General features: G+C 41.7%; 2 protein-coding genes across 2 annotated transcripts; both read left to right on the plus strand.

Moving 5' to 3' along the window:
• Positions 1-3,281: 3,281 nt before the first annotated feature.
• On the plus strand, positions 3,282-91,960 carry HSPA12A (heat shock protein family A (Hsp70) member 12A). The gene is made up of 12 exons (XM_048857986.2): positions 3,282-3,709; positions 31,959-32,044; positions 37,090-37,217; positions 45,873-46,059; positions 47,007-47,111; positions 50,409-50,525; positions 79,809-79,980; positions 83,595-83,681; positions 84,293-84,397; positions 85,339-85,597; positions 86,266-86,369; positions 87,568-91,960. Exons 1-12 carry the CDS (start codon positions 3,682-3,684, stop codon positions 88,200-88,202), a joined length of 2,013 nt encoding a protein of 670 aa, XP_048713943.2. The 5' UTR covers positions 3,282-3,681; the 3' UTR covers positions 88,203-91,960.
• A 7,848-nt stretch (positions 91,961-99,808) lies between these two features.
• On the plus strand, positions 99,809-105,870 carry SPMIP5 (sperm microtubule inner protein 5). Its single transcript, XM_048857989.1, has 5 exons — positions 99,809-99,866; positions 100,971-101,192; positions 102,892-103,078; positions 105,072-105,172; positions 105,716-105,870. The coding sequence occupies exons 1-5, from the start codon at positions 99,809-99,811 to the stop codon at positions 105,868-105,870; spliced, it is 723 nt and encodes a 240-aa protein (XP_048713946.1).
• Positions 105,871-110,010: the final 4,140 nt, after the last annotated feature.

Raw genomic sequence — 110,010 nt, forward strand, 5'->3', positions numbered from 1 at the left:
TATGCTGATGGATGCCCTGGAAATACCAATGGTCCATCAAGTCAGAATCAAGCCTCTGAGAATGGTCAATACCTGATGCTTCAAGGGCAAACAAACCTCTTCTCTCCTGCCCTCCCCATCCCTGCTCCCCCATAAAGCACACAATTATTGTTACAATACTGTACTGGAAAGGGTAAGAATTTCTTCCTAACCCATGCAGTGATTAAATCCCATCAGGACATAAAGTGATTATCTTATTTGACCAGTTTCAGAGTAGCAGCCATGTTAGTCTGTATCCGCAAAAAGAAAAGGAGGACTTGTGTCACCTTAGACACTAACAAATTTATCTGAGCATAAGCTTTACGCTCACGAAAGCTTATGCTCAAATAAATTTGTTAGTCTCGAAGGTGCCACAAGTCCTCCTTTTCTTTTTATCTTATTTGAGTCTTCATAACTACAGAGGATATTGCTGATCATATAGTTATCCAGTCTTTTTAGAAATCAGTTCACAATATTTAGCTTTCTGTTTGTATTTATTTAGACTAATTTCCAGTTGTGCTTATCAGAATCTTAGCCATTAAAACCACAAATTCCAAACAGCATGTCAAAATGACCATAAAAATGACAGACCTCCTAAAGGAAAGGAAAGGAAAAAAGAAAGAAACCTTCCCAGCCCCAGATGAGCTCAATGACCTTCTGTGGAAGTCAGTTCCACCATGAGAAATGTTTGTTTTTATTTGTCCACGAGGGAGAGAGATGGCAAAGGGAAAAGACCCTTCCTTCACCCCTTTATTTTCCTATAACCTAGTTTTCTCTATAAAGCCTCAAGAAAAAACTAAGGTGCCACAGTCTTGTGTACGCTTTTTGCTCTGGACTGGGGACATATATTTGAGCTGAAGTAGATTTCTAACGTGGTCCAACTCATTAGATTTTTAACAGTGATGCTAAGTGTACAAGAAAAAGATTTGATTTTTGTAACCAATTGCTACACACATTTGGGTATGCTCTTTCTGCATTATTCACAACACCTACAACTGAGTCTGTAACTTAGGCAACCTGGTGGGATATTCAGTAATGTAGTCACTGCCTTGACATTCAAAAAGATGTTTGTATCTAGCAATTGCTATTTTTATGTGGGCATTTTGGTTGCTTCAAAGATAAAGAGGAAAACTTGCTTGTAAGTCATATTTTCCCTGCAGTGCTAGATTTTTATTTATTTAAATACATGATTGTAAAGCCACAGATCAGTTGCAGTTAAAGTGTATTTAATTGTATGTGAAATTTTTAGCTTGTCAGGAAACCATGACATTAAATGAAAGTTGTTTTGTTTCCTATTTCCTATGCTGATTAATAACAGTTCAAATTTTGAGCCAGACTCTAAATATATAATTAAATCAGACTAAAGGCCAGATGTTCTCCTCTGCTGCATGAGTGGAGCAGAGGAAAGCGGGAGGGAAGCAGCAGCAGCTCTATGGCATAGTGTCCTCACCTCCCTGGGAGATCCCTATGTGAACCTTGGAGCAGTTGGGGCTTCTGCAAGAGTAGGGGCAGCTCTACCAATTTTGCCGCCCCAAGCAGGGACTGCCGCCCCATTCTAAATGCCGTCCCAAACACCTGCTTGGAAAGCTGGTGCCTGGAACCGGCCCTGTCCAAGAGTGTCAGCTAATGCTTATTATAAATGTTGGGGTGAGTGAGACACCCTTTAGCTCCAATTCTTTGCTCAGGAGAGAATACTGCATGCTTCCTTCCCTCTCTGCTTTCTGCCAGTGCAGGAAGTCCCTTCTTATGGTTGACTCACAGAGGAGGAGGCAGGGTCAGGAGCAGTAACTGCACTGCATTCTTCCCTAGCTATACAGTGGATTTTTGGCTGAAGTCTGTCTTTCTAGCTGCTTATAAAGGGCTCATCACTATATCTGTCAGAAGCACGTTTATTGTAAATCTGTTTATCATAAATCTGTAAATCTTCTGCCACAGCTCCTCCTCCACAGAGGGGACAGTGCATAGCCACAGGGCTCAGAGCTAATGGCATCAAGGCTTCTGTGACAATCTTGCTACAGGGGAGATATGGAAGACCTGGCAGGAGGAGAAGGCATGCTGCATAGATGACCTGCCATATGTGCGGTTTGCCTAAGGATGCTCTGTCTTCTGGGGTTTCACAAGGACCCTGCCTTCTCTAAGGGGCAGCTTTAATGGGAGGATTCAGCAGAAACTCTGGGGTGGAATTTTTGAAAGCACTCAGTCACTGACCTAAAGGTAATGGCCAATGATTAAGTGTTTCTTCAAATCTCACTCTCTAAACCCAAGGTTCTAGGGCCTGTTTCTGCGTTGCCTTGCATCTTGTGTGGTCATTTACACTGGTACCAAGTGGATGTAATTGCTGCACAATCAAATTGGTAACATTAAAACCCACTTTGGATTTACTTACTATGGGTGTGAATAACCACACAGGACACAAGGTACTGGAGGGTTAGGCCAATGGAGTTTCAGGAGAACTTTTTCTTCTACTAAAATGTTTTTTTCCCCTAGGGTAGGAAATTAGCCCTAATTTTATTTTCTTGCTTCTAAGGGGTTTTTATCTAATATTGCAAAAAGAAAAGGAGTACTTGTGGCACCTTAGAGACTAACCAATTTATTTGAGCATGAGCTTTCGTGAGCTACAGCTCACTTCATCGGTAGCTCACGAAAGCTCATGCTCAAATAAATTGGTTAGTCTCTAAGGTGCCACAAGTACTCCTTTTCTTTTTGCGCATACAGACTAACACGGCTGTTACTCTGAAACTTATCTAATGTTGGCAACTCATGATTTTAGCATGAGGTATGAAATATTTGATTTTCTTGAATGCCCAGCTCATGGAGTCAAGTGACTATTTGAATTTCTTGGCTTTCATTAGGAAAAAATGAAAGTAACTTTCTAGCCCTTAGGGCTGTGAAGAAGAGTTTGAAGATGTCTCAAGTGCTCCCTCAAGGCCTGAAAGCAAATATATATATATATATATATTTTAAATCTCATGATTTTTGAAGGTGCAGGGCTGGTAATGCAGTTAGTCACAGAAAATACAAAGCTACTCAGTGCATCTTTTGCAAATGATATTTGCCCTAACTCCAACTCCCTATTGCAGTGGTGGTGGTTTTTCTGTGCACAAAGGTTAGTCCGTGATATAAGCAGCGTGCTCCAGTTTCCAACCACTCAGCCATGGGCAGGGTGCTTAGTCTGGAACTAGCCTCATGACGCTGTCAGCTTCATTTGCGCACCGAAAGCGATAGCAATGACAACGAAATACACATTCAAAAGCTAGGCTGGAGCCGTCCCTTCCCTGAGCGTCTCCATCATTTAGCAGCTCCACAAGCGATTCTGTCAGTTGCAGCCTGGGGTGCCCTGGTTGAGGGGGGAAGCGGAGAGCGAGCGCACGCTTACAGGGGAGGGGCTCTGCAGCAATCGGAGCAGTCACAGCCCTGCAGCCCGCAGGAAAGGCTTCTGAGCACTGGGGGTCAAACGCTGAGCCGTCCCTCTGGCTCCCTGCACCGTCTGTGGGAAGGCGCTAGGAGAGTGGGGGAGGGAAGAAGGAGCGAAGCCTCGCCCGGGCTCAGGAGGAAGCAGCAGCAGCAGCCGGCGATGGCTCAGGCTGCGGAGTGAGCAGCGCCCCGCGTGCGGCTGCTGGGCTCTGGCTGCAGGGCGGAGAGGGGCGAGAGGCGGCTCCAGCCATGGCCGAGACGGAGGGCGGCCCCGCAGGTAAGAGGAACCGCGTTCCCTTGTGCCTGCCGCGGGGGAGCCCCTGCCGGCCGGGCACGCACCAGCCCCTCCGCAATGCAGGAAACCTCCCCGTGAATGCGCATGGGGCTGTGGCTCACCTCAGCCTCTGCAGCAAGGGGCCGGGCACGGGTGCGGCTCCGCGGTGCAGCCGCGTCCCGTCAGTGAGTGCGCCGGCGGAGAGCGGCTGCGGGAGGCGTCACGCGCGCTAGGCGGCGCAGAAATGGCTCTGCGGGAGCTGGCGATAGCCCCGACCGACTCTGTGTCATGTCCCGCCCCGCCCCGCCGCCGCTCGGGCTCCGGCGGGGTGCGGCTGGCTGGAGCCCTCCGCGTGGCTTCGCGCGGCGGCCGCGGGACGGTGCGGGGCAGGGCTGGGCGGGGGCTCAAGCCGGGGCCGCGCTGCTGAGCCTGGGGAGCGCTCCGCTCCCGGCGCGGGGAGGGGATACTGGCCTGGGGCGGGATTGATGCTCAGAGGCTCCGATGCAGGCGCGTAGGGCAGCCGAGCGGTTTCCCCAGGGCGACCGCCGGGCTCTCCCGGGCGGGGTGGCCACGCATCTCCCGAGCCAGCCGCAGTCCGGGACCGAAGAGCTTTAGCCGGACAGGACGCCTGGCGGGGGCCGAGGGGCAGCCGCTGCTGCTCATCCCGCGCTGTCTCCAGGAGCGAGTCCGTGCCGCAGGCCGGGAGGGGGCTGACGGGGGGAGCCGAGCGGCAACACAATGCGGAGGAACGTGATGCCCCCGCTTGCCCGTCTCCTGCCTGTCTCCGGGCTGCCCCCCTGCAAGTACGGCTGGGCCCGCGGCGATCGGGCCCGGACAAAGCTGCCAATGCAGCAGCTGTTCCCCAAAGGCATGTACACCACCCAGCTAGCCCAGGCCTCTCTCCCCGTGTCTCCCACTGGCCAGTCTCCTCTCTTAGGATGTGGGGTCAGACTCTGGGCAAGGGCACGCTTTGTAGTTCCACTCGGGTGCTTCTCCCATTGAAATAAAGGGAAGGGGCATCTTAGGCTAATAGAGAGGCAGGCCTGTCAGTGCATCAATCTGACCTGGGGTTTGTGATACAGAATCATCTCTCTTCCCCTCCTCCCCCCGCCCCCATTTAGATCACATCATATCTTCAGCATCCTGGAACAGCCAGAGAGCTCCAAATCTAAGGAGTCTCAGAGGCGGGATAAAACCGGAGGCAGTTTTGCAAAACCTTGTATATGGGGGTTTGACTTTGTAAAATCAAAAACAGGAGCTGTTCTGGGTCTCCTTTTATCCAGATCAGGAGGATTCTAATAATTAAAAAAAAAATTGGTCCATTTGAAAATACAGTGCATAGGAGTAAAACAATTATGTTTTGGGGGGCAAGGAACTACACTCTGTATGCATCTGTCTGTAAAGGGTGCCAGCACAGTATGGGTATTACCAGACTTCAAAAATAATTATAGGGGAATAAAATATAGCCAGCGTGATGTACTTGATTCCTCTCCATGTGGGTGCTGCAGAGGTTTGAAAACATTGTAACTTTGAATCCCAGTCTCTGCACAAATAGAATTCTAGATGATGGTGTAGAGAGAAATAAAGGGCTGGGTTTATATGGTATTAGCATGTGGCTTAGAGGAGAATATTCCCGAATGAAATAGTTCCACTGCAATGCATCGTAAACGGGAATGTCCGAGAACATCCATTTTGAAAACTCTAGAACAGAACATTGTTTGAAAAACTAGTTGAATCTTAAAGTTATCTGCTTTGCTCTTTTGTTGCTTTGCTTGCCAAAGGTTGCTGGGAACTCCAATACTCTCCTTCCCCTCATGTAAATTAATTTTTTTTAAAATAAAGGCTCTAATGATTTGTGTCCTCTGGCTTGATGAAGTTAACTATAATCTTGTTATAGCAGACAGCTGACAAAGGGAAGAGTGGAAAGCAGATTCACCCATCTGTTAGATGACAGTATATTACATATTTTTACACAGAGTTAATTGCAAATCTGGTGTATTGCAATGTTGAAATTAAATGGTTCGAGGAAGAACCTAAGCAGGAAGGATTCCACTATAAGAAGGAGTACGATATAGCAAAGTAACGATTTGTCATACTAGAAATGCTTACATCTTTTGTAGTCGATAGAACACTGAAACAGTTGGAGAAAAAGGAATCTGAAAAAAAAATACTGCTAAATGAGAGTACGTATATTGGTAGTGTTAGGGCTGCAAAAATTTACAGCAGTGTAGTGTGCTGCAAAAATGACACACGCCTATGTAAAATAGCAAAATGCTGTATGCGCCAGCTGTTCATCATTTTTATGGCTACAAGTAGCACAGCATTGCAGTATTTGCAGTTTGGCTAGCATGAGCATGACTAATTTTATTCACAGAAACTGTTGTGTTAAAGCTTTAATAATGCTATCTTAAAGAAATATAAACCATTGGCTCATATTCAAATTACATCAATTTAGTAGATTAAAAAAAATTACAAAAAACCAACTTAACAGTACACAGTGTGATAAGCTTTTAACCTGAATGTATAGCACATTTTAGCCCATGAACCAGACCCTGCCCTGTGCTAGGATGACATTTTGCTTCTCCACTGATGCAAAGTTTCCCTAAAACCTATCAGGCCCCAGAGGATGTGTCCTACACTGGGTTTATGGAAAATAGGTCCTGTCAAACTAACTTAATTTTTTTTGATGGGATTACAAGTTTGATTGATAAAGGTAATAGTGTTGATGGTATATATTTAGACTTCTTAAAGTATTTGACTTAGTACAACATTTTGATTAAAAAATTAGAACGATACAAAATTAACAGGCACTCATTAAATGGATTAAAAACTGGCTAGTTGATAGGTCTCAATATGGAATTGTAAATGTGGAATAGTCATCAAGCAAGTATGTTTCTAATGGGGTCCCTCAGAGATCGGTTCTTGGCCCTACGCTTTTAAACATTTTTTATCAATGACCTGAGAATATAAAATCACCACTAATAAAGTTTGCAGATGGCACAAAGATTAGAGATTGGTGAGTAATGAAGAGGACAGGTCACTGTTACAGAGCAATCAGAATTGCTTGGTAAGTCGGGCACGAGCAAACTACATGCATTTGGATATACTAAATATAAATGTATACATCTAGGAACGAAGAAAGTAAGTCATACTTACAGGATGGGGGACTTCTGGGAATCAATGACTCTGAAAATCATTTGGGGGTTGTGGCACATAGTCAGCTGAACATGAGCTCCCAGTGTGACACTGGCCAGAAGGGCTAATGCTATCCTTGGATGCATAAACAGGGGAATCCTAAATAGGAGTAGAGGTTATTTTACCTAAATATTTGGCACTGGTGTGACCGCTGCTGGAATACTGTGTCCAGTTTTGGTGTCCACAGTTCAGGAAGAAAGTTGATAAATTGGAGAAAAGCAACAAGAATGATGAAAGGATTTGAAAACATGCCAAGACTCAAGGAGCTCAACCTATTTATCTTAAAGAGAAGGTTGAGGAGTCACTTGATCACAGCCTATAAGTACCTTCATGGGGAACAAATATTTGATAATAGGCTTTTCACAGGCAACTTTAAAATCAAGGTTGGATTTTTTTCCCCCAGATATGCTGTAGTTCAAAAGAATTTTGGTGGGGAAGTTCTATGGCCTGTTATGCGGGAAGTCAGACTAGACGATCACAATGGTCCCTTCTGGCTTTGGAATCTATGAACATAGGGGCATACTCGGGTGGTATAGATCTGATGTAACAGACCCTATTCCCTCACACTCTGAGCCAATGTAGCGACAGTGACTAAGGTATCCCTACACCACAGCTATCCCCAGGAGCTGGCGTGACCTCTTTGGGACATGGACTGTCACTGCAAGTTACAGCAGCCTTTATGCAGGAGGACAGGACTGTTGCCTCAGGTGCATCAAATCTGGCCCCATAACTGTAAAAGGTGGAATTTGAATCCATTCAGTTCTCTCACAATGTCATTTTTATTCAAATTAGGATAAAACATTTTAAAAGATTTTAATGACATTCATCACCCCCATCATTTTTTGTTGAGTGATTTTTTTGCGTGATCACAGATTTCCTCAGTTGAGGTTCTCATATGACTTGCCAACGGCAGCTTCTCCTCATTGTTTTGGGCATGTTGCTGTCAACTTTGATTCCCATTATGGGCTTCACCTCTCCTGCTGCATTAGGTTCAGGCTTCTGGGCCTTTCCTTCAAGGCTGTGCACAACTCCTCTCCTGGCCATATGCCTGATTTTGGTTTCCCCAGTTCACTATGCCAGGGGTTCGCAACCTTTTTCTTTCTCAAACCGCCCTCCCCCTCCCCCCTCACGCTATAAAAACTCCACAGCCCACCTGTGTCACAACAACTCTTTTTCTGCATATCCAGTAGATTCAAAGCCAGGGCTGGTATTTGGAGGCAGCAAGCAGGGCAATTGCCGCAAAGCGACGTTCCTTGGGCTTCAGTTTTAGTCCAGGGTGATGGGGCTTTGGCTTCAGCCCCGGGCCCCAGTGAGTCTAATGCTGGCCCTGCTGTCTGGCTTATTTTGGCAGACCCCCTGAAACCTGCTCTCAGACCCCCACTGGAACCCGGACTCCTGGTGGAGAACCACTTCCCTGTGCCATACCAAGCCTCTCTCACAACCACTCCCCTTTGTATCCTCCCCACTCTTTTTCTCATCTTGCATGGTGTTCCCTACTCTCTTCCTGTGCACCAAACAACCACCCCCTCCTCCCCCCCCGCTCATTCAAATCCACTCTTAAAACACAGTTTTTCTGCAAAGGCGTGCAGCGTGACTGGTGAACGGTTCCAGCACTTCCTTACTATCCCATTGGTATCCCATCCACCTTCAGTACATGTGTCTGGACTCTTCTCATGCAGTTTGAGCTAAACTCATCACTGATGTTACTCTGACTTCAGTGGAGGAACTCCAGGCAGGAAATCAGCCCTGTAGGTGGGATTTCCAAAAATGGTGTTAGCCTAACTCTTACAGTGAGAGTTTTACTCTTGACTTCAGTGAGAGGTAGAGTTAGTCTTCTATTAAGTGTTTTTGAAAATCCCTCTCTGTCTATACTAGATTGTATGCTCTGTAGAACAGGAGCCATGAATATTTGTATGTTTACGCTGTGCTAAGGTCACTCTTGGTCTCAATAAATAATTATGGAAAGCACGAATAGAAGAAAGCAGTTTCATGTAAGTGCACAGTTTTGAGATTAGGAGAGGAAAGATCTTAATCCATTGACATGCTGTTCTGTAAACTGTTAGCAAATTTTGTGAGGAAACTGTTGGGCTGTATTTCCTTTTTTTTTTTTTTAATGTAAATTTAATTTGACAATTGTGACAAGTTTGCAGGTAAGTACCTTACACCTCTTTGTTAAATGCTTCGTTTTGACCTATTTGTCTCTTCATAATTATTTCCTTATTTATTAGGCTTTGTATAGCATTCATCAGCTTTCCATCTAACAACCTCATTAGATTAAAGAAGTTAAATCGAGGTTGCTGACGGACACTCAGGTCTGTTCAGCTTGAATTCACCAACGGGAAAGATGGTAGAGTGTCAGGCAGAACTAATATGAGAGAATTCCAAAGCTCTTAAATATACGGGCCCCGATCCTGGAGTGCACGATGCAGCCACTTTGCACGAGCACTCTGGTGCACCCTAAATAATGGGGATATGGCCCTTGGGGGAGAGGTGTCACCATCACATAGGGAAAATCTAAGTACAGTAACCCCTCACTTAACGTTGTAGTTTGGTTCCTGAAAAATGTTACTTTAAGCGAAACGATGTTAAGCGAATCCAATTTCCAATTTCAGCATAAGAATTAATGTAAATCGGATGGGGGCTAGGTTCCATGGAAATTTTTTTTGCCAGACAAAAGACATTATATACATATAGAGTATAAGTTTTAAATAATTTTAAACAATTTAATGTTGGACTTCCTAGTCATGATTGTGAAGCTTGGTTGAGGCAGGGGTGTAGTGGGGTTGGGGTGTAGGGCCTTGCCCCACTCCGCCTGCCTGGAGCTCCTGCTAGGGAGTGGGGTCAGGACGTGGGGGGGCTTGCCCTGCTCCGCCCGCCCGGCGTTCCAGCTGGGAAGGGGGTCGGGGCGTGGGAGGTCCCCCTGTTCCACCCACCCAGCCCTCCTGCTAGGGAGCGGGGTTGGGGGTTGCCCGCTCCCTGGCTGGAATGCCGGGCGGGGGAAGTGGGGTAAGCCCCCGCACCCCGACCCCGTTCCTTGGCAGGAGCGCCAGGCAGGCAGAATGAGGCAAGCCAAACAACCTTATAACAGAACATTGCACGACTTTAAATGAGTATATTCTCTAATAGATCAGCAACCTAATAACGAAACAATGTTAACTGGGATGACTTTAAGTGAGGAGTTACTGTATTAGGCTTCTGTAACATTCCTGTGGCTGGTGTTTCTGTGTCCTGGTGACTGTCAGCTGCCATAAGTGCTCCTGGGAGCCTTCATTCTGCTCTACACTGTGTCAAGGCAGCCTCAGGATGGGGGGAGGGGGATACAATGGGTACCCTTTGAGTCTGTCCCTCAGATGTGCCGAGCACTCCTCTGCCGTAGCTTAGGATCAGACCAACAGAGTCTGTTCCGACCAGCTGTGCCCATAGGAATACATTTTACTCAGTTCCACTGAAAAGTGAGCTGGACTATTCACTTGATTAAGATTTACCCTCAAGAGCAAAATCAATGAGTAGATCAGACTCATACTTTGGTTAAAAAAGAATGATTTTATGATATGACTGCTGATAAATATTCACATTTGCTGTGGTGATGAGTGGCATAGTAATGCATATATGTAAGACAGATATAATGAAAAGCTTCCATTTATTTTACCACAAGGTATTTTTAAAACAGATAATGCAGGGTTTTAAAAGTAGGATTGCCACAGTGAAGTGGTAATGGTTGACAAATAGATATTGTAACAAGAAATTCATCCCAAGTTAGGTTCAGAGCGTTTTTAAAAAATGTTATCACATAACAGAAAAGTAAAATGCAGTCAGTCTAAAAACAGAATGCACTGAAATACTCTTTACAGATGAATCTAAAGGACAGGAGAGAGAGCTCTCAGCACAGAGGGCCTTTGTTCTTGTCTCCCGAGTAGCACTATTTAGGACTGCATAAGGGTGGGTCAAGGACATATGAGAATTGCTTTTGGAAGTTGCTGGGTCCGATTCTCCACTGCCTTGCGTCCTGTGTACCATTTGGGTCAGGCAGTGTGTTACAGTAGCCACTTCCCACTCACTGGCTCAGATCCTTGGCTTCGTTATGGCTGATTTGCACTGCAGTGGTGTCACAGCAGCTTTAAAGCCAGTTAACTGAGATTATAACTTTGAGCAACCTTGAGGCCGTGATAAATTACATCAGGGTCTAGATTGACTCTCTGCAGCTCCAGAATCCCGCAGCCACAAAAGTGGCTTAGAACGATCTGTCCCTCCCCTAGCTCTCACCCCTACGCCTTCAGCATTGAGCACAACCTGGTCACTGCAGAGGACCTGACACTTTGCACAGGTGAAAATGACTATAGCATGCAAGACAGTGAAGAATTAGGACCAAGGCCAGGAAGACAGCTTTATTGGCCCTTTAGAGCCACTGTGACAGCTCAAAGGCTCTGGATTTGGGGCCAGAATCTGATTTCAAGACTATACAAAGCAGAGCTTACCCAACGCCACTGGAAATTCCCTACTCTCAGCTATATTTAAGAGAGAATCCTTAACAGTAACACTCCACATGTTAAGAGTCAACTCTGTACCTTTTCTCTCTTCCATTGTTGGCCACACACACTATTTTTTCCAGCAGCAATTCTCCAAAGACCAAGGAGCTAAGGCCTACAGACTCTAAAGCAGTGGTGGGTAACCTGTGGCCTGCAGGCTGCATACAGCCCATCAGGGTAATCTGATTGCGGGCCGCGAGACAGCTTGCTGACGTTGACCATCTGCAGGCACGGCCCCCACAGCTCTCAGTGATCACGGTTTGCCGTTTCCAGCCAATAGGAGCTGCGGCGGGCTGCAGGTTGCCCACCACTGCTCTAAAGCATTGTTCTGTATATCTTTGTTGAACTTCTAAGTTATTTTAAAATTGCTAGAAGGACCTTTAAAAGGTTTGGGGTTCAGATAATCATCCAGAACTGTACATGCTTATCTGACTGTGGGGGTACCATCATCCCATCCATGAAGACTCATATTCCTCCACCCCCAAAACTCCCTCAATGAACTGTCCTACCTGCAGTTGCCTTTTTGGAAGAGAAGACCTAGAGACCCACTATATATTACCTTTCAGTGGAGGAACAATGTGGGGAAATCTGTACCATGCCCCATGCCCCACAGCATCTTCTGGCAGCATCACCTGCATTCTCTCACCTTCTCGGGGTTTAGATCATCTATCCCACAATCTTACTCTCTCTGCTGGGGTTTGGATACTACTCACCCACACCATGTCTCCACTGGAAGATGGGGATGTGTAGTGCATGTCATTCACCCACTCTCTCTCCATTGGGAGGATCTCCAGTTTCTTGTACCATCCAGTGTTCCCCATGCTGCCCTCTCTTTCATGGCCTGATGTCACGCGACACCAGATATTGGCATCCTTTATCTTGGGAGTGGGTAGAGAAATGGGCCTATGCCTGTTCACTGTAGAGACTGGGCTGGTTGTCTGTAACACCAAGTATGAGAGCTTAAATATCACAATTTCTTTAAAATGTTCTTGATGTCCTATACTACTGAGTTGGGTTGGAAATGCATTCCTGGTCTGTCTGCTAACAGTTTGATCTGTTGGATTTCATCTTAGCTGTCTCCACTCTTAAAGATTTAAATAGCTGTGGTTGTACCAGACTGGCAAATAGATCTAACAAATCTAACTCCTCTTTCTTAAGTTTCCATGGATACCTTGAAGAGTGCACACACTGTAATCAAAACAGTAGGGAGTACAGTTTACAAAAGCTTCCAGTATTGTCCTCATGGAATTGTTACATTCAAGAAAAAAGAAAAGGAGTACTTGTGGCACCTTAGAGACTAACCAATTTATTTGAGCATGAGCTTTCGTGAGCTACAGCTCACTTCATCAGATGCATACCGTGGAAACTGCAGCAGACTTTATATATACACAGAGAATATGAAACAATACCTCCTCCCACCCCACTGTCCTGCTGGTAATAGCTTATCTAAAGTGATCATCAGGTGGGCCATTTCCAGCACAAATCCAGGTTTTCTCACCCTCCACCCCCCCACACAAATTCACTCTCCTGCTGGTGCTAGTCCATCCAAAGTGACAACTCTTTACATAATCAAGTCGGGCTATTTCCTGCACAAATCCAGGTTTTCTCACACCCCCCCCCACCCCCATACACACACAAACTCACTCTCCTGCTGGTAATAGCTCATCTAAACTATTACCAGCAGGAGAGTGAGTTTGTGTGTGTATGGGGGTGGGGGGGGGGGGGTGTGAGAAAACCTGGATTTGTGCAGGAAATAGCCAGACTTGATTATGTAAAGAGTTGTCACTTTGGATGGGCTAGCACCAGCAGGAGAGTGAATTTGTGTGGGGGGGTGGAGGGTGAGAAAACCTGGATTTGTGCTGGAAATGGCCCACCTGTTGATCACTTTAGATAAGCTATTACCAGCAGGGCAGTGGGGTGGGAGGAGGTATTGTTTCATATTCTCTGTGTATATAGAAAGTCTGCTGCAGTTTCCACGGTATGCATCTGATGAAGTGAGCTGTAGCTCACGAAAGCTCATGCTCAAATAAATTGGTTAGTCTCTAAGGTGCCACAAGTACTCCTTTTCTTTTTGCAAATACAGACTAACACGGCTGTTACTCTGAAACCTTACATTCAAGAAATAGCTCTTTGTAATAGCTCTCCCACTTAGTCAGCTCTGTTCCTCTTATGTTTTTAGTCTTATCAAGTCCTTTGCATCTCCCACCTGTAGAGATGTAACTTTCATCTGAGTACTCAATGTTTAGTCGGTAACTTTTGCCTGATTCAAAACTTGATGCCTAATATAGCTAAGGCACTTGGATACTACAGTAAGGGGGCAATACAAGAACCTACTTAGGCATGTCTTGGGCCTTGTCTACACTACTACTTAAGTTGATTGTAAGTTATGTTGCTCAGGAGTATGAAAAAGCCACCCCTCTGAGCGACATAACTTACATCGACTTAATGAGATGTCTTCGCTGCGCTGTGTTAGCAGGAGATGCTCTCCCACTGACATAGTTTCTGCCTCTCGTTGAGGTGGATTAATTATGTCAACTGGAGAATGTGCTCCCGTCAACATAGTGCATCTTCATCCAACATGCTAAATTGACGCCTCTGCATCGATTGCAGCAGCGCCAATTTAGCGTGATAGTGAAGACAAGTCCTTGGTTTGTAGAATGTCAAGGGCTTTACTGATAACACTCAGTACCATGTGACCATCTGTTGTTGTTTTATTTATTGCTTTTCACAGTCGGACTTTTCCATATTACCCTGTTCTCCCTTTCTCCTATAATCTTTTTGATTTTGTCTGGATTCAAGAGCATCTTTGGTATTCCTAAAAATTGTGAAAGGGAAAATGTTTCTCAATGTAATGCACATTTAAAGAAACAAAAGTCATTGGAGTCTTCCTGTTTAGTGAATGACAAGAGTTTTTGTGTGAATCTAACAATCATGGTGAAAGCTGAGTAAGTGACTATTCAACCAAAGATAGTAAACAATACACCCAGAGTAGTTTCCTGTTTGTTCACATTAGATGTATTTTCTATATCTAATCTCTTGCTTAATATGTAATGCCTCAGGTCAGGAAGAGCTCTGTGTAGCTCAAAAGCTTGTATCTTTCATCGACAGAAGAAGTTGGTCCAATAAAATATATTACCTCACTCACCTTGTGTCTTTAATATCTTTGGACCAACATGGCTACAATAACACTGCATATATTTATCTAGCAACTGTGACAAAGTTCCTCCTCTACTTTGGTGGGTCTTGCCCTTATTGACGGATTTGCTCACCTTGGAGCTTCACGGCAGCCCTCAGTTTGGCCGTTTTCGTGAACCCACAGTCCAGGTCAGCTCCTCCTGTGTCTGACCAGGAGTTGGGAGGTTTGGGGGAAACCCAGGCCTGCCCTCTACTCCGCGTTCCAGCCCAGGGTCCTATGGAATGCAACTGTCTAGAGTGCCTCATGGAACAGCTGTGTGACAGCTACAACTCCCTGGGCTACTTCCCCATGGCCTCCTCCCAACACCTTCTTTATCCTTACCATAGGACCTTCCTCCTGGTGTCTGATAATGCTTGTACACCTCAGTCCTCCAACAGTATGCGTTCTCACTCTCAGCTCCTAGCGCCTCTTGCTCCCAGCTCCTTACACGCGCACCACAAACTAAAGTGAGCTCCTTTTTAAACCCAGGTGCCCTGATTAGCCTGTCTTAATTGATTCTAGCAGCTTCTTGATTGGCTGCAGGTGTTCTAATCAGCCAGTCTGTCTTAGAATCATAGAATCATAGCGTATCAGGGTTGGAAGGGACCTCAGGAGGTCATCTAGTCCAACCCCCTGCTCAAAGCAGGACCAATCTCCAATTTTTGCCTCAGATCTCTAAGTGGCCCCCTCAAGGATTGAACTCACAACCCTGGGTTTAGCAGGCCAATGCTCAAACCACTGAGTAATTGTCTCCAGAAAGTTCCTGATTGTTCTGGAACCTTCCCTGTTACCTTACCCAGGGAAAAGGGACCTACTTAACCTGGGGCTAATATATCTGCCTTCTATTACTCTCCTGTAGCCATCCGGCCCGACCCTGTCACACAACCCAGGTTTGCATGGCACTTTATAGACATGGAAAAAAACAAGGTCTTTGTCCTGAAAAGCTTGCAATTTAAGCCATTTGGATGATACGATGGGAGATGGAATGAGGAGAATGAACATCAGGAAACTGCACTTAGGAGAGGATAGTTTTACACAGAATCTGGATTCTGTTTCTTTGTGTTTTCTATTTTTTGGGGGGAAAGAGGACGTTTTTTTATGAAGATATGGGCAAAGGTTTGTTTGCGGGCAAAGGTAGGTTTGTTTTTTATGAAGATGCGGGCAAAGGTAATGCCTGATTGGAGATTATTAGTGCAGGGACGCCAGAAGGAAGTGAGTTTGAGGAAGGAGTTTTCAGGAGGAAAAGGAGGTTGCTTGGTGTGCAGAAAAGGTGCCAGGCATAGGGTACTGTATGACAACAGGTGTGAGTGGGAGATGGCAAAGGAGGAGCGTGATTGTTCTTTTTCATCCAGCCTCCAAGGTGTCACTGGGCTGAATTCTGTGTTCCTTCAAGAAGACAAGATCTCAGAGGGGGTGAAATTCACCTCTGAGCAGCATGCCAATGCAAACCCAGTGGCCCGCTTAAACTCTGATTAAGTTAGCTAGCTACACAAGGTTATCACCCAAAGCAAATAATTAAGGTTGCACAAATCCAGAGTTCTTTCTGGTAATGACAATGTAAAACTGAAAAGATCTTGAGAATACTAGATGAAAAAGCACAGATGTGGCTCCCTGGTTGAGTCATAAAAATGATCCGAAGCAGAGTAGTTATAATAAACCGGAAAAGGCATTGGTTCTAGTGAGACAAATTTTATTTGTAGACATTTACTTCAACTGTGCAGATATCTTTGCCTTTAACAAACTATTACTGTACTCTAAATGCTATCAGTGAGATTGCATAGCAGCATTCTGGCTGATTGATTATTATGAAAAGTTAACAGAAAACCTCGATTTGGAATGGTCATTAGCTGGGGCAGTCTCCATGGAAGTGAAAGGTATTGCACTCTTCAAGACACAAGGTGGGAAACCTGTTGATGTTTAAAATAAAGTACCTTATCCTGTTTTCACTGAAGTTAATAGCAACACGCTCATTGACTGCACTGAGAGCAGAAAGTATTTATTTTTTATGCTGAATATGGGGTTCATTTCATTTATATATTGAAATGTTTTTAAATGTGTTTTTAATTTTTGTATTTCTGTTTCTTTTTGATTTTCCTTTTTTCCTTTCAAAGCCTTTTTGTATCTGCACTAAAATCCTCCAGGCTGTAGATTGTGCCAGGTTGTTGTGACACTTTTTTGTAAGCTTTGACATTTTGTTTTCAGTCTTGTATTTAAGGTGAGGTAGTATCCCAGCAATACTTTACTTCGTTTTTGCCAGCTGTGTTGCTTCCCAAACAGCCATGTAGTAAATCCTGCATTTCCTGTTGTGCAAACATCACTGACAATGTGAAATATGCAGACCACCAAGCTTTTCTTTCAGGAAAATTCTCTAGATAGTTAAAATGAATCTAAAGAGTTTTGAATTGCACTTTGTACTTACTTTACTGTGAGACCCTATGGTCTAGAGGATTGAGCACTGGACTTGGGAGTTAGGGGTGACTGAGGTTCTGTTCCTGGCACCTTCACTAACCTGCTGTGTGATCATTTGAACTCCATGGGCTTTTGCTCCCACTTTTTAATCTGTCTTGTCTTTTTATGTCTGTCTGTTGTTTTTTGGAACAATTTAATTCCATCACCTGAAGTCTTTGAATGAGATAGGATGTCTTTCTAAAAATATGTTCTATCTAGCTCAGCCAGATATGGGTTTCATGCAGAAGCTACTGGGTCAAATTCTATGGCCTGGGTTATGAAGAAAGTTGCACGAGATGATCATAACGATCCCTTCAGGCTTTAAAATCCACAAAATCTATTTAGATTGTAAATTTTTCAGGGCAAGGCTGGTCTCTCATTATATGTTTGTACAGAACCTCTCACAATGGGGCCTCTCGGCTCTAAGGCAATGCTAAAAATAATAATTGTTTAAAAATCTTTCTGTGTTTGTATTCCTGCTATGGTTTTATCTGGAATAAACAAAGGACATTGTTAAAATTTATATGGAATAAGAAAAGATCAAGAGTGAGTGCAGATGCCTTATACAAATCTATTAAACAGGCTGGACTAGCTGTTCCAAATATTCTGTGGTACTGTCAAGCCAGCCGGTTCAAAGCAGTAGTGGACTGGAGCTTTTTAACCCAGTCAAACACTGGGCCCTTATTGAACAAGAAAATTGGGGCAGTGTAAACATTGCTACGCTAACATAGATTAATCAAAAATCATGCCATCCAGAAATTGATATACCTCCTTTAGCAAAGGCTACTCCATGTGTTTGTGATTGAACTAGAGTTAAGTTCTCTTTCCTCACCAATGACACTCTTGCACTACTGCTTAAGTCATAGAATCATAGAATATCAGGGTTGGAAGGGACCTCAGGAGGTCATCTCATCCAAACCCCTGCTCAAAGCAGGACCGATCCCCGACTAAATCATCCCAGCCAGGGCTTTGTCAAGCCTGACCTTAAAAACTTCTAGGGAAGGAGATTCCACCACCTCCCTAGGTAACGCATTCCAGTGTTTCACCACCCTCGTCGTGAAAAAGTTTTTCCTAATATCCAACCTAAATCTCCCCCATTGCAACTTGAAACCATTACTCCTTGTTCTGTCAGCTGCTACCCCTGAGAACAGTCTAGATCCATCCTCTTTGGAACCCCCTTTCAGGTAGTTGAAAGCAGCTATCAAATCCCCCCTCATTCTTCTCTTCTGAAGACTAAAAATCCCCAGTTCCCTCAGCCTCTCCTCATAAATCATGTGTTCCAGTCCCCTAATAATTTTTGTTGCCCTCCGCTGGACTCTTTCCAGTTTTTCCACATCCTTCTTGTAGTGTGGAGCCCAAAACTGGACACAGTACTCCAGATGAGGCCTCACCAATGTCGAATAGAGGGGAACGATCACATCCTTCGATCTGCTGGCAATGCCCCTACTTATACATCCCAAAATGCCATTGGCCTTCTTGGCAACAAGGACACACTGTTGACTCATATCCAACTTCTCATCCACTGTAACCCCAGGTCCTTTTCTGCAGAACTGCTGCTGAGCCATTCGGTCCCTAGTCTGTAGCGGTGCATTGGATTCTTCCGTCTTAAGTGCAGGACTCTGCACTTGTCCTTGTTGAACCTCATCAGATTTCTTTTGGCCCAATCCTCCAATTTGTCTAGGTCCCTCTGTATCCTATCCCTACCCTCCAGCATATCTACCACTCCTCCCAGTTTAGTGTCATCTGCAAACTGGCTGAGGGTGCAATCCACACCATCCTCCAGATCATTTATGAAGATATTGAACAAAACCGGCCCCAGGACCAACCCCTGGGGCACTCCACTTGATACCGGCTGCCAACTAGACATGGAGCCATTGATCACTACCCGTTGAGCCCGACAATCTAGCCAGCTTTCTATCCACCTTATAGTCCATTCATCCAGCCCATACTTCTTTAACTTTCTGGCAAGAATACTGTGGGAGACCCTTGACTTTAGCAAAGCTTTTGACACGAACAACACATCCACTGCTTTCCGTTCATCCACAGAGCCAGTTATCCCGTCATAGAAGGCAATTAGATTAGTCAGGCATGCCTTGCCCTTGGTGAATCCATGCTGACTGTTCCTGATCACTTTCCTCTCCTCTAAGTGCTTCAGAATTGATTCCTTGAGGACCTGCTCCATGATTTTTCCAGGGACCGAGGTGAGGCTGACTGGCCTGGAGTTCCCAGGATCCTCCTTCTTCCCTTTTTTAAAGATGGGCACTACATTAGCCTTTTTCCAGTCATCTGGGACCTTCCCCGATTGCCATGAGTTTTGAAAGATAATGGCCAATGGCTCTGCAGTCACATCTGCCAACTCCTTTAGCACTCTCGGATGCAACGCATCCGGCCCCATGGACTTGTGCTCATCCAGCTTTTCTAAATAGTCCCGAACCACTTCTTTCTCCACAGAGGGCTGGTCACCTCCTCCCCATGCTGTGCTGCCCAGTGCAGTAGTCTGGGAGCTGACCTTGTTCATGAAGACAGAGGCAAAAAAAGCATTGAGTACATTAGTTTTTCCACATCCTCTGTCACGAGGTTGCCTCCCTCATTCAGTAAGGGGCCCACACTTTCCTTGATTTTCTTCTTGTTGTTAACATACCTGAAGAAACCCTTCTTGTTACTCTTAACATCTCTTGCTAGCTGCAACTCCAGGTGTGATTTGGCCTTCCTGATTTCACTCCTGCAAGCCAGAGCAATATTTTTATACTCATCCCTGGTCATTTGTCCAATCTTCCACTTCTTGCAAGCTTCTTTTCTGTATTTAAGAGCAGTAAGGATTTCACTGTTAAGCCAAGCTGGTCGCCTGCCATGTTTACTATTCTTTCTACACATCGGGATGGTTTGTCGATTGTATGTTGCTCAGGAGTATGAAAAAACCACCCTCCTGAGCGACATAACTTACATCGACACCCTTGCAAATAATCCAGGTCTTAAACCAAATCGTGAACCGAGAGCTTAGAATCATAGAATCATAGAATTTCAGGGTTGGAAGGGACCCCAGAAGGTCATCTAGTCCAACCCCCTGCTCGAAGCAGGACCAATTCCCAGTTAAATCATCCCAGCCAGGGCTTTGTCAAGCCTGACCTTAAAAATCTCTAAGGAAGGAGATTCTACCACCTCCCTAGGTAACGCATTCCAGTGTTTCACCACCCTCTTAGTGAAAAAGTTTTTCCTAATATCCAATCTAAACCTCCCCCACTGCAGCTTGAGACCATTACTCCTCGTTCTGTCATCTGCTACCATTGAGAACAGTCTAGAGCCATCCTCTTTGGAACCCCCTTTCAGGTAGTTGAAAGCAGCTATCAAATCCCCCCTCATTCTTCTCTTCTGCAGGCTAAACAATCCCAGCTCCCTCAGCCTCTCCTCATAACTCATGTGTTCCAGTCCCCTAATCATTTTTGTTGCCCTTCGCTGGACTCTCTCCAATTTATCCACATCCTTCTTGAAGTGTGGGGCCCAAAACTGGACACCGTACTCCAGATGAGGCCTCACCAATGTCGAATAGAGGGGAACGATCACGTCCCTTGATCTGCTCGCTATGCCCCTACTTATACATCCCAAAATGCCATTGGCCTTCTTGGCAACAAGGGCACACTGCTGACTCATATCCAGCTTCTCGTCCACTGTCACCCCTAGGTCCTTTTCCGCAGAACTGCTGCCTAGCCATTCGGTCCCTAGTCTGTAGCTGTGCATTGGGTTCTTCCGTCCTAAGTGCAGGACCCTGCACTTATCCTTATTGAACCTCATCCGATTTCTTTTGGCCCAATCCTCCAATTTGTCTAGGTCCTTCTGTATCCTATCCCTCCCCTCCAGCGTATCTACCACTCCTCCCAGTTTAGTATCATCCGCAAATTTGCTGAGAGTGCAATCCACACCATCCTCCAGATCATTGATGAAGATATTGAACAAAACCGGCCCCAGGACCGACCCTTGGGGCACTCCACTTGATACCGGCTGCCAACTAGACATGGAGCCATTGATCACTACCCGTTGAGCCCGACAATCTAGCCAGCTTTCTACCCACCTTATAGTGCATTCATCCAGCCCATACTTCCTTAACTTGCTGACAAGAATACTGTGCTTCAGTACACCTGGTTAGCTAGCTGTTCAGTAGAGGAACTTTTCTGACTTATTTAGAGATGAAAACTAACTTTAACTGGCCCTCTCTCCCCTGGTACCAGTATTTCAAGTCAGGCATTATGTATCTCAACTTTCTAGACAGTTTTTTGTATAAAACAAGTTAACTTTAATAGGAGTTATGGCATTGGGTCAATTAAGAAACAAAAAAATAGTAACTAATTTATATGAAATCTTTGCAAACAACTCTCCTAACAAAAAATGTCCAAATATGACAGTCTAGGTAAAGGACTAGGGCAAATTGCCCCAGAGGAATGGGGTTTGAGCTGGAAAACAGTACCAGCAACCTCAGTCTATAGCATAGTAAAAGAAAATGTCTTTAAGATCCTGTTTTGATGTACTTCACACCACTCAGGTTAAAAGATGTATAGCGATTGAAGGGGATAAATGTGGGAGAAATTGTGGTGAAAGAGAAGCTTTTATGCATATATGGTGGACATGTCCAGGCATTAGAAAGTACTGAGAGGCACTCCATAACCAAATACCACAAATGGTTGGATATTACCAAATGATCCTTTGGTAATCCTCTTCGGGCTCCCTAGCTGAAATGGTCACAAAACAGAAAAAGAATTAATCCTTGCTGGTAGCTGCTTGGCTACTGGTAGCCTCTCATTGAAAAAGAGAAAAATAGCCCAACCATAGAGGAATGGCTCAAAAATATGGGAGGTTGTGATAATGGAAAAATTAACATGCCAGTTACATATGCAGCAAAATAGAGGACAGATAGATACTAAGATATTTGGTTACCTTTTATTTAACACTCAGACAAAGCACATTCACCTACAAAAAAACCAGCACACCTGTTCATTTTTTTAAATATTAATATTTGATAGACTAGCCTGGTCTAGTATTTAGGTGAGTATATAGGGATTTTAGTCCATTTAATAAAATCTCTAGAAATGACATTGTAATGACTCTGTAATATGGTAACAGCCTGTTAAACAGAAAAATCTGATGGGTATATTCCTGGATAGTGTCTCTTTAAACAAAAGCTAACTGTTTTAACAATTGTTTTAATATGGTACTATAACAGATTGTAATTCTTTGTATTGTATCCAGTGGTTTACTACATGAATACAATCCTGTATACACTTCTTAATAACGTAACTAAAATTTTAGAAATGCAAAAAAGAAATAGAGCAGAATTGATCTTTTTATTAATTCAGAAGTGGGTGTGAGTTTGAGTAGCAGGCATTTGATATGTATGGCTGCCCCTGCAGAATCATGGTGGCTCCAGCTGACTTTGAGGTTCAAACACTGGGACCCACCACCATAGTAGGGGTTTAGATGTTAAGCAAGGTTCCATTAGAGGGACTATGTCACAAGCACCCATCCCCAGTTATTTGTGCTACGACAGTCCAAAGAGTTCCAAATCAGTGTAAGTTCCTAGTCGTTCACCCTCCAGGATGTCAGTACTAGGCTTTATAGGCAGGGGTCCTCCTCACAGATCAGGTTCTGGAAGAGCGTGCTGCTCCCATGCTCCAAAGCTTTCTTTATGAAGTATATTTCTAAAAGGACCACAGTAAGAGCATGAATGACTCCATGCTAGTGATCTGATGGAAATCTTGGGATTCTGTCAGTACCTAATACAAATGCCACGTTTGTTTATGTTTTTAAGTTGCTTCTTTACATCTTTGTAAGCTGGTGACGTGAGGCACATTTGATGATGCTCCTAAACCTGTTCTGATTGCAGTATATTGTGCTGGTTAGCAGCACGCCCCACCAGCTGAACTGCTGCTTCCATTTGCCTGGTGAAATTCTTATTCAGAAGCCTTTATGCACTTGAAAAAACTTCAGCTTATCTGTTGTCTAAATTTGAGGTTGTGGGGCACCTCCTACTGGGATTGAATGCCTTGTTATGGCATGCTACTTTGCTGTTGAAATGAGCGATTTCCCCGATATGTGAGGCAGAAAATCTGCCACTGGTGCCTTATGTATTAAAAAAAATGAGATAAAAGGAGAAAACAAGAAGAAATTGAATCTAATAAAGGAGGAAACAATCTGCGCATTTGGTTAACATAATTTATACCTAGCATTAGCATCATTTCTATTACTTGTGAGTGTAAAGTTGTCAATCATTTTTTTCTTATGGCATTTACAAGCTTACTGCCTTGAATTAATCATCTAGGGGAAAATTCCTAAAGACTTCAGAGATTAAGATAAGTGGAATCCCATCATAGTGAAATGAGAGTCATCTATGTAGAGTTTCATTTATGGAACACTAGAAGATTGACAGATGGCAAAGAAAGAGAATGACACAGTTATGGGTCCTCTAAAATCTATCTTTATGGAGAGTCCTATAGAATGTAATGGACAATTATAGCTTTTTCTCTAGCATTTTATTTATATATTTATTTTTGGTTTGAATCATTCTATATAGTTTAATAGAAAACTATTCTCTAGAAAACTACCATTGTCACATTCTATAGGATGGTTAAAAAAGCCAGTAGAAAGGATATTGTTTTCTATTACATTCTGTAGACTATTAGAATAGTTCCTATAGAATCCTTTTATATTTCCATAGGGCTTTTCTTAAAGGCAAGCACAATATAATCAGGGAGTTAAGGAAGGCAACTGGAGAACTCAGGTACAAGAGGATGGTTAATTCTGAACTTCTTAGCCTTTGTCATTTCCTCTTAGAGCCATATTCTTTTTCTGATGTAGCTTCCATTGGGTACAGTTTGAAAGACAATGAGCAGCGATTCTGAGACTGCGCATATCCTATGGCTATACCTGTGGTGATTAGCTGTTCTGCAATCAAATACTACAAATAATGAAGCTTTAGTGGGAAGAGTAATACTAGTAACCTCTGCTGCTTTCAACTCCACAAGGTGCTACTGACCCATCTACATGATGCTACTGACCCATCCACATGATACAGCTGTAGTAGATGGCCCAGCACTGAAATGGCTTCGGTCAGTCCTCTCCAACAGGTCCCAGAGAATGAGAGATCCTTCCCCTTCCAAAAAGTCCTCACCTTCAGAATTCCACAGGGATCCATCCTGTCTCCATTGTCAGCTTCCACATGAGACCATTTGAAGAGGTGGACAAAGGCCACAGGTTCAACTGACAGTTATATACTAATTGTACCAAGTTGTGTATTTACTTTCCACAGACACAGTTAGTGCCATCACAAGGAGATCAGAATGCCTACAAGAGATCAGAATGCCTAGAAGAACAGCTGGCTCAAACTGAGGTGATGCTGGTAAAAAGGGGACTATCTAGCTATAACCATGTCTTCCCTCTCCATCTTGCCATTTGTCAAAGAAGTCAAAGCCTCAGGGCCATGTTCAACTCACCATTGAGCCTAGATGATGAGGTATTAGTAGTGGAAAAAGCCTTCTCCTGCATTCAGCTTGCTAGGAAAATCTTCCTCTAACTCCCAGATGAAGATCTGGCGGTAGTGATCCATGTGATGGTTGCTTTCTGATCAAATTGTTGGAACTTGCTGTGTTTGGGACTGAACAGGGAAACAGTGCAGGGGCTCCAGATTATGCAGAATGTGGCTGCTCATCTCAGTGGGGTTAGCTGCCATTGACACATCTTTCTTATGTACTGCTCTCTCCGCTGCCTTGGCAGAGGGCTTGGTGCTGCCTGAACTCCAAAGCCATCAGTGGGTCAGGATCCAGCTACATCAGTGGCCACGTCTCTCTTATTTCATCTTTATCTGGCCAGGAGATTGTGAGGTTTTCTTTCAGATGTGGACTTTGCAATTGTCATCTGTACGTTTGTCACCTCAAGATTAAACAACTGCATTGGACTGCACCTTAAGTCAAGTCTAAAACTGATGTTTGTGCAGACTGGTGCATCACTTATCTAGTGGTTTATCTCTCAAGGGACGGACAACACTAGTGCTCTGTGATATGCATTGGCTTGCATATATTGCATGTATTGCTTTCCAGGTGGAGATTAAGGTGTTGGTTTTATTTGATAAGTGACCTGCATGTCATTCTGCCACTGTTGCAGTCAGCTGAGTTCTCAAGCTAGATACCCTTCAGGATAAAATACAAAGTAAAGACAAGTTGCTTTTTATATGCAGGTTTCAGAGGAACAGCCGTGTTAGTCTGTATTCGCAAATGAAGTGAGCTGTGGCTCACGAAAGCTCATGCTCAAATAAATTGGTTAGTCTCTAAGGTGCCACAAGTACTCCTTTTCTTTTTATATGCAATATGCCTCTAAAGATATAAATATGAATATTAAAAATTTGGCTTCAGTGCATGGGCGAAATAGTCTCCTCTTGTCATGTTCACAGCATACATGCAAAGATATTAGAGGAAAACATACAGTTGCCTTGCTGGAAGCTTGCAACTTAACACTACTTTATTTCTTAGAATTCAGAACACAGAAGAAACAAAAAGAGAGAGAAACAAAAACAAGCTGCTCCCTAAAACAGAGAAACACAACTCATCCCACCTTACTGTAAGTCGGTTCTTCTTCAGACTGGGTCTGCTAGGCCCTGACCTCACACTTCCCTGTAGAGCCCCCTAGCCTGGAGGCAGGACCAGAATTTAAAGTGAGAGCTTATAATTTTTAGTTTTCAATACACAACACTCCTGAGGAGCTGATACACTGAATTATGATCTGATCAAGTTTAAGGAGTTATGGGATGAATTTTGTAAATAAAAATGAGCAAGAATATAAGGTATTCTTTGCACTGGATGAGGAGGGTAGCAGATACCACACATTTATGGCTTTTCTTCTTTTTTCCTCCTTTCTATCCTGATTCTCTTTCCACAGCTCTTCCATTTTTCGAGCAGTTCCTTTGAGTCTGTGTATTTTCCCATATTATACATCTGCTGTTTTGTTTTCCTTGCACATGTGTGTGTATGCATATTTAGGTGTGTGTATGTGTATGTATAGGCATGTGTATTTTCTCAAACCATAATAAATGATCAGTAGATATGCAGCACACAGATACCGACAGATAATGTGCTGATTATAATGTGCACATGTGCAGTGTACTTTGCGCACTAAAATGTGGTTGCCAGAGTTTTTGTATCTGAACAAAAATGCAGCCACCATACAAAACATTTTGTGGACTAAAGCAATTTCATTTTGATGACTGTGAGTTAAACACTGCAACTCTAACTCATACAAGTTATGTTGAAGTCCATGGGACTACTCCCATTAAGGAAAATCTGGCCTTTCGTAGAATATCTAAAAAACTGAACATGACTTTTGGCTGATCATCATTTGCAGAGGCGCTATGGTATTAATTTGAATACCAGTGTCATCTTCTCAACTCCTGCAGCTGGAAGCTCAAAGGTGGAAGTCCATGCTGCCTGTTAGGTACGTGAAACCTCATTCTCCACCTTGTGTCATCACTTAGTCTCTGCAGTATGAGTCTAAAACAATAAATCCTTCATTGGGTAATATTTTGTACTTGCTTTACACTGGTGTAAATGACAAACCACGGTGGGAGGCAATGATGGATTGAAGAGTGTATAAATTCTCACTTGGTGTGAACAGGGCATCCATATTTCCCCTGTATTGTACTGGGAACAGACAAATGATCACTTGTTGCAACTAATAATCACGGCTGCCCTTGTGTTTATGTTACCTGGGTAGGATTTTGAAGAAATGCAGTTTAAAGTTTGATATGCGCTAGTTTTGAAGGTAATAGTGAAACATTCTGTTAAGACAGTCCCTGTGGGTGCTTTGTGAGCCTTTGATACACAATATATTCCTGGGATTGGTAAAGTAAATTTCACCCAGTCCTCTAAGACATGAGAACTGTTACTGCATCAGCAGCAGAGCTCTTAATGTTAGAGTGGAAGTTCCAAAGGATTTGCAATGGGATGTGGAGTCACCCTTCCCTCTATGGAGGGGAGAAATTGCGGTGCAATCAGTTAACTGTTACATGTAAAGAGCTGTTAATTTCTCACAAAGGGTCGAGCTCTTGGTCCTCAGCTCTCCGAGACGCACAGATGGGCAAATTTCATTTTAAAAGTTAAACTGTTGAGGGTTTATAAGAGCAAGCAAATAAGCTCCAACTTTGTGGGTTCTGTAACTCAGCCATGCTCAGATGCATTGCTCTCAAATTTCACAAAACAAAAATTATTCCGAAGCACAGACTTTTTGTGTGTCAGGCTTTGCCCTGGAGGACATTTTTATCCTAGAGTAATAATCCTTGGGAAACAGAAGTTTAAAATTGGTAAAATGGATTGGCTCCTTCCCATATGAAGTACACTCAAGTACTTCGGGAATTTTGGTGAAAGGGTGTGATGATTTAAATGCACTAAGATATAGTCTATAATAAGAGCTCTCATTTTTATGGGCTACAGTCATTCGTTTATTCATTTATTTATTTTTATTGTTGCTTGAGCCTTCTCCTCCCATGGATGCTTTAAACTTCCATTTTCATATTATAGTACTGAGAGAATCTATAGTGCTGCTTTCCTTCTGTTGTATCTTTTGCTCTTTAAACAAAACAAAACAATGAAGAAACCACCCGGGCACTGTTGAGTCCAACAGCCTGGTTTACTTAATATACACAGACGTGCAAGGCCTAGCTATGCACATACTGCTGTTCTGACTGGTTTCTGGTGGCTTTGAAAACATGGAACACCGTGAGCACCGTTAATGGGCTCACAGACTATTTAAAGAAATACTATCCTATTACTATAGATTACACCTTCCATTTTGTCTCTCCCACATGCAGAGTAGGATATTATTGTTAATGTAATGGCAGCCATCTGGCTTTTCCAATGGAGGAATAATGGCTTGATTCATCAGAGAAACATAAATTGCCAGACTGGATCAGACCCATGGTCCATGTAGTACAGTATCCAGTCTTTGCCAACCCCAGCACTGGATGCTTCAGAACAAGATGCAAACAGCCAGGCATTAGGCAACTGTGGGACAGTCTGTCCTCAACATTAGGTCTCCTCCTAATCCCTAAATCGGAGACATTGATTTAAACCTTGAAGCATGAGATTTAATATCCAAAATATGTTATCAATAGCTGCTATAACTCTTGATAGTCTCATTCATCATGAGCTGTCATTTCTATGTAGATTCTCCTTTATAAAAAAAGTTCACATTCTATGCGCATTTGGCTTTCCGAGTTTTACCCAGATTTTGAAGCAGTGGAACAAAATGTGGCAATTATAATAAGAAATAGATGTGCAACAGTAGTGGAGTTAATGAAGTTGGTAGATGTTAAAGCATCATGTGAGGCACTCTGGCTTCCAAATCCTTTAACAAAATCACTTGTTGATGTTTCTGGAAACTCAGAAATTTCACTGATATAATCAAATCAGTTTCTAAATAGTTTGAGTTAAATCTATGCAAATCACTTGTGTCAATGTTCTTAACTAATTTTGAGAGGTTAAGACTGATAAAACTTAATTGAGTTCAGTCACTCTGTAACTGAGTTTAAAATGTCCACGCAAGAAGGTTGCACCAATTTAACTAAATTTATTTTTATTTTAAATGTTAATAGTTTGTTTCGGGGTCTTGTAGTATTCCAGATTTCAGTCTGGACCTATGACCAGACTCTTTCAACTGCCTTAGGTAAACAATTTACAAGCTATCAGTGATTAAATATTTGTTTATCATTTGTTACAGCCACTAGATGTCTGTGTGCTATGTAGTGTGATAAAGGATATGGTCCCTGATAAACAAGGGAGATGAAGCTGGAACTTGAACTGTGTGAATGTCTGTTTGCTTGGGTCTATAATTTAACATTTTCTTTTTATAAATATCCCATTTAAAAGGACTGTTATTCTATATATCATGACACTATCTAGAATAAAGGTTTTTTTAATGGAGAAAACACCCATCCCTCACCCCCCAACTTCTGGCTTCATCTTTTCTTGCAGCCTAAACCATATGGCCTGTAACTCTTCTTAAGCACCTCCTCTTCCTGCTCCCCGTTTCTTTGCAAGAACTCTCAATCTGGGTTCTGTGACTACAAAACACATTCCCAAATACTAGAACCTTCCTAAGCTTTCACTGTCTTTTCTGCTATTGGGACTAGACTTGTAAAATTATGCCACAATCTTTTCCCCAAAAGGACAGTGTGAGGTTAACATTGTAAAAATAAAACATGCACACCCCAATATATTTTAAAACATTTTAGGAGGGGCCTTTTGATAGATGAAATCTTGTGCTACAAAGTTCCTATATATAATTAATCATTCACTGGTTAGCAAATCATTTCTGTTCTACTAATGAAAACACTTACCATTAATCCAAAGATGAATGGAGTGTAAGAGGCTAGATTCCTGCAGCCTCTTTCTATAAACACGTTTTCTGCCTCTCAGTATCATCAGCTGCATTCATTCATTCGCATGGGAACTCTCTGGTAATATCAGTGCCACTTTGTTATGTCATAACTCAGATTATTAAAGTTTTCCTCATCATTGCAAACAGCTTGTCAGTAGCATTAGGAAATGTCATCAAATTATTTACACTGTGTGTAAATGTCATAATGAAACTGCTGCTTGCAACAAAATTAGAATGGCTCTTTATGCTGCACTTACAAAATAAATAGTAAGTTTCGACTAAAAGTTCAGTTTGCTATATTAGAGCTGAGTCCTGCAAGGTGGTTCCGGGCTCTGGAATTCTCTCCCTCTCTTGGTCCAGTAAAGCCCAAGGCTCAGTATAATGTTTCTCCATTTACTCAGGTATTTGCCAACACGTGGTGCTGGTAGGATGAATCAGTGTGGTCATCATAGGGGACTTGATCTGTTTTTGTTTGTGTGTGTTTTTAAACATGTTAGATGCAGTGGTGGGTTTATTTTTGCAGGTTTAAAGTGACCAAGGGCCTAATTTTTCAGCAGTCCTGAGCGCTTGCAGTTCCCATTTACTTTAACTGGAGTGGTGGGTGCTTGGCAGGTCTGTAGATCAGGTCCTTAGAAAAACATTCTAAAGAGCATTCTGTGGCTGAGACTCGTGGACAATTGATTTTAAACATTTTGGTAAATGAAAGTATATAAATCAATTTCTCTCTATTGTACACATTTTTCTACCATAAACTATTGCAGCACCCTATTCTCAGCTCGGCATTTTTTATTAGACAATACATTTATATCTGTGTATATATTCCCCCATTTATATACTTCTTGGACCAAATTATTTCTGCTGAAACTACATTGACTTGAATGGAGTTACATCAAGCATGAATTTGCCCCATGGTGAGTGCATCAAAAGGTTACTTATCGATTGCTCTCTGGGAAACAAAGGAAGCTGTATACTCTCACAGGATTTTCTTTGTTTCACACAAGGCACACACAGTAAGAGTCTGTGATTGAGCATATGCACAGAATGTAGATCACTAAAACTGAGGAATTTGGACAGGTAAGGATAAGAGGTAGCAACACGGAGAAATGTTAGAAACACATAGCCAACAGCTGAAAAGAATATTTTGTTTCCTATGAAGTCAACATCCTAAAGACCATTCACATCAGGGAAAGACTCGCACTGACTGACTTCAAAGGGTATTGGATCAGTCTTGAAGTATCAAAAGACCTTAAGAGGAACATGGACATTCCGCTAATTCCTTCCCACTTTTGCCAGAACATGCCCCTTTCAGGTCTAACACAAACACATACAAGTATGTATTGCAAGATGCACGTGTTTTGGAACAAAGTGGAATTTATACCGATGAATAAAGTGGCTGATACAATCATCAAATATACATATATTTTAACCAGCCTGAGAGGTGCTGTCCTAATCTGAGAGCAGAAATTTGGCCTTTACCCTCTTTTGTTCTCTACCACAAGTGAACTGACACTGTACACTTTTAGCTCTGAGAGTGAGGGTAAGAATATTTAATGATTTTTTTTAAATAGTGTATTTCGGTATTTATGCAAAGTACTTGATATTCTGCTTGTCAAGTAAGATTTTAAATGTATGCAAAGCCAAAGAATTCTTTTATCATTCATTAATGGTGCTTTCTTGCCTCCCAGTTGGGAATGCTACTGCAGCACTACCAACAGCTGTACCACGTGTTTCACTGTGGATGTATTAAAGAGAAGAAACTGAGCACTGGGAAAGTTTAATAATAAATGCTCATGACAGAGTAATTGCAATTTGCTTCTACGGAATTGTCAAATTGATTTAAACTGCTCTTTTACTATTGAAATTAGTCTTTTTTGATCTCACATCTTGTGTTCATCTTCTGCGTTTGCAGGAATTCTCAAGTTTTAACCGTAAGCTATTGGTGGAAGTGTACATAGTATCAGCTCTTTATGTCTGCTGGGACTTCTGAATAATGTTAGGAAGCCTTCAGAAATGATGCATAATATGGGAGGGCGCTCAACCAGGAAGCTCAAATAAACTTTCAAAACCAAAATCGCAACTTTGTAAACTGTGGTATCAGTGGAAATACTAGAAGCGACTATTCAGTTTAAGGCTTGCTATACCAGATTACTTACGGGATTTGGATGAACGCTGTGCATTCGTCAGAAGATTCAAATAATAAATAAGCTGTCAGTACAGCCTCCACCTGACTTGGAATACATGTCAACTAGCAAATCTTCAAAAGAACCAGCAATATTTTTAATAGTTTATAAAACCAAAATAATATATCATAATTATTAAGAGAGCCTGGTTTTATAGAATTTACCTTCTTTATGGTTGCTTTAATGGTAGGATTGTCACAATAGACAAACTGTGCACTGGTAGAGAGAGCAAACTACTCTATACTAACCTACTTATTCTGCTGCATAGACATTTTTATATGTTCCAGTTGCTGAAGAGTTTTCTTTCCATTTTCTTTCAGATGCAGTTTCCACACCTGCTTACTCATCCCCAGCTAAAAGTTTAGGAGACCCAGGAATAACACCATTGTCTCCATCGCATATTGCGGTAAGAAATATAGGGTATATGTTGTACAGTGCATTGACATTATTTTCTCCTGCCTGTCCCGCCTATAAGAACTCAGGACTCCTGACTCCTCAGTCTCCTAGTCATCAGTTACAGAACTCGCGGCTTATACGCAGAAAGTTAAAGGAGCAATTCCACTAGCTCAGGAAGTACAGATAAAGAATGAACTCCTGGCCCCATTGAAGTCAATGGGAGTTTTGTCATGTACTCCAGTGGGGCCAGAATTCCATACAAAATATATAAGGACAGATGTAGAGGAAAGTGACACTCATCTGCATAAGCCGGTCCAATACCGCTCTACAAAACAATCCCTTCTATCCCCACCTTTGTCGTTCTCTTGCTGTCTGATCTTGGGCAATCACTGAAATATTCCCCGTTCTCTGAAACGTGACTATAAAATAATAGGATCTCAACACATATGCATCACTCTCTCTGTCCTCTTTCTCTCTCTCTCTGTCTTCTTTTCTCATCACAAAGAAAAATAAAACATTTACAGTTGCCTAAGGGGAACACCCAAAGAGGTCACAAAAAGTCCCATTAAAGGATGCTTCTTTAACCTATCTTAACTCCCCCTCCCCTCCAGTTCCACACGCACAAATCACATTAATTTCTTTGACATACTCCACCCCTTATCGCTAAGCCCCAGGGATGGCCAACACAAGCACAGTAGAACCTCAGAGTTACGAACACCTCATGAATGGAGGTTGTTCATAACTCTCAAATGTTCGTAACTCTGAACAAATCCTTATGGTGGTTCTTTTAAAAGTTTACAACTGGACATTGACTTCATACAGCTTTGAAACTTTACTATGTAGAAGAAAAATGCTGCTTTTAACCATTTTAATTTAAATGAAACAAGCACAGATACAGTTTCTACCTTGTCAAATCTTTTTTTAAACGTTCCCTTAATTTTTTTAGTAGTTTACATTTAACACAGTACTGTATTGTATTTGGGTTTTGTTTTCGTCTCTGCTGCTGCTTGATTACATATTTCCGGTTCCTAATGCGTCCGTAACTCCGGTGTTCATAACTGTGAGGTTCTACCGTAACGCAATGCACGTTCTACTCACAAAACAGTGGTGCTCAGAACGTGTCATTGCCATTGTAGAATCCCTTCCCCAGCTTCACCTGGCTTTGCACATCAAGTTCAAAGCTGTTTATCCTTACCTTAAGGTTTTTCACCGCTCAGCCCCTGCTTAGATTTCTGCATTCATTTCCTCGTCCCCTCACTCAGTCCAACTCTCCCACCCTTTGCCTCTTTCTCCAACTCATGACCTCATGCCGTGTTCTGCACTGCTCCTTAAACTTGGAACTCCCTCTCTCTTCTTGATTATCAAGCAGCCACCTATCTCTTTAGTAATATCTCTCCTGTGAATGCACTACTCCTGCAAAGCCTTTTAATGGTGCACCAGTGAAGTGTATAATTAGAGAAATCAAGGATAAGAATCCTCAAAGTTTGAGATTAGTCCTTCATCAGGTCATCCCTGGTGTGGCGCTTTTCTGTTTTCTCTGTTGTAAATAGGAAGCCCTTGGAGGCAGGGTCTGTAGTCCTTTAGTTATTTACAGCACAGAGTATACTGACACTGCTCTGTAAAATGTAAAGGGGTTGTCCAGGTAGAGTCATGTGGGGGAATGTCCTTTTCTAGACTAAGAAGGCATAATTTTATAGAAGGGAAGATCAGTGTGTGAACTGAGTAATACATTTTCCAGAATGCCCAACCCTCATCAGCCCTATGCAGCCAGCAGTGATTCCGAACAGCTCTCTGAAAATATCCAGATGCCTGATACTCAGTTTATCCACCAAATCTTCATGTTTCTGAACTCCAGGACCTTACTCCTCATCACCAATCTCCAACAAGTCCTGGCACGTAGGTGGCCCTTAAGGGAGTCAGTTAGTAGGATCCAGGGGCTTCAATGAAAGAAGGAATGGTGGGTCTGAATATCTACTGAATGTGGAGACCCCTGAATCTCCAAATAACAGCCTGTTTGCCCATCCCTGTTTCAGGGTGGGGAAAAGCCAATTTAAATCAAATCAATCACATTTTAATAAAAATAAATCTAATTTAAATAAAAATATTTTGTATTTAAACTAAATTCAGGGTTGTTTATTTTTTACAGTAAACTATTGAAAATTAATTTTGAAATTGACAATCTAGGTTAGGGCCTGAATTTATTATAATCTGTTAAAATCATTTAAATTAAATACAAATAATAATATTAAGCAGTACATGTATGTTGCCAAGTTTTAAAGAAAGTCAAAATACTGAACTGTTGGAAGTTGCTGGCTAAGCATCTGAACTCATGGTTTGTTTGAAGTGCTAACCCAGCTTTTTGACAGCAGTAACCTCTTCTGCAGGCTGAGAGAGAATGTTTCCTTCATCGCTGTTTGTTCAGCTAGTTCAGTGACTAGTTCATTCAAAGCTAAGAAACCAAGTGGGAATTGAAAAAGCTTGTTTTTCTCTTCTAGTATATGAATAAAAACTGAGTAGGAGAGCTACTATTTTGAAGGACATTGTGACCAGAAATAATCAGTTCAATTCACTAACTACAGATAATACTTCCTTTGTTTACTAAATCAGTTCGTTTTAAATGCAAAATGTGTTTTGATAAACTTTTTTTCTTATGTATTCAGTAGTTTTATATGATCCAAAAAATAAAATTCTGTTTTTGAGCATTTTTAATTAAATCTTAATTTCCACCCAAATAGTACGCAACTCAGATCACAAGTATAAAATCATCATCAAGTAAATAAATAATGCATCGTTCACCATTTTCTAACATAATAAAAATGTAAAAATTAAGAATTTGAATAAATGTAGGTTATGCTATCTAACTGCATTTAAAAATGTGTATGGATCTAGCGTGTCCTCCTGGTTAGCACTGCATTTCACGTAAAGGCTATTTTTATTTGCAAATCAACATGTTTTAATGGTTACCAGCCAATGGGAATCAACCTTTCTTTAGGAAAATAACTAAAACGTACAAATGCAAAACATGATTAAAATTGATTATTTAAATTAAGGTTTCCTGCTTGTTGATTGAACTCATAACTAAAATTGGTGATTTAAATTGCTTTGATTTAAATCAATCCACCCACCCTTATCAAATGAGGTATTTAGAGCCTCATTTGATAAGAGGCCAAATGTTTCCATGTTTTGTGCATGAGTTGGTTAGTTCCTCATTCCATTTGGCTTTTGATGATGTGTAAGGGGCAAAGGGTGTAGAAAGTTTACATCACAGTTAAGGAACCATGCATCTGTATTTGGGCTAAATCTCTTTAAGCTTGTCCCTTCAGACAGTTTAGTAAGGTATCGTTTGCTGTATACATTTTGTTAATTATGCTGTAGCTTGCAACTACAGTTTACTGTGACAATTGCCTTGCCCCTTGCAGTCAGATGTAAAGGGCTGATAAAATTGTTACTGAGAGTAGCACAGTACACAAAAAGGTGATTAGTATAAGAGTGTTTATGTTCTGGTGTGTTTACTATGACTCTCCCAGTGGAAGTTGTGTGATATCCTCTCAGTATGTGCAATGGTGGGTTTGAAGACAAGAGAATATGTGGACGGAACTGGGGCATAAGCTAACTTCTACATTTTCAGAAGTGACTAGTGATTTTGGGTGCTCAACTGGAGACACTTTTAAGAGGCCTAATTTTCAGAGAGTGGGTGTTTTAGGAGTATCTGAAGTTAGGCACCCAAAATGACTAGTCAGTTTTGAAAATTTAGGACAAGAACTTCTGTGGGTGGCCACCTTCCAGGTTTTTTAAGCTGAACAATCTAATTGATTGTGTCTCTTTAAAATGTAATAAAAACATAAGCAGTGTCTATAAACTGTTTTGACACCCTTCAAGGGAAGGCACTAATAAGTGCAAGGTGCGAATTTTATAGTTAAGGTTGAATTAAGTTTTGCATTTTGTATACAATACAGTATATTTCCATATCCATGGTGGCAAAATCCATGGCCAAATGGTAGAACTATGTGATAAAGGGTAGAAACATACAATGAGTAAAATTTTATCATAGACCTCGCTTATACTCTGTTCATTAATCTGTTTCTGCCAGGATTTATTCCATCAGTCCAGCTCCCTGAGCAGCTTCAAATAGATGCCTTTTTCTTTAAAAAAATATCAAACCGCCACACAAATATTTCTTCCTATTTCCTACAAAACGACAGTGGTCCAGGGCCCGGAACAAGCAATATTCAGCTTCATGTCAATAACTAGTTAAAGGCCTGATATTTCATGAGTGCACAAAGCTAGAAATGGGGGCTGTATGCCAGAGAAAAGGGGAGAATCTTGGTTTTCCTGTGGGACCCTCAGCAGTTTAAAGACATTTTTAGAGATGTTTTCAATTCATTAGTTTAAAATTTTCTCTCCTCTGAGTCCTGTCAAACTAAACTGATTGTAACTAAGGCCCATGGATTTACAGGCAGAAGGATAGGCAGCAGGATATTAGAATTAGTCCTAATACAATCTCCAGAATGTTTCCAGAATAGGTTTTCCAAAAAAGATGCAGCAATATATGATGCTGTGGTGCAGTATAAAGCTTTACTGGCAGGTATTGGGTTGGCCTGCACACCTTCCTGCTGGCTTCACCATTTCTGAGCAGTCTTACTTGTGCTTATATACCTTTTATAATTTACTATGTATTCCATGTATGGTATCACTATCATGTATTCCATATATGATACACAGAGGTATAACATGTTTTTCAGCTAATACATTTCTAAAAGTTTGGTAGCTAGCCGTGTAGGTCTCAGCTGTTACTGGAAGTGAACACGAAAGGATTTCTGATTCATTTGGATTTGTATGAAAGGTACCAGAATTAACTGTTAGTTTGGTTGTACATTGCATTTCCGTGCCCATTAAGGGATATAGACTACTGACATGGTTCTGGGGGACCGCACTTTTCTGCAGGAGACAGATGAATGCTTTGCTGCAGTTCAGAGCCACTGAAAAGTAGGACAGATTACAATTCCTTCTCCAAACAGTGACTCAAAATCTGTTCTGTTTCTGTTATTTTAACAGAAGGACTCTGATACAAATGACTCTGTAGAGCAGTCATTCCTTGTTGTTGTGGCTATTGATTTTGGCACGACATCCAGTGGCTACGCCTACAGCTTCACCAAGGAGCCAGAATGTATTCATGTAATGAGGTAAGGGCTGCATTGCAGCATTGAGCTCTTGATGGCGACAGTGTGTATTATCTGCAGTTGCTACATCTGAGGTCAGCATGGGTTTGGAATGACTGGATTTGTATACAGCCACCAATGCGAAAACCCCCTTTCATGGTGTAAATTTCTCCTATGTCCCTATCTTATTTTAATTGCTTTAATAATAAACATAAACATGTTCTCTGTGAGTCTTATTGCTCAGGTTTATAAAATGGTGTGAATTAAAGGAGGAATCTGCTGGCAAAGTATACAGAAGCATTCAGGGAGCAGTTATAACTGTGGCGGTCGTGACTTTGTTATCCATGTGCAGTAATTTCTCTGTTAGGCACTTTGGGATAATGGTAGTTCCAAAAGTGCCTAATAGAGAAATCACTGCACATGGGGTGGGTGCAAGGCCCTTGTCCTTTTGCCTCATATCATACAGAATTTGGCAGGTATAAGCTGGCATATTTGCACATCTTATTATTTAGAAACCTTGGATAAAAATTTCCGAGGTCCCTAATTCCCATTTTCAAAATAGACCGAGATACCTAGGAGCTTGTCACTTTTGAAAATGTGACTTAGGATCCTAAGTCACTTAGGACCAGATTTTCCAAGGTGTTCAGCACCCACAGTTGGAGACAGATTTTCAGAAATGCTCAGCTCCCAATTAGGCATCTAAATTAAGAGGCCAGATTTGCAAAAATGCTCAGCTGGATGCATTTGAAGATCTGGTCACTAGGCTCTTTTGAAAATTTTACCCCTCATCTCTCCACATTGCAGAATGATATGGGGGAGAGGGGGTTAAGAGAGCTAAGAACAATGATGGTTATTGCTATGGGTGTCCTTAAATATTTTCAAACTGAAGAGAATCATTTAGGCTGAAATACCATTGCTTTATGATGCTCTAATTAAATTTTAAGAAATGGTGCAGTTTGCAGTTCTGAGCAGTAGGTGGACCCTAACTGAAATAAGTAGGAGAAAGTTGTGCATATTTATTTAAAGGGGAAAGTTTACCTCTCCTAGCATCTCAGTAGGAGGTAGTGAACAGAGAGAGAGAAGGTTCCACCAGGGAAGTAGAGTGGCTGTGACCCTCTGTGATCAACAGCAAGGAATCAACCCAGTAACAGTGACCACTGAACACCACAACTTACTTAAAAGTGGGGAAAGTCTAGAAAAATAAGACACACCTTAAGATGCCCCTTCTGCCGAAGGTGCAAGGAGGCAAACGGCATAAAGTTAGCTATGCCAGGGATTCCCCAATATCCCTGGACTCCCTCTTCCCCTGTTATGGCAGCTTTCCATCTGGAGCAGGGCAAAGGGGATCTGGTCTTCTCAAGCTAACGGTGCATCCGTAAGTCAAGTAATGTAGCTGTCTAAGGTACGTTACCTAAATTATTCCTGCATATAGTTGTGTACACAACATTTTTTTGACTGCAGTTATTTGCACCCACAAATTGTTGGTTCAAAAACAGAGGCCAGTGTTTGAAGATTTGGACCATTTAAATTTGTTACTTTGGGAGGGGTGCATAAACCCGTGGTAATGTTATGTGAAGGTTGTTAAGCACTCAAAAGTCAGAAAATGTAAAAGTGAAGCTTAACTCTACCACTTATATGCATGTATACATACAAAATACCTGTTAGTTATGTGATTACATATTGTTTCTCAAATAATATAATGCAATACAGCTTTTTCCCCTGCGAATTTGATACGTCTGCATCTAGTAATGTGATCAAAATATAAAGACTACTGTGATGGATACACAAAAGGAAAAGAGCACTGGAAAATGAGTTCCTTAGGAAAAGTTTTGTGTTTTCTTTTTTCATTGCCCATAATTCAAAATTGACTTCAGTCTTACTAAAAATATCTTTCTTTAAAGAAAAGAAAAGATAAATTGTACCCTTGTGTAGAGAACAAATTATGGGAAATTTCAGCCCAAAAGGTGAATGGTTTGGAAAGTTGAGTGTATGAAAATATTAACTGTAGCAATCACTTTTGTCATGAAGCAAATTACTATTCATCCTTCTGGAAGTCCGAAAATTGGAGTAAAAAGGACTACAGTGCTACTAACCAAATGAGACATGCTGTAATTCTTCTAAGCAAAGAAACTATCTGTGGACAGTCCTGATTGTGCAGTCAACGTCTGTGGTCAGTTTATAAAAAGCCTTTCTGCCCCATTCATCAAGGGTCCTTCAAGAAACCCACAATGCAATTCATGAAAAGGTACTTGGTGCTACCAGTTGGAGACAGGTAGATACCAAGCACCACAGAGATGTATGGGAGGCAGAATTGGACCCATATTTATAGTAAGTTTGCATATCCATTTTTGACAGTAAATTAGTTTTTAAATGAAAAATTAAATTCTTGATTTTAATTGTTAAAATAGGGGATCTGGATGAAATACTGGAAGAAACGGCATTTCTGAGATTGTACTTTAGTGATCCCAAACTGTGCTATTGACAGGGCCATTCTTACAAAGCCGTAGCACAGTGGTGCCTCTGGCCCACCACTGCTTAACATCTTAAACTAAGCCTGTAACATACTGTGGAAATTTTAGGTAGTGACACCATCCAAACTTTTAGACCCAACATTTGACCTGTAGTATCTTAAGTACTCAACCTGCATTTGGATCCACACCCTGTACTTGTGCAGAGCCCAGTTAAAAGCATAGGGCTTCATACAGCTGCAGAGGTCTGCCAGTGCAGATGTTATTGCAGGGTTAGACAATCAAAAAGTAGTTGCAGTACAATTGATGGAAAATACTCTCCAAATCTTAAATATCACTTTACCACTCACTTGCTGAGAAATTATTTGGTATAGAACCTAGACAAAACCAATGCCAACAAAGGGAACAACATGCTGTTATGGTGACTTGGATATGTGTAGACATTATTTTAGATGCTAGTGCAAAACAAGGAGTAAAGGAAGAAGCCATGTTTCTTTCAAGCTAGAAAGAATTTTTTTTTAAAGTTTACCGAATTGGAAGGACAAAATTTGAAGGAAAATAAATGTGGTACCCACATTTCCAGTGTGGCATAACTAGCGTCTTAATAACAAGAACAATTACAAAAATTACTGACTCTTACATGCTTTTACCCATGAAGTTGTGTTCAGAAAATGCATGAAATATGCTCTTGGCAGTAACACACAACTATAGATTTCTATTTTCATTGTCTCTTAATTACTATAGAGAATTTGGGGGAAAGTGTTTCATGATCCTGTTCCAGCTATAACGTGTTTATGAAATTATGAAGTTCAGTGAAAAAACATAATTTTAAAAGGTTAAGAAGTTTGACAACCAGTAGTTCAGAGGGCATTAAGAAGCTCAAAATATTTACATAATTAGGGTTACATGTAATATAATTTATAAATATTTGAGCACAGGAAATGTCACTTCCAACTGAACTTCCAACATTCTTGAGAATGTTTACATTAAAATGTAGCACACCAGTGATACATTGTCGTCTTTCCTTGCTAAGAAAATCTTGGTTCTCTGCCTAACATTGATCCTTTCCAGACACTTGGATTTCTGGCTACCTTCTAACAAAGCTGCTTTTCTGTAAAATGTCTCAAAGTAGTATCGTTTTGATTTTCAACTACAAATTCCTCCTTTGGTACAAGAGCAGACCACAAGGTTTCAGTGATATAGATTACTAGGCTACTAGATCTCAGCAGCATTGTAGCATGCTATATGCATGGGAAATATAATCTGCAGGCAAACCAAGATGATCATTTTGACTCCAGTTGTTATTTGTTGTAAGCGCCAGTACTTGCAAACAAAGAAAAACTTCTAGGAACTGATCCAGCAAAGCACTTAAAGCATGTGCTTAATTTTAAGTATGTAAGTAGTCCCATTGACTTCAGTGCTTCGAATTCAGCATGTGCTTAAGTTCTTTGCTAGATCAGTATCTAATTTACCTTGATTACATAGTTTTAGTTTTGGTTTTACCAGTTACAGTACTTCATGTCTGTAAAGTCCCATTAACTCCTCAGTGTTTCTGTCAAGATATTTGTAAGGTCCTTACCGTAATCCATGTCATGGGTTAGGAAGAAATATCTTGCATACTCTGAAGAATACCTATCGACTGATAGTGATTTACACAAAGCTCTAAATATTTAGGCTGATGCTTAAATAACAGATACTTGAATTTGTCTAAGTATTTTATGGGGGGAGACACAAATTCATAGGAAAATGGATGCAATTTTAAAACAAATGTTAGGTGCATGATCTCCCCTGGGTCCACACATGGAACTACTTCCATTGATGCCCATGGGAATTCCACACATGGAGGAGAAGAGAATGTCCTCTTGCCTCAGTGTTGCCAGTGTACTACTTCTGCCGTCAAGAATCTTGTTTCTTTGATTAAGTTTCTGCTCTAGATCCACTCCCCCCCTCACTGCCAGGATCACTCCCTTAACTGCATCTTTGTCAGCCCGATGCATGTGTAGAGAAAAAGCAATCATGTGATCTTAACAGTAACCATTGTTCTCCCTCTTCCTACCAACCCTCCTTTTGTCTCTCGTTGCCCCTTGTAAAGTAGGGACAGATCCTCTGCTTCTGAAAACTGGCTCTGCTATCATCAATGGAGCTACGCCAGTTTAGCCTGCTGAGGATCTGGCCTGTTATGTCTAAACTAAAGCAAAGATCCTGCAATGAGGTCTGCATGGACCGATCCCTAGCCCCTCTCCAGCTCCCCTGATGTCAAGGGACATTTCATACATGGAGGTAGAATACTATTACTTTGCATTTATATTGTGCTTTTCATACATGCATCTCAAGGTATGTTATATAAAGGAAGGTGAGCATTATTACCTTCACTTTGCAGACGGGCTAATTTAGATGCAAAGAGGATAAGTGATGTGCCTAAAGGGGTTGAAATCCTCACACCATTGAAGTTAATGGCAAGCTCCCATTATAAGCTTCCACAGAGCCAGAAATTTCCTCTGTGAGTCAGTGGCAGAATCATGAGTAGAACACAGGTAACCTAACTCAGTCCCCAGGACCACAGCTTCCCTTCTCTAGAAGAGAATAGATGCCATACGAGTCTTTTTAAAGGCCTGTATTATTATTAAAACTAAAGTCAAACTTCCCATTATATTTATTTATTGCAGCTTGTATGTCTGAGCAGAGGTGTACATTGAGATTTTTAAAGCTGCCTGAGGGATTTGGAGGCCAGATTTCCATTAGAAGTAATTGGGAATTGGGCATTTAAATCACCTAGGTGACTTTGGAAATCTCAGCCGTAATGGAGTGACGTGTTGGGCTGCCAGGTTTAGCTGCAGCTTAAGTGCATTCAGTCTAGAAAAAGGCATAATCCACCTGTCCATAAAGAAAATAAACAGGGCCATCATTATCTAGCTCCTGAGTACATTTTCTATTAATGGAACTTTCCGGAAATTACTCAGCATGAATCATTGAGGATTCCTTCTCCAAATGATACCGTTCTGCTTCCCTGGATTTATATCTGATGTGTGGGACTTCAACATTTTGGTTGAAAAGTCTTTTCTGTTCATTTGCAACTCGTATAAAATATATACAATAGGTAAAACAAAGCATGCTAAATTTAATATGCTATCTTATATGCAGAGGAAGTAGCTCGGCCTGTAGTTAACATTGCCCAAAACTCCTATTATAAGACCCTGTTCCCAGTGGCTTATAACTTTGCCAAATGCTAACTGTTCAGGCTGAAATTTTCCATATCATGTCTGCCTCAAGCTGGATTTTAGCCCAATCCAGCAAAAATAGTTCAGTTGCCTCAGAGGATGAGAGTGAGGGAAAATATGTTGTTTTGCCATGTTAAAAGAAATTTACAACTTTTTGGTTGAAATCTCTAGTGTCCCCATGCTTTGGAACTGGGACTTGAAAATTCGCAGCAGGGAAAGCCTTGGTGTTAGGGATGTGCCTTTTTCTGTCCCCCTGAAAATTTGCCCAAATTTGGCTAATTATAAGATTCTGAAAAGTCTTGGTTTACGCTTGCTCAGTAGAGATGGCTTAGAATTCAGTAGCTAAATTCTCCAAAGATTCTATCTACAGTCCCCTCATAGCCCCTGTGTGTGACTGGATTGCACCTGTATTGCTTCCCCATAAAGCAGATGCACATGCTTCATTCTAGGCCTGCAGGGGCTGAACAGGACTTCCCTTTAAATTTTCCTCTAAGTTGCTGGGGGCTGATGTAGTGCCAGGCACAGGAACTGAGAGCAAGGAAACTGTCTCTCTTGTGCTCTCAATGTTCCCTAAAGCTGACCAGTCTGATCAGACAGTCTAGTCTGGTGCTTGATGGATGAGGAGAAGAAGAAAGGCAGAGAGACAATTGTAGAAGAGAGGTTTAGTCAGAAGTGTTTGCAGTCCCTGTATGCATAGCATTGACACACAGTACTGCTGATTCTTCTGAAAGGGAGAGGCTTTCTTTACATAACCATAAAATTACACAGAAAAAACCAACATTATGGTCACAAAGTCATGCACTCAAAAATTAGGAAATGCCAGAAATAAGGTTGCTTGTGCAACCTCAAATTGGATTCCTTGTGTGTATGCGTTATGATTATGACTGCTTGAAAATTTTCCACTTAAACTGTTTTTTGACTGAAAATTGAGTGTTTAGCTAAACGAAATCTAAAATATTTCTTCTCAAAACCAGAAATACTCAGTTTGGAATGGTCATCGCAGTGCCTCAGGGGAGTTGTTTGGGTGTCTTATGCCTCCAGTTTCCCCTATCGGCTGTGTTCCCCAGCTAGACTACATCTCTGACAATGCACCATGTTCAGAGACTCCCATGATGCATCATGGCAGATCTGCAAGAGGGGACACTGCGGTGCATCCTGAGGGAACATAGCTTGGCCAGGGAGCCAAGGCACCTGAAAATACAACTCTTGTGAGGCTCCACAGCTGCTTGCTTCCGTCCTACCCCCTAAAAAGATCAAAATTGTCCACAGGGGAAAATATCTTATTTTTCAACCAGCTCTAATTATGATGCAGTCTTTGATTACATGATCACATACTGTTTACCCACAGGTTCCCTGCCTCATTCAGTGCACAGGATATACACTACTCGTATATATAGGTAGTTATTCAATCTATCTATTTATCCTCTTCGGTCAGTTTGTGGCCTCATACTTTATTTTTCACACACACCATCCACTGTACCGAATATAAAACTATTAATTTCCTTATGGGTAAGGGTACGATTCTGTCACGGAGGTCACAGATTCCGTGACTTTCTGGGACCTCTGTGACTTCCTTGGGGTAGGCCTGGAGCAGCTCTCAGTCCTGGAGCCGCTGGAACAGCAGTTGGGATTGGGTCAGTACCCCTGACCCGCAGCAGCTGGCTGGCAATCAGAGGCGCTGGAGCAGTGGCCCCAGGGCAGAAGCACTGGCTGGGGTTGGGTCAGCCCCTGCAGCAGGAGCAGCAGTGGGGCTGAGGCAGCTGACAGGTCAGCCCCTGGCAGTGCTTTCACAACCGCCCCGGAGTATTTTTAGTAAAAGTCAGAGACAGGTCGTGGGCTTCCATGAATTTTTGTTTATTGCCCGCAACCTATCCCTGACTTTTACTAAAAATACCCGTGACAGAATCTTAACCTTACTCATGGGCTTTTCTGTGGTGTTCTCACCATGATATGTGGATGCTTCACAAAAATTAATGAATTTATCTTCACAACCCCCTGGGAGGTAAGGATTTATTAATATGCTCATTTTGCAGATGGGGAACTGAGGCACAGAGAGGAAGGCTAACATTGTTTACACTCGTTTTGGATGCCCAAATTGAGATGCCTAGGGTGTTATTTTTGAGAATATTTAGCATTTTTGTAGCACATTCTGTTAAAACATGGCTCCCATTAACTTCAATCACAGCTGTGAGTGCTCAGCACTTCTGTAAATATGCCCCCTAAAGTTTCAAACAAGGTACCCAGAAAATGAGGAACACACAATCAGTGGCCAGCTGTGAAAAGTTTGTTTTAATTGACTTGTCCAGCATCACAAAAGAACTCTAGAGGCAGGGATAGAATCCAATTCTCCATGGTGACATTTGACTGGATGGGATTTCCTTGATGGGGTCTTGTGGAAATGGTGTAAATGATCATGTATTTAAAGGCTATATTACAATGCATATTGACAAGGGGGCTGATTTAAGGTTGTATGGGCAACAACTTTTGCATTTCCTAACTTTTGAGTGCTTGGCTTTGCAATCTTAATGTTCTTTTAAAGTGGGGTTTTTTGTATATAATATATTTTTCATTTGTTCATTATTTTATTGATTTTCAATTATCTTGATACTGTTGTCCCCTTGTTATTCCTGTGTAGCTCACACTATGGGAGTTATATACTCATAAAGGGAAGGATATAACCATACTGTTGAAAATTTCATGACCATGTGTGAAGACTGTTAAAAGTCTGGAACAAAGTTTTCTTGGCTGTGAATAAACATTCACTTTTGGCCTAAAGAGAATTCAAATCCAAGTCTGCTCATGTGAAATTCTTCTGTGTAACCCATTGCCAGATCCAGCTTGCTTACACAATGCATTAATAAGCATGAAGTGAGCTGTAGCTCACGAAAGCTTATGCTCAAATAAATTGGTTAGTCTCTAAGGTGCCACAAGTCCTCCTTTTCATTATGAATGTTAATTATCACTAGTTTGAAGCTGGTTCATCTTTTTCCTAGGCGATGGGAAGGTGGAGATCCTGGTATATCCAATCAGAAGACTCCAACTAGTATCCTCTTAACACCAGAAAGAAAGTTTCATAGCTTCGGTTATGCAGCAAGAGATTTCTACCATGACCTGGATCCCAATGAATCCAAGCACTGGTTATATTTTGAAAAGTTTAAGATGAAGCTACACACCACTGGTGTAAGTAATAACTGAGCTCTGCTTCGATGGTTTGTATTGGTAACTAAACATATTTTCATATTGGCCATGCCAGATTTCTTTACAAATGATGAGCCAGGCATGGAGCACCAGCATTAGTACTTGTAGGAAAAAAAGGATTTGTTTATTAAGTGAAACTTACAACGTAATGCCTACTGCTTTATTTTGCTTCCCTCTCCCAGCCACAAACATTCTTCAACATTTTAATGAATGCCATTCTAAACCTTGGCAGTTTCCTCTCCTGGACTATCCTGTCCTGTCTGCTCTTTTTGAGTGAAATTCACTCCTGAGCAGAGAGCCTATCTAAGGCCTATGTACCGCTTACACCCTATTCTGAAGGCGTAAGAGGAACTTAAGAGCTACATAGCTGTAAGGGTGACCCTCTGCATGGGAGTGAATTCACCCTTAATACTTGGTGATATATTCCAAAAGGAAGTCATGTTATTATTCGACTGTACTCCCAATTATTATACTCTGACTTTACATCTTAAAATAACCATTCTAGAGTTCTGGGGGTTGGTCAGTACTTTCTTTTCTAGTTTCACATCTTGGTAGGAATTCAAAATATATGATTTTTTAACCTTTACCTTGGGCTTCATTTTTTGCATGCAGTTTCATGGCTTCAATTAATTGCAGGTGCAATTTATGCAAATGAGATACTTAAATATCCGCATTACAAGCTCTGCCTACAACTATTTGTTGCCACAACTGATGGGTACAAAAAACCTGGCCTGTAACAAACAACAAAATATCACAATCCAGGAAATCTCCATGGTTGGTTAGATCCTCTCCAAAAGAAAACTAGGAAAAAAAACCCAAACAATGTACATCAGTTTTTCCTAAGCTGGTGGGTCCCAGCAAGGAAGAATTCCCTTCCCTCAAGCAATGGGATGTGAATTTAACATTTACCTCTTATTTTCTTCCTTCAGAATCTCACCATGGAAACAGATCTGACAGCTGCAAACGGGAAAAAAGTCAAAGCACTTGAAATATTTGCTTACGCCCTGCAGTTCTTTAAGGAACAGGCATTAAAGGTAGGGAAAATACTTCCTTTATTCAGCTCTCTATATTTATAACTAGCACAAATGCTGCCCCAACAATTTTAACCGTGCCAAGCTTCAGCCTCCAGCAGTGTTTGATGTAAACAAAGTGGGGCAGCTGTAGGAAGTCCAGGAAAGTCGGGGACTGTGAAGGGTCCTGGATAGCCTTAAGTGATTTTCTTCCTTACAGAAAGAGCAAGAGGATGTCTTGGTATCACTGTGATGCAGAGACTGAATGTTCTCTCAATGGAATGATGCTTTTAAACCTATTATTTTCTCGTCAAGGAAAATCTTCTTGTATTTGGCATTTGCTTGAACAAAATGTGATTAAAAATCTGAATACCGGAAACTCAGTGCTTGGCATTATCTGTATGTGTAACTCTCTAGAAGTATTGGTTTCAGAGTAACAGCCGTGTTAGTCTGTATTCGCAAAAAGAAAAGGAGTACTTGTGGCACCTTAGAGACTAACCAATTTATTTGAGCATGAGCTTTCGTGAGCTACAGCTCACGTCATCGGATGCATACCGTGGAAACTGCAGCAGACTTTATATACACACAGAGAATATGAAACAATACCTCCTCCCACCCCACTGTCCTGCTGGTAATAGCTTATCTAAAGTGATCATCAGGTTGGGCCATTTCCAGCACAAATCCAGGTTTTCTCACCCTCCACCCCCCCCCTCTTTTGGCTCCATTCATTGTGATTCTCCTCATGCTGGGGCATTCCATATTCTGTACTCATTTAAAGGTTCTCTCCTGTCTAGCAGATTGTACTCTAACTTCTTAGGGTCCTATACAGATGCTCAAGTCCCCTATTTTGGGGGCATATGTGATACCTTGACTTTGTTCAAGTTCTCTACATCGGGCAGACTTCACCCAGTTGTGAACAGAGAGCAGATGTTGTTTTTTGTCCCTTATAGAGAATGTTTGTGTATAAAAAAATCTCACCAGCATTAGGGAGATACAGTATATGCAACATCTGTTATAGCTTATTCTCGTGTCTTGCCTCCCCTGCCTCACTTCTACTTCAAATGTAAGTGCCCACCCTTTATGTTTTTGTTTTTTCTAATAACATGGCTGATGTTTATACATAAGAGAGATGAAAGTGGTCTGGTTTCTTTGCAATAAAGAAAACAAAATTCCTAACATGAGCCTCACAAATTAGAGAGAATGGAATTGTATTCTCCCCTAACACATATTGAAAAACTGCAACACTTCACACTTCCTGTAACGTGCTTCCCAGCTGATGGTGAGGAGCTATATAGCATGTATTGTCCTACAAAAGACATTTCTTAGGTAAACAATTCATGCTACTGAAAAGGAGTACTTGTGGCACCTTAGAGACTAACCAATTTATTTGAGCATAAGCTTTTGTGAGCTACAGCTCACTTCATCGGATGCATTCAGTGGAAAATACAGTGGGGAGATTTATATTCACTGTATTTTCCACTGAATGCATCCGATGAAGTGAGCTGTAGCTCACGAAAGCTTATGCTCAGATAAATTTGTTAGTCTCTAAGGTGCCACAAGTACTCCTTTTCTTTTGTGAATACAGACTAACATGGCTGCTACTCTGAATTCATGCTTCTGTGACCCTTTCTCGGGTTGCCCAAGACTGTGAGTTACTGTGTCGTCCTCCTGTCTCTGCGAGAGAGAGTTGCTTGTGCTTCACTAGGTGTCAGCTCCCTAACACCACCAGTGTGTCAGCCACCCAGACAATCTCTCCCAGGCTCTGCCAGCCCTTACTTTGCCTTACAGGTAATAATAGGTGCACCCTAGACCCTCTGAAAGCATGTTCTGTAGTATCCAGCCTGTCACAGAAGTTACCAGGTTTGCTGTCCCTAGGGGAACCGTATACACACAGCTTGACTGGTACAACTCAGGATCATGAATTAAGAGCTGAATTCTGGACTCACATACACCAGTGCAATCTGTCTAGGGATTGCTAGGGAAGAATTTGTCCTTAAAGCTCCATTCAGGCAAGTATCACTTAAACAACCTCATTGTTAGATAGTTAACCTGCTTCTTTCTTTGAATGGGATTCATTTATTCTCTTTGATTGTTATCTCTCTTCTTTATGGCTGCTGTGAGAGAAGACACCAGTCTACCGCTACATTTTCAAAGCCATATTTTGGACTCCAGCTACTTTGCTTTGCTTTGCTTTGCTTTGCCGCCACACTCGAATGTTAATGAGTCACAGAGCTGACATCATACACAGCTTGGGGAAATTCCAAGGCAAATGTGCATATTCTGGGGCACAGCTGCACAGTGACACGTACAGTTTTGCTCCGTTGCATCCTCTGGAGCTGAACTGATGTAAATAAGCAGAGTTCTGTGATATGATGTTCTGTGTATATGTGTAAAATAAAATAAGCAGTATCAATGGACCATTACTTTGTGGGTATAATAATTGATCAAACAGAGTGTTCTGGTGATATAAGATCTCTGCTTTTCCACCACAAGTTTTGAATTGTATTGTAGCTAAGCAAACACAACGCCTTGGGGAATTGCGTGTAGAAAAATGTTTTACATTTTAAAGCAGGTTGTTGTTTACCCTTTTTGGATGGAGATTTAAATAGGCCCTATAATAATGACATTTTACTTGGAACCTTTCCCGAAACATGTCCCAAATGTTACCTAATCGGCAGTGGACTACAAGCTCTTTTTAAAAAAAAGAAAAAAAAATGCTACCATTAAACGTTTGCTCAAAAGTAAAAAATTTTCAAGCCATCAACAGTCAAATGTTTTCAGATTCTTAGTAAGAGGAAATTATATTTTGACTCTGTCTTTAAAAAATGGATTGATCTAAATATGGTCAGTGTATAAAGCAGCCATTGACAAATTCAGATTGTAAAATACAAGGTTTGTCAGTGCTACAGCAGATAATTTGCGGGACATTAATTAGGGTGAAAGTGTGAATTCTTTAAAGTGTCTGCAGAGACCAGATTTTTACCATGGACATACATAAATATGCTATTATGTTCAGCAAAACCTGAACTCCTCATTGGAAAAACTAACTCTTCCTGCTCCATGTTAAGAAACCTTTCCATGGGCCTCTGGGAGAAGGCATGCTGTAACTGTTGGTTATATACCCCACTGTTGGTATTGTGAGCATTCTTGAAATGCCGGCTAGTGATTTAAACATTCATACATTTAAAAATGTAGACATAACATTAAAAAAAATTATGAAAAGGGGAAGTTACCTTCGCCAAAGCCAGCTGAAAACTATATATACTTGTAAAACAGCTGGTGTCAATCTTACATCTGTCTCTGTGTTTTCATTTGGTTTAGGAGCTCAGTGATCAAGCTGGCTCAGAGTTTGAAAACTCTGAGGTAAGATGGGTCATTACAGTGCCTGCTATTTGGAAACAGCCCGCAAAGCAGTTTATGAGACAAGCCGCATACAAGGTAAGACTGTGAAATGAGAGAGAAGGAATAACCCCCTTAAATCCCTGTAATTAGACTCACTCTAAAACATTTGTTGAGTATCACTAGCAAGAATATATTCTGCATAAAAGCAGGCCAGAGAGTAATAAAATGGACTGGGTTAGAAACACTGGAGGGCTGAGCTGCTCAAAAGCAGTATGCATCAAGTCATATGTTTTCACCCTAGTAGATGCCTGAGCTGTCTATCTAGATTCCTGTATTGGCACCCATCATTGCAGCCTCTAATCCTTCAGTCATGCTGTGCCCAGGACTCCCACTGAACTCAGTGAGAGTTCTCTATGTGTGGAACAGATGCAGAATTGAGGCCCAAGAACCAGACAATTTAAATACTAGTCACAACTTTTTCTTAACTGTCAACACTGGCATCGTAACTAACAAAATAAAGTAAGAAGAGGGAGAGCAGAAATCCTCCTCTGTGGAATTATTTCCCCTTTGCCCATATTCCCACACTAGGAATGACCTGGACATCCTGGAGAGAAAAATTAAATGCAAATATGAATTTCACTTCAGAAACAGATTATGTGCAATTTAAAAAACCCTGAAATCCTTTTAGAAAATTCATACAGTGTCTATCTGTCCTTTTATTTCAGACTCAGTTTGTGTCTTTGCTATGTTAGATGTACATATCCTTCTTTTCATTAGGATACAGGGGTGCTGGAACAATATATATAGTGGGGGTGCTGAGAGTCATTGAACCAAACTGTAAACCCTGTATATGATGGAAACCACTTCAAGCCAGGGGGAGCTGCTGCACCCCTAGTTCCAGCACCTATGTTTGGATCTTCATTTTGTATTTAATTTTTCTGGCCATTAAGAACTACATGTCCCAATGGCAGTATTGCCAGTTTGTAAGATCTCTAGGGGTTCACATGTAACCCCCCGAAGCATTACAGGGAGGCACCCAAGTTTTTTGGACTCTGTTCTTCCTATCTCTAATGTTGAGCAACATTTTTCTTAACAGTCTTTATTGTGGGATTGCTAATCATAGTGCCAGAAGCAAAACACACTTAAAGTTCTGATGGAAGGACACAGTTATAGGTAAATCTGAAACACTATAGACCCATCTGTTATCTATGTATATTGTTGTCTGCCTGCTGTCTGTGTGCATGTGTGATCATGAAATGGCAGCTATGTAAGAAGAAGGATAGAGTAGCTCTATTGACATTTCTCATTTGTGGCACAGTGGAATGTTGTTGAATAGTGTCTGTGACTGTGTTTTTTTTATCAGCAAGCTTGATAAATAGTGAGGACTGATAGAGCTGTAAATGAGGATGTGTGAACAGCTGAAGAAAAATGAAAGGAAATGGAGAAATAATTGAATGTATACTTGAAACACAAAATGACTCTTAAAAAATGGAAATAGCACAACAAAAGAAGAAAACTGATTCTTCTGGTTTGTAACTGTCTTGCAGTCTTATGTATTCTGATTGTCAGATCCACCCTGTTGCTGAAACCAGTACTTGCAGTGTTTTTATTTTTAAAAAACAAGCCTTTGCTACTTAATATTGAAACATGCAAACATCTTAAAAATGAGAATTTGCTGCCACAAGAGTAACACGGTGTAGAAATAAGTAGAGGAAAGTATGAAGAGGTAAGAAATGATCACTTTGTAATTGGAAATACTCTGCACTTTAGCTAGTCTAATATGGTGTGAAGGTGGCTCACATCAATGAGCACTAGGGGGGAATCTGTCTGAGGGAGCTGGGGCAGGTGGTATAAGAGAAGTATGAATATATTGGGCAAAGAATAACCATATTCAGTCATTACCTCATAGTATGCAGTTTTGCAAGGCAAAGTATTGAAAAGGATTTTGCAATCTGTGGTAAAGGGCTTTTCTGCTCATCTCAGATGGGTTTCCAAGCAGAAGCTAAATATCCCCTGGAACAGTGAAAAAGAGTAGAGGATATAACTCTGCTATGCCATGTTCAATATTGCTGTTTCCTGTGTCATGAGGAGTCAATAGAGATCCTCCTATTTCCCTGCCTCTGTTTATTCTCTCTTACCCAAAGATTGTGCAGTATAGTGATGTGGGTATGCATTAAGGGGATTTATGAGCCTAACATTGCTGCAACTGAAATCAGCAAGAGTTTGCAGTTCACTCAAGGGGAGCAGGGCTAGGCCTGGAGCATGGGAGTAACATGAAATAGGCTTTCTATGGGACTTTGTAAATCTTATGCTGTATATGACAGAAAGAGGTATTCCTGTTGCAGTACAGTAAAGGCCTCTCTGATGAAAAGATGAAAGCTGTCCAAACTATTTAATAGCATCTATGGTAAATTTCTAGAAGTGCTGTGTGTAATTAAATGAGAAATAGCGGCCAAATCTTCTAGCAGTTTGTTGCTGTAATATGTTGCTTTGAGTGGCACTTGTAACCTCTAATTGTGCCCCTTCATACAAATGAAATTCGGGTGCAGTAGCCTGCTTATCAGGAGACTTTAATATTTCTAGTCAGGTGTCTCTTTTTAATAGTTTTCAGAGTAGCAGCCATGGCATTCTTCCAGCTCATGTTTCACTATAGCTTCTTCTGGTGCACTAAAGAAGGAGTGGGAACTGCAGCCTGGAATTTCTTTAACGTGCCAATAGAAATAAGGGTCAGGGAACGGGTTGGGGTGTGACAGGAATATGTGAATGGTGAAGCTGTAAAGTAAGGACATAAAGCACAGTATGTGAAATATGATCAGTGCAGAGCAAACTAGCCTGCAGATTTATAAACATCAGTTAACTGAGCAGTTATTTAGTGATGTTGTAAACATTGTTTCATTGTAGGTTCTATGAATCTCGATACTGTGTATTTGAGTCTCTCAAAATAGATTTGTAGTTTAATGACAGATAACAGGGATTACAATAAAATACATGCTTAGTTCATATAAATATAGAGAGGAAGTCTGATCTAAAGGACTAAGCACAGAGCCAGGAATTCCAGTGGGTTAAGTCTGGCTCTTTTTTGAATATCATATCTGCCTCAGTTTTGCCCTTGTATAGAAAGGGGATAATAATATTTACCTAACAGATTGGTTTTTAGGCTTAACTAATATTTATACAGGCTAGGTTGGTCAGGACCAGAGGGGACAGTCAACGAAATTAAAAGGTGAGAAATGCAAAACTGATCAAATTCAATCCTGTTTCACACAACATGTGATGAGAGTGTGAAACTCTTGTGCAATGGGAAATCATTGAGGCTAAGAACTTAACAAGATTCCAAAAGGGATTGGACATTTATATGGATATCAAGAATATCCAGAGTTGTTGTAATTAATTATAACAAATTTTGTGGAAGGGATATTAATCCTTATACTTCCGGGCTTAAGTCACTGTCTAGCTATTAGGAATCAGGATGAGACCTAATGTGGGGGGTAGATTACTCCACATATGTCTATTGCAGGGTTCTTATACTTTCCTCTGAAGCATTTGGTCAGGCCACTGTCAGAGAGAGATTACTGGACTGGACCTTGGGTCTGATCCAACTGACAATTCCTATGCACATCCCTTTAAAGATGTAAAGTGCTGGATAGTTTATTATCAGTATTGATATACGTACAAAATATATTGGAAAAACTTGATGTTCAGGTTTCCAGCATCAAGAAATGGATTTAAAAGGGCAAAGAAGAAATGGCTTTCTGATTAGATGAGACACTGACACATAACCATTTGTAGCTATTTCACCAAGCTGAACATTTTGCAACTCTCTGGAGAGAGATTTCAAAATATGTTCTTTGTAATAAAATAGTTCAACATGCCATTACTTTTTTTTGTGCTGTTGCCTCAGTTGTGCACATCTGTTCTATTGTCAAACATTTTCCACCAGAAAAGAAGTCTGCTTTTTGGAAGGCACTGTTTAAAAAAAAAAATCAGAGCAATTAAATACTTAATCTTTTCCCAGAATGTATTGTAGTCTGGGCTTTTCTCTAGGATAGAGAGTGAATATTTTGAGAGACAGGAAATGAAAAACAATAGCAATGTCAGGACTTCCTACAGAATTTGGTTATAATTAGTGAAGACTACATCAGCAGAAAGCAAAATCATAACTGGAGAAACAGTCATTTCATTAAGGGTCAGTAAAAATGCAATCACCATCAGCACACGATAGCCCACAATAGAATGAAGCTTTCCAATTCACCAAACTTACCTTCTTGTGTACGACGTACACCATGTGACCTCATGACACAGTCCTGTTGAATTTTGGAACAGGAGGCTGCTCTACCTCAGGTCGAACAGCCATTCATTTCAGTGGAAGCGATGCCTATCTAAAGATTGCAGGCTCAAACTCCATACATGTGGGAGGAGTGTTGTTAAGGTTCCTTCCCCACTCTGAACTCTAGGGTACAGACGTGGGGACCTGCATGAAAGACCCCCTAAGGTTATTCTTACCAGCTTAGGTTAAAACTTCCGCAAGGTACAAACTTTTTTACCTTTTGTCCTTGAACCTTTATGCTACCACCACCAAGCGTCTAACAAAAATAACAAGGGAAGTGCCCACTTGGAAACATCCTCCCCCCCGCAAAACATCCCCCCAAGCACTACACTCCCTTTCCTGGGAAGGCTTGATAAAAATCCTCACCAATTTGCATAGGTGAACACTCAAACCCTTGGATCTTAAGAACAATGAAAAAGCAATCACGTTCTTAAAAGAGAATTTTAATTAAAGAAAAAGTAAAAGAATCACCTGTGTAAAATCAGGATGGTAAATACCTTACAGGGTAATAAGATTCAAAACACAGAGAATCCCTCTAGGCAAAACCTTAAGTTACAAAAAACCACAAAAACAGGAATATACATTCCATTCAGCACAACTTATTTTATCAGTCATTTAAACAAAACAGAATCTAATGCATATCTAACTGGATTGCTTACTAACTCTTTACAGGAGTTCTGACCTGCATTCCTGCTCTGGTCCCTGGCAAAAGCATCACACAGACAGAGAGTACCCTTTGTTTCCCGCCCCCCCCCCCAGCTTTGAAAGTATCTTGTCTCGTCATTGGTCATTTTGGTCAGGTGCCAGCGAGGTTATCTTAGCTTCTTTACCCTTTAAAGGTGAAAGGGTTTTTCCTCTGGCCAGGAGGGATTTAAAGGTGGTTAGCCTTCCCTTTATATTTATGACAAGTGTAATTTATTTTCTTCAGTACTGTTAAAAACCTACAGACAGGAGAACATTTTCAAAAGCCCCAAAGTGAGTTAGGAGCCTAAGTCCCACTTTCAAAAGGGCCTTTAGGCTAGATTTTCAATTGTATAAGCACCTAAACAGATTCTATGGTTGGAGCTAGGTGCCATCCCTGTTTAGGTGCTTTGGAAAATCCTACTAGACACCTATCTGCATTTTTAGGTGCCTAAATACCTTTGAAAATCTGGCCCTTAGGAGCCTAAGTCTCATTGAAGGTCTGCTGCTGCTGTTTGTATTATTTTTTATTGTATTACTATTTCATTACTTAATTCTCCCTTCATTTTTTAAGAAGCTAGAGAGACTTAGACTGAGATACAATGCACAGTGTGGTTCGTTTTCTATTGGGCGCTGTCATAATAACCTTTTTTCCCTTAAAGTGTAGATCTGGTGTTTAATGCCTAAAGACAAAGGTGATGTTTTGAACTTGTGAAGTCCTCATACTGCAGCCAACTGCATTGTAGCAAGCCTTTGATGTAAACTGCATAGGAAAGGAAATGTATTTAGGCATATTAGTGGCTTTAGAGAGACAGAAGACTGACTGTTCTTTAATGGCACTTGCTAGCGGAGACAGAATTGTGTTAATGAACTGATTGTCCTGATTATCAGAGGCTCATGGGGTTATCTTGCTCTGACAATACTTTCACTTTAATGTTCGTGAATTCTTTTTAACCTAAGCATTACAGTGTTTATAAAGCAATATTGCTGAATTTTGCAGCCATGAATAATTAGGGAATTAGATTGGTCATGGAGTGAAGACCTGCATCGTGGGAAATGTGTGCTAACAAACCTCATTTTACACCTCTTAATAACTGCAACTAGGTTTACATGAAATCACCAGAATGGACTAGGTGAGCCATTTTATCCAGCTTTGCAAAATTCTACTCATCCACTTGCCTGGGGCAAGGTTTGTTTGGTTTGACTTGTTATAGTCAAGTAAAATGTAAGGCTTTTCATTATGTTCCTGGTAAGAGAGCAGGTGGATATTATTCTGTGCTTAGGTAGTAAATTTGCGCAACTTCACAAGTGTGAATCTGTGTGTAGCTTCCTTGAAACGCATTTGGAATCTCTTCCGTAGTAATTGTCTCACTTCATTGACGTCTACTGTACTTTTATATAGAAAGGCGAGCATCTGTACTTAGAAGTGGAAATGTTAACAGAGAGCTCCGATGCGGCATAGAAAGACTTATGAGACAAATGAAAATAGTAGAGCTGATTGAAAAATCAGAATGTCTGTCCCGCCTGAAGAAAGACCGCAGTGCATCATGGGATACCAGTCCATAGAGGCTAAAGGGGCCATCAGGCAACCAAACTGTAACTTCCATGAGGCACCGCAGCAGCTCAGGCAGACACAGATTAATTGGCCCGGAACAAAACATTTCACTTTGGTTCTCCAAGGCAAAATGTTTCGGTTTGAACTGACCCCACCCCCAAAATGAAATATTTCATTTAAACTTTCCCAACAGAAAATCAATATTTTTTTTATTTTTGGGGGGGCAAAATCAAAATTTCCCACACAAAACTCTTTTTAACCAAGTTTGCGTAGGTCTCTTTATAGAACTAGTTTGATCCACAAGAACCTATGGTAGAGAAGTAAGGGGGGAACCCTGCTGGACACTAATGTTCAGAAGGTACATGAGTAAACAGAAGCACTCTGGTATACCTTCAAACTCGGCAGTTGGTGTGCATGTACAGTGTACAGAGAATATTCCTGCAGAAATATAACCTAGGGCATTGGAGAGCTCATGAGTCTAATAGGCTATAAAACCGAGAGTGCTACGCATAAAAATTCCAACTGCCGTGTGGCTGATGGCTTCCTGCACCCTGTAAAATGTAATATAATGCAGTCCATGATTACTGTAATGCCCCTGTTTGCTATGACTTCATCTACTGCATAAATACATCCTTCAGCAACAGTCATTTTGGAAGTAGCTGCAGCAAAATTACCATAGGGGAAGAACAGAATTTCTGCTAGTGCAGCCCTGTTTCTGCCTGACGGCCTACCAGCACAGCCCTTCACCTTGGAAAGCACTGCTTCTGCAATGTACACATTAACCTCATCCAGGCTGATGTTAAATTTACTAATGTGCTTGGGTCCAGTTGTAATTTTGGAGAAAGGAAGGAGAGCAAAGCAGCAATTGCCAGATCACTATTGTTTCACGAACATGAAAGAAGAGATATAATGAATATTGCCAGGGGTAGTCTTTCAATATCATTCGTGGTGATAAACACCTAGGGTTAATCCCATCTAGCTGTCATTTTGCTGCTACTTCTGCCCTAGATTTCTGTAGAGATTATTAGCAAGAATCTTATTCTGGTTTCAAACATGGGGCTAAAATATGATGTACCAAACTGTGGCATTTAGCCACAGAGCTGACTAAGGAACAGTGCGTCACCACTATCAGATGATTTGCTAAGGGAGGGTCCAGCTTGTTCCCTGGTACAATCAGGCTGCTCTCTGGACCAGTGCAGAGGCGAGGGCGTGGCCATGGCACTGCTTCATCCCCACTCTTGTCCCTTGGGCGCACCATGCATCCTGGTGACACAAAGAGGAAGCAGTGCCTGTTCTTCCCTAAACGCACAACTGCAATTTGTGTGACAGCCTGTTATGTTGGCTGCACAAGGGGATGGGGCAGTGGGAGCTTCTTATACCCCATCATATGCACCCCTGCGTATGGGCCTACTACAGACTGGCCAGTTGTAACTTATTTATTGAAACTAATATTTTAGAACAAACTGTGTCCTGTGTATTGCAAACAAAATATGTTTGCTTATGTCACTATTGCCACCGCCAAGCATTCAAAAATTCTGAGTCATCATGACACTGATTTAAAACTCCCAGTATTTAAAAACAGCAGTTCTCAAACTGTGGGTTGGGACCCCAGAGTGGGTCATGACCCCATTTTAATGGGGTCACCAGGGCTGGCTTACACTTGCTGGGGTCCAGGGCTGGAGCCTGAGCCCCACCACCCGGGCCAAAGCGTGAGCCCAACGGCCCAGGGCCGAAGCCAAAGCCAGAGGGCTTCAGCCCTGGGTAGCAGGGCTCAGGTTACAGGCCCCCTCCCTGGGGCTGAAGCCCTTGGGCTTTGGCTTTGGACACCTCCCTCCCTCCCCCTCCCCCCGCTGCCCGGGGTGGTGGGGCTCATGCAGGCTCAGGCTTCAGTCCCCCCAGTTGGGGTCATGTAGTAATTTTTGTTGTCAGAATGATTTTGAGGTTCTCTTTATTTGCATCCTGATTTGGGGGCCTTTGAGGTTCACTTTTTTAAGCTTTTCTCTCTAACCATGAGGGCTAGAAACTTTTATTTGTAAATGAAGCTTAGAGTTCACATAATCACATGATTCCAGAAGCTGAGGCTTTAAGAAAAATGCCCGGTATTGTGAGATTTCTGATAAAATCATGAGAGTTGGCAACACTGTTATGCTTTTCCTATACTCTTCCTAGTGTTGTACATAATTGAAGTTCTAGAAATGTATAGGAAGAAGCCATTTTATCCTACTCAGTCTCACTAAGTTTGTGGAAATTCCTTTGATAAAACTAACAAATGGATATCTTGATTCCACCAAGATCCAGGGTGTGTCCATTTGTTATGATGACCCAGAGAGACTGTGACTGACCTGCAGGTGAGAAGTAGAAGTCCCTAGTCAACTCTCCACAGAGGCTTTTAAAGACTAACTGCAGAGAAAATGCAAAGCTCATCCACGTATCACACAATGCAGAATATTTCAACACTGCTCTAGCCACTGGTAGCCAGTATTCATAACTAAAGTACCTTCTCCTGGCATCTTCAACTCACCTTTCCCCGCCACCACAGGGTAGAATATTATTTCCAGGTGCATCCCACTCAGAGATCTGTTTTTGGCTTCAGTAGCTACATCAGCCGTGCCACCAAGATAACCTGCCAATACCAATTCCCTGCAAGCCGCATAACTCCCCTTCCCTAGAGAAATGAAGTCCTACTGAAACAAGGGTCTTCTGAAGGCATTTCTGGATCCTAAGAGGATTTTAGGAAACGATCTCCCCGCCCTAAGCCATGCTGGTGGGGAAGAAATAGAGGCACTGACACATCCAGGCCTCTGGATCTGAGGCAGTTCCCACCAGCAATCTAATTCCTATGAGGATCCCTTAAAGGCAGCATGAAACAGATGCTGCTGTACTTCTCCAGTGACAATCTTCATGGGCTCCCTGCCAGCAGGGATGGTAAATCATAATCTCAACACCTGCATAAAGGAGGCAACAGAATCCCCATCTCCCCTGCATGGGGGAGGCTGGTAGCAGCAGGATCTTCACACTCTGCTGTGCCATGTGAGTTGGCAGCAGACTCTTCACAAACATGCCACCAGCAGGGAGCAGGCAGCAAGGTGGTCACCCTTTCACACACACAACAGTCAGTAGGCCGCCCCTCCCATGATGATTGCACTACAATGTCGGCTTGCGGGAGCAAAAAGGGAAGTTTGTGAGGCTCAAGAGAGGGCTGTAGAATCCAGGGGTTCGTGACTTCAGTGAGCACCGCTACAAAATTACTTCATCTCATACAAGGGAAGGGTGCTTTGGATTTAGAATGTGCTGTCATGTATAAAGAGAATAAGAGGGAGGTGGCAGCCATCAGAAGCAAATCCCAACACAGGCAGCTGGATATTCCGAGTTCCCCTGGCTCCATCAGTTCCTGCAACCCGACAGAGTCCACAGGCTTCCCCTGGAGCTAGTGGACCTTTGCACCTCTTGCTTTCCTAAATCATCTCCTATACATCCATAATCCGTACATCATTTGCAGCCCCTGTTTTGGCTTCCTGTGAAGTCTGCATTGGCCCATTGTTCCTGCTGATCTGCAGCTGGTCTTGTGAGCTTTGGAACAACTGCAGAGACTAAGAGGCTTGATGGGGAGCAGGAATCAAAGGTATGAATGAAAGCTGGGGAGATGGGGTGAAACTGAAGCACAAAGGTTAGGTAGCAAGTCAGGAATCAAGCAGAGCAACTAAGCTCCACAGCTTTTCTTGCACCCTGTCTTCTCAGCTGTCCTGTGGAGCTCTAACTTGCCTTGGTCCTAGCACACTGTGGAGCTCCAAGACTCTGCAGTGTATCTGGTTTTCTGCCTTCTTGGGCTCTCAGTGCATGTCCTAAGCATTTCACTTCTTTGTAAATGAAGTTAGCAAAATTGAGAAGATGGAGTTGAGAAGGGAGTGTGTGTTGATAATGGACGTGTTTCCAAGAAGCAGTGTTCAGAAACTGAGGAAATTCAGGTTAAAATTAAAGAAAGCCTAACGTTTGGAAGCACAGTAATGCACAGTTAAGGCACCCAAACAACCCAGACTCTTACCTCTGTCACAATAACTGGAGGAAAAACAAATGTCAAGAAGCTAACAATCAAAACAAATAAATTTGTCTCAATGAGACAACTTAGCCATCTAGAACAAACTGTTCATCTAATCAGCTACCAAAGATACTTGGATTTCTTGACCCTGAAGTGGTTATGCCACCCGCAGGCGCCTTTACAACCTCATGCAGTCAATTGTTCAAAGGTCATGCTGAAAGCAAACTGCATTCTTTGTTGCGATTCTAGATGCCACCAATTATACACCTGGGATGAAGGTACATTTGTCGTCTTGTTTATCTGAGTGCAGTGCCCCAATTTCTCAACAGCCACTGGTAATAAGCCCCATTACAGGCTGTACTTTCTGCACCCATGATGGGACTTGCTTATTAATAGACTAGCATCCAGAAGTGAAATATCAAATAGTTTACCACTTTATCAGAAATAAATGACTAAAGAATATATAAGCAGGCACATGGCTAATGAGAGCCCAGTTTGAGATGCCTTCTACCTGATCTTCAAAGGTGTCAAGCACCCACAATTTCAACTGACTTCGGTCGGTGCTACAATGCACATCACTTCTATAAACCAGTTCCTGTGTGTCTCAAGTTGGGTACTCAAAAGCTGAGGCATCCAAATTACTGGAGCCTCTTGCAAATTTAGGCCTGAGTATGTGTCCTGATTTTATAGAGACAGTCCTGATTTTGGGGGCTTTTTCTTATATAAGCACCTACTAACCCCCATCCCATCCTGATATTTTTCACTTGCTATCTGGTCACCCTAGGCCTGAGTGATGTGCAAAGAGATCACAGAGGAAGTTTGTAGCACCGCCAAGAATAGAGGAATCAAATCCAGATCTCCTGACTTGCAGTCTTAGACTTTAAACAAAAAACCATCTTTATTCTTTAAACAGAAAGAAAATTATTCTACTAGGAAGGAGAAATTTTTCCCAATGCCTCTTTGCAGTTAGATGAAAGTTTTTCATGGAAGTTGTGACGAGATGCCAGTCAATGTTTGGATTAACGGTGTAGTCAGTGAAAATACTTCAATACCATGTTGAATTAAATTGATCTTTTCTATATTAATTCACTTGTTAAAATGTCTGATTACTGCTAATGGTGCAAGAGCATTCTAGACTTCTCAAAACTGCTACACTTTTACCCACGCAGATTAAATAATCAGCTAGTGTGAGGAATATTTCCCTTCAAAATCAGAAGGATCAAGTAGAAATTCTAACTGAAAAGATTATTGAACTCTTTAAATAGTCCTGTGAGCACTTGAATAACTTCAGCCTTTTCACAGTGAGTGTGATGTTGCTGTCATGGTGTCAGATATGATTTGCTCCTTCTCACCGATACACTAAGGCAGGCTCTTGACACAACAGTCACAAAGGGGAGAGATTAAGGACTTCATGTGGATTTGGCCAATGGGAAAAACACTGGATAGTGACAGATTCCTTATCAACTTTTTATAGTGTTTTGTTCCTTGTCCTTCAGCAATAATATAGTCTGCACTGACTTAGGGTCCATTCCACAACCCTTACTTTCAGTAAATTATACTAGTCAATACTTGCAAGCATAAGTACTACCTGATATGAGTAAGGATCATCAGAGTGTACCCAAAGTAATTCCAAAGACTCCTTTGTAAATAAATAACAGTGGCAATAGTTTATACTTTGATAGCTCCTTTCATCTCAGGTTCTCAAAGGTGTTAAAAATTAGTTAAGTGTCAAGACAACCGTGTGAGGCATCTGTGTTGCTCTGTACATGTTACAAATGGAGATGCTGAGGCATAGAGCGGCTACCTTCCTCCTCGGTGTGGCACAGTAGGGAATGAAAAGAAGTCTTATTTCCCAGTTCCACACTAAACAGCAGTCAGCACTGCGTTCCAGAAGCTGTCTTGTACATCTGTCATCCTTGTATTATTAAGTCACAGAGAGAGCTTTCTGGGGCAAGGAACATGTCTTGCTATCTTTGTAAAGTCTTGCAACACTACGTGTCAAGACAAGACTTAGAGCAATAGTTCAGGAAAAGGAGGGTAGAGAGACCTTACTGGAGAGGAGGAGAAGTTAGGAAATGATCCCATTAGAAATGGGTTTGAAAGAGAAGAGAGAGGATATTTGGAGAAGTGGGAAGTGTTTGGCATTTAGCAGACAGCATGTTAGAAAAGGCACACAGCCAGGAATGGCTAGTTTAGTCTGCAGCAAATGGTAGCAGTCCTCAAGGGGCTGTCTGCCAGCTATGAATACTTCCTCTCACACTCCTCTGGCATGGTCACCAGGGTCAGGAGTGGAGGTGGCACTTCTATGCCAACTAAGGACCCCTCACACTGGGGGAATCCTCAGCTGGCAAGATCCAGCCAGTTTCTGTTCTCTTTGCTCCACCAGAGCAGCACAAGGAGGATGATAGATGGTCAGAGGATCTTGCCCCAAAGCAGCAATAGACTGAAAGGATTGGGAGAAGCCTAGGAAGCAAGAGAGAGAAAGTAGGAAGAAGTGAAAGCAGACATGTAGGATTGTGATTGATTTGTTCTAGGGGTTTGGAGTGGAAAGGGAAGAGGGAGCTATGACACTAGCTAAAGGCAAGTGATACCAAGGGAAAATTTGTTCAAGAAGGGACACATGCCATATGCTTTCAGATGGTCTGTCATGCGCTATGAAAATATGGGCTACAGTATTGGTCTTTTGGTTAGATAAAGGCACTAGATGTAGAATAATAATTGTTGAAATGCCATTAGTGAACGAGAGAACCCTTAGATAGACGCTTGACGTGGATTGTTAATGTTCCAAACCATACCGTCTGGATCAAATGGGATTTATCATCCATAGAAATTCATATGATTATACTGAGCATGTGGTCAACATGGTATAAAGTCAGTACTACAAGAAAAATAAGTCCCCAATCCTTTGAGCAGATGCCAAAGAGTGGGAGTTTGTGCATTCAGTTCCTGACAGTTTCAAGCAAGTTCCAGCTTCTGAAATTGTGTTGGTACTTCATCTGCTTCTGCTAAAGCTCAGGTCCTAGCGAACACAGTATTGTCCTTTCCCCATCTTTCTTTTACTAACATCATGTCTGCATTGCCACTCGTGTCAGCAAAATTTATGTCGCTCAGGGATGTGGCGCTGTAAGGCTTCTAGTGTAGACCTAGCCTGGGTGAATTCAGCACTGCTGGAACATTAGGGATGTGTAGCATTTAACTGCACATAGCTATTAGTCTGCATAGTCTCGCTCCAGTCTGTGGGAGGACCAGAGTTGTGGAATGGGCAAGGGACGCAGTCTCAAATTCAGAGGAACAAATCCAAAAGGATCCTGGCTCCTGTCCCCACAGATTTCAGGTCACTCATTAGACAAACTCTCCCTCCTTCTCATTGCTGGGTATTTGCCCCTTTCTGTAGCATGGGAGCATGGCAGGGCCAGTAGCCATGCTGCCAATGACTCCCTGTCTGAGCTGCAGTCCATGATTCCAAAGCATGTGCAGTTGGCGATTAGGCTGCCAAACACAGCATTAACTCTCTATTGATTTCCCCTTCAGATCAGTGATAGTTTTGATGAGGAGCATGTGTAGTGCAGTTGCTTCCCCACCTGACCCTAGCCTGGGCCACTTTTCCCCTACATGGACCTGAGGTCATGCAGATATTTTGTGGAGGGAAAAGATGACTTCCTGAAAGACGCAGGCAACATTCTGCTTTACCATTGCCCTGTCTACTGCCCCACTTACAGTTTTCTCTTCTGATTTGCTTCCTCCACAATGTGTCTATGTAAGTAGGTTACCATATCTTTGGCTACTGTAAAATTCCTCTGGTGGTAAGTATTTTAGATGAGATTAATGAGTAATATGCTGATCCTGGCCTCAGAACTCCATAATCATTTGTTATGTGAATATTTAAAATGCCTAATTTAATTCAACTGGAAAACATTTCTGAGAGATTATGCAAAGTGAGTATGAAATCATTAGAATAAGATGCCCTGAAAAACCAAGGAAAACTATTGTAGGAATCTTGCATATTATGTATCCTGTTTCTGTCCCATTACAGGGCTTCCACTCAGCAATGATGTTGAACCCAGAGGGCATTTTTCTTGTGCTTTCAGTATTTAAATGATGCAGAAGGATGTAATTAATGGTTGATGTTAAATGGTTAAACTTGGATATTAACCCATTGTTGCATTATTTTTTTGTGCTGTTTGTATCACTGTTTACTAGAATTTTTGGCTTCTGTCTTTGGGACACTTGTATGTTCCGTACAGATGACTATTGAGCCACCAAGTTTGTATCTGGGGTTGAACTTTCGCAGAGTTCAGAGGTGTTCCAGGCATCCCTAGGGTCCAGGTGTTGTGGGGCAACCATGTGTAAGATTGCTAGTGACTGTGAAGCTGCTAGGAATGGTTTAAGAAGCTATTGGTTCAGTGGATGCCAATTCAAACTGTAGAGGTGTTTAGAGCTGAAAAATGAAATGACGGGAAAATATGTGAAGTCAAAAATATAAGAAGGCAGAGGCCACTGGGGTCTTGGAGAACTTGTAAGTGGGCGTCAGGGTTCCCACCACCACTCTGAACTCTAGGGTACAGATGTGGGGACAATCATGAAAGACCCCCTAAGCTTATTTCTACCAGCATAGGTTAAAACTTCCCCAGGGCACAAATCTCTATTTGTCCTTGGACTGAGGTATGCTGCCACCACCAAGTGATTTAGACAAAGAATCAGGGAAAGGACCACTTGGAGTTCCTATTCCCACAAAATATCCCCCCAAGCCTACACCCCCTTTCCTGGGGAGGCTTGAAAAATAAACAAGGTGAGCACAAACCAGACCCTTGGGTTTGTAGGACACTAAAAACCCAATCAGATTCTTAAAACAACAGAACTTTATTATAAAGAAAAAAAAAGTGAAGCACCTCTGTAAAATCAGGATGGAAGGTAACTTTACAGGACAATCAGATTCAAAACACAGAGGATTTCCCTCTAGGCAAAACTTAAAAGTTACAAAAACCAGGGATAAACCTTCCTCTAGCACAGGGAAAATTCACAAGCTAAAACAAAAGCTAAACTAACGCATTTCCTTGCTTTACTTACAGTTTTTGTAATCTAGATGCTTAGTTCAAGTAGGGCTTTGGGAGATGTATTTTCCCTGTCCTGATTCCTTGCTGACCTGGAGAGAACCAACAAAGAGAACAAAGCAAAAACCTTCCCCCACAGATTTGAAAGTATCTTCTCCCGTTATTGGTCCTTTCGGTCAGGTGCCAACCAGGTTACCTGAGCTTCTTAACCCTTTATAGGTAAGGAGGGATTTTATGATACCCTTAGCTGTATGTTTATGACAGGGCACTTAATGAGATAATTGAGGCTCATAGCAACAGTTGTCTGTGCTCACCAGGAAGAGTGAGGGGAACATGCCAGACACAGAAACGTTTCCTAGAAGAGGTGGGTGTCAGAAAATAAAGGGGAAGAAACTAAGTAAACTAGGGATGGCGTCAAAATGAATGACAGGGAGGAGGAATATATTAACAAAGGGTGGAGAAGGCTAGAGGACTGGACAGCCAGCACACAAGCATTTTTAAAACAATGATAAATGTTGTATAAATATATAGTAGCAGTTTATACTCCATTGCTAGAAAAAGGGGAGATAAGAGGGGTCTCAAGGGAAGCTAACAGGACAGTTATAAGACTGAGGGCTATTAATCTTGCCCATATTACACAGGGGCTAATTCTCCCAGGCCTTTCACATTGCATAACCAATTACTCCTGTGAAGTGTGTGTAAAACACTACCAAATCAAGACTAGGAATACAACAGGGGTCTCTTAATTCCCAGTCTGGTGTTCAGTCCGCTAGACTACATTGCCTCATAGGCAAGTCAGCTAAACTTTCTTAGCCTCAGTTTCCCTCATCTGCAAAATGGGGCTACTGCCTTTTGCCATAAGTGAAATCCAAAAATTATACCTGATTATAACTAAATATGCAATAGGTGACTGAGTATTCTTGTCTTGTCACTTAATTTCACAGATGGAGAAGCTGATGCTGAGATAAATGGGAGTAGTGATAATTATCCACTACATTTACATTTGTAAATGCAAAGTGTTACATGGAATCAGTAGCACAGATGGGAAAAGAGTTTAGGACATCCTGTCTCCCACTCCCATTCTTAATCCACTAAAGTAAATGTTTTTTTAGAGGTAACCTTGTTTATTTCCTCCAGAGCTTTCTAAATTCATAAATGTGAATTTTCTAATGAAAATGGCTTTCTGACTCTTCACCAGTATCCAGAGTGTTGGCTTGATTATTGTCTCTTGGGAAGCATTCAGATACTGAGGTGATGGGTGCCACTGTAAGAAGACAGAAAAATATATTCTGGGGAAGGCAAATAACTTGTTGTTTTGGGCTTAAATAAAGGCAGCAATAGAAGCTACAGCCATGAATGTATTTTAAAAAAATAACACATTATAGGATAAGACTTTAATCCTGCAAGGTGCTAAGTGTCTTCAGTTTCTCTTGACTTCAGTGGGAGTTGAGGAGCTCAGCCCCTGGCAGGATTGAAGCCTGAAAACACTCAGAGCTTGTCTACACTACCACTTAAGTCGATGTAATTTACGTCGCCCAGGGGTGTGAAAAAGATTCCCCCCTGAGCCACACAAGTTACATTGACTTAAGTGCTGTCCATACCGGTGCTATGTGGGTGGGAGACACTCTCCTGCCAACATAGCTTCTGCCTCTTGCGGAGGTGGCATAACTATGTCAACGGGAGAGCGCTCTCCTGTCGGCACAGGGCGTCTTCTCCAGACGATGCGCCGATGTAGTGCTGCAGTGTAGACTTGCCCGCCGGGTCAGATTTTCAAAAATGTTCAGCACTTCTCAGTTCCCACTGAGGCACCTGCACAAAGTGTCTGGATTCTCAAAAGAACTGAGCACCCAGCAGCTCCCAGTTTTCTCTCACTTTGGTCTGGTGCCTAAATGCAAGCTGAACTCTTTTGAAAATCCAGCTCCAGGTGTGGGTGCCGAGCACTTTTGGGAATCTGGCCCTAAGAAGATAAGTGGACTGAGTTAACCAGGTGATCTGACCGCATTCCGTTATATTCACGTATTCCTTTCTGTCATGTATGTCTCTGATTATTCTGAAAACTAAACTCATGGCATGTATGCACGTGAGGGTTTTCATGGTTTTCAAACATTTGGGGAAAAGGCTTTTTAAGTAGCAAACCTAAAGATTTAACATCATGGCGTTAAGCATGTTGTTCAGGTAGCTTTCTGAAATAGGTTACCCCTTTGTGAGTCTCTCGGTGCTCATACAGTGAGTCTTTTCCCTTGCTGCCCGTCTTCTTTGCTGGCATGCTCAGCCGGGTAATTAGGTCTCAGTTGTTTATTTGTGACATCCCAGTATGGTGCCACGGGACTAGAGAAAGTGCTAGCCAGTGAGAAAAAAAAAATAAGGCTTAACGAAGAGTTCACTCACTGACGCACTAAGCGGGCGATGTTATCACAAATCTGTTAACACAATGAACTGATTGGTTTAAACAGTGTAAGTTTCAGAAGGCATTTAATTTCCAGCTGCAGTGGTGCCGTCTTAGTTCAGTTACAGAATACATTCCCTACAAACGCTGTGCTGGGCACAGCTTGCGATCACAGCTTTCCTGTTGTGCGTAATTATAGCAAATATTCCAGTAAACCCAAAATTTGCCATTTATTCACAACTGCTGTTTATTTGTAATAGCAGTTGGGTGAATGGTACCAACCTGTAGAACTCAGTTCCGTAATAACCCACATCAACTTTATGCAGATATTATAAAGGGCCAACTTTATAGCTGCCCCTGCAGATTTTGCACCCACCAACTAGCACGTATATGCTCAAATTAAATAGCTGCCTAGTTAGCTGAGAGAGGAACCTTGGGCTTGTAGCTAAGGCTAAGGCACTGAACTGGAACTCAGGAGTTGTGGAATTAGAATTCCCAGCTCTGCCACAGACTTTCTGTGTGACCTTGGGCAAGTCATTTAATCTTTCTGTCGCAGTTTCCCATCTGTCAAATGGGGATCATAGTACTTCTTTTCTTCCATCCTTTGTCTTATCTAATTACGCTAAGTTTTTGGGGGCAGGAACTCTCTCTTACTACATACGTGTACAGTGCCCATAGTGGTGCTCTACTAGGGTATTACCCTAGCTGTGCCTGCATGTGCCCGTTTGGAGCAGTGCCTGCAGAGGCCTGTCCAAGACATCCTTGGGGGAAAATATAACTACTACATATATAATTAATATATGTTCCGTACTCTCTGTACTTTCCAGCTTGCAAAGTGGCTGTTGGTCCATGCATTAAATACATCTCCACACGTACATTATTTATCTTTATGGCCCCAGTGCAGCAAAACACTGAAGCACCTGCATTCCTATTAAGCACACAAGTAGTCCCCTTAAAACCAGGGCAATTATGTACATGCTTCAAGCTGTGCATCTGCCTTAAGTGTATTGCTGAATCAGGGGCTGTATGGTTAAGAGAATGACTTTCATTTAAACAAAAACAGGCTTATGCTTTCTGAAATTGAACCAAATTCTGAGGGGTATCTCTCAAACTCACGTCTTTTGCTTAGTTCTCTGAGTGGGCTACTGGCATCTCAGGTCACAGTACAAGGGGGAGATCAGCCCTGTGGAACTGCTATGCTCCCTGCAGCACATATGGGTATGGATTGGGTGATGCCTTGACTCCGTCCCCCTCACCTCTCCCTGCGCTGGCCCGCACATTGGAATCAATAGGGAGTGGGAAGTAAGCTGTGCCAAGTAAAAGACTCATGGAGCTTACTTCCCTTCTGGATCAAGGGAGAACTAGGGACAAAGATTGGCTTCTCTTCTGCTTCTGGGGCAGCTCAGCTTCACAGCTCATGGAGTTAACAGGAGCCTTAACACTGATTTATGACTCAATTCTGCAAACTGTTCTGCACATTGACCCCACACATCATAAGTGTCTGTCTGCATGGATCTGATTGTAGGAGTTGAGCCCTAGAAGGATCTGCTGATCTATTAACTCTGATGCCGCCTCCTGCAGTTCCAAGTCATCCAAGTCCTTAGCTAATTTTCTTTTATTTAACGAGCCGTTAGCTTCATCACAGCTTGTGAAAATATATTTTCCCTGTATTGTTGCCAGAAGGGTGATACTGTTTCTACAGCGTGGTATTTAAATTCATGTTTTAAAATACCAAGGCATTTTTGCCTACAATAAAATAGCACTCAAGTATCAGGAGACTTCTACAACCTATTCTCTGAGGTAGGGGGAAGAAATTGCTCTTTTCTTCTCGTTCCCCGTTTTTTCCCTTGTGGAACTATCATTGAGGTAGGAACATGCTTTGAGGCCAGTGAATTTAGATTCTCAGCTGTAAATCACTGTGCCTCCGTTTAAGTTACCCAATGGGTATCTTCATTTTACCCAACAAGTTTATAAACTTTAAAACGAAATACCAATCCAGGAAAAATCTCCCCAATCCTACTCCCTTGTACTCTGGTATCTCCCAGAGGGAGGCTGCTTGGAGATATGATCCTGGATTGGTTCTAATGCAGGAATTCCCTTTATTTTCCCCAGCCTCTGTCGCATGGAGATGGGTGCCAGTCTCCTGGAATGGCTCAGTATCGGCTGCTCACACCATCTCAAAATCAATACTCGTAGGAGAGGAGGGATGGTGCAGAGGTTAGGGTGTTAGCCTGGGATTCAGGCAATGTGGGTTCAATTCCCTGCTCCACCCCAGACTTCCTGTGTGACCTTGGGCACATTCCTTAGGCTTACTTGTCTACACTAGAAAGTGTACAGCTGCTGTAAGATCTCTCATGTAGCTGCTCTATGACGATGGGAGAGGTCTCTCCCATTGACATAATTAAACCACCCCCAATGAGCAGCAGTAGCTATGTGGCCCGTGGGCTGTAGTTTGCCCACCTCTGACCTATATTGCTGTACTAATCACAAACTTGGACCTCTCTTAGAGGCAGACTTGGGGTGGCTAGAGGCATTCCATGTGTGCTGTCAGGACCAAATCCTCAGCGTAATGTGGTTTGACTTTGTGTGAAATGTCACGGTCTTGTAGAGCTCTGGCCTTCCTTCAGTGGCTCATTATATTCAAAAGCAGTGTTGCTTGCTCTTTGGCCATGTCACCAGGATGGACCCAAACACCCCAGCATACCCTGTTCTCAAACTGTCCATCGACATGGAGGGGAGTGCATGGACACCCTACCCCTGCCTGGTGCTGCCCTCATAGCCCCCCACAAATATCCACGGATTTGCAGAATTGAGCCAGATCTGGGAACTCCACTATGTGGTACTTGGTGTGATGCCATAAATGGTGGTCACTGGTTGGCATGGCGGTCTTATGTACACTCTGCCTGTGTTTGATGATGATGGTCACAAAGGTCTAGAGCAGGGGTTCTCTACCTTTTTCTTTCTGAGCACCCCTCCAACCCCAACATGCTATAAAAATTCCATGGCCCAGGTGTGCCACAACAACGGTTTTTCTGCATATAAAAGCCAGGATCGGCGTTAGGGGGTAGTAAGCAGGGCAGTTGCTCAGTGCCCCACGCCACAGGGGGCATCACGAAGCTAAGTTGCTCAGGCTTCAACTTTAGCCCCGGGTGGTGGGCTTGGGGCCCTGGGTTGCAGTCCTGTGCAGCGGGGCTCTGGCTTTCTGCCCGGGGTCCTAGTGAGTCTAATACTGGCCATGCATGGCTTACCCCCTGAAACCTGCTCACGGCTCCCCAGGAGGCACCAGACTCCTGGTTGAGAACCACTGGTCTGGAGGGTAAGAAAGCAACTATATTAATCTGAAGAAAGTGTGGTGACTTTTCACTAGTTGTCGTTATTGTGGTAGCACTGAGAAGCCTCAGCCAGGTTTTGAGTAGCTAGGAATAATTCCTGCACCCAAATTTGCTATTTTCACATCTGTCTGGATTAGGGTTGCCAACTTTATACTTGCACAAAACCGAACACCCATGCTCCACCCTGGTCCCGCCCCGCTCACTCCATCCCCTTCCCTCTGTCACTCGCTCTCCCCACCCTCACTCACTCGCTCATTTTCATCATGCTGACTCAGGGGGTTGGGGTGTGGGAGGGGGTCAGGGCTCTGGCTAGGGGTGCAGGCTCTAGGGTGGGGCTGAGGGTCTTGGGGTGTAGGTGGGGGCTCTGGGCTGGGACTGAGAGGTTCAGAGGGTGGGAGGGGATCAGGGCTGGGGCAGGGGGTTGGGGTATTGGGGGGTGTGAGAGCTCCGGCTGAGGGTGCAGGCTTTGGGGTGGGGCTGGGGATGGGGATGAGGGGTTTGGGATGCAGGAGGGGGTTCCGGGCTCGGATCGAGTGGTTTGGAGGGCGGGAGGGAGATGAGGGCTGGGGCAGGGGGTTGGGGTGTGGAAGGGGGTCAGGGCATGGAAGGGGATCAGGGGTGCAGGCTCCAGGTGGCACTTACCTCAAGCAGCTCCCGGAAACAGCAGCATGTCCCCCCTCCTGCTTCTATGTGGAGGCATGGTTAGGTGGCTTTGCGCACTGCCCCCTCCGCAGTCACCACCCCCACAGCTTCCATTGGCAGTGGTTCCCAGCCAATGGGAGCTGAAAGCTGGCTCTTGGAGCCCAGGCAGTGCGCAGAGCTCCCTGGCTGCCCCTACATGTAGGAGCCAGAGCAGGGACATGCCGCTGCTTCCATGAGCTGCGTGGAGCCTCAGCAGGCAGGGAGCCTGCCTTAGGCCCACTGCACCGCCAACCACATTTTAGATGTCCTGGTCAACGGTGCCTCCAGGGTCCCTTTTCGACCAGGAGTTCTGGTAAAAAACCAGACACCTGGCAACCCTAATCTAGATTGGTACTTATATGGCTCTCATCACTGTAATATCTGGATGCCCGAGAATGGTTAATAGATTTTATTCTTTCAATACTCCTACAAGGCAGGAAAGTGTTATCCCAGGTTTACAGAGGGAGGACTGAGGCACAGGGTAGGTAAGTGCCCAAGGAAGTCTGTGACTGAGCCAGGAATTGGACACTATTTTTTGAGGTCCAGTCCAGTGCCTTCCCCATTAGACTGCCATTCCTACATGCTGAAGGCACAAAACAACCATCTCGCACTGTGTGAATTTGGATTTATACAAATGTTTCCCTTGTAGATGGGGAAGAGTTCTTGGAAGATCTGCACAAGGTGATGTTTTACACCCCCTCAGGGTGTCTGCTTCTAGGTTCTACCCTTTGTATGTGGAGGGGAGATGGGTGGAGAGGGGGTTCCAGGAAGGTTTGGTCACCTATATGTCTGTGGAGGCAGACAGGGGAGGGCGCATATAAAGGGGACTGACTCCAATTAACATCTAATTCTAATAATAGATCAGGACAGTAAATGCAACTGATTAAGCACCATTTTTTGTTGTTGCACTAATTGAGCCCTCGGTGTCAGTTCTTCTCGTCAGTTTTGCAATCCAAAGATACTCGTGTGCTTCATGGATAAGCCATATTATTTAGTACTGTGGATTTTATTGCTGTTGCCTTTAGTTATCCTGCCTGCAAAATAATGCCTAATGTGTCCTTCGAAAAAGGAAGCATCACTGCGGCCTTTAGTAGCTCAAACAGATAGTATTAGGAACTGTTTTTAATGATTATGTATTTCCTAATGCAGCATTCCTTTTGAGTAGGCCACTATGAAATAAATAAAGCCACACAGAGTGGAGTGAATGACAGCATGGTGCATGGCTTTGTGAAATACAGAAGTGTTGATGGTGCTAATTACAGAAGCTTTCAGAGATGGGAGCCACTCACACAGGCTGGTTCGCAGCTTTGTACATGTTCCTTTCTTAAAAGCTCAAATTATGCTGAATATTTCTCTATAGTACTGTCTGTATTTTATTTCATTTAAAAAAAACCTAAAATCAAAACGATATTTCATTATGTCCCGTAACAGGGCAGACTAGTCTAGGGCGAAGAAGGGTCATAGAATCAGAATCATAGAATATAAGGGTTGGAAGGGACCCCAGAAGGTCATCTAGTCCAACCCCCTGCTCGAAGCAGGACCAATTCCCAGTTAAATCATCCCAGCCAGGGCTTTGTCAAGCCTGACCTTAAAAACCTCTAAGGAAGGAGATTCTACCACCTCCCTAGGTAACGCATTCCAGTGTTTCACCACCCTCTTAGTGAAAAAGTTTTTCCTAATATCCAATCTAAACCTCCCCCACTGCAGCTTGAGACCATTACTCCTCGTTCTGTCATCTGCTACCATTGAGAACAGTCTAGAGCCATCCTCTTTGGAACCCCCTTTCAGGTAGTTGAAAGCAGCTATCAAATCCCCCCTCATTCTTCTCTTCTGCAGGCTAAACAATCCCAGCTCCCTCAGCCTCTCCTCATAACTCATGTGTTCCAGACCCCTAATCATTTTTGTTGCCCTTCGCTGGACTCTCTCCAATTTATCCACATCCTTCTTGAAGTGTGGGGCCCAAAACTGGACACAGTACTCCAGATGAGGCCTCACCAATGTCGAATAGAGGGGAACGATCACGTCCCTCGATCTGCTCGCTATGCCCCTACTTATACATCCCAAAATGCCATTGGCCTTCTTGGCAACAAGGGCACACTGCTGACTCATATCCAGCTTCTCGTCCACTGTCACCCCTAGGTCCTTTTCCGCAGAACTGCTGCCTAGCCATTCGGTCCCTAGTCTGTAGCTGTGCATTGGGTTCTTCCGTCCTAAGTGCAGGACTCTGCACTTATCCTTATTGAACCTCATCCGATTTCTTTTGGCCCAATCCTCCAATTTGTCTAGGTCCTTCTGTATCCTATCCCTCCCCTCCAGCATATCTACCACTCCTCCCAGTTTAGTATCATCCGCAAATTTGCTGAGAGTGCAATCCACACCATCCTCCAGATCATTTATGAAGATATTGAACAAAACCGACCCCAGGACCGACCCTTGGGGCACTCCACTTGATACCGGCTGCCAACTAGACATGGAGCCATTGATAACTACCCATTGAGCCCGACAATCTAGCCAGCTTTCTACCCACCTTGTAGTGCATTCATCCAGCCCATACTTCCTTAACTTGCTGACAAGTGTTCTTGAGAACACTGTGACGATGATAATTCTGCATTTCAAATGACTAAGGACTATTTAGGTCTCTGGAACTACTCAGAGCATCGCTATATTGAGGTAGAATCCAGACCTAAATGTTTGTTAATTTGGAGCCAGTCGAACGCTTTCCAAGCCGGCCAAGAGCTAGACCAATCTGGAAATGTTTGTCAGTCACTAGAAATTATTTCTAACTATCACTAGCAATGTTGTAGGAGTGATGCGCTCCAGTGGTCCCAGCTTCTACAGGCAACAGAGCCAGCTTGCCAAGCTAAGGCCTCATCTGTATCAGCGAACCAACTCCTTGCCCCCAATCAGTTGTCCATGCTACAATGCACAATGGATCTTGGGCTGCTTCTGCAATCCTAAGACTAGGTGTTGGAGCATCCAGAGATCCTTTGGAGACAGAGCGTGCACAGCTGAATGGGAGAGAGGCAGTGGCATGCAGAGGCTCCTCCTTACTGGAATGACATTCACAAAATAAGAAATACCAGTGCTAGAACAAAAACCAGCAGTGCAGCACTGCTGATGGCTCAGTACTAAATGAATTATCCATTTTTATGGCTAGAACCCCCTGTTCACTTGGTGTTACCTGGTGTTTAAGCATGTCACCATTTTCCAGACATACCATGTGTCATTTTTCAAGAAAAGTAGCTGCCCTGCCCCATAGCTAGCAAGGTCTCCTGAGCCCAAAAGGAAGTTATACCTGCATGCACTGAGAATTGTACCTTCAGGTAGGCTACTCATCAAAGACTGCCTGGCTAATTATTGTTAAATATTTGCATGATGCATCATGGTTTCTGTGCGCTCTACACAGAGAATAAAAGCAGAATCCATGGCCACATCCTGAAAGGTTACAATCTAGCGTGGTCCACACTCATTAATTTTCAGAAATGAGATGCTCAGTATAGAAAATAATCTATGTTAAGTCTTCGAGATAAATCCAGTGGTCATTAAGACACAAACTACCGTTGACCTTGAGTTGGGATAGATTGGCTTGGCTTTTATGTATTTATATTGTAGAGGGAACACCGGTCTGCTTCCTTGATGTTACATAAGTAGCTGAGCTTTATGCAAACTGAGTGGGCTGGGGTAAGGAAATCCACCCCTCCAATCTTGAGTCAGGATGTGAGGCTGCAGTGCTGTACCCCATAGCCTAGGCTGGAGTAAGAGCCATAGCATCTCCAGATTGATCTACGTAGAGTCAAATACCAGGTCCCTTTTCCTGGCCCATCCTGGGGTATTACAGCCCACTAAAACCTAAATCTCCCCCTTTTAATAGTTGTATGTGTGCACATATATTTGAGAGCATGAAAAAAGGCGGAAAGAAAGACACAAAGACAGAAATTACACACAACCCCAGAGACACATGCCTTACCATCTTCAGCAGCCATATTCTTTTATTCATGTTGACCTTGTCCTGCTCTTCCCTTTACCGCCTGTGCCCAATGCTTGACCACACTCCTTGTGCGTGTGCCCTCAACTTACATCATAAACTTCATGGGATAATGACATTGTCTTTTATGTGTCTGTACCAGTCATATTTAGGGTGCTGTAGTAAGGGAAGTTTCAGCACCACATTCCACCCCACAAGTCCATGCTTTCTGTCTCTACATACATGTGTTTGTGTGTGTCACACTGTACATTATATAGAGACAAACATGTATAATATATTATTGGGAGAGCTGGTATCAACCCCTAGATTTTGGTTGCATACCACTTTTCATGATTAAAAATTCTTGCCATTTCTTTCTTTCTTTCTTGTTTTGAGAAACACTAACACCTCCATGGTTTGCAAATGGCCTTTGAAATTCAGCAGGGAGAAAGTCCTGGAGTTAGAAAAATGCCTTTTCTTTGCCTCACAAAATTCCATTTAGGTTTAGTTGAGTTATCAACTTAAAATTTCCATGTACCTTCTCCTGCATGTGTTCCCCAGGATAACGTTCTGAGTATGTCAAAATGGCTGGACACAAAGCATTCTAAAGAGCGGGTCTCATGCCACTGGCCCTGCCACTGCAGCAGCTGCAACACACATTGTACTGGGAATGCTTAGGAGTTCCTGGAGCAGGAGGAGTGGCGGAAAGAGCTAGACCCATCTGGAATTGTCACCAGCCACATCCCTGGGACACAGTATGTGACCTCGGAATCCTGTCTCCCCTCGAAGGGCAGGAGCCGCTCTTCCAGCTGACGGGGGCCGGAGAGAGAGAAAGCCCCAGGTCAGGCTTCTCCCTGACTACCCACTGGATCCAACACATGGCATCAACAGCCCACCCATCCCCATCCCCCAGGAGATAACAGACTACTGCTGCTTGCTAATGTAGTTAGTCCTATAGCTCAAATAGTAGAAGTCTATGCTGCAATGCTGAAAGTTCAGGTTCAAATCTTGCTGGTGATGCATGGAGTGGGGAGGAGGTTATTATAGTTCCATATAACAGAATTTGTTTTTACCTTTTTCTTTTAGAAAAAAATAAACCTAAGAATTTGCCTACAAAAAGCTACATAAAAATAAATTTATTTTGGTTGCAAAGTCACATTCAAATGTTAGGAAATGCCTAATTGACAGTTGAACATGCCACCTTAATTCTGACCATTTGTGCGTCTGCATTATGATATAGATTTTAATTATATTATCACTTACTATTTTTTCACATACCTTTTTTCCACAGGAACTTTGCCTACTCCAGTGCATAGGTTGGACACAAAAGGGTGTAACAGAGAGGTTGTGTAGGCAACTATACGCTTATCATTTCCTTTCTTTTAATGTAGTTTTTTTAATATGTAATGTGAGATAGATGTCCAGATTTGACACCCATACTCATGTTGGACAGTACTTTACTCTATAAATAGCCCCACTGAGTTCAGTGAGACTACTCGTGGCGTAAAATGCTGCCCAGTGTGAGTAAAGGTATCCAAACCTGGCCCGTAGTGAACTGAGCACAGTCCGCAAAGCTTTTATGGTTCATGTGCTTTCAAACCAATGAACAACCTTTGTAAATTTACTCCCATGCCATGGAGTGGGAATTTACTTACCATACAATTTCTCCATTTCACCCTTCCCAGTAGTGGTGGGGAGAGTGATGCTTTTGTTGGAAGTACAGGCCTCTTATGGTTGTTACAAGTGAGAGGAAAAGAACAAGGTGATGAGAAGACAAATGGTCAAACAATCACTTTTGTTGTGCTGAGCAGTCTGGCCTGAGCATTGGCTTATGAACAAGCTTTATTTTCACTTATACCTTCTCATACAAACAAGTTATTTCCCAGCATGTACAACCAGCAGTTGTCTTATTACTATTGTGCAAAGTGTAACTATGTGAACTATTTGGGGTTCCAATGCAGGTCAGCTGTTTTTCCATCTGATCCACTTTTGTTTGTTTGTTTTGTATTTTAAAGGCTTGTTCACATCTTAGGTAATTGTTGTGCCTTTTTCTTTTTTTCTTTTTTTTTGGAAAGCTCTCATGCAGTGACAGTGTCTGTGCATGAATCAAAGCACCCAAAAGTTGCCTGGGAGACTGACAATGAAAACAAATAAATCAAAAAACCATTCTCCTCTTTACCAACATGCTTTAGCATTAAGGAACACAGTTTATCAAGAAACAACATTAGCAGGAAAACCTCAACTTTGAGTTGGAACTGTAGGAGCTTGGAAATGTCAATGTTGCCTGTCATAAGAGAAAGTCAGAAGCTCAGGGGAAACACCAGAGCTTGTAGGAGAAAAGAAAAGTAAGACAAAAGCACACTTGCCACCTTTTGTGATATTTGGAATTTTTCTTAAAGCCCCAACTCTTGGAGTCATGTGATTACATGAGAATCTTAGGTTTCATGGGGAGGAGCAGAAGTAAGTTTGTAGCCCTTATAGTTGTAGAGAAAATCTTGAAAACATGACCCCTAAAGGCTCACAAACCAGAAAGCAAATAAAAAGAACTGTAAATATGTTGGTTTTAAAATTTTCTTGATTTTTAAGCCAGTCTCATGATGTTTTGCGGGCCTGACATATAATTTTGAATGCATGGGTTGGCAATACTTAGTCTGCATCTTAAAACTATTGCAGAATATAGGTGTGTGTAAAGGTGATGGTATTAGAAAAACTCAGCTCTAAGTGAAAAGATGGATATCTGGCAAAGGGCATTATACAGATCAGTGACTTCAGGGGACTCCTCTTGCTGGCTTTCTGCAAGAGCTACTGAGGAAATTTCTTCAGCCCCACCACACATGTGAACAAAATTTGCTGGGCTGATACAATAGCCATTGTGTTATCCACTTGCTCTGTGTAGTGATAGGATATAAAATAAGAGTGATGCGTTAATCTTATTGTTACAGTGAAAGGAGGGCAAAGGTATTTCTCCGTTTCTTGACAGAAGGTTGGGACTCTTGAGAAGTTTAGATTTAGCTGGGTTAAGAGGAGTGGAGATTGTAGACAGTTTACCCTGGATTTCAACTGTCTTCTCTAGCTCTCTTTCTCTGCCTATTGTACGCGCTCACCTCATTAACTAGATACTAAGCATGGTAAGTGCATGCATCTTCCCCAGTTACAACCTGCAAACTTGAGAAAACTGAAGACATAATTTTTTGCAGGCCAAGATCCTTAGCCAATGGCTCAGCAGCTTTTTAGTGGCATTTAACTTAGAAAAAAATGCAGAGCTGGTTTAAATGTTCATTGTTCACCTACCAAACCAGTCTGAGATGAAGACTATCTGGTTACATTTTTTCCTACCCCACTTCTCTGCATGATTCTGTTTCACAGGCAGGAATGGCAACTCCTGAAAACCCCGAGCAGCTGATAATTGCCCTGGAACCTGAGGCTGCTTCCATCTACTGCAGAAAGCTCCGCCTTCACCAGATGATAGACCTGAGCAGCAAAGCACCTGTCAATGGTTATAATGCTAGTGACACCGTAGGAGCTGGATTTACACAGGGTACCTCTTCTACTAACTGACTTGAGATCTAGTACCTTTCGGCTACTTTAGATTTGGTCATTAGGGCAGTTTTCTTACCATTTCCTGTAGATTATCATTGCCTCTTTGTGTTAGTGGAACATTACAGGCTAGTATAGAAAAACTTCTCTATTTACTTTAATTTGACTATTTTGGGCACTGATCCTGCAAACGCTTGTGCTCAATGCTTAACTTTAAGCATGCAGGTAGCACGATTGACTTTATTGGGACATGAGGGACTACTCACAGGTTTGAAGTTAAGCAAAGGCATAGTGTTTGCAGGATTGGGACCTTACTGTTTTAATGTAATAGCTAATTGTTTCCTAGTGCAGATTTAACTTTATTTTTGTGAGCCAACCATGATGTGTTAAACTAGCTATATTAATTTAACAAGGGATTACACTTGAATTTGCCATCAGACCTTTAATGTTTCTGGAATTTTTGTCAAAAGTTGGGCACTTGGTGATTTTTGGTTCACAATTACATTGGTCACCATGAAATAGTCAGCATTCACCAGTAGTTAGCAAAACTGTGCTACGTGATACGGCATAGCATGTTCTCTGAACTTCGAACAGAAACTAAGTATTGTGCTTCAGATATCATGGTGTGTTATCTATTGTTACTGTGAATGTTGAAAAGGAGTACTTGTGGCACCTTAGAGACTAACCAATTTATTTGAGCATGAGCTTTCGTGCGCTACAGCTCACTTCATCACGAAAGCTCATGCTCAAATAAATTGGTTAGTCTCTAAGGTGCCACAAGTACTCCTTTTCTTTTTGCGAATACAGACTAACACGGCTGTTCCTCTGAAACCTGTGAATGTTGAGTTTTTACTAGCTCCCATGGTAGGTTTGATGCAGACTCGTTTACACTGAGAGGCAGACTATGGAGTGTAATTTAACTGGTTTGCAGATGGATCATCTTTCACTGCAGAAGTTTTTGAAAACTGTCATTCTGATTGAGTCTGAAGTTAGGCAGTAAAGATGGGACAAGTTTTGATGGTAATGTAAAGATCCAAATTATCTGCTAGTGTAAATTGGTGCACTCCATTGACAGTTGTGGAGTTGTGCCAGTTTACCCCCGCAGAGCATTTGGCAAAAGATCTTATATTTTGCATGTTTTCCAGCTCAAAACAGCAAAAGCAAATGGAAGATTCTGCTAATAAACCCATTCAAAACATTTTATTTCTCCCTGTCCTTAATGGAAGCCATTTTTTTTTAGTTGACAGGATGTGATGACCCAGTTTGCCCCCAGAAATTTCATAATTAATTAAACTGATTGAGTCCTTTTAATAAAATAGCATGTCTTATTTCTCTAGGTGAAATAATATTTAGCCACCACAATTTGAGCCCTGACCATGCCACAAAGACCCTGACGCAGGTTTATTCAATAGTACCCCAGGTAAAATTTTCACCCTAGCACAAAGCTATAAAGAGGCTTTGCTCAGGGATGTCTCTTAATGGGCAGGAGGACAGAAGCATCCCTCCTGTGCCTAGATCACAGAATTTCTTCACAGCTGGAGCCTGAGAAACTGTGCACCCCTAAGCAAGCAATTTTTGGCTGGTGCAACCATGTATTTGTCAATGCATTGGTCTTGCCTCTGCACCTGTCCTCTGGCTGCCATCCTTATTCAGAATGGTGTAGCCCCTGCAGAGCACAGTTCTTACAGAACATAGGGTGCAAACCTGTGTGTGGGTTCACACATTCTGCCCCATCCTCTGTGTAGCTGAGCCACATGCTCAGGACCTTCCGTGACCCCTTACTTGGGCCGCCAGGGCATCTATCCCTATGCAAATGAAAACATTTTCTTGTTTGGTTAAAGGGAGCTACAGGGCTGGGCTGTTGAGCAAAATCTGTTCACAAAGTCATGGGATTCTGTCAAAAGTCTTTTTACAGTTATCTTTCTTTACTTAATAAGGTAAAAGCTGGTATAGACGAAAAGGATTTAATTCAGTTAGAATTAATAGAAACAAGGCGTTGAACGAATTATTTTGGGATTTTATCTAAAATTCAATAAAAGCATGGCAGGGACCCAAGCAAAGCTGAGAAGAGGTCAAGAAGGAAAATCCTTTAAACATAAACAGAAAGAAGCATTTCAAGGACTATTTTAGTGCTGTGTAGTCAAAACAAAGGTTGTAGTCTTCAGAATACTGAGGATACATTTGCATTAGGAGAGGAAGCATAATCTAATGGTTAAAGGAATGTATCTCAGGTCTGATCCAATGCCTTTTAAAATCAATGGAAAGGCTCCCATTGACTTCAGTGGGTATTGGATCAGGCCCTTCCTTGGATTCGATCCCTTGTTCTGTTATTGACTCCGGTGTCACTTAACCTTTCTGTGTCTGCTTCTCAACTTGTAAAATGAGGATAATATTATTTGCTTGCATCACAGGAGAACTGAGGTTTTATTCTTTGGCTTTTGATATCCTCTTGATATCCTCAAATGGAAGACACTATAGAAATGTGAAGTGTATTATCATTAGCTAGCAAAATATAAATGTCTTCTTATATACAATAAATGTACCTTTTTTTCTAATATTAGATAGAATTTTTTGAGATGAAACAATATTTGCTATACCATGGAATGTGTCTGCATTTTTCTGTAGTATCATATAGATGAGTGAAAGTTACATTGGAAATGATTTAGTAGTCATTTAGTTGCACAAGCTGGGTTTAGAAATACTTTAGTGAGACACTTAGCAAATCACATTACATATTTTAAATGTCTTTGTGGAGATTAATGTTCATAAAATGCATTATTGCTATAACTATGTGTTACTAGACTAGACTTCATTTTTAAATCATATGTATTTAAATTGACCTATGCTGGTATATGCAGATATGTAATGGGCCAAATCCTACAGGTCCTCCATCAAGCAAAAGTCTAACTGGAATCCAGTGGGAGGTATGGCTGAGTAAAATGAGCAGGATTTGCTCCTACAACCCAGGTCCATAGCACAAACCTGACAAAGGCCAAGATTTTCAGAAATAACTAATGATTATGGGTGCTCAAATGGAGATATTTTGAAGGGTCCTAATTTTTAGAAGGTACTGAGCACCTACCCTCCAAAAACTGGGCTCCCTTGAGGCATCTCATCTTAAGCAACCAAAAATGGGGGCACCCAAAATCAGTAAAGACTTTTGAAAATCTTGGCCAAAGTGTCCCTTCAATTCCTAGACAGTTTTAAAGTCAAGTCTTGATTATTTTATTATGCGTCAAGTATGCCACCTACTGGCAAAAATGCATCTTGGCATTTCTAGAACCAAAAAATGTGTCTGTATGTAAATATTTCATTTTGTTAATTAAAAATATAATAAATATGTATTACAAAGAAAGCTTTCTATTATTCTTAGAGGAATATTTGAAATCCAATTATTCTAAGTAAAGAATAGAATATCTGATATTTTTCTTTCCAGAACTCAGTTTGTAAATTCCTAATTCTAGTACAGCAATTTTTGTTCATCTGTTTTGTTAGAACCTTATTGAATGATACATAGAAAGCTCTCATTCTGCTTGTGCTTGCTTCCTGCACTGTGTGTCATCAGCTTGTTCCTGCTTTCTAATGCTTAGTAATTTTCTCTCTGTCAATGATTAGCTAAAGAACACATCCGTCGTAATCGGCAGAGCCGCACCTTTTTGGTGGAAAATGTCATAGGAGAGATCTGGTCCGAGTTGGAAGAAGGTAGCGTCCTTTTGTGAATTATCTTTGCTCTTGCTGGTTTTATATTGCTGGCAAAAAACCCAGAAACCTTTCCCATACATTTGTTATGTGCTTTTGGTATTCTCAAAATGACTGTATTTTCCTTTAAATTACAATGCATGCTCTGCTCTTAGTCTACAGGGCTGAGCGAGAATTTTGCATGCTCTAGAGAAGCACATATTATTAAGTTGATGGGTTGTAAAAAGGATGAACCCAGATTTTAAAATACAAGCCAGAGCATAATGTCCTCAGAATACACCTCGTAAGTAAGCTGGTACTGTAACATTTCTGCAGAACTGTTCACGCAATGGAATGTACACCGATGGCACGCACAATTCCACTTATCATAAAGATTCATTCTCCCCACATGGGTGCTTAAATCTGTAGCACACAAGTTTCACTTCCATTATAAATCACTGCAAATTATTCCATTAGGAACTGCTAATTTTCAAGCCAGATGTTCCCAGTACACATGTTCATGGCTTTCTGCTCGGGATGCCCGCAGTATTAGTATTTAATATTGCTTAAGTATTAGTAGACTGTTGTGTTGATGCCGATGAAAATGATGTATGCTTGTTCCTGTTGCTTCATAGGTGACCGGTACATAGTTGTTGACAGTGGAGGAGGCACAGTGGATCTCACTGTCCATCAGATCAGGCTACCTGAAGGACACCTGAAGGAACTGTACAAGGCAACTGGTAAAATTACAAGCGAAATGAGTAGTGAATAATGTATAGTACTTGGAGTTTGATCTTACACCCTTATTACCAGTCTTCAAAAGGTCTTGCTAATTTCATGTGATTTCTGAACTGCTAGTCAGTAGATAGTGTTAAATAATATTGTGTATATGTTTACTATGAGAAAAGTAAAACATCGCCAGCATTGGTCTGACTTCCATCACTCACACGCTAGCCATCTCTCCTCTCATTTAATCTCTCATAGGTCATCTCTAAACTGTGGTGACCTGCCTGGGCATTTAGGGGGTCACTATATGGCTGGCTGATAGTCAGAACAAAAGATTGTTGTAAAGTCCCACCAGGGCTATTAACCGAGTGATTTGTTAGAATAACAGTATTCTCCCACAGATTCATGTAGAATCACACATGCACCATTAAGTTCGAGAGGTAGAGCACTGAGATGGGTCCATCACCCTGATGAGAAAGGTGTGCCCCTATCTCAAATCAAATGACATGGTGATTGGTCCATGGCCAGGAAGTAAAATTCAACTCCCCAAGTTACATTCCCATCCCCAACTCCAGATCCAGTTGAGCTTTGCCATTAGCTACCTGAGACAATCCCTTAGTTGTCATAGCACCTGGGACCAACAATCCTGGGTTGGTCCTCTTCTGTATGAGTCCTGAACTCTCAGCCTTGGTGACTTCAGTGTCACCAAAGAGGAACCCAGCATATGTCTTTCTCTGTGCAGCAGGGCAACTTATTCATGAATACAAGCTCCATCTTGATCTCCTCATATACAAGAGAGTGTTTCCCTGACAGTGAAAATACACTTATCATGCTCTGGATCATTGCATTTTATCATCTGCTTAGCTATGTCAGTATGATCTGGATTTGTATATGATGGGCTCAAATTCTAATTAGCAACACAATATGTTAACGATATGTTTTGTTTCTAACACAGGTGGGCCATATGGTTCTGTAGGCGTGGACTACGAGTTTGAAAAACTCCTGTGTAAAATATTTGGAGAGGATTTTATTGAACAATTTAAAATCAAGCGTCCTGCTGCTTGGGTGGATCTGATGATAGCGTTTGAGTCCCGTAAAAGGGCAGCAGCCCCAGACAGAACCAATCCACTGAATATCACTCTGCCTTTCTCCTTCATTGACTATTATAAGAAGTTTCGAGGTCACAGCGTGGAACATGCTTTAAGGAAAAGCAAGTAAGTAGGCAACTGAACCTGGATAGATTCATAATTAACTACTCACTGCTGGAAAGAATAATAATTAAAATAACCTAATTACAAGTAGCATAATAGATTGTAGTGAGAAAATGTAATCTAATGATGGGAAAATCATACTGCCTCAGATACAGTTACCAGAAAATAAAGTTATATTCTAGCTTTTCTTAAGAGTTTTTTCCGAAACACTTGCATCCTGCTGTAGACGTCTTTCTGCAAGTTCCATTAGACCATCTTCACTTATATGGCACCATTTCCTAAGGTTCCACACTGAGACAGTCTCCTGTATTTCTGGCCATATTCAGTGCGGCTAAGAGTCACCTTCCCATTTATCTGATTCTGGGCTGACCAGAAACCACAAGAGCATCTGGTGTAATTTAAAGCAGCCCACACCAACTGTAGCAGTTCCATAGAGAGTTTCACCCTTTACACACCCTGGGCCCAGCATGCCCTTCATACAGTGGGTTGCAGGAGCCAGTGGGACACAGCTGTGGGATATAGCTGGCCATTTGACGTACCTCAAGTGACGTACTTAATGTAGAGGCTGTAAATCTGTGAATTTCTTGTCAGCCATGTACTACTGCTCAAGTACTGTCTTACTCTTAACATTAGAACTCATTTTAACAGCCTCCTTTGCTCTTTTGTTGCAGCGTGGATTTTGTCAAGTGGTCCTCCCAAGGAATGCTAAGGATGAGTCCAGATGCAATGAATGCCCTTTTCAAACCTACAATTGACCAGATCATTCAACATCTTAGTATGTATCAAGGTGTCATGAGTCTGTGACTGGACGTAAATTGAAGTTTGATTTATCCAAATACTCATCTATCACAGCCCCCAAACTGGGAATTACATTCAGTGCGGTAATTTGACCCCACAAATTGGGGGTGAGGAATTTAAGTCCCCCAAATTACCCCAAAAATTACTATCAGGATTGCTCCAAATCAGCTAGTATCTTAATAGATATTTCTAGCTATTCTGTAGCTGTTGACCAGGCAATCAGTACTAAAGCTGCATACATTTTATTTCCTCTTGAGCTTTCAGGAATATAAATCATTAGAAGATTGAAACCTAATTAATAGTCAATATCCTTTCTTTCTTTCTTTCTTTCTTTCTTTCTTTCTTTCTTTCTTTCTTTCTTTCTTTCTTTCTTTCTTTCTTTCTTTCTTTCTATTATATATTAGAATATTTGGAATATAGTGTCCAATTTTGGGCATCCTATATGAAAAAAATCATAATTATATTAGAGCACGGCATAATAAGGCAACTAATATAAATGCAGCAAAATAGCTTATATATGAATAGAAAATGAGAGAACTAGGATTATTTTGTTTTGACAGATAATTGAGACAGTATGATTGAAGCGTTTAAACTAGGTACAGGTAAATGTAACATTAAACTTAATAGATATGAGTTTTTTGGATAGACTAGAACTAGAGAACATGGGTTTAAGTAAAGAGGGAACATATGCCTGGGAATACCTGGCTGCTGTCTTGGATGTCAGGAGCTCATGGGGGATATTTCATCTAGCAGGCTTCCCTCTCTGCCCCCAGACTGGCTGTTGGATTGGTTTGCACAGAAATGTGCCCGCTTTCATCTAGCAGAAAAAATAAAAATAAAAATATGGCTTAAGAGAAAAATAAGTTTTAAAATGTGTATCTGGACTCTACTACTTCAAAATTTTCTTCTGTTTTGAGGGCCCCCTCAGGCACATCCTCCATGTTAAATACAGGACATTTCTCTCCCGAAACAATAGAATCTTTCAGAACAAAAGACACTTTGGAGGTGTCACAGAGTTTATGGAGCCATTCCAGACACATGCCTTCTTTCTGGTCCTATGTGTGGATATTTGTGATGGTGCGCCCATCGTGTCTCTTGCAAGATTATTTCATGGTCTAATCGGTTTTGCCATTAGGAAGTTTTCCTAGCTGAGCAGGCTTTGTCTTTCTGTTTAGGTGACTTGTTTGAAAAGCCAGAAGTAACCAATGTCAAGTTTCTGTTCCTGGTGGGTGGATTTGCCGAAGCCCCTTTACTCCAACAAGCTGTCCAGAATGCTTTCGGTTCAAAATGTCGAATCATCATTCCTCAGGATGTGGGCCTCACTATCCTCAAAGGCGCTGTCCTTTTTGGCTTAGACCCCGCTGTCATCAAAGTGCGACGTTCCCCTCTGACCTATGGGGTGGGGGTCCTGAATCGGTTCATGGAAGGAAAGCACCCGCCGGAGAAGCTGCTGGTTAAAGATGGCACACGCTGGTGCACTGACGTCTTCGACAAATTTATCTCAGCCGACCAATCTGTAGCTCTTGGAGAAACAGTGTCACGCAGTTACACACCTGCCAAGCCTTCCCAGTTAGTAATAGTGATCAATATCTACAGCTCAGAGGAAGATAATGTCAGTTTCATCACTGAGCCCGGAGTGAAAAAGTGTGGCACTCTTCGTCTGGATCTCACAGGAACTGATACTTTGGTGCCAACTCGAAGGGAGATCAAAACGCTAATGCAGTTTGGGGACACTGAGATTAAAGCCATGGCCATTGATGTTGCCACTTCTAAGAGTGTCAAAGCTGGTATTGATTTCTTAAATTACTAAAAGTCCCCTCCTACCGTGGTCCATCTGCGAGACTTATTATTTCAGTGTTCCATTTTCTGACTTTCATATATGACACAATCCACTTGAATTTCAGCAGGCTAGATAAGAACAGCCAATAGGTAGAGATATATCAAGGTTTATTTGCCTCTTAAATGGTCTAGTGAGATTTTCAAAAGTCCTAAGAGGTTTAGGAGCACAAGTCCCATTGAAAGTCAATGTTCCTAAATCACTTAGATGCATTTGAAAATCTCACCTCTATTAAATAGTATAAACTTGTCAGGTGCTAAAGATTAAGCTGAAGATTCCAAAATGGTTGCAAAAATTTACCTGCAGGATTGTTGTGGGGATTGGTTATTTGATCAGCACTGTCTTCTGACTATGAGAACACATCACTTTTTGCAGTGTTCATTTGTTTTAGGTATTTTGGCCAAATTTTTCCAAATCTGGATGCCTAAAGTTGGGCTCCTAAATCTGTATTTAGGCACATAAGGAATAGAGACCTGATTTTCAAAGATGCTGACACCCACATCTCCCACTAACTTCACTAGGAATGGACAATACTCACCAATTTGAAATAATCAGGACTCTTCTGTGTTAGGTGCCTGTGTATGGATTTAGGAGCCTAACAGTAAGTACTGAGGTTTGAAAATGTCTGCCTTTATTTCTAAAGCTCTTATTTCTATAAAACTGAACAGCTGTTACCCTGGTTTAGATTTGCAAATTCTCTGATAACAAAGAAACTTTCCATTTTAGGGTTTTTTTTATCAGTATTAATCTGAAATCTATTATTGCATTCTTTGACAAGTTAATCCCCTGGTTTATCATTTTGGAAGAGTGCTCAGTTGAGGACTTCCCCAGAAGCGTATACAAGTGAAAAATGGAAAGTTTTCTGGATCAATAATGTTATAAATTTTAAAGTAAACATTTTAGTTAAACAAAATGTATTTTGGAAGTGTGCTGCAGAGGCAGTAAGTAATGTAGGAGACAGAGAACAAAAGCCCCAGGTCATCAATGAGCGCCCGCCAGACACCAGAGTTCACCGCATGCTCAGGGGTCTGTCTGTAATGCAGGCAGAATACACTACCGCGTGTGGTGTCACCATGCTTTCCAAATGGTACCACTTTACTAAGATGTCTTCCAACACTCACACAACTGGAGCACCGCAGCTCCAGATAGGGCAGTTTTCATTTTATAAAAAACTACGGACCAGCCAGTTCTGGAACCCTGCATCCCCCATGAACTGGGAAACTCAGATTCAAATCCAGACCCCCATCTAATCTTGAGGGCTTGGACAAACCTGTAGCATCAGCTGAAAAATACTGATATTTTTAATACTTTTATCATTTTTATTTTAAACAAGGCTGCCCCTTCACCTGCTGCAATGTATTACACTTTCAAGACATTGAAAGGTTAATTATTTACCGGAACCCTTTTCCTTTAGTTAAGCATAGGTTAAAACCATAGAAGCCATTACTGACGGTTTTTGAAAAAGGAAGCTTTATCAATCACTTTAGTAATTTATGCCCCAATTCTGCACTTCTTACTTGAGGATACTGCTTAATTGGGATTTTGCCTAAGAAAAGAGTGCAGGATTGGGCCCTTATATTCTGTCCTTGAATTCTTTGTCTCTCTCTTGCAGAATTCCCTAGTAGAATGTGAAAAAAATGTACTGAATTAAATAAAAAAGGGACTGGAAAATGCTAGTAACATTATCTGGCTAGGTATTTCTTATAGAGTTACAAACTGCTTGCTAGCATTGTTTCCTGCTACTTGCTCTGCTTAAAGTGTTAAATATAAGATTTCTTTTGGTTGCCTTTCCTGGTTTACAAATAAGAGAACCTTTAAGATGAGTTATGAACAATATAATTTTATGTATATACAATATTTAAATACTGTACAGACTCTTTCTTTCTACAGTGCTATTTTCTTGTATAAAAATGCTCTTCGCCTCTGTTGATTGCATTCCTCTGTTAATTTTAAATAACACAGATTCTCACTCAGCTTTTGTAATTATAGGCTTTTAAAGATGGTAAGATATGGAATGTGGAAGGCTGATCTTATAATAATGGGAGAGCAGTGTTGGTGTGTCAGAGAACACAACCGTCTTCCTGCAATGCAAGTCAGACCAGTTGAGCATACTACACAGACATGCTAGTCAGTTGCTGGGGTTTTTGTTTCTTGTTTCAAATGGTCACCATTTCATTTTCAAGAATGCATCATGATAATGAATGACTTCTCCTGTAAAATATGTGAAAATTTAGAACTTATGCCTTGAGACTTCAGATATATGACATGTACTTACCCACCTACCTAGGGAAGGCTATGTATCATGACAGATCCAGGCTATGCCAGCCTGCATGAGTTGTGGATCTGGCCAAATACTTTGTCTAATAGTGCCAAAATATGACTTGCATAAAGAAAAGCAGGTTTAAGATCCTTACATCCAATGTTAAATTATGTGGGTCCAATTCTGCATAGACTTGTAGCCTGCAGAACTCCATTGATATTAAAATATTTACATGGCCTTAAGTCAGTGCAGAATTAAGGCTAATAATGCCTTGTTACATGGATGCAATATCCACTGAATGGAGATCCAGCTGGGATTAATTTGTCCCTTTATTTGTGAGTGTTGCTTTCAGCATGTCAGCAGTGAATGAAGGGAGCTCTGCAGCCCCTCAGAAATGTAGCTCCTGAACAACAGTGATTCTCTGCACATTTTATATTCACCTTTTAAAAGATTCAAACTTGATCCAAGCTTTTTGTTGTTTAAAAGATTTTGTTGTTGTGAAATGAGAAGAGTTTCCACACGTTTGCACCCCACCTTCCTCTGCAATCTAATAGGAGCACTGTAAAACTTATTTTCCCAGAACTGAGGATTGCTGAGCAAACGACCACTCAGTCCCCAATTCATTCCCTTGACCTGACCTCCCCAACACCCCCCCCCGCAAAATAGAAAGTCTAGCCTTTTAGAATTAGAACTAGAATCTTACACTGCAACTAATACTGTAGTTTGTAGCCCTTTTAAACAACTTCAAAATATAAGTGGCATATGGAAGCCCATTTTAACAACATAAATTGAACCATCTGTTAGGCTGGTAAAACTGGTATGAACTTCAATAAGACAAAAGTTTCTAATTGAGTTGTTTATGGAATAGACATTCAAGTGTATTCTGTAGCAAATTCCCCGCAGAACACTTATCAATAGGCATTTCAGACTACATTGTGCTATTTTAAGCGAACAAACCCTCCAGTCCTTAAGCAAAACTCCCAGTGACTTCAATGGAAGTTCTTCTTGGGTGACAACTTGAGAGTTTGACCTAAAGTTGCTTAGCTCTAGTTTGGAAATTAGTAGCTTGCTGTGGTTGAGTCTGATGAATGTACAATGATGGTAAAGACAGCATGTATCAGTATTCTTACACCGATTTTTATATACAGGAGATTGAATGCGTTATTATGAGAAGGCCTAATTACATATTGCAGAGATTTAATAGCTGAGATAAGCTGCATATTTATACTACAAAGTGGCTTAAATGGATGAATGGCATAAAAGTTGTTGGGCATAACATTACAGTACTCACCTGCTTGGAGTATTCTTAAACTATATTATAAAATATCAGTCATCGTGGTCTTGTTCACCTCTCTGTGCAAGATAAATTCAAATTTCACCGACCTTTGGAGAAGTTCACAACTTGTTAGGATTGTACCTGAGTACTCTTGTGTCTTCAAAAGTGTCCAATAAAATACAATAAAGCTCTGGATTTTGTGTGATAGAGTGTTTTATTACAGTTCATCTTTGGTTTTAATGGAAAAATTGTTATAAAAAGTATTGCAAATGTTTTTAGAAAGTAGCAGGTTTTAGCATAGATTTAAATATACTTCTCCTGCATTTGCTTATTTTTTAATGTGCACAACAGAGCAAAGATGGCATAGTTTACATATGTTGTAGATTATTAGGAGACTCCTGCTGGTTGATCCAACTCTCTCTATATTGTTAGATATAGCTAAGGCATAAATGGCTTTGTAATGCCAAAAAGCATATTATGCACTCTTGTATACTGCAAAGACATTATGAACAATGAGAGAGAGCTGGGAAATGGTTGGCAGCACAATTAGAGAAGCACATTGCCACAGCTTCTATGTTTTAAGGTACATTAATTACACAACCTCAAGATATTAATTTGAGTTGGCCTCAAGCCTCAGAATTCAGATCAGGATTATAAATATCCCCCATGTTCAGTGGCTCTTTGTATCTATTTGTATTTGTACCCAAATTCGGTGGCTACAGTTTTGATTTGGACTATTCTAAAGATAGGGTCCAGTTGCAAAATTGTGATTCAGTTCTTGATTTGGAGTCTGAGTATTCTAATGCTCAGGTCTGCTGGTTTGATTCAGGCTGATTAACTCAGAACATATTTTGAATATTAAGTTTCTTTGTACCAATCTGAATTTTTTTGCTGTATTTTCAAAACAAGTTTGAAATCATGCTATTTATACAAGGCGACAAAAATGAGTTAGCGCTCCCATAACAGAAGATACAGCCTTTGATTCTCTATTAGGGCTGAGTTGTGCTCGGACATAGTGGAGAATGGCAGCTGCAGGTACCTGTTTGTAGCTCCCTTACCTTTGGCCATCCAACCCCATTGGAAGTTAAAGCAGCAGGGAGCTATTCTAACTACTGCCGTTAGGATAAACTCCCTTATAGAGCTCACACCAACAGAGGAACAACCACAGCGGTGGGGGCTCCACCATATCTCCTCCTGCCTCTGACCCCATCAGTTTGCCCCAGGCCTACTTACTCCTTCTTATGCTGGAGGATGGGGATGGGGATGCAGCTGACCTAAGAGCTCTTGGGAGACGTAGTCCAGCCCAGAAGCTCAGTCCACAGAGGTCAGTGCGCATGGACACGAGGCGCAGCAGGTGAGGCAAACACAGATTAATGTCAAACTGGCCCAAAATTAAATGTTTAGTTCCACAAAATTAAATGTTTTGATTCAGATCAAAATGAGGGGGAAAATATATTTTGAGGCACATCAGAATTTTCTCACAGGAAATTTAAATGTTGTGAAAACTGCATTTTCCATTGAAAAAACATTCTGATAGAAAATTCCCAACCAGCACTAGTAAGCAGTATACATAATTCATCTTCAGCTTTTCACCGCCTCAAAGGAACATGACAGTGTTGTCCTTTCCCACAATTATTTTAGTATTGGCTCTAGAGCCCCTCACTGACACACCTAGAAAACACACAAATGTTGTAAAAGGGGTAAATCCCAGAGCATTGTGTCTACTAATGTTAAATGATTCTATAGAATCACCGTCACCTGCTTTGGTGATGGAGTCCATGTAAGAATTTACTGGGATTAGATAGATCATGGAAATTGTAGATGTTTGCACTTGGTCTAGTTATAAAATTAACTGGGTCAAAACGGAAATGTTGACATTCAAGCTTTTGTGAACGGAGGACTTCAAAGCATTTGTTCTAAACCTTGCTTATGGAGCTCTTTAAACTCAAACAGATCATTTTATAGGATATATTGAATAAATGTATTGGACTCTCAACACTTTAGGCTGCACTTCACATAGATGAACTATGTCTGTGCAATATTTATGCTATAATTCATTTCTCTGTTTATACTAGGGGATTGTACCTTTGAAACAGTGGATAACACAGAAAGCGACCATCACTCATTTCATTCTCTCTGGTCACTCGATTACAGACCTAAAGGTCACAATATTACAACAAAAAGACTTCAAAAACAGACTCCAACGAGAGACTGCTGAATTGGAATTAATTTGCAAACTGGATACAATTAACTTAGGCTTGAATAGAGACTGGGAGTGGATGGGTCATTACACAAAGTAAAACTATATCCCCATGTTTATTCCCCCCCCCCAACCCCCACTGCTGCTCAGACATTCCTGTTAACTGCTGGCAATGGCCCACCTTGATTATCACTACAAAAGGTTTTCTTTCCCCCCCCACCGCTCTCCTGCTGGTAATAGCCCATCTCAAGTGATCACTCTCCTTACAGTGTGTATGATAACACCCATTGTTTCATGTTCTGTGTGTATATAAATGTCCTCACTGTATTTTCCACTGAATGCATCCGATGAAGTGAGCTGTAGCTCACGAAAGCTCATGCTCAAATAAATCGGTTAGTCTCTAAGGTGCCACAAGTACTCCTTTTCTTTTTTCATTTCATTCTGTTTTGTCTTCAAGTAGATGATAATCGCCAGCTGTATTAAAATACAATAAAGATATTTGAAAAAGAATCCATTAGTTAACAAAATTCACCCATAATGACCATTTCTGTCGTACTTTGAAACAGCATTTGGAAAATAATATTTCACAAGCTAGCAATCTGGTCAACCATCAAGAGGCGTACAGCAGACAGGAGATGTATCAAAATGACCTCCTCACAGTTGAAGGATATATTTTGCTTCCTGGTTACCGCCAAGGAAAGTGTAATTATTTGTGTGTGTAAGCACAGACTCTGGGTGTGTTGGTGAGTGTAGTAACGGATGCAGGTGTGTGTAGCACAGGTTGTGTGCTTGTTCGAGGGTGCAGCACAGGCTGTGAGTGAGGTGTACAGTACAGAGTGTTGTTGGGTGCAAGTGGATGTAGCACAAATTAGGTGCTTGTTAAGCCCTGTGCACAGATTGTGAGGGGGAGGGGTGCAGTACAGACTGGATGCGGGTGTGTGCGCAGACTAGATTGCGTGTTCATTAGGGGGTATAGCGCAGGCTGTGTGTGAATTGCGTGTGAAGTAGAGGCTGTTGGATGCAACGGTGTGTGTAGCCCGGATTGGGTGTTCATTAGGGGTGTAGCGCAGGCTGTGTGTAAGTGGAGTGTGCTGTGCAGACGTTGTTAGATGGAGGACCGTGCAGCCCAGTTTGGTTGTTGGCTGAGGGTGTAGCACAAGTTGTGCGATCGGTTGAGCAGTGGAGGAGGGGGTGACGGTGTGTCACAGGCAGAGAGCGGATGCTCTTTGGGGTTACAGTGGCAGTTGTCAGTCCCAGGCACAAATGCTACCTAGTTCTGCTGCTGCCCCGCTCTCTGGGGCTCGGGGCTAGGCCCTGCTGGGTTATCTCCCCAGCACAGCTGCACTCCCAGCCCCCGCTATCCCACCCTGGCTGGCTGAGGTCACAATGCCCTGGCTGGGCGCAGGGACTACAGGTGGCAGCTGTCTCGGCAGAGCTCATCCAACTGTGGAGCCTAGCCAGCGGCAGGAGGCACCTGGTTCATTTGGACTTGGGGAGAGCTCTGGGTAAGGGGCCCTGGGCTCTAGTACTGATGCCCAGCCCAGTGCCTGTCCCTGCCAGCCGCCCCCTGTAGTGCGGGGCCCAAGTCTGCTCCCACTGGGAGCTTTGCAGGGACTGTAGCAGCAGCAGGAAGCCTTGATACCTCCAGTGCAGGGCTGGGTGAATGCCTGCTGCCAGGGGAATCAATAACAAAGCCCCACTCTGCCTTCAGTGGAGGGTAGCTTCCCCCATGGGCCGTTGCGCCAAGCAGCGAACGTTCAGTTCCAGCTGGTGCTTTTTATTGGGCTCCTTAGCTGTGACTCGTTATGTGTGGCCCACCTGAATTTCTCTGAGCTTTTTTATGCCCACAGCATAATCAGCACTATACTAGCTAATGTTGACTTCCACAGACTACTAGCTACAGCATACTAAATGGTAGTTAAAAATAAACAACTAAAAACCTGGTGGTGTTATACTTAAACACCTCCTCAGAGTAGATTTGTCCCCCTGAGTATAATGCCATTTTTACCTGCACCCTCGAGGCTTGTGAATGAAAGTCCCAGACAAGGTATTTTAATTACAGAGAAAAATCCTAAATTAAAAGTTGTAGGCGGGGCTAAGACCCTGGATCATGCAAACAATTCCGCACATACGTCTCAGATTGATAACTCCTTGACGCAAGGACTCTCATTTACTGTAACAATGCTTAGCACGATGGGGCCCATGTCTAGCCAAGACTCCTAGGCATTACCACAGTGTTACTACTGATAATGACAGGTTTCAGATTAGCAGCCGTGTTAGGCTGTATCCGTAAAAAGAACAGGAGGATTTGTGACACCTTAGAGACTAACAAATTTATTAGAACATAAGCTTTCGTGAACTACAGCTCACTTCATCGGATGCATCCGCTGTAGCTCACGAAAGCTTATGCGCTAATAAATTTGTTAGTCTCTAAGGTGCCACAAGTACTCCTTTTCTTTCTACTGATAATGATGATGTGTGTCCGCAGGATCAGGCCCTAAAGCTGCAGGCTTTCTAGATGACATATACAGGCTCTCTTAAGTATTATTATAAACTTTTATTTCCCTAAATTACCCCTGTAGTTTAGCTCAGATGAGTTTTTGTACTTTGACATTTTTCATCTAAGGTGCACAAAATGATTTTCATACAATATGACTCATTACAACAAGCTGTCCTCCTTTGTCCTATCACCCCAGAGGTGTTAACTGCCCACTTCACCTTGAATGGTTCTTGCAACATGTTAAATCCTTATGCTAAATAATCTGTTCCATTTTGCATTTAGTAGTGACATGCTGACCAACTTTCCCAGACCTGAAAAAGAGCTCTGTGTAGGTCAAAAGCTTGTCTCTCTCACCAAGAGAAATTGGTCCAATAAAAGATATTACCTCACCCATCTTGTCTCTCTGATATCCTGGGACCAACACGTCTGTAACACCACTGGAAATTTAATACAACATCTAATTCAGTTTCATGTTAGGTATAGGGGTCACTACAGTGGAACACACAGCCACCAACCCCGTGGGTGCTCCGGGGCTGGAGCAGCCACACACGGAAACAATGGTGGGTGCTGAGCACCCATTGGCAGCCCCCCATCAGCTCCTCCCCACCAGCACTTTGGAAAGTCGGCGCCTCTGGTGGAACACAGCCGCTGTTTACAGCCAGTGTTGACCGTTTCACAGCAGCAGCATACCGCACTTAAAGCCAGGAAGAGATGAAGAATATACTGTCCAATAGAAAGAACCAGGGCAATATTTTGATATATTAGAATTTAACCCTCAACCCTTCCAGAAACTGCCTTGGGATCCTTTCCCCTTTCCTTCCTCAAGGGTTGGGTTGTGCGGCTGTGCCGCACCAGAGCCGCACTTCAGAGTGGGACAGATCGGCAGCGGCTCCAGGATGCACAATCTGTAAAGTACCCCTGGGATTACAAGAACTACAAGCAAATAAGATCTTACTTAAAATGTGATTGTCATTGTATTTCCAGTGACTTTAATAAAGTTACTTCTGATATACACCAGTCACAAGTAGACCTGTCTACCTTTATAATGTGTATGCACTGATGTCTACGCAATACATTGTGTGCTCATACAGCTCCATGCTCAGGACAGCACTGTTCCCTCACAGGTACTTGTCACTGGTATTTACGGGAACTACGCTGCTGGTGGTGGGGTTATATCCTGACTTTTCACTTCAACATCCGTACTTCGTTGTGGCATAAGGTACTATTGAGCATATACAAGGATGGCAGAAACTGGCCTTTATTGAATAACTGCAGGGCTGGTATTTTCTAGTCTATAACTGACCCCACAGCTCTTACTGCTAAGCAGTTATTCCTAATGTGTAGCTGACACTTTAATTTCCTTACCTTGAGGTTGTTGCTCTTTTTCTACTAACTTCTCAGGGGGGCAGGTCCTTTCCTTCATTTATGTTATTGCAATGTTAATTTTACAGAGACACTGTTAGAACTTAAGAACAGCCATACTGGGTCAGACCACTGGTCCATCTAGCCCAGTATGCTGTCTTCTGACAGTGGCCAGTGCTTCAGAAGGAATGAACAGAACAGGGCAATTATCGAGTGATCCATCCCTTGTCGTCCGGTCAGTCAATTCTGTCAGTCAGCGATTTAGAGACATCCAGAGCATGGGGTTGTGATGCTGAACATCTTGGCTAATAGCCATCGATGGATCTGTCCTCCATGAACTTCACTAATTCTTTTTTTAATCCAGTTTTACTTTTGGCCTGGCAATGAGTTCCACCGGTTGACTGTGCATTGTGTGACGAAGTATTTCTTTGTGTTTGTTTTAAACCTGCTGCCTATTCATTTAATTGGATGATCTCTGTTTCTTGTGTTATTTGAAGAGGTAAATAACACTTTCTTATTCACTTTCTCGACACCATTCATGATTTTATAGATCTTTATCCTATTCCCCCCTCAATTGTCTTTTTTCTAAGCTAAACAGTCCCAATCTTTTTAATCCTCCCTCATATGGAAGCTGTTCCATACCTCTGATAATTTTTGTTGCCCTTCTCTATACCTTTTCCAATTCTAATATAGCCTTTTGGACATGGGGAGATTAGAAGTGCACTCAGTAGTCAGGGTATGGGCGTACCATGGATTTATACAGTGGCATGATATTGTCTGTGTTATTATCTATCTTTTTCCTTGTGGTTCTGTTATCTTTTTTTGACTGCCGCTACGTGTTGAACAGGTGCTTTGAGAGAACAATCCATGGTGACTCCGAGATCTCTTCCTTGAGTGGTAACAGCTAACTTAGAACCCATCATTTTATATGTAGAGTAGAAATTATGTTTTCCAATGTGCATTACTTTGAATTTACAACACTGAATTTAATCTGTCATTATGTTGCCCAGTCGCTCCATTTTGTGGGATCTCTTTGTAACACTTCACAGTTAACTATTTTGAGTAATTTAGTATCAGCTGCAAACTTTGCCACCTCACTGTTTACCCCCTTTTCCAGATCATTTATAAATATGTTAAATAGGACCAGTCCCAGTACAGATCCTTTATTGCAGGTATCATTCCACCTGTCCCAAGAGGTATGACTTTTCCCTGGTGTATTGTTTCTTCCGGCATGTCATTGCCGTTTTTTGGTCCAATTTCTTCAGGTTATTGTATAGTCAGGAATTTGCTCATGGTGGAGTTGTCAGTGTCATCTAGATTTCCATTAAGAAAACGAGTGGAGGCACAGTGATCACCTTTAAAACCTTGTTGATTTTGCCTTATGTAAATAGAGATAGTTACTTCAGTGCAATATTTGCAGCTATACTTGTAGGAAATACTTGAAATACTGCAAATACAGAAGTAATATTAACTTAGGCATGATCTAAAGCCTAAATATAATTTAACTAAGGCATTACCTCAAACAGCAGGCTAGGGCATAAGAGGGCCTATGTACGTATTTCAGTAGTGTAAAAATAATGTATGCATATCTGGCCAGTATTTTCCCTGGTACCTTAATGTTCCTTTCCAGGTATCTTAATTTAATTGCACAAAAAACTTGTGATTTAGCTGTATATTTTTCAAAATTCTATTGCATGGCATTGCTTAGTAGAAAAAGTGAATATTAAAAGAGAAGTATAGTATATTCTGTTCCTGATTACACTGGAGTAATATTACTGAGTTCAGATGGCTGCAGTGAAGTTACTCTGAGGTTACACCAATGTAATAGATAACCTGAATTTGGCCCATTAGCTGAGTTTTAAGATTGCCTAATATTTATTCTTAGGAATATAACAGATGTGTCATGAACTGGCTTAATTGATATTAGGATATAAGTTCACATATAAATGTCCATTTTCTTTCAAACAGGTACAGAGAGAGCATGAAACCAAATCAAAATCCCGTGGATGTGTGCAATCCTCTGATACCTGGATACACAGGTAAATAATGTGTTTGGGCCACATCCTGACCTCCTTTCTCAGCTTTAAACCCAACTTAACTGGCCAGTGGAGGATTCCCCTACATCGTGGAAAATCCCCTGGTGACAAAGAGCTGCAATAGCAGCTACCGTATCATGATCCTCTGCTCTATTTTACCATAGGGATCAGGCCAAAACCTGGCAGCCCTGAAGTTGGGGGAATGTAAACATGCCTTAAAATCGCCCCCTCCCTAGACTTTCAACATGCACAGCTCAGCTGATCTGGCGAATTTGGGCCAGAATAGTAGCTTTGCATTTGAATTTACTTTCTTGGATTAGTTCACATAAGAGCTGGACCTGATCCACAACATTTGGACCTGGAACTAAACCACCCCAATGTTCAGAGATAGTTCAGAACCAGGATTTTGGCTCATCCAAACTTACAGAGTTAGTGGTCAGTTGCAAAGTTCAGACTGACAAAATTCAGGGACAGTTGGGAGTGGGGTTTTCGTTCAGCCCCATCCAATTTAAATCAGATTCTTATCTCTATTTCTTTAGCATTTAATATAGTCATAATAGATTCCGGTTCAATGTTAAAGGAATATGTAGTTGTGCTATACGCATCTATTCTTTATAATGAAAATAAGTTATTACATGATGAAAGTCTGCGTTGGGGGTTGCTCTCCCATATAAAAGACCTACATCTACTTCTTATAATTCAGGAGTTCATTTTAATACAATTTCCAACCAAAATGAATGATCTGAAACTGCATTTTCAAAGCATCTTGTAAAAGAAGGACAATAAAAAAAAAAGAAGCATTTCAAACCACCCTTCAGACTGACATTTTGGTACAGTAAAGAGAATTGCTGTTAGCAGAATTGATATGTCATAAGGGGGTTGTACTTTCATAGCCCTTGTCAAAATGTGGCTTGTTTCTAAGGTCATAGGAGATCACTGTGGTTGTAACCATCTATATAATTTCAGTGTACGTGTGTAATGTGAAGAACTAAGAATGGCAGACAATGTTCTATGGTTGTTTGATAATTTCACTCTTTCTGTAAATGCTTGCAATATGTTCCATTAGATTTTGTGAGCTTTTAACATTTATTCTGCTTACTCTTTTAGGCTATGTCCCCCAAAGATTCTATAGAATTGGCACTAGTTATGGAGATGATTCAATGGCATGTATGACCTCATTCCACAATGCTACTCAGAGAAGCAGAGACACAAAGAATGGGCTGAGATACATAGCAGCCACTACACCCAAACTTCCATCTATCTGCTCCAATGAAGATGTTTTACAAGCACTTTATGACTATAATTATAAACACCATCCTTATGTGCTAGGTACTGTATTGAAGTTGTAATGAACTTGATTTCAGCCAAACATTCAATTAATGTTACTAGTACAATGTGAATTATAATTACAGTCTTCAGGGACACAGTAAGAACCAAATTTTACCTTCAGTTGCTAGCACATTGCTCTGATTTCTGTGGGAGTTACACACACATGCATTCAGTGACAGAATGTGGCCCCTATATCTTTCATTTCTATTCTAAATCTTGAGATTTTCTCAAATAGGTGTGTTTATATTTAAGGGTAGAGTCTCATCTTGATGTGAAACGTTAAACATGGATCTTGCATCAATTGTAATTGTTATCCAGAAATCCTTCCATAAATGGGGTTCTGAATAGACTCATGCAATAGCATGCTCTCAAATTGTACTATTATCTAAAAATCTGAAGCCAGTGTTTTCAGACCTGGCTGCCTAAATATAGAGTAAAACTAGCCTGCTGTTCTGAGGGGCAAAGCACTTGCTGCCCTGACTGACCGCAGTAGAAACTACAAACTACAAATACCATCCCTGAAAATCTGTCATCTTATCTGGGTATCTAATTTTATTCACTCAGATTTGAAAATATTGGCCTGCCGTTCTGGGGCTTGATTTTGCCACCTTTGAGTGAGAGAGAGAATTCTTAAAGTAGTCTTGAGGAAAAGCAAAACTTTTTCATTTGATCTTGTGACTCATGTGGATCTCAGGATGTCTCATGTATCCTGGTTTTCCCTTCAGCAATAGCTTCTTTCCAAATCTTTCCTCGGGCTCCTCACTCTGGGTAAGTGAGCCTCTTTGTGGTTCTTCATGATTCATAGACTGTGAGTATCCATGAACTCCAAACACCAAAGCCCAAACACGACTCCAAGTGCTTTGACCCTAGCTGAGCTCAAACTCAATTGCCTGTCATGGATTCCTAACTACCAGCTGCGGCAAGCTAGCATTTCTCATCTGATCCAAAGTGTTCCAGGACCAGGACCACTCTGTAAAAGATGTTCAGAACTTCCTCCTGCAGTTACCTTAGAAACTCCAATGTCATCAGATAGAATGTTCCTGAGTGACAGTTCTTAAGTCTGTAACTAGTGCCTTTCTTCCTACACCACTGAATAGCAGCCAGCTCTGAATGAACGTGGCAATCCACAAAAAGACAACATTGCAGTTTAGAATAGAAAGTTCAACTGTGTCCTGTTGAAACTGCAAGGCATCTTTCAGCAGGTAGAATGTAATTTCCTGTGTTGGAATTTTGACAGGCCATGGGTACTAACACATATTTATATGAATGAGTTTATTCCTTACTTAGGCATTGTTGCAAACCCCATTACATTCAATGGAAAGACTCTTACTGGCTTCAGTGGGCTTAAGCTCAGGTCTTTAATGACCATTGGCCAAATTCTAAAGTCCTTTCATAGCCTGAGGAAGGACTGATTCAAAATGAGGAAGGACTTCAGGATCTGGCCCCATAAAAGAGAAAAAGTTATCTAGGCACCACTAAGGGGCATATCAAAAGTGGTGAGACCCACCCACTCTTGGTGATACAAAGTGACTAATGAACATTTTATGAAGCATGTCAATTAACTGAGAATATTTGTTATAAGGCAGGAACCTTTTTATCCTCTATGGTAAATATAAGCAGATATTTTATAATATAAGCAGATATTTTCTTGGTCAGTTAGGTGTAATTTTGAGGTGGCATTTATTTGATCATTTTTCAGGTACTGTAATAACTAAGAGAAGTTTACTAGAGCCACCAATTCCTGGTTGGACTGGGTTTGTGCCTAGAGCAAGGGTCACGGAACTGGGATACGGTGTTCGTTACCATGAAATGACAAAAAATTGCTATCAGGATTTTAAGAACTTAAGAGATCGGGTCTGCTACGATCCCACCAGCAATTTCCACAGGTAATTTTATACTAAAATACATCAATTGAAAAGTACTATAGAAGATGGTGATGATGATGACGTTTAATTGTATGGTGGAGTAGAGCAATCAATAAATATAACCTCACCAACCACTAAAGCAATTAAAGGTAGTAGGACAGGTAACAGGCTTACATAGACTTTAGGGGCTCTCCTGGGGCATGATTGTCAGGAATCTGTGTACCACACCATTTGTAATATAAAGCATACTTTTTTTGGAAAGACTGCAGTATACTGTGTATTTTTCACAACTGTATTTTAAAACCTTCCTTATCTACAAGAGGTACTGAACATAGACAGCACACAAGAACTACTGTACACAGAAGGATGTTGTCATATTTTGGTTATGCTGATATTCAGACCTTTTCTATTCACCACTTGAACCACAAACATTTTTTAAAAAACCTCATTGTATGAAGCCCTGATGGTAATCCTTTTTTCAAGTATTTCCAGTACATCCTGCTGCATGGTGGATCTAAGGCCTTGCCTACAATAATCTCAGGAACTGGTATAGTTTAACGGGTGCAAACATCTAGTGGATTTTCACCAGAGCATCATTATTTGCCCCAGTGCGGCATATACCAATAGCTGAAAGGTCAGTGTAGAAAAGGTCTACATTCTGTAGCTTGCGTAGGACTGAAAATTCAGTGTTGATAGGAGGAAAAGCTCTTGGGAACCTCGCTTTTAATCCAGAAAAGCACATCAAGTGGCTGCTTATTTCAGTATTTAATTTAATTTAATAGAAAATCTCTGATTCTTTTTCTGCTTACCTGACATTTGCATTGCCAATGAAATTTCAGTTTGCCTCAAAATTTAGTGTTGACAAAGCCTTAGTAGCTGTCAGCAAGAGGCAATGAGGGCTTGTGAGGGGGAAGACAAGTGAACTGGGCTTTTACCCCTGGGAGGGCAGGAGAGTTGGTCTGTACCACTATAAGCGGCATGGGCCAGGCCTCTTACTAACTAGGAAAGGATTTGGCAGTGGAGTAGGGGGAAGAGTGTGGCTGTGAAGACTTGGGAGTTTGAAGTGCCACAAAGGGGTGGTCAAGGCATCGGAAACAGGGTTTTCCCTTCCCAAACTTGGCAAGAGGGAGTATTTCCCTTCTTCCCTCCTCCCACTGAGTGACAGATGCTGCCTCTCTGCAGGCAACTTCCTTCTTCCTCCTGCTGATAAGGAAACACACTGGCCTCAGCACATCCATTTTCCTCCCAGTACAGTGCACCAGCCTAATTATGAGTTGGTGATTCAACACACACACACAGAGCACCTACACACACACACACACACACACACAGAGCACCCCACAGATACGTCATCACTGAGCATGTGCTAACACTTGCTGAGGCTGTAATTGAGGTTTTGCACTGTACTGTGAGGAAGTCTAATATGTTGTGTGCTGCGAGCTTACTCATCTGTTGGAAAGCGTAAGGGACTTGTGTTCACAACTGCCCCTACACAGCCTCATCCATACACCCCATTTTCCTCACAGGTATACCTGTGCACCCAGTGACGTAGATGGACTTGCATGAGTTTAGCTGTGAGCAGAACTTGGTCCAATGAATGAAATCCTGTCCCCAGTGAAGTCTAAAGGAGTTTTACCATTGGCTTCAGTGGGGCCAGGATTTTAGCCAATTATTCTAAGTAAGGTTCTTGTATTTAAGTGTATGGTTTCCGTTGCGATGCTATAACAGTCTCTCTCTGTTGATGTCAGTTGGATTCCATATTCCATGCACACGCAAAACTCCCTGGGAAGGCAATGGGTGTTTGGGGTGTGCAAGGAACACATGAGTGTTGTGGGCATGTGGGGAATGCCTAATAAACAGAACACATACAGTTGGAAGACAACTAAGGCCATGAGAGTTAAAAATTAAGTCTGATAGTTATGTGAAACATGGGGACATGTAAGCAAATTCTGAAACACTGAAAGTTAACTTTTGAACAGGATACCTTCTGAACTGCGATTTTGTTTTATTTTAGAGACAAAATGCATGAAGTTAAAGTTAGCAAAGTTCCCAACGCATACCAAAGATTCTACAGGCCTGAAGGGATGCTGCCAAAATACAGCGGTCATATTCCACGTAAGAATTTAGAATTTCTGTCCTTTAAAAACATACGGTTTGCTATTGATACATTGCTCTCCAGCTCTGATTTATTATTTATTTATTTGGAATGTTATTACTGTAGCCAATAAGAGTGCCTGTTCAATGCTCTGGGCGCCCTTGACAATCCTTTAAAAGCCCATCTAAATACACCTACCATGTCAAGATTAAATAACCCTGCAGCAACATGAATATAACAAAAATGAATTAACCACCTCACAAAGCCCCTTCTCAAGTCCCACACAGTCCCTAGCCTGCCTCACCCATTCATCCATCTCCTTACAAGCAAGGTAGAAAAGATAAGCCTGCCAGCAACTTCTGAAGGCTAGCAAACTTGATCGGTTGCGGACAAAGTGGAGAAGTGAGTTCCAAAGGTTCAGGGCTGTAATGGAGAACAGCCTGACAGCTACCCCGTCTCCTTTCTCTTGCACCAATGAGGCATAGACAACCTCCACGGATTGCAACAACAGCGGTATTTCATGGGACTTTAGGGATTAACCAGTGGACATTCATTTCTTGCAGATGAACATCTTGTCATTGGGAAAACCTTTGGAAACCTGTGCAGAAGTTCCTCGGTATGCACGCACATGGAGGAGTCCTATGGTGCACATCTCGCGAAGAAACGTAATGCCACGCTGAAGCTCCCGAAGACCTTGAAATGTAACATGAAGAGCTGAAATGTGCGGTGATTTGGACTTTGGCAACTGATGATTAAAAACTACTGAAATACTATCTGAGATGTGCATGTCATTAGGCTTGATCTCTGCACTTAATGCTATGTTATCTGAGATGTGCAGTGTGTTGGATAAATTTCGCTTGTGAGGTAAATATGAAAGTATGGTTATAAACCACAGTGTGTTTCAGTAGTTATGAACTCATCTAGATCAGTATTTCTAAAGCATTCCCCCTAATATTCTTTAGCATAATTGCTGGCAGTGCTTCAGCATCATTCAGTTCTTCGGTTTTACTGAAATAAGGGTATTGAGTTTTTGGGCTGAAGTGAAAAGCACTGGAAAGAAAAATGCCAAAGAGCAAAAGGAATCAGTAACTTCCAGAGAGACCCGCTGGGAAGGGCAGGATACACTTGACTACACAAACAGGATTTAAAATGTAGTTTGAAACAGCATATCCCAAACTTTTAGAAGCTGAGTCCCGTTTCAGGAAAATGAAAGCAATCACGTCCTTTAACCAACCCCACATATCTTCATGTATATACCTTCCACACTCCTCCCCACCGTTTCCATGCTGCTTTGTGGAAACCCCACCTTTTGGGAAACACAACCTTAGTAAAAGAAGAGGGTGGGAGGGTAAAATACACCAGCAGATTGGGTTAGAGCCAATCATTTAAACCTTATTATATTCAGAGTTGATGGGTGTGGGGGGGAATCATATGCTTTCTTGTCAAAAACTCTAAGCATCCCCATTTCTCCCCAACTCCAGGCCTCAAAGGGTCACTATTTTTCAGCTCTTATCAGCATTCTTCTTTAAAATGGTGTCAACAGCTGGCGGCCTACCTACACTAGTGTTTCCAGCATTGCCAACACACGAGTGGAGTGGAACCATTGTTAGCAAAAGTGACACATTTTTAGTGAGTTTCCCTAGTGTAATCAGTGGGCTGGATCCTCCTGCCTGTTCCACATGCTTTGCACTCCAGAAATTATTTTTGCCCCACAGGTCCTATCCCTGGTCCTGTATGCAAGAGCTCTCACATGGCCAGAGAAGATGATGGTAGTAATATCAGAATTTCAAAAGACCTCCAGAATCCTGACATGGATAAAGGGCCTGGGAAAGACCAAGAAGATCTAGACCATAACAGTGCATGTACTGCAAATATCTGTTGGTATGTTTCCTGTTCAGAACCATGTTGGCCAAATGGAGCTGTTTAGAAACAAGATTAAAGAAGGGGCAAAAGCAAGGGGTAAAATTCCCCAGCTTTATTTGACTCCATTACCTTTTGCGAGGCTTTGGTGTCCCCATTCAGTAAGGGAGGCATATCTGTATTATAGATAATTAGCTTGCACATTATATATTGAACCTTGAGAATTTGTTCTGTCAAACGTGTCAAAATCTGTGACCCAACGGGGTTATACGGGGAAGATTTGGATTTAGATTTGCTAATCAATTCTATGATATCTAATTCTTTACAATGGCATAATTTAATAGCTCCAATTTCTGCTTTCAGCTCTTTGATTTCCTTGTTAAGCATTTCAGTTTCAATTCTTTTTTTTAATCTTTTAACCTTTATCCCTTTGATTTTTTTCTCAGCCTATAATTTGTTATAGTCTCCTGTCAGAGGGGGAGGTAGACTAGGTGACTGTTACTGTGTTGCAAATTATAATTATTAGCGTTATTTGCATTAGTAATGGATTCATTCTTACCACTGAAAACAATTTTATTATCTGATCAGACAGTTATCTTCACACACAGTTCAGATTGTCCGTGATCATATATTTTTATTAGGCACCTCTTCCTCAGTGGGTCAAAAGGAGAATTATTCTTCAGTATAGTAAGTGGTCTTTCTGCTTCGAATACTTCCCTGAGTAAAGATGCTAACCCTGCAGGGAAGTAGAACAAGACCCACGCTTTTGCCTCCACTGTTCCGTCATATGTGGCAAGTATAGTGAGATGTGCTTTCATGACACCTTGATCCAAAGCCCAATGATATCAATGAAAGGACCCCCATTGTTATCACTACATGTTGGATCAGGCTCATTATTCCAGTTCAGTGGGAAGCACTGGGAGGATGATTCTTGCTTGACCTTTCAACTCCTTTTATTTTTTAGTTGAAAAGCAAAAGTGAGAGAGGCACTGTTGGGGCTGACCAAATGGGGCAGGATGAGTTGGTAATGGGAATGGATACTTCTTCATCTCCGGTCCTTTAAAATGGAGTGTGCCCTCACAGGGATACAAAGTTTTCACATGAGATGGCTGTCCAAATTAACCAGGGGGAGTGGGGGAGACAGGGAAGGGAAGGATGGTGCAGGGCTACAGAACAGCCAAACACCTCTAGACATTAAGAATAACTTGGGTCAAGGTTGGAGTGGAGACGGCAGAGAACCTCTCTGCCGTCTCCACTGACCCCTTCCCAAGCATCGAGTGACGGCCAGCGTGGGACCAGAGATGTAAAGATATTAAGAGAAAGCTCACATGTCCAAGAACTTCTGACATAAGAACAGTCATACTGGCTCAGACCAAAGGTCCATCTAGCCCAGTATCCTGTCTTCCGACAGTGGACAATGCCAGGTGCCCCAGAGGGAATGAACAGAACAGGTAATCATCAAGTGATCCATCATCAAGTGTCAGCCATCTTAGGATTCTCTTCATACCATTACAAGCCATGTTTTAGTGAATACAGATTGTAAATAAAGAGACAGACACTGGTCCTATTCCCAACTCTGCCACTCCCTTGTTGGGTCATTTTGGGCAAGTGCACTGGATTTTTGTGTGTTTTATTCCCCTCAAATGTAAAATGATTATATTAATACATACATAATACATACATGTCTGGAACACTTTTAGACCTGTGATTGAAAGAGGCTACATAAGTGGCAAATATTGGTAAATTTCAGCTATAATCAGGTTGTAAGAATGTTATCTGTCTGAGCCAAGATTGTCAGAAGTTACTGGTGATTTTTGGGTGTCCAACCTATGTGACCTTTAAAATATGGGTAATCAGCACTTTCTGAAGGTCAACCCCTCCCCAACTTTTAAAGCCTCTCAAATATTGCCCTCAAAATGAACCACCCCAAATCTGTAGTAAATGCTGAACATTCTGGGCTTTGTTCTTAATAAAGTCATGTATAATTTTAATTCAAGACTGTCTGTGTAAGATCATTAGATCACGAAACAATGTGGTTTATTTTCAGGATTGGGTCCATCCTTTTTCTTCACTTCCTTAACTGTTTTGATGTCATTAGTTATACCCTTCATGAACTGAACTAAAGGTAAAAGGATCTTGCAATACTGTACATACATAGGAATAACTGCACAGCTCCTAACAGAGTAGAGACTTATATGACTGTTTGGGATACAGATTTTAAATAAGCTTGTCTCTGCAATATCCACTCATTTTTACTGTATAATTGCATAGATACAGATATAATAATTTCCAATATATTTTAGTTTTTTCTGGTTGGTTTTTATGTATAGGGGCAAGAGAGGACTAACTTGTATTTAGGCCATAGTTAGGATTTTTCACATACAGCTGGTCAGGAAATAACATTTCCTTCAGATTTTGGGGAGATTTTATCAAAAAACAAAAACCCACAAACTGAAAAAATTAAATTTTGGGGTTTTCAGTGAACACCTAACATTTTTGATAAAAATGGACTTTTTTAAAAAAAATACCCTTTTTTTCACAAAAAGCTATTTTCAGTTAAAGAAAATGTTGATGGGAAATTTTTATTTTCAAGACCTGCTTTACCTAATGTTTAAATACAAATGTCTAAGGTATGGTTTTCTAATTTAAGTGCTAAGCAATAGCCAAATAGCAAATGACTTGTGCATTTTGGGGACTCTAAAACTAGATTAGTTTTAAATTCAATTTCATAATAAAATACATGTTGAGTAAATTTTATAAAAGCACTAGTAATTACATTTTAGGGGGTATCCAGTAACACTTGGAAAGAAGTATAATATATAAAATATTAGCAATAGCGGGGACAAATGTATGCCAATATTTAGGGTGGCTAAAGAAAGATCTAGTATAACAAAGTGATTAAAAAAACCTTTAAAAGGTTCAAGAAGTAAATTAATCACTGCCAAAATAAGATACACACAAGAAATAGTTCTAGTCAAGGTGGGACTTGAATAGCGCA

The sequence above is a fragment of the Caretta caretta genome, chromosome 7 (assembly GCF_965140235.1).
Source record: "Caretta caretta isolate rCarCar2 chromosome 7, rCarCar1.hap1, whole genome shotgun sequence".
Lineage (NCBI taxonomy): Eukaryota > Metazoa > Chordata > Testudines > Cheloniidae > Caretta > Caretta caretta.

Bases quoted from the DNA above. Each gene is read 5' to 3' on its own strand.
- SPMIP5 (XM_048857989.1), top strand. From the start codon at position 99,809: ATGAAACCAAATCAAAATCCCGTGGATGTGTGCAATCCTCTGATACCT. The intron at 99,867-100,970 runs GTAAATAATGTG...TTACTCTTTTAG, and splicing joins TCTGATACCTGGATACACAG to GCTATGTCCCCCAAAGATTC. The intron at 101,193-102,891 runs GTACTGTATTGA...ATCATTTTTCAG, and splicing joins ACACCATCCTTATGTGCTAG to GTACTGTAATAACTAAGAGA.
- HSPA12A (XM_048857986.2), top strand. From the start codon at position 3,682: ATGGCCGAGACGGAGGGCGGCCCCGCAG. The intron at 32,045-37,089 runs GTAAGAAATATA...TTATTTTAACAG, and splicing joins TGTCTCCATCGCATATTGCG to AAGGACTCTGATACAAATGA. The intron at 50,526-79,808 runs GTAAGACTGTGA...TCTGTTTCACAG, and splicing joins TGAGACAAGCCGCATACAAG to GCAGGAATGGCAACTCCTGA.